The sequence below is a fragment of the Mus caroli genome, unplaced genomic scaffold (assembly GCF_978045245.1).
Source record: "Mus caroli unplaced genomic scaffold, Mus_caroli_1 scaffold_4, whole genome shotgun sequence".
Lineage (NCBI taxonomy): Eukaryota > Metazoa > Chordata > Mammalia > Rodentia > Muridae > Mus > Mus caroli.
In genome coordinates, this window is record NW_028227259.1 from 143,077,949 (window position 1) to 143,222,127 (window position 144,179).

A 144,179-nucleotide genomic window follows, 5' to 3' on the forward strand; every position below is an offset into this window, starting at 1 on the left:
GAAGTGGGAGTGGGTGGGGGGGAGCAGGGCGGAGGGAGGGTATAGGAAACTTTTAGGATAGCATTTGAAATGTATATAAAGAAAATATCTATAAATAAATAAATAAATAAATAAATAAATAAATAAATAAATAGTATAACCATAAATCATACTTATATTTGCCAATAATTCTCAGGAATGCACGGAAATTTTCATGATAGGGTTAACAGAGAAAATCAGGGGGATTCTGTAGTCTCCCTCAGCCTTGAGCTGGGTGGCTCAGACCCTGCTCTGCCACTGCCAGCTAGCCCACCTACGGTGGAGTCTTCCTAAGTAGATAAGGCCAATTGTTCTGCCATGTCTGCTGTTTCCTCCAACAAGCCACTACCTGCTGAGAGGCTGAACCTGTTCTCCTAACATTATTCTGATGAAACAAGATCCTGGTGTGGTGGGGGATGGGATCCCCCCCCCCTTTATAAGTTCAGATTCTTAAGTAAACATTGGCCTTGATCAGAAAACTTTGTCTTGGCTCCTTATTTCTCTTGCAGCCTTTCCCATCCAAAACCCCATCTTTATTTTCAGGAACCCAGCAACCCATGACCTCAGGAGGCTACAGGTGGTGCCCGAGTAGTGGCTTGAAAGCAGAAAGAAGAACTGGGGTTACACTGAGTTGGTGGAGCTCCACAGAAAACAGAAAAAGATGTATCCTTGCACAGTAAGCAACATACAGCATAATGTTAGCCTTATAAATGTCATCTTTTGAAGCCTGTTGATCGCAAGGGAGCAAAAAGGATACAGGCTAGACTGAGTCAGTGTCTGCTCAGCACTGAGATCAGCTAGGGGTTGACAGTGAAAAATGGGATTGGAAAATTCTAAACAGGCATTTGTCCTCAGTCAAGAATTGCATCAGGGGAGAGGAGTACGGTTTAAAATAATAAAATAAAATAAGTAAAAGTACCACATTTTCTGTATCCATTTCTCTGTTGAGGGACATCTAGGTTATTTCCATCTTCTGGCTATTATAAATAAGGCTGCTATGAGCATAATGGAACATGGTCTCTCCTTGTTATATTTTGGAACATCTTTTGGGTATATAGCCAAGAGTGGTATAGCAGGATCCTCAAGTAGCACTATATCCAATGTTACGAAAAATGGCCAGACAGATTTCCAGGGTGGTTGTACCAGCTTGCAATCCCATCAAAAATGAAGGAGCGTTCCTGTTTATCCTCGTACTTGCCAGCATCTGCTGTCACCTGTTTTTTATCTTAGTCATTCAGACTGCTGTGTGGTGGAATCTCAGGGTCATTTGATTTGCATTTCCCTGATGATGAAGGCTGTTGTACACTTCTTTAGGTGCTTCTCAGATATTCAGTATTCCTCTGTTGAGAATGCTTTGTTTATCTCTGTACCCCATTTTTAATAGAATTATTTGGTACTCTGGAGTCTAACTTCTTGAGTTCTTTGTATATAGTGGATATTAGCCCTCTATTGGATGTAGGATTGATAAAGATCTTTTTCCAATCTGTTAGTTGTCTTTTTGTCCTATTGACAGTGTCCTTTGCCTTACAGAAGCTTTGCAATTTTATGAAGTTCCATTTGCCGATTCTTGATCTTAGAGCATAAGCCATTGATGTTCTCTTCAGGAAAATTTCCCCTGTGCCCATGTGTTAGAGGCTCTTTCCCACTTTCTCTTCTATTAGTATCAATATGACTGGTTTTATGTGGAGGACTTGAGCCTTGTACAAGGAGATAAGATATCATTTTTCATTCTTCTACATGCTACCCTCCAGTTGAACCAGTACCATTTGTTGAAAATGCTGTCTTTTTTCCTCTGAATGGTTTTAGTTTCTTTGTCAAAGATCAAGTGACCATAGGTATGAGGGTCCATTTCTGGGTCTTCAATTCTGCTCCATTGATCAACTTGTCCATCTCTGTACCAATACAATGCAGTTTTTATCACTATTGCTCTGTAATATAGCTTGATATCAGGAATGGTGATTCCCCCAGAAGTTCTTTTATCTTTGAGAATAGTTTTTTTGCTATACTGGGTTTTTGGTTATGCAAAATGAACTTGCAAGTTGCTCTTTCTAACTTTATGAAGAATTGAGTTGGAATGTTGATGGGGATTGCATTGAACCTGTAGATTATTTTTGGCAAGATAAACAATATTACTATATTAATCCTGCCAATCCATGAGCATGGGAGATCTTTCAATATTCTGAGATCTTCAATTTCTTTCTTCAGAGACTTGAAGTTCCTGTCATACAGATCTTTCACTTGCTTGGTTAGAGTCACACCAAGGTATTTTATATTATTTGTGACTATTGTGAAGGGTGTCATTTCCCAAATTTCTTTCTCAGTGCGGGAAGCAGGTGTGGCCACCGGCCCCGTGAAACCCACTTGTTTACTGCCTTGCCCAAGCATGCACAGTGAGGCTGCATGTGTGGGCTTCCTGCCAGGCTGGACTGTTCCTCATGATCCGGACCTGTCAGCCTATAGGTGACCGACCTGAGCTCGTGCCTGGAGTGTGTGTGAATTCTGATTAGATGAGGTGGGGTGGAGCTAGATGAGGTCAGCCAGCTCGAGAAGAGTAGTTTTAGCCTTTGCCGTGAGTAGAAGTAGAGTAAGAGAAGCTGTTGTAATAGGAATAGTTTAGCCCTTACCCTAAGAAGCTGCTGGGGAGAGAGCTGTAAAAGAAAAAGACCGAAGTAAAGTTGCTGCGTGAACCCAACTTAGTACATGAGTCGTTCGTGTCACTGCCGGCTCAAAGGACCTGCAGCAAATGGTGGCTTGTACGGGGAACTCATTGCGTTGGTCGGCAATGGTAAGTAAGAAAATTTTAGTAAGCAGAGGTAAGGAAATTTTGGTAAGAGCAGCAGTAGGGAAATTTGGGTAAACAATGGTAGGAAAAATTTTGGTAAACAGTGGTAGGAAAATTTTGTTAAACAGCAGTAGGAAAATTTTGGTAAACAGTGGTAGGAAATTTTGGTAAACAGTGGTAGGAAATTAAGCAGTGGTAAGGAAATTTTAGTAAACAGCTGTAAGGAAATTTTAGTAGACAGAAGTAAGGAAATTTTAGTAAGCAATGGTAAGGAAATTTAGGTAAGTGGCCAGTTTAGAACCTCTTTAGTTAGACTGTAAGAGTCTGTGGAACTTTTGATACTTGAAAATGAGAGATCAGAATGATGCCATCTTGTAAAGGGCGAAGGAAAATGCAGTTTCCAAATGGAAGGCATTCAGATTTTAGTAGACAAGTCAAATAGATAGGATGGGTGTATCAAGGCCAGACAGGAGAGGCAGAGCAGAGCAGAGGCAAATGTCCAAAGTGATCTAAATTATAGACCAGGCAGCTTTACATTTTAAAAATGGGACTTGCATAGATAGTATGGACAGGTATAGAGATGAAGGTAAGGTTCCCAGGAAAAAAGGGATGAAGCATTAAGGTTCTCAGGAATAGAGACGAAGGGAATTTCAGCAACTAAAGAAAGCATAGGCCTGATAGGTTCCCCCGAAAAAGGGGAACGGAGCACTAAGGATCTCAGATATAGAGACGGAGGGAATTTAAACAACATGGGTTCAACTGCGACTAAAATGACAGTAAAAATGTTAGCCACCTGGATCTTGGTCAGGGCGTGCTTGAGGGACACCAGTGGAAAGTACAATGCTGAAATAGAGGAAGGAGCAGTGATACTTGAGGAGGCTAAGGAGATTGCTTCTCAGGCTAGCCACCGAAAACCTAAACAGCTTAGACAACAAACCAAAGATAAGAAAGAGAAGAAGAAATCTAGCTCTGAAGGGTCTACTAGTGACAGTGACGAGACCGATAGCGACAATGATGTCTGTAGTTGGATGTTTCACTGGAGGTTAAGGTGTGATAGGCCACCCGAACCATCAGCCCCTCCGTTGCCTTATCCTTCCACCTATAAAGATGAGGGAGACAAAAGGGGAAAGCATAGTCTTCATGCAAAAGTCTGGAAAAAATGTGCCCACCGTTGCAGGGAGGGCTTCCCAGCACCAACAGGGGCATTGGGGAGGGATGGCCTTTTGAGCACTCCTGCTGACTGTTGTGTGTGGAAGAATGCTTTGGTGGATGGCACGTATGCAAAGACAGCACAGGGATGATAAACGAGCCTTAGTGCAGGCTATGGCAGCCTTGGAAGCAGGAACATCCCCCCAATGTTGGCTCAGCATGCTGGATCAGTAATTAATGGCAGGTAAGACCCTCACATGTGCATACCAATCTAAGACAGGATGGTGAAAGTGAGTTCATCACTCTCATGACAGGTAAGGATGTGGCACGGATGGGGGCAACCTAAGACAGATGCTGATCCCAGAGCTACTAATAAAACAAAAAGGGGGAGATGCAGGAAGCCAGTATAGTCACAGGCCCCATGAAACCCACTTGTTTACTGCCTTGCCCAAGCATGCGCAGTGAGGCTGCATGTGTGGGCTGCCTGCCAGGCTGGACTGTTCCTCGTGATCTGGACCTGTCAGCCTATAGGTGACCAACCTGAACTTGTGCCTGGAGTGTGTGTGAATTCTGATTGAATGAGGTGGGGTGGAGCTAGATGAGGTCAGTCGGCTCGAGTAGTGAGGAGTTTAGTCCTTGCACTAAGTAGAAGCCAGAAGTGTATGGAGAGAGTTGTAAGAGGGAAAGCTGCAAGAAGGAGAGTAGAAGAAGAGGCTGCTGGGGAATAGAGCTGTAGGGGGAAAAGCCCGAAGCAAAGAAGCTGTTGCATGAACCCGCCTTGGTGTCCGTGTGTCGTTCGTGTCGCCGCGGGCCAGAGACTGGAGACTGGAGACTGGGACATCTCAGTCCATTTATTCTTGGAGTAGAGGAAGGCCACTGATTTGTTTGAGTTAATTTTATATCCAGCAAGTTTGCTGAAATTGTTTATCAGGTGTAGGAGATGTCTAGTGGAATTTTTGAATCACTTAAGTATACTATCATATCATATGCAAATAGTGATATTTTGACTTCTTCCCTTCCAATTTGTGTTCCTTTGATCTCCATTTGTTGTCTAATTACTCTAGCTAGGATTTTTTTGTGCTATATTGACTCGGTAGGGAGAGAGTGGGCAGTCTTGTCTAGTCCCTGATTTTACTGGGTTTTTTTTCAAGATACTTTCCATACAGTTGTTGTTGGCTACTGGTTTGCTTTATGTTGCTTTTACTTTGGTTAGGTATGGGCCCTGAATTCCTGATCTTTCCAAGACTGTAACACAAATGTATGTTGAATTTGGTCAACTGCTTTCTCAAAATCTAATGAAGTGATTCTGTGGGGTTTTTTTTCTTTTATTTTGTTTATAAGTGGATTACATTGATGGATTTCCATATATTGAACCATTCTTGCATCCCTGGGATGAAGCCTACTTAATCATAGATGATCATTTTGATGTGTTCTTGAATTCAGTTTGCAATATTTTTATTGAGTATATTTGCACCTTATTCATAAGCGAAATTGATTTGACATCCTCTTTCATTGTTGGGGCTTTATATGGTTTAGGTATAGGCATAATTGTGGCTTCATAGAACGAATTGGGTAGACTGTCTTCTGTTTCTATTTTGCGGAATTGTTTGAAGAGTATAGGTATTAGGTCTTCTTTGAATAGCTGATAAAATTCTACTCTAAACCCACCTGGTCCTGGGCTTTTTTTGGTTGGGAGACTTTTGATCTCTTTGGGATTTTGGTCTGTTTAGATGATTTATCTGATAGTGATTTAACTTTGATACCTGGTTCTGTCTAGAAAATTGTTCATTTCATCCAGATTTTCTAGTTTTATTGAGTATAGGTTTTTGTAGTACAATCTGATGATATTTCCCTGACTTCTGTTGTTGTGTCTCCCTTTTCATTTTTTATTTTGTTAATTAGGAGACTGTCTCTGTGCCCTCTGGTTAGTCTGGCTAAGGGCTTATCTATCTTGTTGATTTTCTCAAATAAGCAGCTCCTGGTTTGTTGGTTCTTTCTATAATTGTTTTTTATTCTACTTGGTTGATTTCAGCCCTCAGATTGCTTATTTCCTGCTATCTACTGCTCTTGGGTATATTTGCTTCATTTTGTGCTAGAGCTTTCAGATGAGCTGTTAAGGTGCTAGTTTATGATCTCTCAAATTTCTTTTGGAGACACTCAGAGCTATGAGTTTTCCTCTTAGCACTGCTTTCATTGTTTCCAATAAGTTTGGGTATGTTGTGCCTTCTTTTTCATTAAATTCTAAAACTTCTTTAATTTCTTCATTTATTCCTTGACCAAGTTACCAAGTTCAGTTTCTATGTGAATATGGGCTTTCTGTAGTTTTTGTTATTATTGAAGACTAGCCTTAGTCAGTGGATCTGATAGGGTGCATGGATTATTTCAATCTTCTTGTATCTGTTGAAGTTTATATGGGGACCAATTATATGGTCAGTTTGGAAAAGGGACCATGAGGTGTTGAGGTTAAAGTATATCCTTTTGTTTTAGGATGAAATATTCTATAGATATCTGTTAAATACATTTGGTTCAAAGCTTCTGTTAGAGCCAGGTGTGGTGGTGCACGCCTTTAATTCCAGCACTCGGGAGGCAGAGGCAGGCAGATTTCTGAGTTCGAGGCCAGCCTGGTCTACAGAGTGAGTTCCAGGACCACCAGGGCTACACAGAGAAACCCTGTCTCGAAAACCAAAACAAAAAACAAAAACAACAACAAAAAAAAAAGCTTCTGTTATTTCAATGAGTCTCTGTTTAGTTTCTGTTTCCAGGATCTGTCTATGGATGAGTGTGGGTGTTGAAGTCTTCCACTATCACTGTGTGAGGTGCAATGTGTGCTTTGAGTTTTCATAAAGTTTCTTTTATGAATATGGGTACCCTTGCATTTGAAGCATAGATGTTCAGAATTGAGAGTTCATCTTGGTAGATGTTTCCTTTGATGAGTATGAAGCATTCTTCCTTCTGGGGTTTTTTTTTTATAATTTTTGGTTGAAAGTCAATTTTATTCGATATTAGAATGGCTAATCTAGCAGGTGTCTTGGGACCATTTGTTTGGAATTTTTTTTCCAACCTTTTCTCTGAGGTAGTGTTTCTCTTTGTCACTGAGGTGTGTTTCCTGTATGCTGCAAAATGTTGAGTCCTCTTTATGCATACAACCTGTTAGTCTATGATTTTTTGTTTTGTTTTGTTTTGTTTTTGTTTGATTGTTTTTTGAGACAGGGTTTCTCTGTGTAGCTCTGGCGGTCCTGGAACTCACTCTGTAGACCAGGCTGGCCTCAAACTCAGAAATTCGCCTGCCTCTGCCTCCTGAGTGCTGGGATTAAAGGCGTGCACCACCATGCCCGGAATTACTTAATAATTAATGTTAATTAATACTTAATTTTTAGAAAATAGCTAATTATTTATTGTTGTTAACTATTAATCATCATTAATGGTATTGATTAATTAATGATCTAGTATGATTATTAATTGATTAATAATCAAACAATGAATTAATAATTTTAATTAACAATGAACTATTATTGTGGCTGTTAAAAATTAAATTAACAGCTGTAAATTAATAATTGACTATTAATTGACAATTAGTAGATGATTAATTGTTAACCAATAGTTATTTATTAATGTTATCTAATACTTAATTGTTAGCCAATAGTTAATTATTAATTGTTGTTAAATACTGGTTAATTATTATGAATTAATAATTTTGTGTTGGTTATTGATTAATGGATTATTGTTGTTGTTGTTGTTGTTGTTGTTGTTATTATTTCATCTGGAGAGATGACACAAAAGAACTGCTGCTCTTGCAGAGGACCCAGGTTCCATTCCCAGAACACACACAGCACCTCACACCCAGCTGTAACTTTGGTTCTATAGGATGTCTCCATCTTCTGGCTTTTGTGGATACTGCATGAATGTGGTTTCCATACATACATGAAGGCAAAACCTCATAGTACATCTCATTAAAAATGTTATTATGTGTCTAATTGGGGTGCAGAGAACGTGCTGGTAGGAAATATTAAAGGCCTGTGTTAGGAAAGAAAAATACTAGAAACTGAGGCGATAGGAGTTTCTCTGAGGAACATTTAGAAGAACAAAAAATGAAGACAAAAGAAAACAAAAAATACATAAGGGACATGAGGGGAAAAAAAGGAAAGAAGTCATGAAAGCCAAATACTATTTCTTTTTTAAGAAATGAATAAAAATCAGAACTCTGACAAAACCAGTAAGAAAGTAAAATTATGAAGTAAAATGGAGACTTTTGTTTAATAGCTCCTAGACATTAAAAAACAAACAAACAAATGTTTGGGCATGGTGGTGAATGCCTTTAATCCCAGCATTCAGAAGGCATAGGAAGGGAGATTGCTGAGTTAGAGGCGAGCTAGATCTACCTAAAGAGTCCCAGGCCAGTCAGGACTGCACAGTGAGACCCTTTCTCAAGAACAAAAAATCAGTTTATGACAAAGTTTGCAAATGCTCAGGAAAAAGATGGAGTCTCAGAGCATAACACGATGCTCCATTAAGACTGAGATCATCATAAACTATGTTGGCCACCTTGACTGTGGAACTTGCTTTGGGCAATGCCAGACTCACCCTCCAGGTTCAGAGAGGTAAGATCCTGAGGCAGAAGTGAAGAGCAGAGTGCATGTCTCAAGAGTGTCTCAGACAGGGCAGTGACCCTGTTTGGTTCTGCAGAAATAGAAATTTCAAAGCAGTCTTGAAACTCACCAATTCACTCAAGGTGCTCTGTGTGTGGCTGGGCCACTCCATCCTACCACAGTGCTTGTGGGTGGGCAGAGACTCTTAACAGGCTCTCTCGTATGTGTGTGGAAGCCTCAAGCCGGTTCCACAGACCTCTCTCACTTCTGCATGCTTAAAGAAATGCAGCATACTGTCTTCTCACTATGATGGGGATGTCTAACCATGGCTATTCTTAATGGAACAATGAGATCTTAGCTCTTGGTGCCATTGGCAATCTGAGAAGAGTGAGTTGGTGGACTGCCCTGGAAGCCACAGCTGATGAAGTGACTATTTTAATGCTTCATTGCATTATTTAGGCTCCTCAGTATTCACCAGAGAAGACTGTTCAGGTATACCCCGACCCGCGGGATTCAGTTATTCGTGGGTGCGAGGGGAACCGCAAACCTGGAAGGAGATGAGAGGAAGAAACAGAAGAGCAGGAGACCAGGAAGGATACCTATCGAGGTCTCGTTTATTATGCTGAGGTGCCTTCCTTTTAAAGCATACATCTCAGGGAATATGGGAGGGGTCGAGGGAGAAGTATACAAAGAACAAAGAAGTGGGCATCTGCTGACATGGGGGCCGAAGTCAGGCGCCAGGCAGCGGGCACTCTGGATCTTATCTCTGGAACATCGATCCTCCTTGACAGCCTTGGGGGTCAGGCTGGGCTCAGGCGTAACTCATGTCCTTGGATGTCATGGGAACTCAGGAAGAGATAGGGGAGAGGGGACTATAATTCAGCTTTTACAGCCTCAGGTGCCAGGAAGGGAATAGGGAGGAAGGGGGTGACAGTCAGCTCTTAGCACGAGGCCATTTGGCCTGTTAGGGAGATTGTGAAGGGCTCACTTTCTCACGGGATGGTCTCTGACATCTCCCCCTTCTGAATTAAATTTAATAAGGCCACACTTAACTGAGGTGATCAAATAATCTTCTCATTTTTGGATGAGCGGGCATTACCATGTCTGGGGGGACATTGACCCAATTCCTCCCATGGGTGCTGTCACAGACCCACACTTGTGGCTCTTGGTATCTTTTGGGGAGGGGAGGCAGAGCCTTAGAAGAATTCTTTACTTGCAACTGAAACTAGATACCAACCTCCATCTAAACTGGGTTTGTCTCTCAGGGAACTCAGAAATGGTCTATATGGACCTTCCCCTGCAATACTTAGCTTGCACCCATGCTGGGCCCATACCAGATTCATATTATCACGAACCAGCATGCACAATTCTGAGTTCTGTGCAGCTCCCGTAGAAGAATTGTCAACCTCAGACTCAGTAAGGCCTCTACAAGAATTATGCCAATTGTAACACCACAATTTGTGGCTCTCAAGCTATAATAGGAGCTGGATGTCACCCTTCTTTGTCCCTATTGTCTCCAAAGCCTGAGGAACCAAGGGGACTCTGCATTAGCAGCAAGGGTGGAAAATTAGAGACGAGTCGTTGTTTCTGCCTCGGTGGGAGGAAGATCTTCTTTGTCTGAGTCCTGGATATCCAGCTGATGATAGTGGACTGCAACCGGCTTACTTAAAGCAGCTTCAATCTGCGACTTAACAAAACTGGTTAATTTTCTAAAGGCCCAGGGGCCAAAAGACAAAAGCAGCAAAATACCCAAAAAGGTCCCAAAAGTGTGGGAAGCAAGGTGGTGACCCAAGGAGAAGTAGAAAACCAATTTTTATACCAATATTCTTGTTTCTCTCTGTTGCATTTTCTCTCTTCTAAACTAGCTCTAACTTTGTCTATGCTATCTTGAACTAAGCCAGTCTTGTCAGAGTAAAAACAACATTCTTTTAATACCTGAAATTTCTGTCTTTGTAGCCTTAATATTTGTTTTATCCTGTCTTATTGTTGAGACCACTACTTCTAAGACATTAATCTTTGCCTCCAATTTTTTATCTACAATAAGTTGCTAATATTCTTATGCAAATCATTAACAAAATGACCAGTATGCAGCTGTTGATCTAAAGCTGTGGTAGATATTGAAGTTAAAGTTGCAATTAAAGCAGTAAATCCTAAAATTGCTCATTTGACCTTTTTCAAGTTTGCATTCCCAGATTTTTAAACTAAGGATCATTTTCTAACTCTAACAGGCAGCAAAACATAAGTAGGTCTCTATAACAAAATCATAACAGCAGATTTCTTATCTAAATTAGGATCTACACGATTAGTTAATTGACAACAATTACAATGAATATGAAAAGACTTGTCAAGATTGGCTATCTTAACTCTTAAAACTATCTAACAATATAGCATATATGTAAGGTACAAAAGCTTTCACAGCTATAGGGGAGTTGGCCTGAATGGCCAAAAACAGTGTCTCTGATGAAATCTTGTTAAATACACTGTAGCAGTCCCTCTGCCTCATGAGTCCTCATTTATAGTTGTCCTCAAATTGACACCAGGTCGGCTCTCCTTGCTGTAGCCCATGGCGGAGATAGGAAGTGTCTTCATCTTGTTTGTAAGTGGCTGCTCTCCCTGATTCCTCTTTCTCTGTGCACTCAACACAGCTTTCTTGTCATCACTGCCAGGGCACTCATGAACTCACAGGTCAGTCTGTCACACGAATCATTTTGGAAGCTAGCATGCTTCTGCAGCATTCTGTGGAAATAAACAGAAACACCGCCCCCTTTTCCCCATAATAACTTTCTGTTCAGGCTCATGCCATGTGTCAATGAGTGGATCCTTTTCATCTCACCTAGACACGATTATGTCTAGTTTTAAGATACTATAAAGCATTTATTAAGTTCTTTGACATCTAAATTTCAAAATTCTTAAAAATGAAAGTATGATTTAAATACTGTGCACGGGGTATAATTTCTCCCCTTTTTTGTTTTTAAGAAGATAGAGTTTAAAGTTTTATAATGCCTTGTCTTTGAGAATTATAAAATCGTTGACAAAACCACTTAAATACTGGACTGTTATAGTCAGTTTTAATATAACATGGACAGTGACTAATTACACTTTCAATTGTTTCTCTTGAAGAGAGATTGTAACTAGAATGCTTGAAAAGTTATTATAGTCACATGTGTATAATTTATTTATTTATTAATTAGAAATAAGAGAAAGTCTTTAAGTTTTTTCTGCGAATAACTATCTTTTAGAGAAAAACAGCTTGAATAATAAGTCTAAAACCCAAATAATTATAAGGATCCTGAGTTTGTATCTTTTTAGGAGCTATCTGTAATCTTTATCAGTTAAAGCTTTATGTAAACCTCTATAACACAAAGCAAATCTTGGGGGTCTTTTCCAGGCAACTTAGGACAATTTCTTAACTGTCCAAAAACAGTCTTCTTAAAGGAACAGTATTTTATATATATATAAGTTGCATAAGCAATTGCAAGCTAGAGAATTAATAGCATCTGAGGGATGAACAATTGTAAGCAATTGTAAGTTCTGAGATATAATATTGACTATTAATATAAAACTTAAAGTTTGATTGTTCAACATTTTAAAACACCATCTACAGCCCACAATTTAATTATCTGTGCTGAAACAGGAGGAAACTCAAAAGAATAAGCATGTGATTCAATTCACATATACTTTTCTCCCATATAAAGGCTGTTTTTTAAACACAGTAAATGGGATGCATGCATGCATGAATTTATAGAAGATATACAAGCATGCATGAAAATAATGTTTTAACTATCTTAGGATAATGATTATCAATTTTACTTAATACGGTGGTATGCAATAGATCAAACATCAATATTCTGCAATAATCAAATTAATGGCTGTTTGGAACAAGGAACAGACACTTATACACATAAGCAAACTCTGTACACTATAACTTTATATAAAGTAGGCAAGTCAAATCGCAATGTCTTGATAAATTTCACAGCCTGATTGACCTTTTATAAACTTTGAATTTAAATTTTATTTAGAACAACATCTGGCTAGGTCTGTAACAAGGCTCTAAGAAATGCCACACAAGCCACGCTGAGGCTGCTTCCCTCCGAGCTCAGTCTCAACCCAAATGCAAACTTTTCTCAATCTGAACACTCTGCCAGAGTCCTGGCTCAAAGATTATCCCTATGTTGAAGTATTCTTAAAGACCTGTTTTCTTGTGTTTGTTCGTGTTGTTTAGAATGACTCTAACCCTGAGTTCTCAATTTTAAGCTAACTTTCTGTTACAAGCAAAAGGCTGCCTGCCCCTTTAAGAGCTCTGTTTGCAATTGGCACTCAGCAGGGCTTTTCTAGCTGTACTTGACTCTCAGCCACAGTGCAACTAACTTATCAGTTTGTGCTGTGCAAATTGAGACTGCTTTTTAAACAAGTTAAACTAAATCAAAGGATGGACAGCCAGCAGATAAAGTTTTAGCCATTTATATTTTTCAACATGAAACACAGAACAACAATCATTCAAACAACAACAAAAAAAAAACCAAACATGAATTGACAGACATATGGACAATTTGGTGCACCAAAAACAGACAATAGACAGACAGGGAATAGAACTTGGTGTCTCAAAGGGACACAGATATCCTAACCAAAGCTAAGAATATCTCCATAGGAGCCAGAGAGGAAGCAGGACGTCTCCCGTTTTCCTTCTGTTCCCAGGAAAGCTCTGAAATAGCTTATTTTCATTTTTTCTCTTTTTTGCTAAAAGGTCCCAAACAGGGGATAACTGCTTTTCTAAAACTTATTTTCTCTCTCTCATGTTCAGAGTCTACTTCCTTATCTCCTTCTTCTGGGAATACTGCCAGAGAAGGGGGAGGAGGCACAGTGGCTGCTTCTGATAGTTACTCCTCAATAAGAAAAGACAGTTGCAGGGACCACATCGGGACGCTCATTCGCTAGTTTATCATTTAAATCTCTACCTACCTTTCACCATTTTTTACAGTGTATCTCTGCTTCATTTATAATAAACCGTGGACATACCTGGTCTATGAAAATAAAAAGTCTATCTAATCTTTCTTTTTAACTCGTACTCCTCTTTCCCTGATTACTATCTTTAAGCCTTTGATGAAGGCTGCCTCTTTAGATAGATATATTTCCCATAACCTGAAGTGGAGATGACTCACTCACCAAGGACTTCTCGCTCTTCCGTGAGCAGCGGAAGGTGTCCTTCACTACTTCTAAATTCTTGGGGTCTCGACGAACTTCTCTGGAACCTCCACCGATTAGGAATTACCATCTGGACCTCGCCCTCACGTCGGGTGCCACTTATCCCATCCCGCGGGATTCAGTTATTTGTGGGTGCGAGGGGAACCGCAAACCTGGAAGGAGATGGGAGGAAGAAAAAGAAGAGTAGGAGACCTATCGAGGTCTCGTTTATTATGCTGAGGTGCCTTCCTTTTAAAGCATACATCTCAGGGAATATGGGAGGGGTTGAGGGAGAATTATACAAAGAACAAAGAAGTGGGCATCTGCTGACATGGGGGCCGAAGTCAGGCGCCAGGCAGCGGGCACTCTGCATTTCATCTCTGGAATATCGATCCTCCTTGACAGCCTTGGGGGTCAGGCTGGGCTCAGGCGTAACTCATGTCCTTGGATGTCATGGGAACTCAGGAAGAGATAGGGGAGAGGGGACTATAATTCAGCTTTTACAGCCTCAGGTGCCAGGAAGGGAATAGGGAGGAAGGGGGTGACAGTCAGCTCTTAGCACGAGGCCATTTGGCCTGTTAGGGAGATTGTGAAGGGCTCACTTTCTCACGGGATGGTCTCTGACACAGGTATGGATTTTAGCCAATGAGTTTTAGTCTCTATTGACTGGCTGTTGACCACACTGGGTATTTGGTATCCCAGTGTAGTCCAAAGCCTTTCTCAGGATGAGCTTTAAAGCACAAAAACTACATCTTGGGTTGACATACTTCAGTTAGCAAAAACAGCCAGAAATAGAACTATAGAAGTGAAAAAGCAAGGTCCGTACAGATACTTTCTCCGAACATTGGACTTTGATAGATTAGGACTTTGTTTTAGTTTGGCAGGTGGTTCTGTGTATATGCTAAGCTTTACTGCCTGGATGGTACTGCCATCATGGAATCAGTTGTGCTAAAGTCTAGTGTCCTGCTAAACTTGAATGTAGTTGGGCTGCCTTGATAGACTTCATCTCTGTGTTGGAGATTGGTGCTAATGGTTTTGAATCTGTGTGTCCTGTTGCTGAAGGCCCTTGTCTCCAATTGGTTGTTGTTTTATCAATAAAGACACCAGTGGCCAATGGCTGGACATGGGTGGGACACTTACCGTTGTGAGGGTAGGATGGAGAGAGAATCACCTGGATGGGAGAAGAAGAAGGGAATGCAGTAGCACAGAAGATAAAGCCAACCAGCCATGTGAGTTTTTTGGGTAAAGGCCCCTTGCCATTTCCCCACTGGACCTGGGGTAGCAGGGGAAGGTTTAGGAGTGCCCAACCTTTGAACTAGTCAAGGCATTTTAATATTAACCATTTGAGGATCTGAGATAGCTCCTGGGTGCATACTTGAGATCCGCTGGAAGCACGAAAAAGTACAGCAAAAAACTCACCACAACATCTCTATGGTGGATCAGGAATAGGAGCTCATGTTAGTACTAGTGTCAACGATGAAATGTAATGTCCCCAAATTCATATGAAACTATAAAATGCGGACAAATTTGAACAAGTCCTATCAGAGCATCTAAGTCCTATGTCTCCAGGCTGGAGAATTCCTGCTCCAACAATAGCAGCTGGTAGATTCCAAGAGGCACATAATGAAAATATTCCCATGTGGGAAGAGTCATGTTCAAATCCTGCTTGTGTTGCCATCCATGTGGGAGGGTTTCCACTCTCCTGACTGATTTGGGGGGAATGCAGCTGACTTAATGAGGGACTGTCCTAAACAGGAGACTCTGTGCTCCTTCTTGGACCCTCCAACTGCCCTGTGGGGAACAGGAAAAGGACAACTTGTCAACATTCCCTGTCCTCATCAAGCTGACTAGGGATGCAGGGAGGGGTTTGTTTGGCACAGAGGGAAACTTCAGAAAAAGAGGAAGCCCAAAGATTAAAAAAAAAAAAAAAGAAAAAAAAAAGAACCTGGCAACATCATAATGAAAAAATGAGAGAAAAAACATGACTCTGACTTTTAAAATCAGCTTTCAGGAAGGCAGGCAGGGGCTCCTTTAAAGTACATTACAGCCAGCAATTGCTGGCTCAATCCTTTAATCCCAGCATGTGGGAGATAGAGGCTGCAGATTTCTGATGCCAAGGCCAGAGTGGTCTACAGAGTGGGTTCCAGGACAATCGGAGAACTCTGTATCAAATAACAAAACAAACAAACAAACAAAAAAGTGCATTATCTTTGGGTGAACTGGATTCCTATTGGTGCTAGCTAGATCCCTGACCTAGCAAACTGGCTAAACCCTTTATGGGAAGAAACAGGGCATGTCTCCACCTAGAGGGAGATACCATTATTGTACGTTTAAACTATTTTGGATTTTTTTAATAATTATTATAATTTTGTATGTATGGGTATGTGTTAGCTAATCTGGGTTGTCAATGTGACTGTATCTCTAATCAATTAACACCAATGTAGTCAGGCCCTGGTGAGGAATTTTATTGATTGGATCATTTGAGATGGGGAGACTCACCTTACTTCTCCAACACACCAGGTCTGGTGGCAGCCCACACAAAAGAACATGGAAGAAGGAAGCTTTTGGGTTTGGCCTGCTTGCCCTTGCTATCTCTGGAGTTAGACACTGCTTTGGGATTTCAATGGAGACTGAGGACCAGCAACTCTCTAGGAATTGCCTCGGACTTCAGCACTAGATAGGGATGACTGAAACAAGCAGTCTTGTGGACTATGAAGCCACCAAATCCTTGGTCATTCCATAAGAAGACAGCCATTGTTGGGCTAGCTGGTCGACAGCCTGTGAACCACCATATTAGAGCCTTTTAGTAAATGTTTATGCTTTTGAGAATGTGGGTGTGTGTGTGTATGTGTGTGTGTGTGTTCCACTCTAGCAGTTCTGTTCCTTAGAGAGGCCTTAGGAAGACAGGGGTCTTTGTCTACATATATGTCTGTGCAGTAAGTGCAGGCAGTGTCTGAAGGGGCCAGAAGGGGGCGTCAGATCCCCTGTGCAGTTAGAGTTAACAGGTGGTTTTGAATCATAATGTGGATGCTAGTTATCAAGCTCAGGTCCTCCTCAAGAGCAGCCACTGTTTTTAACCATTAAGCCATCTCTCCAGCCCATCTTTATGTTTTTTACAATATTTTTTTAGAATTCAGTTAGTGTGGTGGTTTGAGTGATGATGGCCCCCATAGGCTCCTATACTTTAATGACTTGGTCTCTAGTTGGTAAAATGGTTTTGGGAAGGATTAGGAGGTATGTCTTGTTGGAGCAAGGTTGTCAGTACAAGTAAATTTTGAGGTCTCAAAAGCCCATGCTAGGCCCAACAACCTTTCTCCCTCCATGATGAATGCTTATTGATTAGATATAAGCTTTCAGCCACTGATCCTGCACCATGCCTGCCTACCTGCTGCCCAACATGGTGGTGAAGGAGTCACCCCATGAAACTGTAAGCAAGTCCCTAGCTAAATGCTTCCTTTTATAAGTTGTCTTGGTCATGGTGTCTCTTTACAACAATAAAAAAAAATTGGCTAAGACAGACTTACTAAAACCTTGCAAGGAAAGAACAGATTCCCTCTGTACACTGTCTCCACCCTGCACATTGCTCTTTTCGACTATCTTGAGAAGGCCTTCCTAGTTAACACATCCAAGAACTGACACAGGTGGAATGTTATTACCCAAAAACTTTTGTCACATTGGGTTCCACTCTTGCTGTTGTGCATCTGTGGTCTTCAACAGATATCCCGTACACAACACACTTTCATTCATTCATTCCTTCTCTTCTTTCTTTCTTTCTTCCTCTCTCTCTCTCTTTCTTTCGTTTATTTTCAAAAAGAGACTCCGACTCAAAGAAATGAGGCAAGACTCATGCCTTTGATTCCAGCATTTGGATGGCAGAGGCAGGTGGATCTCTGTGAGCTCCAGGTTAGCCTGATTTACATAGTGAATTCCGAGACAGCCAGGGCTGCACAGTGAATTGTCTAAAAAAAAAAAAAAAAAAAAAAAAAAAGGGAGAGAGGAAGAGAGAAAGAGATGGAGAGTGATAGAAAAGTACACTCTATGTCATCTGGCCTCTGTGAGTCTGCACAGATAAACCCACATGTGTACACACGCGCACACACACACATACACACACACACACACACACACACACACACACACACACGAGAAAGAGAGAGCACTTGCCATTATTTATTTAAAGTAGCTCCCTAACATTTATTGAACACCAGGCAGCCTTCCGAATATTTACATGTCATTTAATATGCATGTATAATTTGCACATGTCCCGCCCCCATACCGTCACAGGGGAAGGGGTTTGGGGGGGGAAGGAGCTGTTATCCCTTTCATCCTTAAGGGACATAAAGTCAGACCACACAGCTGAGGAGTGGTAGAGAAGCAGAGCCCAGGCTGCTCTCCCAACCTGTCTTCTTGAGGCTCCCAGTTTGTTTTTTTGTTTGTTTGGGGGGGCGTGGCTCCTCCCTGCTCTGCCCCTTACAGAATAACGGGCCATGGGGCAAGCATGTGAGTGCAGCCATTGATGGTTGCTGAGTGCCTAGCATGAGACTGAGCTTGCCATCTTCAACCTCAATAGGCAGGCCCTGTTGGATGGGTCCACGGGAGGTCATGGGATGAACCAATGAGTTTGTAGACAATAGTTATAGGAGTATAGGAGAAGAGTCAGTGGGCAGGGAGACCTTGAGGGCAGACACTTCACTAAACAGCCCATCACAGTCTACATACAGACACACAAGAACAGCAATCATGATGTTCTTTACCTGGCAGGCAGCTAGCCAGGTCAGGGTCACCTTCCCACCAGTGGTTGAACTACTTCCATAACCTTGGGCACAGTGGGAAGAATGAATCTTGTTCCAGTTCTAAGTTGAGCAGTATCTGTATTACTAAGAGGTCTCAGGAGGCAGATGAGAAAGATCTTATACATGTGTCAGCAACTCACTTAATGTTTCCATCTTCACTGCAAAGTCTTCCCAGAGCCTGGTCCTGGGCCTTGCCCTCTCATTAACCCCTTCCTTATGTTTTCCCTTTCTGTGTAGGGCCCATGTTCTCTGTCTAGTATTTTAACCCAGGTGTCCACAAATGTATCTGCAGGGGCAAGTCATCCAATGATCCAAGCAGCTCCTGTGCTGGAGAGCACCCTGCCAGAAGGATAAACAAGTTTGTTTTTCTTGGTATCAAGGTACACACCTGTAATCCCACTATTGAGGGTAGTGGTTCTCGACCTTCCTAATGTTGGGTCACTTCAATACAGGTCTTGCTGCTATGGTGACCCTAGCCATATATTGTTTTCATTGATATCTTATAACTCTACTATTTCCATTCATATTAATCATAATGTGTATATATACAAAACCACATTTGACCCACAGGTTGAACTCCACTGATTTAAGGGATTTAAATGGAAGGATCTGAAGATCTTGATCTGAAGATCAAGGGCAGCACAAGCTGCAGGGTGAGCTCCAAGCCAGCCAGAACTCCATAGTGAGACTCTGTGAACACTGCATTCCAGGATTATTTGCTGTGTGCTCATCTATGCTCTGTTTTCAGGTCCATCGACCCTTCTTCCTTCCAGTTGATCACAGCTAGTAAGAGCTGCTTGAGGTGTTATTCAAAATTGGCCTTGACCTAGTTGTGTGTGTGTGTGATGGCCTGTATATGCTTGGCCAAGGGAGTGGCACTATTAGAAGGTGTGGCTTTGCTGGAGTAGGTGTGCCACTGTGGGTGTGGGATTTCAGACTCTCATCATAGTTGCATGGAAGTGAGTATTCTGGTAGCACCCTTCAGATGAAGGGGTAGACCTCTCAGCTCCTCCTGCAGCATGCCTGCCTGGATGCTGTCATGCTCCTGCTTTGATTATAATGGACTGAACCTCTGAAATTATGAGTCAGCCCAGATAAATGTTCTTTATAAGAGTTGCCTTGGTCAAGGTATCCATTCACAGCAGTAAACCCCTAAAAGACAGTGTGTGTGTTTGTGTGTGTGTGTGTGTGTTTGTTTTTTGTGTGTGTACATGTGATTTATGTATGTGTATGTGTGTACATGTGGTTTATGTCTGGTATGGTTATGTATGTGTGCATGTGATTTTGTGTTCATGCCCATATCCACATGGGTGGAAGCAGAAATTTGACATTAGGATTCTTCCTCAGCCACTCTACTCTTAGTTTTCTCTGAGCTATACTCTCTAGTCCTGTGCACACCAAAGTATAAAACTGGCTGAGCACTGAGTGAGGGGGACACGTCTGAACCTAGGGCGTTTTTTCTTTTCTATTGCTGTCTTAGAACACTGACCAAAAACAGTCTGGAAAAGCCAGCATTGATCTCATCTGACAGGTTACTGTCCATCATGAAGGGAAGGCAAGCCAGAAACTCGGGCAGTAACCAAAGGCAGGAACTGAAGCAAAGGCCATGGGACTATGCTCCTTACTGGCTTGCTCAAACTTTCTCAGTCCACTCCAAACCACCAGTCCATGGGTGGCACTGCCCTCAGTAGCCTGGACCTTCCCACATAGAGGATTAATGAAGAGAAGGCTTCACAGAGTTGCTTACAGGCCAATGTGAGGGAGACATTTTCTCAAGTCATGTTCCTTCTTCCCAGCTTCCCCTACCTTGTATCAAGTTGAAAGCAAACAGAACCCCAGCACATAGGGTATCCTATGCCTGACTATAACATTGTTTATGTGAATGCTGGGCATCTGAACTCAGGTCCCTCCGCTTTCTCAGCAGGCGCCATACTGAGCCACCTCCCTATCCAGATATGTGCTGTTTGTCAGGTCTCTCAGATCTGCATAGGGACACTCACACAAGCATTCCCTGCTGTCCACAGTAATTACATGGAAGGTGCAGCTGATTCCTATGCCACCAATATGAAATGGTAGCGTGCTTTAATCTGTGACCCTGCCATGTCTGCACCTGTGGACTTTCCTTGTCATTTTTTCTTTAGCCTCCATGCTATAATGTCTGTTGTATGTCCTACCCATTGTTTATACTTCTTTAAATATTCCAGAGAGGACATCAAACACTGTGGAGAGCAGGAGACAAGGCAATTACAGAATCTATGCCTGTTCAGATGACCGTTCCTGCTGATTTTCCTGCCCAACACCCTCATGTCCTGTCCATCCTGTGCATGGCCACTGTGGAGCTTTGTAGAGTTTATTTCAGTTCATGGGCAGGAGTGCTTCCTTTGTGGTGCTGTTGGATTTGCTTGCTAGCTCTAATAATATTCCCTGAGATTCTCTACACACATTGGTAATGGACTAGGTCAACTTTCCTCATGGGATGACAGCTAGACCACCTGCCACTATCACTTCTAGCTACTGCTCCTTCTCAGCTCTCTATGCTAGACATGCATCCATTGTTCACCCAGGAAGCCTGTCTTCAACATGCAGCCCTGGGTCTCCAATCCTCAGAGACACTGGAAATCCCAGCTCAGGGGCTAGATGAAGTGTACAGCTAGATTCTTGATGAGACAGGGACTAGGCTGGTATATATAAACTTTTCCTGAGCCAAATACCTAGGTGGCCAATGATGTGATGTGTGTGGGTCCTTCATCATCAGAGCCCACATGATAGGCCCTATGCCCTGGAAGGGACAAGTATACCACTCAGTGTCCTCTAAACAGTCGCTGGCATAGCACATGCTCAGGATGAAGACTGAGTGAGCTGCTTTTGGTGATGACTCCTGGGTTTGTCCCATGGAGGGTTCCCTAGACATAGTGAACAGTGAGACTACATGAAACCCATTCCCTACAGAAGAAATGTATAAAATTTCCATGGGCTCAGCCTTGTTATTGTTGATCAACCCTAGAATTGTGGGGTACCCTGGCAATTCTTTGTGATAACCACCTGTTTAAACAAGGTGCAGTGTGTACGCACAGCGTTGGACGCAGGGACGGCGAGAATGGTGAGCACCATTACAGTTAGGCTGATGTTATCCTTGTCTGCATGCTTCCCCTGTCAGTGTGACAGAAAAGAAGCCCAGAGAGTAGAGACCTCTGTCCAGGAGCCCCGATATGGGGCTCTGTGTCCCTAATTGTTAGGGGCACTGCTGAGCCCAGGAATGCCACGTCACAGTCACACAGTTTAGTCACATAGTTTATATTGTTCACCGCTGCAGGTATTTGCCCACTTTCTGCCACACCAGCTGCTTGCTTTCCCTGCTTCCAGGGTGGACTGTGAGGGTCCCATTTCCATGATCAACCTGTTTGGCTCAAAGTTGCAGTCCACGGGTAAAACATAAGTAGATTGTACCACTGGAAAAAAGAACGATATCTTTTAAGAAGAGTAAATAATTCACTTTTATTAATATCCAAACATAAATAAAAACCCAACAATGAAAACAACAATATGAAAAACAAAGAATCCAACAATACAATAAGATAAAGCATGAGATAAGCTTAGGTGGGGAACCTCAGCTGGGTAGAACTCTGCAGATCATTCTCCTAACTATATGTCAACCTCAGGCAGAAGGAAAATGAAATCTGGTGTACCTAACTGCACAGTGTAAGACAGAAATAACTGCCTGGCCGGTGAAACATCTCCAGCCTCATCTGCAGCCTCATCTGCTGCCACATCTGCAGCCTCATCTGCAACCACATCTACAGATGAGTGTGTATCAGCTGATGTGGGCAGATCTTGATCTAAAGTCGGAAGCAGCTATATTGTGGCTTTTGGTTCAAAGGGATCCAGATCTGCTGTTTTCACAAGCTCAGTGTCCTCTAGGGGTTGCTCGTCTCCCTGTGGCTCTGCCATAGAAGCTGGCCTCAGAGCCAGAGTCTCCTGCCTCCCAGAGGCATCCTGCCCTGGGGGATCTGGAGTTGTTGTACAATATAAAGGCAGAAAGGGACAGGCTTTTAGTGGAGACAGCCTAGGACAGGGGAGTTTCCCCCAAGATGCTGTTGATGGCCACACAAGGCCTTTTCATGCCAGAGGATCCCCAGTCCTCTCCTCACAGTGGATCTTCTTACCTGACTGCAGTCCATCCCTGGCATCATGCCAAACTCTTGAGAATACCCTGGTGAAACCCATCACCAAAACCCCCTCCTACCTTGCCAGGCAGCCAACACCAGACCTACTTACCTTCCTCAAGTTTAAGTGAGATGGCCTCCTGATCCTCCAACATGGAGGGAGGCTCCCTGGCTTGGGTATCTACATCTAGGGAAGGCACATTGAGCCTCACGTACTCCGTGAACTGACTTAAAACAGCCAGGTCTGGGGACTCATAAAAATCCTGGGGGAATTTCTGAAACCAGCCGAACAGAAAGCTGAATATGGCACTGAGGGAAGAGAAGGTTGAAGGGAAGTTGAGTCAGAAGCCTGGCCTCACTTCTCAAGAAGAGCTGTGGGCCCCATTAGATGAGTCAATAGCCGCCAGCCTGTGTGCTGAGGAGCATAGTGGCCAGGGGTGTGCAGCTGTGTGCAGAGGACTCCAGACACTTTCTGTCCCTTGGAGGACAGATTGGGCTAACTGGGCTGGGCTGTAGTGGGGATGGATTCTCCCAAGGCCCTTCAGTTTCCTTCCTTCCCTCTGCTCCTCAGAACCAAGGAGCCTATTGGAGCCCTCCATTTTTCTCCACCTGCAGGTGAAGTCCCTCTAGTGGGAATCCCCAAAGCAGGGCACCTGTCAAGTGTTTAGTCCTCAGCAAATGCCCTACCCCACTGTACTGATAGGCCCTTACCTCCCTCTTCCCCTTCCAACTCCATAGATTGGCTCTTAACTGTGTCACCCCACACCCACCCTTTTGCACCCATGGGCTCTTACCTCCCAGTCACCTGAAGCCCACTCACCTCTTAGTTTGCTGGTCTTCCGCACAGTCTGGCCGGAAGGATGCATACCTGTGGCATTCCATGAGGGTGTCACCCTAAGGCCTTGTGTCCCCAACCTACTAATAGATCTACCAGGAGCTACTTGAGTCTGAACACTGGACAAAGGAAACACAGATCCTGAGGTCTCTCTGAACTGTTCTGACTTCCGTGCTGAGGTCACAGGTCTTTAGAGATCCTCACACAAAGGGTGGAGGCCTAGCTGTCCCTGCGAGGGCTCTTGGTTGGTTCCCGGCTCTTGCCGTCCCCCACCACGACACACCCCCACCCCAGGACCCTTCTCAGGTTCCATTAATCCCTTATAGGTCAGATAGGTCCTAGAACTGTTTATACAAATGGGGAAAGAGCTCTTTCCAAGGCACAAGAAAGGGTGGTGTTTGACACTCCATGGGGTCAGTGAAAAACACAAACTAGAGCCCCCCATGGCTCTTTTCCAGAGCCTCATGGTCTGGATGTGACCATGTCACTTTGCAGGTTCAGGCCCAGGACCAACACTGCCAGGGTCCAATCACACTTGTTCTATGGGAGCACAGCGTCCTGGAGAAGAGCAGAGCTCTCCTAACACCTATGTTGGATGCAGCCACTCACGTTTTCATCAGCAGGTCCAGCACCTCCCAGGTGGTAGCATACGTTTGGTACATAGCAACAAAAATGTCGAGACAGAGGTGGTCGCGGTTCTGAATAGCAGCTGGTATGTAGTGGATCATCTGTTGAATGTATTCTCGACTCTTATAGTTGAATCGGGGGTGCTTGGGCATAGAGTCTGGCTCCTGTTCATTTTCACAAAAGACCTAGGAAGGTGGGAGGGTCTAAATGTGGAAACTATGAAAGACATCAGAATCTATTACCAAAGAGTGATCATTAAGCATCAAGGATGTTCCTCAGTGTCTCACAGGAACACACACCCAGGCAGGGACCTCGGGGAGCACGGGGACTAACAAAAATGTTCCTGCTAAGGCTGGCCTGTGTTACCTCGAGTTCCCAGCGGGAAGCATGCCTGAAGTGTGTCAGAGGGCGAATCAAACGTCTCCAAAAGCAGACAAGGCGACCTCTCTTGGCTTTTTTGTGGCGAGAGCCTCTGGAAGCCTGAAAACAGGAGAACATCCTGCTTCCTCTAGGTCCTCCAGACAAGTAAGTCAGTTAAGGCCACTGCTGGCCTCTGGTTACCTGGGAACCAGCATTCTGAGTTCCATCTGGACTGTTAAGCCAGTAAGGTCACTTCCTGAGGTGCTCCAGCCGGAGCCCCTCCTCATATCCTCTCTCTAGTGGTTACCGTTGATGTCCTTCTCTCTTCCATGTGTACAATGAGACACAGGGGCATCCATAAGCTCATACCTCTACACTGTCCTGGGAAGCCTGGCTTCAGGAAGACCCTCAGTTGTAAGAAAGCAGGCAGAAGTTTCCAAACTATCCCCTCTATACCACAAGCATCCCAGGAAGAAGCAATTTCCTCTTAGGGTCTTCTCACTGTCCTGACCTGCTCCCTGCAGATCATTCCAGCATGGGTTTCCTAGTATGTCATCCTGTGTATATGATCACACGTGCCCTATACCTGGCAAACCTCCTAATAGAGTTACCTGAGGAGAAGGCAAACATAGGCACTTGTGCCATTCACACACATGTACACGAAAGCATATGCATACATAAACACCCAAACATACATACACACAGGCCCAGGCCCAGGGGCACAGAGAGCGTTCTTTTACACATGGCCAGAAGCATGTCAGTGCAGAAAGGTCCCTCCTAGGTGAGCATTAGGGTTATAATGGAGGTGAGTGTGGGGATAACGAACTTTAGCAAAGTGTATGTGGTCATCTTTAATTGTGCCTTTCTCTTAGGGGAGTGGGCGGGGCTCCTCTGCTTTTCCATGTGTTCTATTTGGGCTTCCACAGGCCTCAGTGTGCTTCTTCTGTGTTCCCCAGACGATGGCTGACTGGGTTCTGGTTTGCAGGGTGTCCCATGCTGCTCACTATAGCATTCCCTACCCTGAGGAAAAACTTTGCACAGACATTAAGACCTTGGAAGAGTTTCCATATCCTTATTCTTTGATGAGTACTATAAAATAAATTCATAGGTCAATTTTTATTGTTGAAGAAAAATGGGAAACGTAATCTGTCCGTGCAAAAATAGATGAGGGAGGAAGGAAAAAAGAGAGGTGTTTGTGGTTCCTACATTTTAAGAAATAACAATCATATTGGTATACACAGCGTGAGTCTCTCTTGGGAAGGAAACAGGATCAATGGAGGTCAATGGGGGTAGAAGGATGGATGGGAGGCCTGCCGAATACAAGTATGTATTTATATGACAATGGCCCCCTGTCCCACATTACCATGCACATGAACTTTTACATAGTTAAAAATGTTTTGTTTCTTTGAAAAAGTCTTATCATTTTACATGGATGGGTGCATGTGTTTCTACAACTGCGTGTGCTGTGTGCACAGAAACCAGAAGAGTCCAGTGGGTCTCCTGTACTCTGGTTCTGCATGGTTGTGAGCCACCTTGTGGGTGCAGGGAAATGAACCCAGGTCCTCTGCAAGAGCAGCCAGTGCCCTTAACAGCTGAGCCACAGGTATGAGTCCATTTTGGGTTTTTGCTGGTCAGAGTAGTCCAGTGTAGAAAGCACAATGGTGTCCAGTGCTTCCTAGCAGAAAGTTTCCAGCTGGGTTGGAGGACACAACCTGGTAGTGAGTATCATTAATTTCTGATCCCTTAATTAAATTATTATATCAAAATGATTAAATATTAGCCCCCTCGGGTAATAGCCACACCTATTCCAGCTACAACTGTGCAATTTCCATGACAGCTCATTGGAGATTGGTGGAACTCTACCCCAGGACACAGGGGGGGGGGCTGCCCATCATATGAGGTCTCAAGGGCCCAAAGTCTTCCTAACTCTGGCCTGCCAAGGGATGCTTTGCTGTCTGAACACTGGGACAGCTATGGTCTGGCTTCCCCACAGCAGGGTGGTGGAGACCCCACAGAAGACCTCTAAGAGCCTGGCCTTAAAAGAAATTGACATATCGGGACACTAACAAAAGTCCAACAGCCTCAACATAAGGGAAGCACCAGGAACCTGGTCCTAGGCAGTAGAAAGTTCTAGAAGAAATGGTCTTGTCAAGCCTACTGTGGTTATACAAATGGAACCTGAAGTACTTTGTCTGGAGAACATATGTTTGTTTGTTTGTTTGTTTTTTAATTTTTAACTGAGGTTTGAAAATTGTGCTCCGAAGAAACTTCACAAATTGTCTCCCAGGGATAACCTGAGGAGGAATATGTATCTTTAACCACAGTTTAATTGACATAAACAGGTTGACTTCCCTTGAACCTCTTCCAGAGGAGATGATGCTGCATCGTGTGGCCACTAGAGGGCGGTGGTTGTCCATTGAGCACAAAAAGAGCCTCCTGGACCTGTGTGCTGGCATTTCCGTGACAATTAGGATAGAGATGGGGGTGGAGGTGGCTCCTACAGTGATCTCAACAGAGCAGAATTGGGGGCAGGGGCTTCATTCCTATCTCTGGTCCCCTTGATAGGCTGTGAAGAAAACATCAGATAGTTTAGCTTTCCCGTTATCTGATTCTCTTCAGAGCAAGGGCCCTGCCTCTGTGAAAGGTGCCCCATTCCACCTCTTGCAGAAGCATGGGCCAATTTGGCCAAACCAACTGACAGTTCCTTTTCTGGGGCAGAGGCTGTAGAGGGTAATTAATGGGAGTTCTTCAGAGGCTCATTTCCAGACAGCTTTAGCTTTACCTAGAAATGCTAGGAAAAGGTTTGTCCCATGTTCAAGGACACCCAAGTCCCTTGTATATTCTGGGTTGCCCTGGATGACAGCCCCTTTCCAAGCTGTGTTGGCATAGAGACCATGGTCACTTACACAGAGTGGGACTGTGACAGCAGCTCCATCTTGTCTGGCTCCTCCTCTTTGCCCAGGGGAGTCAGGGGAGCCTGGGTGAGCATCCCAGGGACACTGTTGGGGCTACTCTGAACCAGGAAGCCACTAGTCAAATATGCTTGTGTCCTGACACCCCAGCTCCTCAAAGTTCAGCCCATGTCCCCCTGACATTCACCTGAGGCCATATAGGCAGCTAAGCCTCCAAGGGTTGTTAGTGTCAGAGCCTGGGTCCTGGCAGCCGGACACCTACACTGTGGCCACCCATTTCCTATGGACCTGTTAGACAGAAGTGAGAAGTAGAGAAAGCCTGGGTATAGTGATGAGTGCCTTTTTCCCAGGACTCAGGAAGCTGTCACAGTTGGATGCCTGTGAGTTCTACATAATGAATTCTGGGAGAGTCAGGCTACATAAGGGAAAGACTCTCTCAAGACCAAACAAAACAAAACAAACAAACAAAAAAGTAACAGAGAAAAGAGATATAATTCAAGTCAGCACACTGGAAAGAGGAACAAATAATGGGGTCCAAAGTCACTCCACCCCAACTTAGGGTCCTCGAATGAGTGTTCCTTTGCAATAGAAAGCAAGAAGTGTGCAAAACTAAGCAGTCCTGATTGATGGGAGCTTGGGCTCACACTGAGCTACCCAGCCTTTGTGCCTGTGCATTCTGTGAGGTGATCTGACCAGTGACCAGAACTCTCTGAGGCTTTTGTGGGAGCCAAGTTTCTCCTACTGCCAGTGCCAGGCTTCCTCCTCAGCCCTGTGACTACAGAAAATTCCAGAAGTGATTCCAATTGTTTCAGGTGTGTTCGCTTCCATTTCCTGGTATCTGATAGAAGGAGTGCAGTGTCTCTTTGGTGCAGTGTCTTCATATTCTCCGGGTCAGTTATGTTTCCCCAGTCTTTCTCTGTACAACTGATTGAATGAAGATGCCCATGGCCACGACTAACAACATAAATGGAATAGAAGTGGGAGTCAGGGTTAGTGTAAATTTAATTAACTTTAATGTAAATCTAGGTAAAAAATTAATCTGGCAGCTGTATTTCTTTACCTTCTGTAGTCCCCAACAACCACACAGAGAAGTCAAGTTTATTAAAATACCCTTGAGACGAATATTGAGCAGATCTTACTCCATTCTAAACCTGCAAGCTCATGAGGATTCCTCCCAGAAAATATCTCCTCATTACTTGCAATTTTTGTCTTTTCTTGATCCATCTCTCTCTCCTCAAGCTTCATGAACCTCTCCTCATGGCTCCATTCCTTCCCTTTCTGCATCTTTCCCCATTCCTCCTAGAATAGGAAGTCCCACCATATCCTCTCTAAAGCTCTGGATTGACTCATTGGCTTTTATTGGCAAGGCAGAGAACGAATGAAGAGCAGTGTTTTTAAAACTTGAGACAGGACTTTCTAAGAATAAACAGAACAGAGCTATGTCAGGATAGAACCCAGATAGTGGGATAGAGGAAACAGTGTTTGAAATGACACAAGGGTAAACTTTAAATAGTGTACAAAAACATTAAGCCTAAAGGTAAGAGCACATTCATGGTCTTGCCAGGCAACCCTACACAAGAATCTTTGCTCTAGATTTTTTGGGTTTTAGCTATAGTTGAAAGGGCTGGCACTATTGTCTCCATTTTGTTGTTGGCTGGGATACAGATCAAGCCATGAACCACATGTTGCCTTCAAAACCTTAGCTTCCTCTACACCAGCTTCTCAAGTACCAAGTCACATCTATGCTGGCTAGTATCTTGTCAACCTGATACAGACAGCATCTGCGAAGTTAGACTTGACAGTCATCAGGAAGAGGGAAGCTCAGCTGAGGAAATGTTTCCCCCACGGTGGCTTTCAGGCAAGTCTGTGCTTCGTTCTTGATTAATGATTGACATGGGAGGGCCCAGCTCACTGTAGGAGGTGCCATCCCTGGTCACTTGTTTTGGGGTTGCATAAGAAATCAAGCTGAGAAGTCACATGGAGCAAGCAAGTAAGCAGCACTCCTTCATGGCTTATACCTCAGTTCCTGCACTGAGTTCCTGCCATGTCATCCCTCAGTGATGGACTGTGTTTGGGAAATGGAAGTCAAATAAATCCTTTCCTCATCAAGTTGGTGTTGGCCAGTGTTTTATCAAAGCTAAGAAATCTAAAAAAACATAACAACAGACAAATATTTCTCTGCCCCTAGAAACCTAAGGAAGATAATTAATGGGCAAAGGTGCTGCAGACCCTCTGGGTCCCTTTGTCTGCGTGGAACGGGTCTCTGGGGCAGGTGGACAAGGCATCAGCGAGTGACAGACAGACCAACACTCAAGATTGTGTACAATCTGAATGTATTCTCACAAAGTGAACACCAGTCTTATATAGTACAGAAAATAAAAGGGGTAGGAAGTCACAGCAGGCAAGGTACATTGAAGTTACCTGATACAAAACAAAGGAATGACTACAAAGGGACTTACAGGAACCAGGTAGATGTTTACAGTACAGATAAAGCAGTCCTGCCTAGGGTCAGCTTAGTGACAGGCAAGGATTTCACAGTCTAGTGCTATAATATACCTTTGAACCTTGTGAAGGCTAGCACCAGGGGGTTCTGCTCTTTGCAGGCCTTATGAATAATGCAACATCACAACCTCCCCCCCTTTCCTAGGCCTTGCCAAACTCCCACATGAGTGTAACTTTTAAGTATCTGGAGAATCTCCACTTGTCAGGAGAATCCACCAACTTGCTTCTAATATGTAATGCAGCCTGTACTGAAGGTTTCTATCTCAGTGGGATTCCCTGGCTCTGTTATGGTATTCCCTTGTTTGGGTGCGATTTGCTACTGTCCTTAGTAAATACTTCGCAGACCAGCTCTGAGCTCCTTTTTTTTTTTTTTTTTTTTTTTTTTTTTTTTTTTTTGTAATGCTTAATTAGTTACTGAATACGTTAACTTCCTTACTGCATTCTACAGGATTCTAAGCTTGGCTTCTGGGACCTTGGAATACTGGGGAGACTTAACTATAACAGAATTTAATCTTAAAAGGCATTTATAATAAAATATTAAAAGAGAGCTTGTAGTTCCATACACCAGACTAACTCGGGAATAGAGTATGAGTCTATGGGTAAATGAGAAGGCCAAAACTCTAAGAGGTAAGTTTCCATGAAACTCTTTTCCTCCTTGAGTGCTTACAGACTTTTCAGCCTGTCAAGCAGACTTGACCGGAGGGCGTGGCACAAAGGTTTCTCTGCCCAGCAAGGTTTCCCCGTGATTGGTCCTCCATTTTCCTTGTGCAATAGTCTCTGGACGCATCACAGATTCATCATCTTGTTTGATCTTGTCCATCTGTTACCACTGAGAAGAGATCTGTTTCATCTGGTCTGAACCAGTGCCAGTAAAATTCTCCAGCCAGTTTTAAGCAGCCAAGAGTTATGGCAGGAATAGCTCTTAGGTCAGGCCTACCTGGAGTCTGTTCTGGGATTAGAGTCTGTCTGTCCTGTTAGTGATGTGCTAACATCTCAAACGCTGCTCAGCCTCTTTCTCTAGATGATGCCTTTCCTCATAATGGTAACAGACTTCAGTTAAAAAGTTGTCAAACAAATGACAGCAGCTATATTTATTTCATTTCCTTTAGTTGCTGTGGGTGTTGTTTTGCCTGTGTGTCTATGTGCTGTGTGCATGCAGTTCCTGTAGAGGCCAGTGAACTTATGGCATGCCCTGAACTGGGTTATGTCAGGTTGTGAGCCTTTATGTACGTACTGGGAACTGAACCTGGGATCCTGGAAGAGCAGCCAGTGTTCCAAACTCCTGAGCCATCTCTACAGCTCCAAAGTGCAAAGACTTAGAGAATACTGCTGATGTCCTCCTTAGGTGTCCAGTACCTTTCAAATATTTAAAGGCTCTATTCGAGTGCACAATGTAAGGCCAGGATAGGTTACCTCTGCTTAGAGATTCATGGTGCCTTTAGGACACCTTACACACTTAATGCTGGTGACAGGCAGACTTTTACAATATAAATGTTTCATCCTGTATAGGAACTAGTATAGTACTACGTAGGATAGCAGGTATAGAGAGGACAACCTGGTTGGCAGTTTTCTCTCTGAATGGCATTGATGAAGAATAGCAGAAATGTCCAGAAATCTCCTGTAGCCTCAGATTTTTCAAACCTTTCTGCAGTGAAGTTCTTAAATGTTTTAATGTCCCTTCTCGGCCATCACCCACCAAAGGTCATGAAAAGGAAAAGTCAGTAGGGCAAAGGGGAATATGGATCTGTTTAGTAAAGTTCTTTGGGGGCGATTCCAATCTTCCATGTCTGGATATCAACAGTTGAGCTCACAAGAATCAGCAGTGGTAGCTCGTGGCAGGGCCTCATGGTTTCTTCTGGATCAATCAGCCAATCTTCCTGAGTTCTTGGAAGTGGCAAGAAGCCTCTGGAATATCAGGAGAAGTTCTCTGGTTTGTTTCTCTCTATGAAGTCATGACAAAAGATGATCAGGGAAGAAGGCAAGATGAATCAATGCCACAGCGTCCTCTACTGTCTGTTGGGGTACATTTATCCCGTTCCAAACATCACGTGTTCCCTCAAGTATTTGCTCTAGTAAAACATCACATGCCCTTAGCCAGGCAGCCTCCAGAAAAGAATCACATGTCTGCCTCAGCAAAAACATCCTCATAAAACAGTGTCCAGAAACATATCACATGACTAAAATGAGTCTTCATAGAAACCTGAAATATCAACTTCACACCTCACTGGCCATTTGGTATGTTGGGAGTCCAGGTATAATGAGGACTTTTACATATACATGGAATAGCACTCACTGGTCTCAGCATTACTTACACAGAACCATTTATACTTGTGCATAACATACAAACTTCAGACACACAGCTGAACCCCTGCTAGTCACTAAGCCATTGGTTATTAAAGCAGTTCCTTATAAAGTGGTCATTTCAAAGTCCTCAAACACAGATAGTCAAACAAACCTTGATAAGGTAATTCCTAACAAGCCAAAAGCCTTAGAAAATCTGTGTAAAACTTAAGCAATTAATTGGGTTTTCTGATTTTATATTTTATTTTTATTCTCTCTCTCTCTCTCTCTCTCTCTCTGTGTGTGTGTGTGTGTGTGTGTGTGTGTGTGTGTGTGTGAGTGCACATGCATGCACATGTGTATACTGTGTGGGCCAGAGGGCAGCTTCAGGTGTCATCTATCTGGTCCTATTTTTGGATTTTTCTTAAGAAGAGTAATCGGTAACAAATCCCAGAACCAAACCATCTTGCCTGCTAAGAAGTGAAGCATTAGTTTCCTAAAGAGAGTCTGAAAAAATTAAATACCCCTCATAGAAGTGAGAAATTATTCAAACAGTTATTGAACACTAATTAAATTTTCCAATTAAATCAAACAATTAATAATAATTAAAAATTAATGAATATCAATTAGTTATTAAATGATATTTCTTAATATACATCCAAACTTATACATATTAAAAAATTACCAGCTATAAATTAAGAATTGATTGATTGTTTTTAAAGGTTAGCAGAGGATTAATTGTTAACCAATAGTTATTTATTAATGTTAACTAATACTAAATTAATAGTTAATTATTACTTAACACATAATGTTAGTTAATACTTGACTGTTAGAAAAACAAAATTGTTTATTTATGTGAAGTAATTAAATGCTAGCCAATGAAACTAAATTAATATTAGCCAATTAAAGTTATTTACTAATGTTAACTAATACTTAATTATTACTTATAATTTAATATTTAATGTTAATAAATACTGATTGTTAGCCAGCAGGCAATTATTAATTGCTATTAATTATTAATTGTTGTTAATAATTTTATTGCAATTAATATTATTAAATAGTAATGTTGTTATTAATATTCATAAACAACCAAATATAATGATTAATTGGTGCATTAATGATCAGTTAATCAATTAGTAATTTTAATTAACAACTATTAATTTTAAATGAACAATTAACTTATACTTAATTGCTAGCCAATAGATAATTATTAATTGATGCTAAATATTGATTAATTATCAATTAATAATTGTTTGTTATTTCTTAATGTAATGTTACTGTTGTTGTTGCTTTTGTTATTCTTTCATGTGCAGAGACGACTCAAAAGAATTGCTGCTCTTGCAGAGGACCCAGGTTCCGTTCCCAGCACACACAGCAGCTCACACCCAGCTGTAACTCTGGTTCCATAGAATCAGTCGCCCTCTTCTGGCCTCTGTGGGTACTGCATGAGTGTGGTGCTTAGACTGCATACATGAAGGCAAAACTTATAGTAGATCACATTGAAACTGTGATGCATCCAATTGGGGTGCAGAGAACGTCATGCTGGTAGGAAACATTAAAGGCTGTGTCAGGGAAGAAGAAGACTAAAAACCAGGGAAATAGGAGTTTCTCTGAGGAACATTTAGAAGAACAGAAAATGAAGACAAGCAAAGACAAAAAATAAATTAGGGACATGAGGGAAAACTACAAAAGAAGTCATGAAAGCCAAATACTAATTTTGGGGGAGAAATGAATAAAACTCAGAACTCTGACAAAACCAGTAAGAAAGTAAAATTATGAATTAAAATGGAGAACTTTGTTTAATACCTCCTAGACATTAAAAAACAAACAAATATCTGGGCATGGTGGTGAATACCTTTAACCCCAGCACTCAGGAGGCATAGGCAGGGGATTTCTATGAGTTTGAGGCCAGCTAGATCTACATAGAGAGTCCCAGACCAGACAGGACTGCACAGTGAGACCCTTTCTCAAGAGCAAAAAATCAGTTTATGACAAAGTTTGCAAATTCTCACAAAAAGGATGGAGTCTCAGAACACAACACACTCCATTAAGACTGAGACCATCACCGGGCGGTGGTGGCGCACACCTTTAATCCCAGCACTTGGGAGGCAGAGGCAGGTGGATTTCTGAGTTCGAGGCCAGCCTGGTCTACAGAATGAGTTCCAGGACAGCCAGGGATATACAGAGAAACCCTATCTCAAAAAAAAAACAAAAACAAAAAAAAAAACAAAAACAAAACAAACAAACAAAAAAAAAACTGAGACCATCATCAACTACATGGGTTACATTGACTGTGGAACTTGCTTTGAGCAATGCCAGACTCACCCTCCAGGCTCAGAGAAGGAAGATCCAGAGGCAGAAGTGAAGTGCAGAGTGCTTGTCTCGAGGGTGTCTCAGACAGGGCAGTGACCCTGTTCGGATCTGCAGAAATAGAAATTTCAAAGCAGCCTTGAAGCTCACCAAGTCACTCAAGGTGCTTGGTGTGTGGCTGGGCAACTCCACCCTACCACAGTGATGGAGGATGGGCAGAGGCTCTCACCAGGCTCTACCATGGGAGGGTGGAAGATTCAAGCCGGCTCCACAGATCTGTCTCACTTCTCCATGCTTACAGAAATGCAGCATGCTGTCTTCTCACTGTCATGGAGAAGTTTAACCATGTCTGCTCTAAATGGAATAGAGAGATCTTAGCTTTTGGGGCCATTGGCAATCTGAGAAGAGTGAGTTGGTGGCCTGCCCTGGAAGCCACAACTGATGAAGTGACTATTTTAATGCTTCATTGCATTATTTAGGCTCCTCAGTATTCACCAGAGAAGACTGCTCAGGTATGGATTTTAGCCAATGAATTCTAGTCTCTATTGGCTGGCTGTTGACCACACTGGGTATTTGGTATCCCAGTGTAGTCCCAAGCCTTTCTCATGGTGAGCTTTAAAGCACAAAAACCACATCTTGGGTTGACATACTTCAGTTAGCCAGAATTAGAACTATAGAAGTCAAAACCAAGGTGAGGACAGAGACTTTCTCAGAACTTTGGAGCTTGATGGATTAGACCTGTGTTTTAGGTGGGTGGCGGTTCTGTGCATGTGTTGAGCTTTACGGCCTGGATGGTACTGCCATCATGGAATCAGTTGCCCTAAGGTCTGGAGCCCTGCTACACCAGGATGTAGTTGGGCTGCCTTGATAGCCTTCATCTCTGTGTTGGAGGTTGGCGCTAATGGATTTGAAACTGTGAGTCCAGACGCTGAAGGTTCTTGTCTCCAGTTGGCTGTTGTTTTATCAATAAAGACACCAGTGGCCAATGGCTGGACATGGGTGGGACACTTACCGTTGTGAGGGTAGGATGGAGAGAGAATCACCTGGATGGGAGAAGAAGAAGGGAATGCAGTAGCAGCAGGAGATAAAGCCAACCAGCCATGTGAGTTTTTGGGTAAAGGCCCCCTGCCATTTCCCCACTGGACCTGGGGTAGCAGGGGAAGGTTTAGGAGTGCCCAACCTTTGAACTGGTCAAGGCATTTTAATACTAACCATTTGAGGATCTGAGATAGCTCCTGGGTGCGTACTTGAGATCCGCTGGGAGCACGAAGCGGTGCAGCCAAAAATTCACAGCAACTCTCTACAGTGGATCAGGAATTGGCGCTCATGTTAGTACTACCGTCAACAATGAAACTTAGTTTCCCTGAATTCATGTGAAACTATAATGTGGACAAATATGAACAAGTCCTATGAGAGCAACTAACTCCTATGTCTCCAGACTGGAGAATCCCTGCTCCATCAGTAGCAGCTGGTGGATTCCAAGAGGCACATAATGAGAAGCCTCCCAAATCCTGCCTGTGTTGCCATCCCTGCGGGAGAGATTCCACTCTCCTCACTGATGTGGGGGGGATTGCAGCTAACTTAATGAGGGACTGTCCTAAATCAGAGAATTCTGTGTTCCTTCAGGGACCCTCCAACTGCCCTGTGGGGAACAGGAAAAGGACAACTTGTCAAGATGCCCTGTCCTTGTCAAGCCGACTAGGGATGCAGGGAGGGGTTTGTTTGGTGCAGAGGAAACGTCAGAAAAAGAGGAAGCCCAAAGACTTTAAAAGCAAACCAAGGACCCTGGCCACATCGTAATGAAAAAGATGAGAGAAAAAACATGACTCTGACTTTAAAAATCAGCCTTCAGAAAAGCAGGCAGAGACTGCAGAACCTCATGGTGGCTTGACTTGTGGGATCTCTGCTGGGTGTGGGTAGAGGAGGAGGTAGGGGCTCCTTTAAAGTACATTACAGCCAGCAATTGCTGGCTCAAGCCTTTAATCCCAGCATGTGGGAGAGAGAGGCTGCAGACTTCTGAGTTCTAGGCCAGCCCGGTTTATAGAGTATGTTCTAGTATAGCCAGCACTATACAGAGAAACTCTGTCTAAAAAATTCAAAAAAGAATAATAAGAAAAAAGTACATTATCTTTGGGTGAACCAGGATCCTATAGGTGCTAGCTAGATCCCTGGCCTACGGAACTGGCTAAACAATTTAAGGGAAGAAACAGGGCATGTCACCACCTAGAGGGAGATACCATTTTTTACATTTAAGCTGTTTTGTTTTGTTTTTTAATAATTATTTTATATTTCTTTATGTATGGGTATGTGGTGGCTAAACTGGGTTGTCAATCTGACTGCATCTCTAATCAATTAACACCAATGCAGTCATTCAGTGGTGAGAGATTTTATTGATTGGATCATTTGAGGTGGGAGACTCACCTTACATTTCCAACACACCAGTTCTGGTGGCAACCCACACAAAAGAACATGGAAAAAGGAAGCTTTTGGGTTTTGCCTGCTTGCCCTTGCTCTCTCTGGTCTTAGCCGCTGCTTTGGGATTCCAGTGGAGACTGAGGACCAGCAACTCTCTAGGAATTGCCTCAGACTTCAGCACTAGATAGGGTTGACTGCAGCCACCACATCCTTGGACTTTCCATAAGAAGAGAGCCTTTGCTGGGTTAGCTGGACCATAGCCTGTGAACCACCATAATAGAGCTTTTTAATAAATGTTTATGCTTTTGAGCGTGTGTGTGTGTGTGTGTGTGTGTGTGTGTGTGTGTGTATTCATTCTAGTAGTTCCATTCCTTAGAGAGCCCTGAGGAAGTCAGGGTGTTTTGTCTACATAGATGTCTGTGCAGTAACTGCAGGCAGTGTCCAAAGGGGCCAGAAGAGGGCATCAGATTCCATGTGCAATTAGAGTTAACAGATGGTTATGAGCCCTTTTGTGGGTGCTTGTTATCAAACCCAGGTCCTCCACAAGAGCAGCCAGTGTTTTTAACCATTAAGCCGTCTCTAGCTCATCTTTATATTTTTACAATATTTTTCTTAGAGTTCAGTTAGTGTATCGGTTTGAATAATGATGGCCCCCATAGTCTCATATAGTTGAATGACTTAGTCCCCAGTTGGTGAAACGGTTTTGGGAAGGATTAAGAGGTGTGCCTTTGTTGGAGCAAGGGTGTCAATTCCAGTAAACTTTGAGGTCTCAGAGGCCCATGCTAGGCCCAACAACCTCTCTCCTTCCCTGAGGTCTGCTTATGGATCTGATGTAAGCTTTCAGCCACTGATCCTGCGCCATGCCTGCCTACTTGCTGCCCACTCTGGAGCAATGGGCTGTGCACAGACAGCCTGGTCTCCAGTCAAGCTGAGGTCTTGAACCCCAGTGGGACCCCGTGGGTTGTAGTTTCCACCTACATGAGACAGAAGGCATTTGATCATGTCTCCTGGACCCCTGGCTCCTGTTGAAGTTACTGCCCCCACAGCCCCAACAGGAGAGGTGTGTGTCTATCCGCCATGTAGGAAGAGCACCAAGCCTTCCCACATGCAAATAAGGTTTCCTCCAAATTCTCAGCCCAAGCCAATGAGAGTTACCTGCTGTCAAACCCTGAATCACCCCCAGTACTGTATATAAACCCATCCAGGGAATTAAAGGGATGCGAGAACTATTCCTTAGTCTGAGTCATTTGTTCCAAGAGCTGTATGTAACACTTGGGAAGAGATCTTCTCTCCTGAAGAGTTACCTGAGGTCCCACTCCACTCCTCACTGGATAGTCAGCTTTTTGTCCACCCAGCCCGACCTGACTCAGTTTAAAGTGGCTCAGAGAGACCTGGAAGGCACAGCAGAGACTTCATCTTCCTGCCTGCACTTGCTTCCCTTTGCTGGAACCCTTGCACCCGGCCTGGACAGAGATCTCCGTGGAAAACTCTGGTACCCAGGCCCACATCTTGCTCCCCGACATGGGGCTTGAACAAACACAACCAGACAGAATGGATACTGCAGGAAGATGAGCCCCCACATCTCTGGAAACAATCTGTCTTTTTCTACTTTTTCTATTTTAGGTCAGCGCCATCTCATGGATTTAGACCAGCTAAAGGGACAACTGAAGCCTCCTGGCCAGAGTTACTCTCTGGTGTTGGCCGAAGGTCCCTCTGGCCTCTGTCTATATCCCGACAGCCTGCAACAGGCATTGGCAAAGACTATCTAACTTCTCCTTAAAACAAAACAAAAACCCGGTAACACAGCAGCCACTTAAGAGCCACAGGACGGCTGCCAGTTCTTAAATCTGCTGGAAGGCTTAGCGTTTTGGACCTTTGTGGAATTGCCCCAAAGCCAAATAGGCCAAGGGTACATTCCCATTGGACATGCGCTTCTCCTTTTTTCTATCATGGGCAACTCACCATCACATAAAAAATCACCCCAGGCCAGGGAAACTCGTGCCCTACTAAAACACTGAATAAAGATTGCCAAAACCAAGCCTCCTTATTGTGGGAGGAAGTCCTTCAGATAGCGCCATGCATGGCCAATGATAATATTTATAATCCGGACTCATGGATCAGAGTAGCTTCTCTCATCAAAAACAAAGATACCCGAGAAGGAAAAAGACCCTCCTGTGAAATTTTGCCAATCATAGCCGCACTTAGGCAGTGCATAGGGCCATCTAAAATAGGACACACTGATAGCAACACAGCTGCTGAGCGCCCTCAGTCAGATGAACCCAAGGATCAAGGTCCTAAAAACCACTCCATTTCACTCCATCTACCCACCCGTGCCTCTTTATGCCTCAGAGAAAAAACTAATTAAGCCTTCTGCTCCTCTGGCCCCTCCCTCTCCCACTCAAAGGCAAGGCTCTATTAAAAAAAAACAAAGGAGCTACCACCTCCCCCAGAGAGAGTCATCTCTCCTCCCACTTCTCCAAGCCATACCTTCAAAACTCATAGATGAAGCCCCGCCTAACTCCATAGTCCCTTACCCCCCACCAGCTACCACCCAACAACTTTATAATATTCGAGAATCTCTTGCAAAAACTAACCCCGACTCCCACGCTACTCAGGAGTCTGATACAAAACTAAAAACCCAAACTGCCCAGGCATTCCCAGTGAATGTCAACCCCAGCCGAAATAAACCCCTTAATTGGTACCCACTCCAAGCCTCCAACTTAAAAGAACTCAGGCAGGCAGTAAAGGAAGATACCATCCATGCATCCTGGACAAAATCTCTCCTACAAAGCCATATTGCCAACTTAAATACCCTCCAAGATTGGAGAGATATTTGTCGTTCTGCCCTTCTTGGACCAATGTTTTTGGAATGGGAAGCCTTATTTTGAGATTAATGCCATCAACAAGTCAGGCAAAACCAGAGCAGAAGTGACACTCCATGGGGCTTTAATGAACTCTTTGGCCAGGAAGACTTTTCCACTAGAGCACAGCAGGCAATTCAGCTAGCAGGGTACTATGAGCAGGTCTGCATCTGTGCAACCCAAGCTTGGAATAGGCTCACTCCACCCTCAGGGTCACAAGACCCCCACCTCCTCCCTGCTCTCTCTCCATCAAAAGCCCAGAGAACCCCTATATGATTTTTTTTCTCAGAACTAAAATGAACCTAAGCAGAAAAATTCCCAACCCCACATCCAGAGACCTCCTTAAAACCCTCGTATGCTTGCCAGAGTCCCCAGGAGGAACATCGTGATAAAGCAACCCAAGAATCAGAGCCTGACTCCGGCAGGTCCACCAAGACCTCAGACTGTGCCTTCCCTACCCCAAGAGTGGGATCCCAAGGTTTCTCACAGTCCAAAGCCCACCCGGCAGTTCCGTTGGGGGTTCCATGCAGTCAGACTTCCCAAGTTCTGCCTCGTCAAGTGACCCTAGCCCTGAGCAGATGCAGAGTCCCCACTTTTTACCCCACATCTGGCGGCCAACATGTGGCAGAATCAGCTAAAGTGTACTCTATTGCCTAAGACAAATGGCTACTGAACTAGTAGAAAGTTACATGATTGTAAGGGAAGCATGATGTCTATCTAGACTAATCAAAAGCTGTTTAAAATTGATGTTAGTACCCTCAAACTGTACTACTCATGGAACAATTAATTGATTCAATGATCTCTTGTGGTTTACATATCAGTGTGACTGTGGCTTCATACGAAGAATTTGGTAGTGTTCCTTCTATTTCTATTATATGGAATAGATTGAAGAGTATTGGTATTGGTTCTACTTTGAAGGTCTGATAGAATTCTACACTAAAACCATCTGGTCCTGGACTTTTTTAGGTTGGGAGGTTTTATTGACTGCTTCTATTTCTTTAGGGGTTGGTTATTGAATTGTGTATATGGTTTATCTGATCCTGGTTTAACTTTGGTACCTGGTATGTGTCTAGAACATTGTCCATTTCACCCAGATTTTCTAGTTTTGTTAAGTATAGGCTTTTGTAATAAGTTCTGATGATTTTACAAATTTCCTCAGTTTTTGTTGTTTATATCTCCCTTTTCATTTCTCATTTTGTAAATTTGGATTCTGTCTTTGTGCCCTCTGGTTAGACTGGCTAGGGGTTTATCTATTTTGTTGATTTTCTCAAAGAACCAGGTCCTGGTTTTGTTGATTCTTCGTATAGTTCTTTTTGTTTCTGCTTGGTTGATTTCAGCCCTGAATTTGATTCTACAACTCTTGGGTGTATTTGCTTCTTTTTGTTCTAGTGTTTTCAGGTGTGCTGTCAAGCTGCTAGTGTATACTCTCTTCAGTTTGTTTTTTGAGGAACTCAGAGCTATGAGTTTTCCTCTTAGCACTGCTTTCATTGTATCACATACATTTGGGTATGTTGTGCCTTAATTTTCATTGAATTGAAAAAGTCTTCAATTTCTTTCTTTATTTCTTCCTTGACCAAGTTATCATGGAGTGTTGTTCAGCTTCCATGTGTATTCGTGCTTTCTGCTGTTTTTGTTGTTGTTGAAGACCAGCCTTAGTCCACAGTGACCTGATAGGACGCATGGGATTATTTCAATCTTCTTGTATCTGTTGAGGCTTGTTTTTGTGACCGATTATATGTTCAGTTTTGGAGAAGGAACCGCGAGGTGCTGAGGAGAAGGTATATTATTTTGTTTTAGGATGAAATGTTATATAGATATCTGTTAAATCCACTTGGTTCATAATGTCTGTTAGTTTCACTGTGTCTCTATTTAGTTTCTGTTTCCATGATCTGTCCATTGAAGAGAGTAAGGTGTTGAAGTCTCCCAGTATTATTTTGGGAGGTGCAATGTGTGCTTTGAGCCTTAGTAAAGTTTCTCTTATGAATGTGGGTGCCCTTGCATTGGAAGCATAGATGTTCAGAACTGAGAGTTTATCTTGGTAGATTTTCCTTCGATGAGAATGAAATGTCCTTCCTCCTCTTTTTTAATAACGTTTCATTGAAAGTGATTTTATTCTATATTAAAATGGCTATTTAAGCTTGTTCCTTAGGACCATTTGCTTGAAATTTTTTTTCCAGCCTTTTACTCTGAGGTAGTGTCTGTCTTTGTCACTGAGGTGCATTTCCTGTGTGCAGCAAAATTCTGGGTCCTGTTTATGTATCCAGTCTCTTAGTCTATGTCTTTTTTATTGGGGAATTGAGTCCATTGATGTTAAGAGATAGTAAGGACCAGTGATTGTTGCTTCCCGTTATTTATGTTGTTAGAAGTGGAAGTAAGTTTGTGTGGCTATCCTTTTTTGGATTTCTTGAAAGATTTATTTCTTGCTTTTTCTTGGGAGTAGTTTCCCTCCTTGTGTTGCAGTTTTCCATCTTTTATCCTTTGTAGGGCTGGATTTGTGGAAAGATATTGTGTAAATTTGGTTTTGCCGTGGAATATCTTGGATTCTCCATTATGTTAATGGAGGGTGTTGCTGAGTATAGTAGCCTGGACTGGCATTTGTGTTATTTTATGGTCTGTATGACATCTGCCCAGGATCTCCTGGCTTTCATAGTTTCTGGTGAGAAATCTGATATAATTCTGATAGGTCTGCCTTTGTATGTTACTTGACCTTTTTCCCTTCCTACTTTTAATATTCTTTCCTTTTTGCATTTGGTATTTTGATTATTATGTGATGGGAGGAATTTCTTTTATGGTACAATCTATTTGGAGTTCTGTAGGCTTCTTGTATGTTCATGGGCATCTCTCTCTCTTTAGGTTAGGGAAGTTTTCTTCTATAATTTTGTTGGAGATATTTACTCGCCCTTTAAGTTGAGAATCTTTCCCTCTCTTCTATACCTATTGTCCATAGGTTTGTTCTTCTCTTTGTGTCCTGGATTTCCTGAGTATTTGGGGTTAGGAGCTTTTTTAATTTTGCATTTTCTTTGACTGTTGTGCCAATGTTTTCTATGGTATCTTCTCCACCTGAGATTCTCTCTTCCATCTCTTATATTCTGTTGGTGATGCTTGCATCTATAACTTCTGATCTCTTTACTAGGTTTTCTAAATCTAAAATTGTCTCTCTCCCTTCGTGATTTCTTTATTGTTTCTATTTCCATTTTTAGATCCTGGACGGTTTTGTTCAATTCTTTCACCTGTTTGGTTGTGTTTTCCTGTAACTCTTTAAGGAATTTTTGTGATTCCTCTTTAAGGGCTTCTACCTTTTTACCTGTGTTCTGCTGTATTTCTTTAAGGGAGTTATTTATGTCCTTCTTAAAGTCCTCTGTCATCATCATGAGATATAATTTTAAACCCAAATCTTGCTTTTCTGGTTGGTAGGGTATCCAGAGCTTGCTGTGGTGAGACAACTGGGATCTGATGATGACAAGTAGCCTTGGTTTCTGTTGCTTATGTTCTTGGGCTCACCTCTTACCATCTGGTTATCTCTATTGTTAGTTGGTCTTGCTGTCTCTGACTGGAGCTTGTCCCTCCTGTGGACCTGTGAGCCTGTGATCTTAGGTGTGACAGCACTCCTGGGAGACCAACTCTCTCTGGGCAGTAATGAGGTTCAGAGAGCTGTGATGTTAGGTGTGTCAGCACTCCTTGGAGACCTGTTCTTTCCCAGTGGGATTTGGGTGTGGAGAGCTATGGAACAACCTTAGCTCCAGGATGGAGAGGGAGACCGGAAAGCTCCTGTTGGTATATACCTTTAATTCCAGGAGACAGGTGCAAACAGATCTCTGAGTTCAAGGCCAGCCTGGGACAAAGCAAGTTCCAAGTAATGAACAGCTTGGGTCTAAACACCTTTAATTTGGGCCATACCTTTGCAGGAGGCCTACATAAGGACAATGGAAGAAGGAAGACTCGCTCTTCTTCTCCTGCTTGTGAAAGAGGAAAATTACTGACCACCAGAACACTCACCCCAGAGTACATTCTGAACTCTCACACCAGAGTCAGACCCCCTCTCAAATGAAAACTGTTCCGGGGACATTTCTGAGATAAGGATTTCCTGGAACGAACCCAGTCCTACCCCTCCCAACTAAGGACTGTGCCAGGGACATTTTTGAGATAAAGGGTGTGAGTAAAAACCTCAGTTTCAATGAATCAAGTACATGGCCAAAGTGTGGGACGCGGTTGCAAAAGCACTTTGGAAAAACCCTTGGTTGAATCACTTAGTGACGTAAAAACTGTATTTTCCCTGCCCTGCTCCCCCCCTTGCCTCCTACCTATAAAAGCCTGTGAAAATTTGGGCTAGGGGCCAGATCTCCTCTGCACCTTGCAGGCTGCATGAGGTCCGGCCCCAGATATCTGGTATATATGTGCTTTTTGTTTGTTTTGTCTGCTTTCTTGTCGTTGCTGTATTAAATCTTACTATCTATACATCTTAAGTACCGGTCTCAGTGTCTTCTTGGGTGCGCGGCTGACCCGAGGCTTGAGTAAGTGCCTCCCTTTGGGAGTTTGGAGTCTTTCATTTGGTGCATTGGCCGGGAATCAGCGCGTCTACCCAGAAGTCCTGGACTCACTCAGAAGTAAGATTTACTGTTCTGCTTTGGTCTGGTGTCTGTGTTCTGTTAGTTTCTGATCTGGTGCGATCGCTGTTTTGGTTTGGCAGACGCTCAGTGTGCAATGTGCACAGTGAGACCGCGCTCCGGGTAGGAGCGTAGGGTGTGGAAGGATAGACGTGTCCAGGTGTCCACCGTCTGTGCGCCCTGGGAGACGTCCCAGGAGGACAAGGGGAGGACTAAGGACGCTTAGTGGACCCCTCGGTGCGAGATCGTGGGTTCGAGTCCCACCTCGTGCTTCAGGTTGCGAGATCGTGGGTTCGAGTCCCACCTCGTGCTGCAGGGTGCGAGATCGTGGGTTCGAGTCCCACCTCGTGCTTCAGGTTGCGAGATCGTGGGTTCGAGTCCCACCTCGTGCCTCTGTGCGAGATCGTGGGTTCGAGTCCCACCTCGTGCTTCAGGGTGCGAGATCGTGGGTTCGAGTCCCACCTCGTGCTTTGGTTTTTTCTTTTTGTCTCAGTCTCGTGTCTGCTTTTGTCATGTCCACTCTTGTTGTGTCTGCTATTATTCTAGAAATGGGACAATCTGCTGGGTGTGTAGGTGTGGAACTGCTGCATTTGTGTATTCTGAGATTGTGGGTTTATTCTGGCAGTGGCTGTGAGAGGACGACTGTCTATGGCCTCACAGTTTGCACCCCAAAAAGATGTTCCAAGGGAGACCCTGGAAGGAGTGCCCAGGGTACAGAACAGTCAAAAAGACCTGGCTGTTGCCTGGCAGAGTGAAAGAGAGAGAGAGTTCTCTCTGCCAGAGCGGGAGTGGATGTGGAATCCCACCCCTATCAGGAAAAGGAGTCAATGTGAAATCCGACCCCGTCAGAAAATAGTGTTTGGCTGGTTGTGTAAGTCCAGGCGTGGACGAGTGTGCTTGTTTGTGGCCACATGACAGACTGTGTGTGTGTGTGTGTGTGTGTGTTAACCCTTTGCCGACTGTAGACTTGGACTGACGTCAGGACAGAATTTAAAAACTCAGTGCTGGTGAGTCCCAGACTGCTCAAAAGAGCTCTGAGATTGCAGAGCTGGGCTAAGAATTTCCGGCTTTGGCAGCGCGGGTAGGGCTTTGATAGCAGCAGTGGTGCTGAGGTTCTGGCTTCTGCAGACACAGCAGAAGCAGAGGCTGTCTGTGCCCCGAGTTGTGAAATGCTGATAGTGAGTGCAGCGGCCTGCCGGCCCCCGCCTGCCAGTCCCGGAGTGGCTGTGAAGCCTGCCACAGCTGGGGAGGGGCCGACTACAGCGTCCCTCTTTTGGTCCCCCCCCCCAGAGTCTACCCGCACTCCCTTGTGCCGGCCCGGCTGCGTGCTCCCTCCCCAAAGACAGTGCAGAGAACACAGGGCGTCTATCAGGTAGTTAAATAGTTAAATTGGTTCCTCTGCCTGCCAGCGTTTGTTTGCCACTCCCACATTTCCGCTGTGGCGCGCGGCGGAGACTCAGCCTTTGCCTGCCTCCTGGGTGGGAGAAAGGCTCATTCTCCTGTCCCCTGTATCCTGTCTCTTGCTAACTGTTAACAGAAAAAAATTGTGTTCATTTTGAGATATCAGTGTGCGGCCAAATAGAGCTGCACTCCCTTCTCTGCCCCGTGTGTTTTCTCTTCTCAGGCATCGCCCTGAGCTGCTAGCAGTGAATCTGTTTTAAGCTCCGGTGAGGGAGATATACAAGGTAAGGAGCACCAACGGGTCTAACTGCCAGGCTCTGATGAAGGATAGAGGTCTGCAAAAAAGAGCTGAGAGCAAAGCTTCAGCAGACTCAGAAGAGATAGGTTAACAGTGAAAAGAGGTAAAAATAGAGATAAAGAAAATTAGGTCTGAAATGAGAAATATTTAAAAGAGGAACCAGTAAAATGAGGCTGGCAAGTACAGAGACCAGAGTCAGAATCAGAAATGTGCTGTAAGACAGAAAAATAAACCAGGGTAGTCGAACTATGAAAAAAGTTAAGTGACAGAATATAGATGTAATAATTGGATAACATTCAAAGTAAGCAAAGACAAGAAAGAGATATATATATATAGATAGAAAGAGAGACACTTGCTAATAATACTAGCACTTAGAGATGATCTGTAAGAAATAAGGAGCCAGAAAATTTTCAAAAAAGATAAGAGAAATGAAATGCCGGCCACAAAAGTCAGGGAAGCTAGAAAACTTAGTACCCGGCAACAAAAGCAAGCTTTTGGCTGAAGATCAAAGTGTTTACTGTTATCTGTTAAAGAAAAAGAGCACTGGGTGAGAGACTGTCCTAACAAGAAAAAGAGGAGCCCCCCCTCATGACCAAACCCTTCACCTGCTCGTGGCTAAAAGTAAGAAAAAGCAGAAGGGGTGCTAACACAGAAGCTGAGTCCTTAAAAGAGACCGGTGGCCTACCTGTTAAATGCAGCTAAAAAGAGACTGTGTTTCATATTCCTCCACTGACCAGTGCAAAGCAAGTTTAAAAGGTTCCTGGACACTGCAGGCCTTTGCAAACTGTGGATTCCAGGTTTTGCTGAATTAAAAAGATAAACAGCCCTTCGTATAAAAAGTAGAAAGAACAACCTTGGATGGCCTTAGATGCTATTGAGACTGCCCTAATGTTGTCCCTAACTTTGGGACTCCTAGATGTGACTGAGAACAAAAGTATTGCCAAAGAGGTTCTTACTCAGAGATTGGGACCCTGAAAAAGACCGGTGGCATACTTGTGAAAATTAGATCTGGTGACTGTAAGATGACCTGCTTGTCTGCACATAAGTGGTTTCTGGTCAAGGACGCAGATAAACTGACTCTGAGACAAAACTTGGCACATGCCCTAGAAGTGTGGTTCAGCCCCCTGACCGATGGCTGACTAATGCTCTGGAAAACATGAACTCTTGGCACTAACCCAAGCCCTGCGGTTGGCTAAAGGCAGAGACCGAGGTGCCGAGACGACGAAAAGCGGTGGCTCACCGAGGCCAGAAAAAAGACTGTGATGCTGATCCCAACCCCCACCACCCCGCGCCAAGTACGTGAGTTTCTGGGGACGGCGGGCTTTTGCAGAAAGAAAAAGTCCCATTCACCTGGACTGAAAAACACCAAAAAGCCTTTGACAGCATAAAGGCAGCCCTGCTTGTTAAAGATGCTGACAAGCTTACTCTGGGTCAGCATGTGACTATACCCACTACCAGAGTTTACTGCTCCTTGGCGGATGACTCCACTCCTGTACATCAATGTGCTGATGTCCTGGCTGAGGAAACTGGAACAAGGAGAGATCTGACTGATCAGCCTTGGCCAGGTGTGCCTGCCTGGTACACAGATGGCAGCAGCTTTGTCACAGGAGCAACAGTAGTAGATGGAAGGCAGCTCATATCCATGGGGCCATCTACCAACAGAGGGGGCTACTTACCTCGGCAAGTAAAGATCAGATCAGCCTTGGCCTGAGAGTTTGAGCTGGTACACGGACGGCAGTAGCCTCACGATTAAAGGTAAGCAGAAGGCGGGGACAGCAGTATGGTGGTAGACAGAAAGCTGAACTTGTGACTTTGAGACAAGGTCCATAAATGGCAAAATAAAAGTCTACACTGACAGCAGGTATGCTTTTGCCACTGTATGGAACAATATACAGACAAAGAGAGCTGTTGACATCTACAGAAAAAGACCTAAGATGCTGTGAACAAAAGAAATCAGATGGCAGATCTAACCACCAAAAACAGGCATCCCAAAGAGCAATGATCCTGGCAGTCTGAAGACTATCAAGTTATAGACAAATTAAGACTGGTAAAAGAAACCCTGTATAAAATGGTAAAAACTGAAAGAAAGAAAACTAGTCCTCCCTTGAAAAGACAGACCTGACATCAACTGAAAAATAAACTTTACTGAGAAAAAACGTTCTCAAAATGGATAAATGAGACTGCTCACATAGTCATCAAGAAGACTATTAAAGAAAATTTTTCCAAGGTTCAGAGTGCCAAAAGCAATAGTGTCAGATAATAGCCCTGCTTTGTTGCCCAGGTAAGTCAGGGTGTGGCCAAGCATTTAGAGGTCAAATAAAAATTACATTGTGTGTATAGACCTCAGAGCTCAGGATAAAATAAACTAGTTTAAAACTCTATGACAGACCTTGACAAAATTAATCGTGGAGACTGGCATGGACTTGGTGTTCCTTCCCTATGCCCTACTTAAACGTACTAGAAATACTTCCTCTTGATTCAGTTTTACTCTGTTTAAGGTCCTTTATGAGTCACCTATGGCCATTACTGTTTCAAATAATGTGTTTAAACCTATGTTGTTATAATAATGATCTGTATGCTAAGTTAAAAGGCTTGCAGGTGGTCTGGTCACAACTGGGAAAAATTGGACTGAGTACATGGACGACATTGCTCCAGGGATCCCAACAGCTGAGACAGTGAACGAGCTGGGTATCCCAAGGACATCTCACCAGTTCCAGCCAGAGATCTGATCTACGTGCACCTACATCATGCTCAGACCCTCAAGCCTCGCTAAAAGGGCCCCTGCCTAGTTCTGTTTACTAATGCTTCTTGTTCTGTTTTTGTTCCCATGTTAAAATAGAGTCTTTCATTTGGTGCATTATGCAGTATCTGAAATTCTAAGATTAGAATTATTTACTAAAAGAAGGGGGGAATGAAAGAGGAAAATTACTGACCACCAGAACACTCACCCCAGAGTACATTCTGAACTCTCACACCAGAGTCAGACCCCCTCTCAAATGAAAACTGTTCCGGGGACATTTCTGAGATAAGGATTTCCTGGAACGAACCCAGTCCTACCCCTCCCAACTAAGGACTGTGCCAGGGACATTTTTGAGATAAAGGGTGTGAGTAAAAACCTCAGTTTCAATGAATCAAGTACATGGCCAAAGTGTGGGACGCGGTTGCAAAAGCACTTTGGAAAAACCCTTGGTTGAATCACTTAGTGACGTAAAAACTGTATTTTCCCTGCCCTGCTCCCCCCCTTGCCTCCTACCTATAAAAGCCTGTGAAAATTTGGGCTAGGGGCCGGATCTCCTCTGCACCTTGCAGGCTGCATGAGGTCCGGCCCCAGATATCTGGTATATATGTGCTTTTTGTTTGTTTTGTCTGCTTTCTTGTCGTTGCTGTATTAAATCTTACTATCTATACATCTTAAGTACCGGTCTCAGTGTCTTCTTGGGTGCGCGGCTGACCCGAGGCTTGAGTAAGTGCCTCCCTTTGGGAGTTTTGGAGTCTTTCACTTGTACTTACTTGCCAGCACATCTGTTGGAACCTACTTCTTCAGGATTCCAGCTTATACAGACCAGCTGAAACACTTATCCTCACGGGATTGAGCAACTACTAGTTTCTTGGACTTCCCATTCACAGATGGCCATTGTTGAGTTAATTGGACTGCAGACTATAAATCATTCCAATAATTTCCATTAATATTGTTGAAGCCCTCTCCTTTTACTATAACTGTGGCCATTTTGTGTTGGTCTCCATTTTTCTTATAAAGTGAAATTAAGTTCAGATTCACAGACTCCACTTCCCAGATTTAATTATCCAAAGCTCACACACACACACACACACACACACACACACACACAAAATGTTACTAATAAGCCAAAAAAGTTATGGTTGAATCACTTGTATCCTGTTATATCCATGTTCTGAAATTCCCCTGTTCACCACCTGTCCACCACCCTTCTCACCTCACTCAGGACTAATCAACTTAAACTTTAGGTGTTAATACTTTGTCTAGTTAGACAAAAATGTTGTACCACTTCACTGCTGGTCTTTGAACTTTTAAACCTGGTATTTAAAAAGCCTCCCCTGAGGACAGACTGGTGCCACAGATTGGGTTTTTCCTTCTTATGGACCTAGATATCCATCATTATGGTGTGCATTCAATAAACTATTTTTGCTTCACTGAGATTTGTGAACTCATGGCTTGTGTGGTGACTCCCAGAACCCCACGAATATATAGAGAAGCCTGTTCCCTTAATAGAGAGTTCCATACATTCTGCAACTCAAGAGAACCTTGACTAATACAATATAACCTTGAAGAGGGTTTTTTATCCAATTAGAAATCAAGTGGCTACCCCCATAACATTCTTGTTGTATCTAGGCATATCTTTCTTGGCTAATCATAATTGTGGCTTTCCTGGCTCATGGATGGATAAGATTGTTAATGAGTTTTCTACTTCATCAGACTTCAAATTCCAGTTCTATGAAAGCTAACCAGCAAGGAATCTAGTTTCCTGAGCAATACTCATTTGATTTCTCCATATCCTGTGACAAAAGTATGTCATTTCTTTGACAAATTGTTTGTTGGTTTGCTTGCTTGCTTGCTTTTTTTGTGCACAATGGTGTTTTCCTACATGTTTGTCAGTGTACCCTTTGCATGTCTGGTAATCTCAGAGGCCAGAAGAAGTCATCCTCTGGAACTGGATTTACAAATGGATGCTAGTATCAAGCCTGGGTACTCTGAGAAAATATCCAGTGGTCATAAATTGATGAGCTAATTCCTCAACACAAGCATTAGGGTTTTAGCATCAATGACATTTCAGAAACCAAGAGCAATGGCAATGACCTTTATTATAAAAATGTCTGTATTTTTTGTGGAATCTCCATGATGTCTTGACCAACAGCTCCAGGGAAGGTATCTCAAACTAGCATGAAGCTTTTTATCTGGAACCTATGGCTTCTGAGAGGAGTATTATGCTGTGTGTACAGTAATGACAATTAACTCATATACACATTTTAACTATTATATACAAAGCTTATAAAATACTAAGATTTTATAAGCTGTTTCCAAACATCTTTAGTGCTATCTCTCCCCCTACTTCCTCTGCCCTGCTTTCCCATCCATTTCCTCAGTGTGGTGTTTTAGATAAGAATGGCCACCATAGGCTCGAATACTGTGTCACTATGGAGTATAACTATTTGAAAGGATTAAGATGTGTGACCATGTTAAAGCACATGTGTCACTAGGAGTGAACTTTGAGGTTTCAAAAGTCCATTCTCTTCTCTTCTCTTCTCTTCTCTTCTCTTCTCTTCTCTTCTCTTCTCTTCTCTTCTCTTCTCTTCTCTTCTCTCCTCTCCTCTCCTCTCCTCTCCTCTCCTCTCCTCTCCTCTCCTCTCCTCTCCTCTCCTCTCCTCCTCTCCTCTCCTCTCCTCTCCTCTCCTCTCCTCTCCTCTCCTCTCCTCTCCTCTCCTCTCCTCTCCTCTCCTCTCCTCTCCTCTCCTCTCCTCTCCTCTCCTCTCTTCTTCTTCTTCTTCTTCTTCTTCTTCTTCTTCTTCTTCTTCTTCTTCTTCTTCTTCTTCTTCTTCCTCTCTCTCTCTCTCTCTCTCTCTCTCTCTCTCTCTCTCTCTCTCTCTCCCCCCTGCTGCCCATACATCAGGATGTAGAACCCTGAACTACTTCTCCAGCTCCATGTGTGCCTACATGTTGCCATGATGACAATAGACTAACCTTTGAAACAGTAAGCAAGCCCCCAACTAAATGCCTTCTTCTATAAGAGTTTTCTTGGTCATAGTGCCTCTGCATAGTAAAAGAACAGTAACTAAGACACCATTAAACCCCTTCCCCCAGTCATGGAAATAGTAATGATTTACATCTGCTCTCAAGATTCTACCTAAATCTTTATAAGCATGATGAATTGTGATTTCATTAACTTGGTTTTTTTTTTTCCTCTACCCAGAAATCTCACCGAGTCAGACAAGCCCTACAATGCCTCCATCCAACTTTCTCATTCTATTTTTCCAGGCTGAAGTACAAGAAATCTTGTGACACCTGTTAATATAATTTATGATATCTCAATATACAGTTATAAGCATTGCCTGTTTACATCAGTACCTTTACCCCAAACCTAAGCATTTCCAAGAACATCAAATCCTTTGTTATGGTCTTTCCAACAGAAACTTGTTTTGAAAATGGTTGAGCCAGCAAGATAGCTCAGGATGAAGTGGTCCTTGCTATGTGTGATCGGTAGCTCTATGTCAACTTGGTACAGGCCCATCATTTAGGAAGAGAGCCTACATTAATTGAGAATATCCTCCTACCAGATGACCTTGTGGACAAGCTTGTGCTGCATTTTCTTGACTGAGAAGGATATCCTAGCTCACTGTGGCTACACCAGTGAGCTAGACCTGGGTCCTAAAAGAAAGCTGGCTAATCAATCAGTGGGAGGGTAAACTAACAATCAGCACTTCCTTCTCCTTGGCTTCTGCTCTAGTCTCTGCCTCCTAGCTCCTGGCCTAGTTCTTGCTCTGACTCCCTATGTTGTTGAACAGTGATGTAGGAGTAAGAGAAATAAAAACTCCCTTTCACAGTAGCTTTCAGCCATGATATTTTATCCTAGGAATAGAAAATTATAAGACAGCATACAAAGCTCTGACCTGAGTTCTTTTTTTTTCAGAGATAACTGAAATAGAAAACTATTATTCCATATGGAATTTCTCATGTTAGCACACTAAGACCACCCCCACTTCAACTGAACATCTGATAGTTTGTATTTAAGAACAGTCCTATTGCTATGTAGCAAATACTTCAAACTCTTTTAGTTTGTCCACCTTCATACACCATAAAAATGGTGAAACTGTCCTGATTCAGCAATATAGCTGAAAATCCAAACATAGTTGAGGGATTCCATATACCAAGTAACCTCTAATCTAAGTAACCTCTAATCTAATCTAATACTCCTCTGCAGATTCAACACACTGAGGAAGCAATGGCAAGATCCAACAACAGGTACTTGTCCATGTATATGCTGTTATTAAGAAGGCATATTTGTGTATGAAGACACTGTACTTCATGTCTCCAAATGTTCACATTTCTTCAGAACAGAGAGAATGACATATACTGAGAAGTTCTTGGTTACTAGGCACTCCTGGGACATAAAGTAGGAAAGCCTGTGTGGACATGGAACTCTACAGAGTTCTCCTTCACGTAACATTTTTTTGATTTGAATATAACAGATGTTCATAGAGCCAAAGACTGGAATGAGTGGTACCCAAAGAGAATATTCATCTGGTAGAGAACTCGCGCTTAATCCAATGGGGGGACATTGATAGGATGCAGGCAGATGCCATAAACATGGTATGCATTAATTTGCCTTGGTGTGGCCATGCCACAAATACCTAGAAGTTGCTGTATTATAGATCGGTCTACAATCGTAATGTAACTTTGCTCTATTTGGATAGATACCAGAAATACAAAAGCAGGGGTTTACTTTGTATTATCACCTCTGTACTCACAGTACCTAAAGCTTATGTATCTAGACTTTTAAAGCAATGGGCTTCCACCTATAGATCTTAGGATAAATGCCTTATACTGTAAGTTGTTATCTTGTACAGTGGTCCTCAAATTTTCTAATGCTGTGATCCTTTAATATAGCTCCTCGTGTTGGGGTGACCTCCAACTTTATAACAGCAATTATACTTTATAACAGCAATTTGCTACTGTTACAAATCATAGTGTAAACATTGTATTTTCTAATGGTCTTAGATGGCCCCTTGAAAAGATCCATCAACCACCCAAGTGAGATGAAATCCACAGGTTGAGAAATATTGGCCTATAACTTGAGTGTTTCGAAGCCAATTACTTATAGCTCTGGGCTGAGTTCCATCAATTTGACCTGAAGTTAGCATTCAGCGTTACAAATTGGAGTTTTGGGAGATGGTACCTTTAATTCTTTGATGCTCTACATGGTTCCTTTCTATCTGGGGAAGTAAGTCTTGGTGGATCTCTAGATGTCCTCCAACAGCTGAGGATTTCCTGTAACTTCAAAAAATCTTGTATAGCCACAGACTGTCTCCTTCTCTGTACCTTCTCAGTCTTAGGAGGCTACAGTTTCTGCTGCTAGATACTTCCTGGAATGTTGCAGTCACAAACTACATGCTGAGTTTTCTGACCTTTGTGCAATCTTCTTGGCCATCTTGCCCGAGGATAACTACCACAAATAGTAATACAGCCATCTGGATGAGGCTTCAGTGGATCCTAATGTTAGGTATAATGTAGTAAGTGTTCAGGAGAGTTATCTCCTGCACTGACCACAGAGTGAAAAGAGTGATGTATTCATGCCTGGACACCTCTGCCTGTGTCTGTTGTGTTTCAGAGATATGATGTTCTCTCACCACATTTAAACATAGAGTCCAGGAGCCGCAATAGAGAAGTTCATGTACAGTGCCTGAAAGCAGGGTCACCTAAAGGATATTTTCATCTGTCATAGATAAAGAAACATCTCCCAAGTTGTAACATAGTATACAGAGGCCAAAGAAGTGTCTCCCAAGTAAAGCCACACTTGAAGTAATTCCCATAACAGCTGCAGATGCCCCTGGTCCAGATGGAGTATTCTGCAATCTCCAGTTATATAACTGGGGATAACATTTCGCAAGGCATCTGAGTACAAACAAAGTGAAGTGGCCTTGAACTGTTTGAAACAGTCACAGCTTTCATAAGGACAGTGTACGCAACCTATTTTCGACAAAATTTCAGTCAAAATTGTGGAGTTGTTTTGTAACCATAACTGCATATATTCACATATACAAAATTAAATTTTATGTAAATTATTTTTTAAAAGAAAGAAAAAAAATGCCTCTGTACGATCTTATAGGCAAGCCTGTAGGGCATTTTCTTAATTCGTAATTGAAAGAAAAGGGCCCAGCCCATTACAGATGTGCTATCACTGGGCTGGGGGTCTTGAAATCTACAAAAAAAGCAGGTTAAGCAAGCCATGGGTAGCAAGCCAGTAAGCAGCACCACTCCACGGTTTTAGTTAGCATCAGCTCCTTTCACCAGGTTCCTACCAGGGACTATCAACCAATTAACAAGTGATTGTTTTCCTGATTAATGCAATTATGCTGGTCTAGCAAAGTATCAATAGTATATTCTCTTCTACAATCCATGACCTCACTAGCCCTGGGTGGTTAGTTAGGTTTCAAGTACCAGATATGACTTCCCTCCTGCTGAGCAGAACTTAAGTCTACTCAAGGCTCTTGGTTGCCATCAAATTGTAAATGTCCCTATTTCACCTTTAGGGATATCTTGCCATGTTGGTCATCATTGTGGCTTATAAGCATTACAACTGGATAGAACTAATAATTGCCTCCCTCGCTTAGCAGCTTGTCTAGTACTTTCTGGTACCATGGAAGTTAGACTACAGGAAGGAAGTTTTCAGGTTACATCCAACTTAAATAATCTGAGTCTTGTGTCCAAAGTATGCTCTGTCTTCAACACATAAAAGGCATCCAAGGGCAACACCAATAGCCTATATTGTTTGAGGAGTCATTTAGACTACCCTGTCTGACTACTTGGCAGTATTTTCATGTCTGGTACTAGGGTGTTTATTAGTCTATAGCCGAAAGCATTGTCGATTCAGGTAGCATGACATCTTTTTAAAGATGCCTATATATGTATGTGTATATATGTATGTGTGTTGTGTATTCTGTATTATTTTAGGTAAATATAAGACAAGATTCCTGTCTACTTTATCAAACAACCTTGGTGTTGCCCTTCCTCTCTCCTTCTATATTGACCTCCCTTGTCCATCAGAACCCCTTCCCCATTTTTCAAATTTTTCCCTGCATATCACCTATATCCTGACATTCCTCTTTCAAGTCCCGATCCCATGGTTCCTTTACACTTTCCTTATTTCTGTGGCTACTCTGATATATATTCACATCTGAAGATTTGGAGCTAGGGAAAACAAATAAAAGAACAGGCAGTATTTGCATTCCTGCCTCTGGGTTGCCTCACTATTTTTCCTAGTGCCAAGGACCAGTCTCAGCTTGAGAGTGCTGAGGAAAGGGTGAATGGAAGCAGTGGGAAAACAAAAACATCAGTGAAGAATGCAAGCTGACAGCTTTGTAGTCTGCTCACGATAGCACTCTAGGTAGCTCAGCTCTTGCAGAGCAAAACCCAGTCTTTTACTTGCATAAGCTACTTTCTTAGGAATTGCATGTCATTTCAATCACATACCCCACGTTCTCTTTTGATTATCTCATGAATCAGCATTTTATGACCTTAACCCTTGACTCATTAAAAAAAAATACAGAGCACATTTGACAAAAGAACCAGACAGCAAAAATATTTGTAACATGGCAAGTCCTATGCAGTTTGCTAGGTACAATATTTGTGGTTGCCAATTCTAGACATTAGGCTATTTTTATGTGAGAAACTTAGCTTTCTGATTTGCAACTCCTTCACTGTCTATGCTTGGCTGACTTGGAACTTGCTCTGTAGACAGACCTTGAACTCAGAGATCTATAATGGCTATGTCTCCTGAATGCTGGGATTAAAGGTATGTAACACAAACCTAGACCTAAGCTTTTCTTCCACTATAATTTGCTCTGTTCGAGACCAGTCTTGAACTCAGAAATCTGCCTGCCTTTGTAAACACAAACAATAAACTTAGCCAGAAAGGATCTTGCCCTGAGATCTCCACTCCATAAATTTCTTTATCTCCTTCTTATTATCTTTCTGACAAGCTGACTAATTTTTTTATTGGGTATTTATTTCATTTACATTTCCAATGCTATCCCAAAAGTCCCCCACACGCTTCTCCACCCACTCCCCCACCCACCCACTCCCACTTCTTGGCCCTGGCGTTCCCCTGTACTGAGGCATATAAAGTTTGCACAACGAATGGGCCTCTCTTTCCACTGATGGCCGACTAGGCCATCTTCTGATTCATATGCAGCTAGAGACATGAGCTCCAGGGGAGGGGGGGTAGTGGTTAGTTCATATTGTTGTTCCACCTATAGGATTGCAGATCCCTTTAGCTCCTTGGGTACTTTCTCTAGCTCCTCCATTGGGGGGCCCTGTGATCCATCCAATAGCTGACTGTGAGCATCCACTTCTGTATTTGCTAGGCCCCGCCATAGTCTCACAAGAGACAGCTATATCTGGGTCCTTTCAGCAAAATCTTGCTAGTGTATGCAATGGTGTCAGCGTTTGGAAGCTGATTATGGGGTGGATCCCCGGATATGGCAGTCTCTAGATGGTCCATCCTTTTGTCTCAGCTCCAAACTTTGTCTCTGTAACTCCTTCCATGGGTGTTTTGTTCCAAATTCTAAGAAGGGGCAAAGTGTCCACACTTTGGTCTTCGTTCTTCTTGCGTTTCATGCATTTAGCAAATTGTATCTTATGTCTTCCAGTGGGTTCTAATTACATACAGCTTTAAGAAGGTCAGTGCTGCTGGGCGTGGTGGCGCACGCCTTTAATCCCAGCACTCGGGAGGCAGAGGCAGGCGGATTTCTGAGTTCGAGGCCAGCCTGGTCTACAAAGTGAGTTCCAGGACAGCCAGGGCTATACAGAGAAACCCTGTCTCGAAAAACCAAAAAAAAAAAAAAAAAGAAGGTCAGTGCTAAGCCATATTATCCCAGTGAGTCATGACAGCAGGATCCAAGCCAAAGTTGCTCCATGCTTTTGTCCCTGTCTCTAGAACAATGGCTGACTGGAATTGATGTGGAGTTCTTCAATATCCCAAGAGAAGCCACAGAAATGAACTGGACAGGTCCCATAGAGCAGAAGTGGTGGTCTTACCTGTGCTCTCAGGTGTGTCAGCACCCCAGGGAGACAAACAGTGGATACATAAAACAGGACCCAGTATTTTGCTACATACAGGAAATGGAGCTCAGTGACAAAGACAAGCTGGAGTAGCCATTCTAATATTGAATAAAATTGACTTAACAGATATCTATAGAACAATTCATCCTAAAACAAAAGGATATACCTTCTGCTCAGCACCTCAAGGTACTTTCTCCAAAACTGACCATATAATTGTTCACAAAACAGGCCTCAACAAATACAAGGAGATGGAAATAATCCCATGCACCCTATCAGATCACCGCCATAGACTAAGGCTGGTCTTCAATAGCAACAAAATCAACAGAAAGACCACATACATGTGGAATCTCAACAGCTATCTATTCAATGATAACCCGGTCAGGGAAGAAATAAAGAAAGATATTAAAGACTTTTTACAATTCAGTGAAAATGAAGGCACAACATATCCAAACTTATGGGACACAATAAAAGCAGTGCTAAGAGGAAAACTTATAGCTCTGAACAAAAAGAATCAAATACACACAAGAGACTCCTCTTGGGCAGGATATAATTAAACTCAGGGCTCAAATCAACCAAGTAGAAACAAAAGGAACTATACAAAGAATCAACAAAACCAGGGCCTGGTTCTTTGACAAAATCAACAAGATAGAAAAACCCTTAGCCAAACTAACTAGAGGGCACAGAGACAGTATCCAAATTAACAAAATCAAGAATGAAAAGGGTGTATAACAACAGAAACTTAGGAAATTTGCAAAATCATTAGGTCTTACTACAAAAACCATACTCAACAAAACTGGAAAATCTGGATGAAATGAACAATTTTCTAGACAGATACCAGGTACCAAAGTTAAATCAATATCGGATAAGCCATCTAAACAATCACATAACTCCTAAAGAAATAGAAGCAGTCATTAAAAGTCTCCCAATCCAAAAAGAAAAAAAAAAAAAAAGAAAGAAAGAAAAAGAAAAAGAAAAAAAGCCCAGGACCAGATGGGTTTAGTGCAGAATTCTGTGAGGCCTTCAAAGAAGACCTAATACCAATACTCTTCAAACTACTCCACAAAATAAAAACAGAAAGACTACTACTCAATTTGTTCTATGAAGCCACAGTTATGCTGATACCAAAACCACACAAAGACTCAACAAAGAAAGAGAACTTCAGATCATCTCTCTTATGTATATCGATGCAAAATACTCAATCAAATTCTCAAAAACCAAATCCAAGAACACATCAAAACAATCATTCACAACAATCAAGTAGGGCTTCATTCTAGGAATGCAGGGATGGTTCAATATATGGAAATCCGTCAATCCACTACATAAACAAAATAAAACAAACAAAAAAACCATGATTATTTCATTAGATACTGAAAAAGCATTAAAAAAAATTCAATATCCCTGTGATGGTTTGTATATCCTTGGACCAGGGAGTGGCACCATCTGAAGGTGTGGCCTTGTTGGAATAGGTGTGACCTAGTTGGAATGGGTGTGTCACTGTGGGTGTGGGTATAAGATCCTCACCCTAGTTGCCTGGAAGTCAGTCTTCCACTAGCAGCCTTTGGATGAAGATATAGAACTCTCAGCTCCTCCTGTTCCATGCCTGCCTGGATACTGCCATGCTCCCACCTTGATGATAATGGACTGAACCTCTGAACCTGTAAGCCAGCCCCAATTAAATGTTATTTTTTTATAAGACTTGCCTTGGTCATAGTGTCTGTTCACAGCAGTAAAACCCTAACTAATAGAGAAGTTGGTACCAGGAGTGGGGTATTGCTGTGATAGGCCTGACCATGCTTTTATTTGAAAGAATGTGGATTTTGGGACTTCCATTCACAGCTGCGACTGAACCATTGTTGGGAATTGGGCTGCCGACTGTAAGTCATCAATAAATTCTTTTACTATATAGAGACTATCCATAAGTTCTGTGACTCTAGAGAACCCTGACTAATACAAGGCAGTAAAAATTTTGGAAGTTAGGCATAGAGTAAAGAATTCAAAAGGTATGCTTGGAATCTTTCCTTTTGTAGTTTCCAAATTCAGTAAAATGAAGAGGTTAGTTCTGCCATGTAGTCAGTATTAAGATACACTAGGTTTCTAGGTGTTCAAAAACTAAGCTCCAGAACCTCTAAATCTGTACACCAAGCAAGTCTAACATTTTCTGATGTGAGAAACTTGCCCCAGAAAAGAAATAGTCATTTACAAAGGGCTTTATCTCAGGGTTAGGGATTTTGCTCAGGGTGAGGCTGGTTGCTTTCAGAGGGTCAGTCCATTATCATCAAGGTGGGAGCATGGCAGTATCCAGGCAGGCATGGAACAGGAGGAGCTGAGAGTTCTATGTCTTCATCCAAAGGCTGCTAGTGGAAGACTGACTTCCAGGCAACTAGGGTGAGGATCTTATACCCACACCCACAGTGACACACCCATTCCAACTAGGTCACACCTATTCCAACATGGCCACACCTTCAGATGGTGCCACTCCCTGGTCCAAGGATATACAAACCATCACAATCCCTTAATGTTAAAAGTCTTGGAAAGATCAGGAATTCAAGGCCCATATATAAACATAGTAAAAACAATACACAACAAACCAGTAGCCAATATCAAACTAAATGGAGAAAAACTTAAAGCAATCCTACTAAAATCAAGGCTGCCTACTCTCTCCCTAGCTATTCAATATAGTACTTGAAGTTCTAGCTAGACAACAAAAAGAGGTCAAAGGGATACAAATTGGAAAGGAAGAAGTCAAAATGTCACTATTTGCAGATGATATGATAGCATACTTTAGTGGCCCTAGAAATTCCACCAGAGAACTGCTACAGATGAAAAACAACTTCAGCAAAGTGGCTGGATATAAAATTAACTCAAAACAAATGAGTAGCCTTCCTATACTCAAAGGATAAACAGGCTGAGTAAGAAATTAGGGAAACGACACCCTTCACAATAGTCGCAAACAATATAAATATCTTGGTGTAACTTTAACCAAACAAGTGAAAGATCTGTATGACAAGAACTTCAAGTCTTTGAAGAAAGAAATCAAAGATCTCAGAAGATGGAAAGATCTCCCATGCTCATGGATTGGCAGGATTAATATAGTAAAAATGGCCATCTTGCCAAAAGCAATCTACAGATTCAATGCAATCCTAACAAAAATTCCAACTCAATTCTTCATGGAGTTATAAAAAGCAATTCTCAAATTCATTTGGAATAACAAAAAAACCCAGGATAGCAAAAACTATTCCCAAGAATAAAAGAACATCTGAGGGAATCACCATCCCTGAATTCAAGCTGTGCTACAGAGCAATAGTGATTAAAAAAAAAAAAAAAAAACTGCATGGTATTGGGACAGAGACAGGCAGGTAGATCAATGGAATAGAATTGAAGACCCAGAAATGAACCCACACATCTATGGTCACTTGATATTTGACAAAGGAGCTAAAACCATCCAGTGGAAAAAGAGCATTTTCAACAAATGGTGCTGATTCAACTGATGGTCAACATGTAGAAGAATGCAAATTGATCCATTCTTATCTCCTTGTACAAAGCTCAAGTCCAAGTAGATCAAGGACCTCCATATAAAACCAGATACATTGAATCTAATAGAAGAGAAAGTGGGAGAAAGCCTTGAACACATGGGCTCAAAGGAAATTTTCCTGAAAAGAACACCAATGTCTTATGCTCTAAGAACAAGGATCAACAAATGGGACCTCATAAAATTGAAAAGCTTGTGTAAGGCAAAGGACACTGTCAATAGGACAAGACAGCAACACCAACAGATTGGGAAAAGAGCTTTCTCAACCTTACATCCCTACATCAAACCTATACAAAGAACTCAAGAAGTTAGACTCCAGAGAATCAAATAACCCTATTTAAAAATGGGTAACAGAGCTAAACAGAGAATTCTCAACTGATGAAACTCGAATGGCTGAGAAGCACCTAAAGAAATGTTGAAGCTGGGCATGGTGGCTCACCCCTTTAATCCCAGCACTCGGGAGGCAGAGGCAGGCAGATTTCTGAGTTCGAGGCCAGCCTGGTCTAAAAAGTGAGTTCTAGGACAGCCAGGGCTATACAGAGAAACCCTGTCTCAAAAAACCAAAAAAGAAAAAAGTTGAACATCCTTAGTCATCAGGGAAATGCAAATCAAAACGACCCTGAGATTCTACCTCACAGCAGTCAGAATGACTAAGACAAAAAATTGACGTGACAGCAGATGCTGGTAAGAATGTGGAAAAAGAGGAACACTCTTCCATTGCTGGTGGGATTGCAAGCTCTGGAAATCAGTTTGGCAGTCCCTTGGAAATTGGACATAGTAGTACCTGAGGACTCAGTATATGTCACTCCTGGGCATATACCCAGAAGATGCTCCAACATGTATGTAATAAGAACACATGCTCCTCTATATTCATAGCAGCCATATTTACAATAGCCAGAAGTTGAAAACACCTCAGATGTCCCTCAACAGAGGAATGGATACAGAAAATATGGTATATTTACATAATGGAATACTACTCAGCTATTAAAAACAATGACTTCATGAAATTTGCAGGCAAATCTAGAAAATATCATCCTGAATGAGGTAACTCAGTCACAAATGGCCACACATGGTATGTACTCACTGATAAGTGGGTATTAGTCAAAAAGTGTGGTATATCCACAATACAACTAAGGGACCATATGAAACTCAAGAGGAAGGAAACCAAAGAATAGATGATTCAGTCCTTCTTAGAACAACATAATCTAGGGAAATAGAGGGTGGAAGGGACTTGGGAGGAAGAGCAGAGGGGGAAGCAAAAAAGAGAAACAGGTATGGGAGAATATGGAGATGTCAGGAAATTGAACAGAGGTGTGTAGCAATGGGGGATGGGGAAGTGGGGGTAGCAACCAGAAAGTCCCAGATACCAGGAAAGCAAGAGCCTTCCAGGATGACATTAGCTGAAATACCCCACAAAGAGGAAGGAGAACCAGAGGTTAGGAATGTCCCCTGGGTTGAGGGATGGGGCCACCCACTCATCTCCAAAATCTTAACCCAGAATTGCTCTGTCTAAAGGAAATACAGGGACAAAGAGTAGAACACCGACTGAAGGAAAGGTCATCCAGAGACTGCCCCACCTGGGGATCCATCCCACATGCAGACACCAAACTCAGACACCATTGTGGATGCCAAGAAGTGCTTGCTGACAGGAGGCTGATACAGCTGTCTGCTGAGGGGCTCTGCAAGATCCTGACCAATACAGATGTGGAGGCTCATAGCCAGCCTTCAGACTAAGCAAAGGGACCCCAATGGAGGAGTTAGGAGAAGAACTGAAGGAACTGAAGGGAACTTATCTGGCTTCAAAGAGAGGTGAGATCCTTGGTCCTGTGAAGGCTTGATGCCCCAGTGTATAAGAGTGCTAAGATGGTGAGGCAGGAGTGGGTAGGTGGGTGGGGGAGCATCCTCATAGAAGCAGGGTAAGTGGGGATGGGATAGGACACTTGCAGAGGGGAAACTGGGAAAGGCGATCACATTTGATATGTAAATAAAATAAAAAAGAAATTAAAATGAGTTTGGTACATTTTAAAGCTTAAAAAAATATGGAAATCCATCAACATAATCCACTATATAAACAAACTCAAAGAAAAAGTCACATGATCATCTTATTAGATGCTGAAAAGGCCTTTGACAAAGTCTAAAACCCATACATGTTAAAAGCTTTAGAAAGATCAGGAATGTGTGGCACGGGCATAATAAAAGCAATATACAGCAAACCAACATCCAACATTAAATTAAATGGAGAGAAACTTGAAGCAATCTCACTAAAATCAGGGACACAACAAGGCTACCCACTCTCTCCCTGTTTATTCAATATAGTACTTGAAGTTCTAGCTAGAACAATTAGACAACAAAAGGAGATCAGAGGGACACAAATTATAAAGAAGAAGTCAAGGTATCACTATTTGCAGATGATATTTTAGTATATATAAGTCACCCCCCAAAATCTACCAGAGAACACCTACAGCTGATAAAGAACTTCAGCAAAATGGCTGGATATAAAATTAATTCAAACGAATCAGTAGCCTTTCTTTATACAAAGGATAAATGGGTTGAGAAAGAAATTAGGAAAACAACACCTGTCATAATAGCCTCAAATAGTATAAAATATCTTGGTATAACTCTAACAAAGCAATCTACAGATTCAATGAAATTTGCATAAAAATTTCAACTCAATTCTTCACAGACATGGAAAGAGCAATTTTCAACTTCATATGAAAAAACAAAAAAACAAAAAATAGGACAATAATTTTGAACAATAAAAGAACTTCTGGGAGAACCACCATCCCTGACCTCAAGCTTTACTATGGAGCAACATTGATAAAAACTGCATGGTATTGTACACAGGGTCGGCAGGTCAATCAATGGAATACAATTGAAGACTCAGAAAAAAATACACACACTTATGGACAATTGATCTTTGACAAAGAGGCCAAAACCATATAGTGGAAAAAGAAAGCATCTTCAACAAATGGTGCTGATCTAACTGGTGGTCTGCGTGTAGCATAATGCAAATTGATCCATGTTATCACCATGTACAAAGCTCAAGTCCAAGTGAATCAAGGACCTCAACATAAACCAGATACAATGAATTTAATAGAAGAGAAAGAGAGAAATAATCTGGAAATATTGGCACAGGGGAAAATTCCTGAATAGAACACTATTCTGTAAGATCAACATGCTGTAAGATCAACAGTTGATAAATGAGACCTCGTGCAGCTGAAAGCTTCTGTAAGGCAAAGGGCACTGTGAATCGGACAATACAGCAACCTACAGGTTAGGGAAAGATCTTCCCTAACCCTACATCCTGTAGAAGGCTAATATCCAAAATATATAAGGAACTCAAGACGTTAGCCTCCAAAAAAACAAATAACCCAGTTAAAAATGGGGCACAGAGCTAAACAGAATTTTCAACAGAGGAATCTCGAATGGCCCAGAAGCACTTTAGGAAATGTTCAAAATCCTTAGTCATCAGGGAAATGAAAATCAAAATGACCCTAAGATTCCACATTATACCATTCAGAATGGCTCAGATCAAAAACTCAAGCAGCAGCATATGCTGGGGAGGATGTGGAGAAAGAGGAACACTCCTGCATTGCTGGTGGGATTGCAAACTGGTACAACCACCCTAGAAATCAATCTGGAGGTTTCTCAGAAAATTGGAAATAGTTCTATGTGACGACCCAGCTACACTACTCCGGGCATATACCCAAAAGATGTTCCACCATACTACAAGGACACTTGCTCCACTATGTTCCTTAGCAGCCTTATTCATAATGGCCAGAAACTAAAAGCAACCCAGATGTCCCTTAACCAAAGAATAGATACAGAAAATGTGACTCGTTCACATAATGGAACAGTATTCAGCTATTTAAAATGAGACATCATGAATTTTGCAAGCAAATGGATAGAACTAAAAAACATCACCCTGAGTGAGGTAACCCAGACCCAAAAGGACATGCATGGTATGTACTCACTGGTAAATGGATATTATCCAAAAAGTACAAAATATCCATGATACAACCCACAGACCATCATAAGAATTTTAACAAAAGGAAGGCCCAAGTAAGGATGCTTCAATCTCACTTAGAAGGATGAACAACATAATCACAGGAGGCAAAGGGAAGTAGGAACATGGGTAGAAAAGAGAGGGGGAATGGGAAGGGGGCAGGATCAGGTATGGGGGAAGATGAGAAAAGTCCAGAGGGTTAGGAGAATGAACAGACATATGCAGCTGCTAGGGGTGAGTGGTGAGAGGAACCTCTAGAAAATACCAGACCTGAGATGTAAGAGGCTCCTAAGACTCAATGGGGATGACCTTGGGTGAAATGCCCAACAGTGGGGAGATTGAACCTGAAGAGACCACTTCCAGTAGATAGTCAAGGCCTCCAGTGAAGGGTTGGGCTCACAAACCCACCCTCAAAATGTTTGACCCAGAATTGTTCCTGTATAAAAGAAATGCAAGGACCAAAATGGAGTAGAGACTGAGGGAAAAAGCCCAGCTTGGTGTTCACCCCATGTGTCTGTTACTCTAAAGAACCCTAATACAAATACTTTCTTTTATAAATTGCCTTGATCATGACATCATAGACAATGTCTTGACACATTTTCTGGAATTTGATATATTCCACACTCTATACCCTGGCCTCCACCCTGATAAGACACTCTACCAAATAATTTTGAGATGTTCTGCTAAATTCCTACATAACTAAAAACCTTTGCAAATCCCCTGGCCTTGCAATTTGGTGGTTAGATCTTTTAATAATTTTTTTCCTCCTGTTTGGGGCTATGCTAACTTATGAAGATAGGCTTAACAGAAAATAAAGCTTGCTTAATTTTAGTTAAAAAAAAAAAAGTCAGTGGTCTTTACTCTCAATTAGTGGGACTAACATGACTACTGACAAACAGAATTATTCTCTCCCAGAAATGAACCCCAATTAGTTAGATTGATTATCCACTTTGTAGTGGTCAGTCCTGAATCTACATAAACACCAACAAAAATGACCTCAATGGGTTATAGTTATATATTTGTAGGTATACCTGTAACTATAATAAAGAGGCTATCAATCTGAGTGAGGAGTTGGGCATTGGACAGAGAACCCAGAGAGGAAAAGGGTAAGGGAGGCAAGTGGTACTTTTATATTAACTAAAAGGGGGGAAAAAGAAATTAAAACGAGAATTGTTTACCAAAAATGCTTTAATTCAGATGTCAACTATGTACCAGCTTCTGCATTTCAACATTGTGTATTAGACAGAATATGAAGTCCTATGTTGATTAAACTTTGAAAATGCATTATCAATAACCCACTTGGAGCAGTGGATAGCTTGTCAGTTTCAATCTGAATAGTTTTATAAAAATATCCACACAACACTATATGAACATGATATATTTAACAAAATATGAATGGGTTGGTTGTTTACCGTGAAACTGCATTTATTGACTTGAATCTGAAATGTTCCCTGAAGGCTTATGTATTGGATGTTTGATTCTCTGATGGTGACAATACTTTAGGAGGAGATATAACAAGTCCTTTTGCTTGCCTTTTTTGTGGGAGAGGGGATATATTTGTTTTTCATATATGTTGCTGTTGTATATCGTTAAAATACCTGGTACTCAGCCACTTCTTTGCTGTTTTTTGTTTTAATGTTAAAAAGTGCTTGCTAACCCTTTCACCAACCATGACCTATCCATGGGAAGGGGGTCGGTCAAGAAACTATTGACTATTTGGAATGATGGCCTAAAAAATAAATAGTTACACCCTGAAATTTGTTGTCAGATAGTTGGTCACAGCAATACCAAGTTAAATCATACAACCACAGTGATTTAATACTGTAAGTCTGAAATTGCAATGAGAACTATGTACATAAAAAGGCCATGTACCCTACCTCTTTGGTCTCTCGATGTATTTGTTTCATTATGTATATTACAAATTTTATGTACTTAAGCTAAATGCCTTCATTTGGATTTCTAAAACTATATAATACAGAATGTACTTATATTATGAGCTTGTCCACTAGATTTCAGTATAACTATCACCTTTCATTTATGTCAACCACACATGCCCCAGATTGGAGGTCAACTTATGCTGACTGGGAATGACCATCCTGCTTGTTTGTACACAACGGCTGAATACAACTTAAAATAATATTTTTTAAATCATTTATTATTTCCAATTAACACTCAAATAATATGATCAGAATACTTTTACATTTTAGGATTTTAATACAGTCCAAATGAGAGTATGTTGTATTTCACCGTTCATTCTTTTTCAGCTTCCCCAACTTCTGCTTGTCTGTGATGGCCAAGATGCAGGGACCTGATGCAATAAATTTTGAAATTTCACATTACCATCATTTCTCTTGATGTCAAGAGATTTGCCATCCCTTCACTGAGCTGTAAAATCAAATCTTTCATTTGCTCATTTTTTTTTTTTTGTGACACACTGATGGGGTATTTAGAACATGAACATAGCATCCAGTAACTCCAGAAATTTTCATTAATTTTTTTTATGCCTTAAAATTGTATGGGTGGGCATAGTAGCACATACATTTAATCTAAGCATTCACAAAGCTAAGGCAAGATAAGGAGGACTTTGCTATTAGCCAAGGCATTTGTGCCAAGACCTGATCTGCAAACTGAAGTTAGGGAGACTAAAAAAAAAAAAAAAAAAGGGTGATAAAAAGAAATGTTCTTCCTGTCCTTCCCAGGAAAGCATTCTGGACTAGCTGAAAATATCTCCAGAATTACTTGTAACTTACAACAGTTGTTAAGAATAAAATACAAAGGCAGGAGAGATGGCTCAGAGAGTAAAGATGGTTTCTGCCAAGCCTGATAGCCTGTGTTTGACACTAAGAACCCACCAGGTAGAAGAGAACTGACCTTGCGATTTGTCCTCTGACCTTGATTATGTGCTGTGGAGTGCATGCACAGATAAAGCCTTTAAGGCCATAATATGTGTAATTTATATCAAAGACAGGTTACAATAATAGCAGCCAAACACTCTGTCACTGAGCTACATCCACAACCCTAACTGCCTAAATTCAAGTGGACTCTTATGAGTGATGCTCAGGGTCACGTAATTTCCACGAAGTTCCACACGTTTCCACATAATTCACACAAATAGGACTCTTATAGCATCTTTGATTCAAATGGAAGTGAGGTATAGCAACATTTAACCCGATTTGTATTGTCCTTTGTCCCCTTTATATGGTTTGTGAAGTTCAGATTGTCAGATTCTTACTTTTAATCATCTTAAAAAAAAAAGTCCTCATGTACCCCAGGCTAGGTTTGAATTGCTCTGTAGCAAAGGTTAGACTACAACTCCTCACCTCTTTCTTCCCCCTGCCGAGTATTAAGATTATAGGCATGTCCCCAAACACCCAACAATGAGTTCCAAGTTCTCTTCAGAGTTTGGGGCACTCCTCACTTTCGCTGGTTTCACGCCACTGGGTTCTGGTAGTCAGGAGAACCTCAAGTAGAAAACTTTGCCCTATTTGTTCTTAAACCACGGTGTCTTCCTCTATTGCCTGAGTGCAAGTGATCCTCTACCATAAACATCTGTCTTATCTTGGGTTAATGTACCCGGCTAAATTATCTGCCACAGTCAATTGTGAGTTCTTTGATAAACAAACAAAGATCAAGGTTTTCCTTCACTGTTTATTCATTTGGTTTAATCCCTTGTATAAGTGGTCCAATGTACAGTAAGATCTGACTTTTGGATAAGTGTTTTCCAATCACAGGGTCCCCTTACCTGTAAGAAGAATGTTTAAGTAAAGTTTGTTTTCTGGTGGAAAGCTTTCTTGCACTCTTCATATTCATAATACATTGTCTGATGTGGAGCAGCATCACTCAGAAAAAAGTTGTTGGACTGTTTGCGAGTCTCAGAGGCTTTCTTCATAGTGTGAATCTTCTGATGCCGCTTCAGGTTTGACTTATCATAGAAAGCTTTCCTACACTCCTTACATTCATACGGTTTCTCACCTGTATGAGTTCGCTGATGTACAATGAGGTGTGAAGTGCAGTAAAAAGCTTTCTGACATAATTGACATTCATAGCGTTTGTCACCTGTGTGAGTTCTCTGGTGTCGAGTCAGGCCTGACTTACGGTAGAAGGTCTTCATACACTGCTTACATTCGTAAGGTTTCTCACCTGTATGAGTTCTCCAATGATGACTGAAACTTGACTTACAGATAAATGACTTCCTACATACTGTACATTCGTAAGGTTTCTCACCCGTGTGAGTTCTCTGATGGACAGTTAAATAGGACTTGGTGGAGAAGGCTTTCCCACATTCTGCACACTCATAGGGCTTCTCACCTGTATGAATTCTCTGATGTAGAGTAAGTTGGGGCTTTTGGCAAAAAGCTTTCCCACATTCCTTACATTCATATGGCTTCTCACCTGTATGAATTCTCTGATGGTCAGTAAGCTCTGATTTACGATAGAAAGCTTTCCTGCATTCAAAACATATATATGGTCTCTCACCTGTATGAACTCTCTGATGCTGAGTGAGGTGTGACTTCTGGCAGAAAGCTTTACTACATTCTGTACATTCATAGGGCTTCTCACCAGTGTGAGTGCTCTGATGTCTATTGAAGCTGGTTTTCCAATAAAAGCACTTGCCACATATTTTACATTCATAGGTTTTTTTCCCTCTGCGGATTTTCTGATGAAGACTCACGTCTGACTGCTGAGAAAACTCATATTCCTTCTGGATAAAGAATTTTTCATGCTGCCCCTTATGTTTTGGAAGGTATGATTCAATAATAAAAGGGCTCTCAAAGTCACTGCATTTGTAATGCTTCTCTCCCATGTGCATGGGCTCATTTTCATTAAGGTCAGACTTGCTACAGTTTCTCTCTGATACATTACATTCAAAAGATTTCACCCTTATCTGAGCCATCTCTTTGTCAATAAATGCTGGATCACCTAAGGATTTTGCATATTCACTGAACTTATGAGTAAGTAATACTGCTTTTGTGCTGAAGGATTTCCCTGGTATCAGACTTTGAAAGTAACTCTGTGAATTTTGAAACTTGTATAGACTAACATGCTCAGGGTGTTTGACAGATTTTGCAGTTCCATTAAGATCATCAGGTTCTTCTCCAACTTCTATCTCATCAGCATCAGTATGGAGATACACGTCCTTCCACAGAATAAACTTTCTAGGACTCATTCCTAGTGAGTTCTCATTCTTTACAGTCTGATTTGAAATACGGTTTGTGCTCACACTGCAAGTATTCCCTATTCCAGCCAACTCCTTTGGTGTATCACTGTTGGGGGCAACTTGCCACACATGTCTTGCTTTGGTATCTGGACTGGTCTTATTCAGGGTACTCATATTCTGGAAATCTAAAATGATAGTTAAGACATATTAATAAGCACAAACTGGACTATCTTAGGATAACACACACACACACACACACATACACCACACAAATTCTTCATCTATGCTTTACCCATCTATTTGCTTTTAAATCATTTTACCAAGAACGAAAAATCTAAAAAGTTGTTAGATTGCTTACCAAAATGACATGAATTTTCCTTTACCTAACTCAATGTCATACGTGACTTCTAAGTTTAGCATACTAATATGTATTGTGTTTTTATCTATGTATACCATTGAATAGTGTCTTGGTTTTGTATGTGTACACGATGTACACTGATGATGCTCATCTCTACTTTCTCGCCCAGACCTGTAGGCGCTCTTCCTCCATCCACACGCTCCCCTTCTACTTTTCTGTAGACTCTCTCCCTCCTCCGTCCACACACTCCCCTTCTACTTTTCTGTAGGCGCTCTCCCTCTGTCCACACGCTCCCCTTCTACTTTTCTGCTCCCCTTCTACTTTTCTGAGTTTACTTCGTCCTAGGAGATTTAACTCCCATACTTTTACGAGCCACTGATCACGCAAAACTGTTCAAACACATATTTGTTTCTTTAATTTCTCTGGCTATTGGGTTTTAGCATTTTCGGTTTTGATTCTAAAAGATTAAAGAAATTATTTTCAATGTTTTTTTGTTTATTAGAGCTAGCTTTACAACTTCAAATTTCATTTGTTTTAGACAAAGCTTAGATGTGTATTTCACAGCCACTGGGACAGTATACACTAAGAAGTCTCTGTAGGCTCATTCATTGATGCACACTACTGTTTAACTATAAACTTTCCCTGTGAAATCTTGTTCCTGAGTTAGCTGTTGATGATAATAAACTATTTTAGCTACTTAACTCCCGTAGTTCATTCATGAGAGTGGCTGTCGCCTCAGTCAGATGTCTTTGTTACGTTGTTGGTGATGTACATTATTCACTCCAAGGATGCTAATGCTCTATCCAGAACTTGTCTTCTTTTTTTTTTTTTTAATGGACCCCAGACACCAAAATTTCGTGCATAAGAATTTGGAATAATTATATTTTAATGGATTGGTTCCTTTATAAATATTCGGTCTATTTCTTTATCCCATCTAAATTAATCTGGTATGAAGTTGGCTTACTGAGGAGTACCTTTACAGTAAAAATAATTCATAAATATATGAAAATAATTTGTTTCAAAAAATATTATTCATATTTTAAATTCGTAAGTACTTTGGCCAGTAAGAGGAGATGCTACATACAGCAAGTAACATCTTAGTTTTTATTCCATCTAGCCATCTGCTTTAAATTTAAGAAGACTTAAATTTAGGATTCTTATTGGAAGATACTAATTAAATCTTTATCTGAGCCGGGCGTAGTGGCGCGCACACACCTTTAATCCCAGCACTCAGGAGGCAGGAGGATTTCTGAGTTGGAGGTCAGCCTGGTCTACAAAGTGAGTTCCAGGCCAGCCAGGGCTGCACAGAGAAACCCTGTCTCGAAAAAGGAAAAAAAAAAAAATCTTTATCTTAAAGGGTCTTCTAGTTTGTTAAATTAATAATGGTGAAAGCATGTCTATACCCTCTGTGATGTATGATTATTTCTTGATTCCATGTCCACAGTGTCTCAGTCTCAAAAACTGAATGACTACCACCTCAAGTACCTCTCTCAAGTTGGATTCTGGGTATGGCACTTCAAGGTAAAGGAACAATCTAAGTGGTTTCTCCTCCAATGCTAGTCTGTAATGAAGTCACTTTCCGACAAGGAACACTCAACTGGATTTAGCCTTTTTGACAACTGTGGGTTTCTCCTCTATCCAGTTGTCCCTAGGGCTGCCTACATTCTCCAGACTTAGCCTGTGCTTACTGCTTTGGGTTTTCTCTGCACAGGGAGATAATTATAGGCTACTTAGTGCATGCATGCATGCAAGTGTGTGCATTACAGTTCTGGGGGGGGGGGGGGGGTGTCCATGGATGGGCATGCACAAATACATTATAGTTTTGTTTTCTTCTTTTTTAGTTGCCCTAAAGACTTGGAATAGTTTGTCCTTTGCTACCTTCTCTCTTTGTGTCCAGAGAATCATAAAGCACTCGGAACCTACTGCTTTACTCTAGAACACTCTAACGCCATTCTCTCAGATTTCACCTGTAACTGCAGCAATACCTATAATTTAATACTAGCCTTAAGTGACTCATTCATAAATTTGTATCTCTGCTATTAATATCCATGACTAAGGTTTTGGTAGATAGCTACCTGCATATTATGTAGTAAACTTGAAAAATACTCATCTCATAGTTTAATTACATAAATAAAATAAATGCCTATCTACTGCTACACAACTCAGTTTATTAGACTTTTCCTAAAATAAAACAATATGTTCTTTCTCTAAGATTCATATAGGGAAATGAATTTATAGTAAATCAAAAAAATAACATATTGATGGTTTGTATATGCTTGGCCAAGAGAGTGGCACTATTAGGAGGTGTGGCCTTGTTGGAGTAGGTGTGTCACTGTGGGCTTGAGCTTACGACCTTCATCCTAGCTGCCTTGAAGGCAGTCTTCTACTAGCAGCCTTCAGATGAAGATGGAGAACTCTCAGCTCATCCAGTGCCATGCCTACCTAGAAGCTGCCATGTTCCCACCTTGATGATAAAGACTGAACCTCTGAACCTGTAAGCCAGCTCCAATTAAAGGTTGTCCTTATGAGTTGTCTTGGTCATGGTGTCTGTTCACAGCAGTCAAACCCTAACTAAGTCAGACAGTGTATTAGACAAATGTCTTAATCATGAGATTAGCCATCTTTAGGACTGGGACATGGAGATAGATTATTACTGTATCTGATTAGTTCTCGTCATCTTAATCCCTAACTACAATGCACTGATGTACCTGGGACACACTGGTGTGAGGCTTCTACAATCCATGACCCAAGTCTTTGCTCCAAATTGAAGATCAGCTCAGGTTTGGTCTTGCAGTGCCCTGTAAATGGAAAATATTAGCCTTCTAAGCCAGGCAGAGAGAAGAAAGAATCTTCATTTGCGGAGACATCCCATGATGAGGACAGTTAGTTTTGATAGACAGTTATATTCCATTGTCCACTTACCCAAGAACAGCAAGTTGCTGTAGTTCTCCAGCATCACATCCCTGTAGAGAGTTCTCTGACCTTCATTCAGGTCCTGCCATTCCTGCCAGGTGAATTCCACAGCTATATCCTCAAATGACACCAACCCCTGTAATGACACATTTCTCCTGAGCTCATCATTCTATGTGGATACCTGGATAACCCAAAATTGGATCTGTATTCTGTATTATGGGAGAAAGTATTATGTTATCTATACATGAATTTAATAATTGAAGAAAATGTAATTATCCTTAATTTCCTTAAAGATGCTGAACAATCCTTATTACTAGGAATAAATGGATTAATAAAATTCTCCTCAGAAAAGCACCTAATATAGTCCAAAGACACAAGGACAAACATATTGTTGATGTATTAAAAAAAGAGGCAATGTTCTATGTACAACAGGACAGTGATGTAGAAAATAGAAAGCATATGCTACTTACAAAAGACAGAAATATCAAATGTTTTCATGGATGTGTTCTCATGAAAATGAAGTACCAGAAGTCCAATTATAACAGCACAAAGCTAAGCTAACAGAACTAGGCAGGATACTGTGTCTAAGTATGCTCATGTAATGAGTACTAATATCAGTAAATGTTCAAATCATTTATTATCCAGTGATTTTGTATTTAAGTAGTTAAAACAGTTTGATTTCAAGGACATGTTAATAGTCGACTCTATACATAAGGAACTGTCCAAGGCTGGAGAGATGGCTCATCAGTTAAGAGCACTGACTGCTCTTCCAAGGAATCCAGATTTGATTCCCTGCACCGTCATGTTACATAGACAAACACCCATATACATAAAAGTTACAGCCAATCCTGTATTGTCTTACTAAACAAAAATAACTGCTACTGCTAGCATCCACATAAAAGTAACTATTACCTATTTCCTAAATCAAGAGTCTAAGAGGAGGCATGCAATATGTAAATTAACATGAACCAAGGTAACGCTTGACTATCTACATCATTAACTCTGACCTCTGATTTAGAGGCAGTTGCTGTTATAACAAGAGGGGCTCCAACCCTTCTCAAAGTTGCACAGACAATTAGAGAGACATTCCCTTCCGTGGTGCAGCTGCTTAGGAGCTACCAGTGCTCCTATTAAGGAGCCCTAACTAACGCTCACTGAGCAGGACTTGGGTAGAATAGTTTCTTTCACCAATTCATTGGTGTGTTATCTGGGGAAATAGAATTTGATGCCTCCCTAAGAAATATTCACAACACTGCAGAGTTAACATGCTCAATCGCAAGCATTTATCACTCTCTAATGGGAACTTGCAAATCCAATGAAACAGAAACGAGGAAGACGATCATCTTCATGTACCTAATATATACCTAAAATCCTGGGCACGATTCCAAATAGGATGATTGAATAAACACACTCGATAGGCGACAAAAAGGCTGGGACTGTAGCTCAGAGGTAGCTTTCCTAGCATATGAAGCCCTGGTTTCGACACCCAGTAAAGCAAATAAATAATAACACAGCAAACTGTTTTAATTTGCTTTTGATAAAAATCAACTTTAAGAGGAAAAAAAACTTTATGACACCCTTCAGCTTAGATATTGTCCATCATCAAGGGGTACTAAGTCAAGAATTCAAATAAGAACCAGTAGGCAGAAACAACAGAGAAATGCTCCTTACTGGCTCTCTCCCTCTAGCTTAGTCAATTGTCTTTCTTATATAGCCCAGGCCAACTTGCCCACAATAGTGTCACCCACAGTGAGCTGGGACTTTTACATCAATCAGCAACCAATAAAATTCTTGACAGATATGACCACAGGTCAATCTAATAGAGGCAATTGCTCAACTGAAGTGGCCTCTTCCCAGTAATGTCAAGTTGACAAGCAAGATTAGCCATCACTGAAAATGTTCACACATAAGAATATATCCAGACAATAACAAATAAAGTCTCCTTCTTGATAGCCTAATCAGAGTGTCTTTAAGAACAAGTTAATTCTCCCTTCCTCTTATTTTCATGTCTTCAATTCTAAGGTTCAAATTGTAGCTTTGGGCATGACAGATAAACGCTCTTACACTGTGCTAGCACCCGACTTTTCCTCCTCTTTTGGATGAGGAAGTACAACCATACAGTGTTAGCACCTCACACATATTTCCTAATTTAATACTAATTACTTGCTGTAAGCCCTATCTTCACATACAGTTGGCATGTGGATTTGGATATAGGCTTCAATAGAGAGGTTATGGGGAAAAGGTCAACACTTCAACTATCATAGCTCTGATTTGCCATGGCTTTATCAGAGAAAAATACCGAAGGATCCCAACATTCACATGAGCCAACCTGGAGTCTGCCTTTGCTATCTGGGCTCACTCTGCACTGTGAATGCAAGTGATGTACAGTCTTCTAAGCAGAAGTCAGGGGTATCATCCACACGTTCACATTTTCCCTGTGTCATGAGGTTTGAGAATGTACTACACAGAGGGAAAAAAATTGTTTTTTCCTCTGGTACTCTGAGTCAGAGAAGTAAATGCTCTATGCTCTTGATGACAGATTAGTATGAGAAAAAATAATTGCTTCTGATCTTATTGGGAAATTAATCATCATAATGACAATCATCTGAAATAACAAACAGTATAAGGATGCTGTTATACCCTGTCCTAAATGCTAATTAAAACTCAACAAACATTACAAATAAGAATGGCACTTCAGCCCTACTAAGCGGTGTAACAACATAATATAAGTGCTGCATAGCATGCCCTGTGCTTACCATAGGGACTTAAAACAAAAATGACAGCAGTATATCTCAGGTAGTGGCCATTACATTTAGCAAAAGTATCCACAGTTATGACTAGACAGTGTAAGTGTGCCAGTGTATAATGGGTAAAGAGGAACAAGGAGCCAGTAGACACCTGAGGACATGCAGGACTAAAACCTAGCTAGGTTCCCATCTTTTATGCTTTAAAATAAATTAAAAGCTGCCACCTCTAGTTCAGGGTGGTGGGGAAGAAAAAAAAAGTTCATAGCAGTGAGCTAAGATGTGTAAAGTTCCAAGTTTGACACAAATTTTTAAATCCTACAATGAAAAAGATATCAAGTAAGAAAGAAGGTTAAAATTGATTGAAAATGGGAACTTCTTGGGTCAGGCTGAGGAACAAAAGCTGTCTAGAGGTGACCCAAGAGCGAGAAGATCATAGCAACAAAAGACAGACTTTATTCTGAACAGAGGAATCCTGAGAAAAGAGGAGACTTGAAGTTGAAAATGCAGTGAGATAGACAGGGCAGTGAGATAGACAGACAGGGCAGTGAGACAGACAGGGCAGTGAGACAGACAGGGCAGTGAGATAGACAGGGCAGTGAGATAGACAGACAGGGCAGTGAGATAGACAGGCAGGGCAGTGAGACAGACAGACAGGGCAGTGAGATAGACAGGGCAGTGAGATAGACAGACAGGGCAGTGAGATAGACAGGCAGGGCAGTGAGAGAGACAGGGCAGTGAGAGAGACAGGGCAGTGAGAGAGATAGACAGGGCAGTGAAAGAGATAGACAGGGCAGTGAGAAGCCAAGATGGCCAGTGGCCTCAGCTCAAGCAACAGAGTGGAAGGAGGCCACAGGCCAAAAGTGCACCAACAAGCAGGTCATGTAGCCTTGGGGAAAAGAGGCTGACAGTGGCCACCTACACAAGAGGGCACCTAGTGCAATCCATCATGGGTAGGGGAGGGTCTCATAAGGCTCCACCATTCCTTAAGAAGTATGGGCAGTATGTAAGTGTTTAATATTCCTTAGTATTGCCTCTGATTAAACTATCCTTGCAGTCAATAATCCCCTAGCCACACTCATGCTAGCAACCCTACTTAAATGCAGTGGGCCATTAAAAATATATAAAATATAAATTTAAAAATAATTTAAAACAAACAAACAAACAAGCAAACAAGAAAGAGAAGGTCTTGTTGGGAAGGAGTATTCAGTGGGAAGGGACAATGACAAAAGGACAACAGGGTGTTAATCAAAGTATACTATGCATAAGTATGAAATCGTAAAAGAATTTTTTAAAGTTGTATCATTTGTACTAAATGTTAAACTCATGATACTTTAAAAGCTTTTTTTTTTTAATCATTTGGAACAGAACAGAATGCACCCTGTACCCACTGATGGCCCAACCTGCTGCCCTACGGTCAGTAAGGAACTAACGGCACAAAGAGCTCCAACCGGAGTTGAAGTCATCTTGCAGGAATGAGACAGGCCACCTGGGTCCCAATTACCAGCCCATCACCCACCCCACAGAGAGAGGGGACCTGGGGCCCAGTGACTCAGAACAGGGTTCTGACCTGTAGACTCCAGAGCCACAAATGATCCCCACCAATTATAGACCCTGGTTCAAAACACTGACCCACACACTCACCATTTCTGGCTTCCAGGACATCGAGCGTCCTCCCTATGGAACTCCCCGCACCAGCACGTCACAGGGCAACAGAGTCTACAGCACAGCCACCTAGACCTCCAGAGTAGAGGAGACTGAGCCTAGGGACGCATCCCAGGATGGCGAGCTTCAGAGTAAAAGGCCCTAGCAAGACTGGGAAAACTTGCCCCCTACTGTTCCATCTGCCTGATTCCTCAACCCAGTGCCTTCCATTGTACAGGAGGGGCTGCCTTTGGGGCCCTAAGTAACAGCAGAGTCACCAACCCGTAAATTAATGAAACCAGCCTAACAGGTACTGTGAGTTGAACACCAATCCTACGTATACATGTCTACATTTTTTTCCATGTGACTCATCTTTCAGTTAGAGGAAATCACTACCTATAAAGTACCTACTGTTTTGCCAATATTAACAAAGAGTCATTAAAGTTTGGAATCCTGTCTATCATAGGGGGCGATAATTAGCTACACTAGGTAACAAGCCCCTGCAAAACTTTTTAAATTCAATAGGACTGGGCTGGTCCGTAATTTAGGCTAGGATCAGATGGGCTCTTTTGGGTATGTGCACTTACCTGATGGTTGAAGAGGCAGATGAGCTTCAGAGGGTCACCTGACTGTCAACTGGAACATCTTGATTCTCCTCCTCCAGTGGCCTACTGTGGTCCTCCATTCAGATAGCAGGGATCTGAAAGACAGGTGAGTGCACTCCAGGACCTCTGCAGTGCAGGCACCAGACCACGACACTTTCCCATTGACAGCCTCACAAGCAATGAGTCCCAACAGTCGGGATCCAAGGTTTAGGAAACAGAGCTGCCTTTCAATGGGACTGTCCTGGTTATAGACAGAGAACTCCTGGCAAGTTGCTGACATTCAAAGCTCACTATCATACAGCCTCCACTTGTAGATGAGGTTTCTGTACCTGTTCCAAGTCAAGGAACTCCCAACAAGTATTAGGCAGCTGGCCTAACTAATTAGACTCTAGGTTATATGAATAAAGGGGACATCAAAGTAGGAGAAGGGCCTACTGGGGTGCCTAAGGGGAGCAGGGGTAACTTGATTAAGACACTCTGTATCCATGTATGAAACTGTTAGAGAATCAATAAAAAATACCACTGTTTGTATTGTGGTAAAGGTGTGTAACCTTTAATGGCTAAGCTCTCCAGTCCTTAAAAACAAAAAAATGTTAAACCTTGGAGTCAGGACTTGAATCAATGCAACCTGACAACCAAAACCAAGGGTCACCACTAAACAACAAGACTCCTCCGGTCATTGATCTGGTCCTTCTCAGTCCTCGATAAAGGACACTTATTCTAATAACAGAACCCAAGAAATCAAGGAGCCACAGTTTGTTTCTGACTTCTCATCTCAGGAGAAATCTGCAAACACGGCTAATGCGCCCATAGGCACACCAATTATTATTTTCTTCACTTTTAGTACTTATAGGTCACTTATGATTTCTGTAGATAAATACAAATCACTGTGCATGGAACACCTTACTGTGAAAGTGACCCAAAGACATGATTCTAGAAAGCATTTCGTCTTGTTGGAATGTGGAGAAAGATACAGCTGAGTATCCTGGATTTGTTCTGTCCCTTTCACTAAGCAAAGCTGTTCTCAAACACCTGACATTGATCCTGCAACATAACCAATACATGTAGCACATTGAAAATGTTTCTAGAACCCTGAACTCCCATTCCTAACCCCCAGAAAAACTTAAAATCTCCAAAATTCAAGTTGCAAAGAGCCAATGAAATATGAATCGCTATACTGGCCCACTTAGAAATGAATACTCTTTAATGTTCTTCAGGTGTATGCAATGTGAGGGCAGGGCCAAACCCGTGACTTTTTAAACCATCATCTTTTGTTGACTTCTCTGTAAGTCAGTCTTAGGTAATATAAAAATCTTAGGGCTCGAGAACTGGCTCAATATTTAAGAATACTTGATGGTCTTCCAGAGGACCCAAGTTCAGTTCCCAGGTGTCTCACAACTTGTTACAGCCACTGCAGGGGATCCAGTGCCCTCTTCTGGCCTCCAAGCTACTGCATGCTAATGGCAGACAATCACACAAATAAACATATTTACATATAAGTAAAATAATCTACTACTTACTAAGTTGTGGTGTTTTGGGCTTTACCTATGTTTTCTAAATAATATCATTTGCTCAACTTGGCAATGAGTTTGTTCTTGATTGAACTGAATTCCAGACGTGGCCTACTGTGCATAAAGATGCCCCAAGGATGAGCCCATAAATAACTTAAAATACAATTGAACTTTTGAGGACATGTGTAAACATGACCAGCATTAAAACAAAACTGTTATTCTCAGATACTTTGGTATGCAAATAGTTAACAAGTATTCCATTTTGTTGCTATATGGTAATATGCATGCTGAAACACATTAACAGAGCATTCATGTAAAACTCAATGACTTTTCCCACAATGTTCAGGAGTCAAATGATTTGTTTTCCTTTCTGTTTTTGTGATGTGTTCACAAACAGAAAAAAAAAAAATTTAAGTTCTTGAGAGTGTACTTTTCTCTAGTACTCTAGAAATGGAAAAAAAAAAAAACCACTACATTATACAATACTGCATATTTGAAATGTACAATGAATAACAGTTAACATAATGGAAACTGGAAGTTGGTATTTGAGAAAATAGGCAAAAAGGTAAATATAGGGGCAGGGAACGCTTATAAAGAATGTGGAGGGGCGGGGCTGGCATTCAGGATTCTGGATTTGAGACTGGATGCCCAACCATCTATAAAAATTAGAGGAAACCAGCAGGCTCATAAGAAGGAAGAAGAAACTAAGTATCCGGTGGGCCACACTCACTCTCGTGGAAAAAGCCTCACAGACGGAATAGAAAAGAACCCAACACAACACTACCTGCAGGACCCAAGCAGCCTTCCCCGAGTAGCCCAGAGCCCGCTGAAGTCACCGCATCCGGAGGGACAGGACGCCCGGGCTCGAGCAGCCCACAGCCCAGGGGATCCGGCGCGAACGCCCGCGAGGCCTGACTGCAGACCCCGTTCCGCAACAGCGCGCCCAGCTCCCGCGCCATCACCTCCGGACACCACACGCACACTCACCAAGTCCACTTCTGGGAGACGCTGGTGTCCTCCCACCATCGTCCAGCACCCACAGCGTCACTACGCCAACAAAGCTGCGCAGGAGGCTCCTGGGCAGGAACACCGAGCCCAAGATGGCGGCTCCCAGACAAAGGACCGGTGACAGCCAAAGCCCGCCCCCCGCCCTCCCTCTGTGTGTCTGATTGGACACGTCTCAACTCAGTGCCTCCGATTGGACAGGGCTCCGGGCCCTGCCCCTTGAGTGACAGTAGATGGCGCCAACGCACAGCTGTAGGAGCTCAGAACGACAGGTTCTTGGCTGCAGCTAATTTTAAGACAGAGGGTTTCTTGTGAAACTCAGCATATTCCTTATATTCCTTATATTCCTGTACCTAAAATCACATAAACTTGTGGCATGATTTTACACATACACACAAAGCTTGCTATGTACAGTGTCTGCCTCCAGAATTTATAGCGAATAGGCTAGGTCACATGGTTTGCTCAAAAGAATGGGATCTGGATTCTATTTCAGGCTTTTACCTAGAGTCTTTTTTTCTGGTACAGCTGTGACGGTCTGGACTTTCTAAAATGTACTAGAAAAGAATTCAAGGCAGAAATTATATACTGTCTTAAGTATGTGACTTTTTGTGATGAAAATAATTAAGATTTTTTTTCCTTTGAGTGATACTGGAGTATATGGGGTTTATCTTTTAAATTATTTTAAATATATTTACATCCTTTCTTTCTTTTCTTTCCTCTCTCCAACTCTTACCATGTCTTCTTCCTCCAAACCCTTTCATATCCCCTCCCTCTCTCCATCTCAAATTCATGGTCTCTTCTATATTAACCTAATGAGTTATTTTACCATTTCTTCTATGTTTATAATTTCAGGGCCGCTCACTTGATTTTGAACAATAAAGTTGCACACCGTGACCAAGACAATTCTTATAAAAGAAAGCATTTAACTGGGGGAGGGGGGATAGGAGGGGTTGCTGACAGTTTCAGAGGTTAGTCTGTGATTATTGTTATCACAATTGTGGGAAGCATGGTGAAGTACATGGTGCTGAAGTGGTAGCTGAGAGCTACATCCTGATCCACACATGGAAAGGAAGAGAAAGAGCCTGGACTTGGTATCTCTTCACAGAAATAAAACAGACTTCTGTTTGAATGACTTAGCAAACTCACAAAGCTCCTTTGTAGTGTAGCATACTTCCTCGAGGACTATACTTTCTACCTCCCCTCCAGGGGCCTGCTTTGCCTTGAGTCTGCTTTTAGATCTAGAGGCAACTATTGGTGAGCCTTGAGTATTGTCATGACCTCAGTATTGTCTTGCCTGGCATTTTCTTTAGAGAAAAATCACTGCTGTTTTACCAAACAATGAAGGGCGTGTATCCAACCTTATGTGACTGTAATATAAATTACATAAGCAAACTGTCATGTGCTATTTCAAGTGTTTTAAAAGCAGACTCGGGCAGCGAGAAGGCCCTCCTCCCTGTTCTCCTCCCCAAACTCCCCGTCCTGAGTCAGGCTGACTTGACAGCTCTGTAACAAGGAGAGCAAAGAAGACAAAACAAAGCAAAACAAAACACAAGCATGCTAGACTATTGAGCACAGTGCATCAATAGCAACCGCTAAAAGATAAACTACTTTCAACAAACATTACTATTGTTCATACTGTGGTAAAAACCCCTGCATTCGGAAGGAGAAGCCAGGAAAAGATTCATGGTGGAAAAGATTATAATCAGGAACCCCAGGTGACTGCCTTGATGCCCCCTGATCAACTCCTGCTGCATGACTGTAAACACTACCAATTTCTCATTTTGTCACTTTGGTGCCTGCGTGTGTGTGTGTGTGTGTGTGTGTGTGTGTGTGTGTGTACATACATGTGTTTGTGTAAGTGTATGCAGACATGTACATGAAGGTGCCCCGAAGGCCAGAAGAGAGCATCCGATCCCTTGGAACTGAAGTTACAGATGGTTTTGAGTCACCTGATATGGGTGCTGGATCTGAACTCTGGTCCTCAGGGCTGAACGTTAAATGTTCTTAAGCCATTTCTCCAGCCTGCTTGCTCTCTTAGTCAGGTTCCTCCAGTTGTCCTTACTGGGTATTGTAAACTCTGGTTTTAATGTTTTGCTCTCTATCTGCTGGTTCTGTCAATCAACAACATGCAATTTATCCTTTTACTTTTTTTTGCTTGCTATATACTCCGTAAACACATTTATTCAAAACCACAGATCATTCCCTGGACTACAGAGAAAAGCAGGTTACGAGGACTTAATGATATACTGCTTACAAGTCACTTGACTAACAAAAGGCGCCAAATAGACACTGATCTCCATTTCCTCTTATTAGATGTTGCTGAGCTTACAAAAATATGTATAGAGCAGTCCCTTCTACTTCCTGAGACCAGGAAAGTCATAGCTCTCAAAAGGATTTTGTAGCCGTTCTGAGTGGAGGCAAGCTAGAATCTAAATACATTTGAAAATCTTGTCCCTATAGCACATAAAAGTCATTAAGTTTTCACTGGTCAGATTATAAAGATATTTTAGGTGCAATGGGTCATTGCAATCAACATCACGTGTATTCATTGATTTCAAGTCAGGGTTTAGATATGCATCCCAAGATGCCATAAAACTCATCCTGTAGCCAAGATGACCTTGAGATTGCAATTTCCCTGACTCTGTCTTTCAAGTGCTAAGGAGTACATACAGGCACGCGCCACCAAGGTTGACTTTGCCTGCAATTTTTAATCTGAATACAAGAAAACTTTTACAAGTCTCTTTCCATTTTGAAGGCAAAGCTAATGAGAGCAGATTTCAGAAATTGTAGGATGATTTTGAAAACGGACATCTTCCCATTTGTTTATTTGACTAAATACATGTACACATACTTAACTCATAATCACGTATGACTTTATGTACAGAATTAAAAGCAAATGTGAGCTGTGGTCCAGAGAGGACTTTAGCAGGCTAAAAGCAACGTGTATGGACCTGAAGGCATAAGGTTTTAACAGAGGCTGAAGTCTTTGTGCATTTACGCGACAGGACTCATGGCTACCCCATAGCTGGAGAAGACCGAGGGTCAGGCCTCCTATAGAAGTCCAAACTTGGAGACATGACAGGAGCCAGAGTCCCCAACAGCTGCAGCTAAGAACCTGTTAACCTGGGCTCCTTCAGCTGTGAGCTGGAGCCAACTACTGTCTCTCAGAGGTCAGAGAACCTGAAGCTCTGTCCAATCGGAGGCCCTGGCCTCAAGCCGTGCCCAATCAGACACACAAACGGAGGGTGGGGGCGGGCTTTGGCTGTCGCCCAGCCTTTGTCTGGGACCCTCCATATTGGAATCGCTGTTTGCTGCTAGGGAAGCTGTTGCTCAGCTTCGGTGGCGCGGTGACGCTGTAAGTGCTGGGCGATGGTAAGAAGACGCCAGCGTCCCCCAGAAGTGGACATGGTGAGTGTACGTGTGGCGCCTGGAGGTGACAGTGCGCGTGCGGGAAGCGCTGTGGCAGAGCAGGGTCTGCGGTGAGGCCTCGTGGGCAGCTGATCTGGATCCCCTGGGCTGTGGGGTTGCTGGAGCCTGGGCGTCCTGTCCTTCTACCTAAGGGTTCTGGCGCCTTCTCTGAGCAGCTCTGCTCTGGCTGCCTGTTTGCTCCGGATCATGCGTGGCGAGGACTTGGTGGATCATCAGGGGAGAGTCTCTGAATGTGACGGTCATTCACGAAAGGAACTATGTTTTCTAGAATCCCCAGTCCCTTCGTTCTCTCCGTAGCCCACCTAGCCCGAACTTCACAAATGAATGGGAAACAGGGTCGCAAATCCAGAACCTAGGCCAGCTCCACTGCAGTCTGACTACCTGTTCTTCCACATCCCCGCCCACACGCCCAACACGAAAATTTCCCCTTTTCCCCCCATTTTGTATGGTCCTGGGCTTACAGGTACTCTGCAGAGCGGCTGCACTGAAAGCCGCCCATTTGTTCCAAATGATATATTTTCCTTATGGCAATCTCAAACCAATATTTTTTTTTTTTTTAAAAAGTTTTGTTTTCCTCCAGGTACGAGAAAAATTGATTTTTAAGTGTGTTTGTGTGTGTGTCTCTGTGTGTGTGTGTGTGTCTGTGTGTGTGTGTGTGTGTGTGTGTGTGTGAGTCTGTGTCTGTGTGTCTGTGTGTGTCTGAGTGCATCAAATGAGGGCAGTGCCAGAAAAGGGCGTGTGATTGATTCCCCTGAAGTGAGGTTACAGCAGGCTGTGAGTTTCCCCGATGCGGATGCTGGGAACCAAGCCCCGGGTCCCCTGGAAGAGCAGCAATTGCTCTTAACTGCTGAGCTGTCTCTCTAGTCCTGAGGATGTTCGTGTGTGAACATTCCAGTAAAGTAGAGAAGAACCCCTTGAGTCCTTGTTTTAAAAAAACTGTGTCTTCTGTCCTTCCCCCCCCCCCCCCCCGACTCTAGGCCAGGACAACTTATGAGAACAACTTTGTCTACTTCCCCCATAGGAACTGTGAGATGTCCTCATCCCCACCTCCATGTCTTTTCCAGGTAGTAGGTTTCTGAAGTGCCCGAACCCAAATGCTTATAATCGTCCCGTCCCAGGTCTCTTGGAGTATTTAGCAATACTGAGTAGACCTGAAATGTGGGGTGAACTGTGGAAGAGTGTGAAGGAAGTGCCAAGGCCCCATAAGGCTGCCGAGAGGTCCACTGCTGCTCGTTGTGTGTGTGTGTTTTCTATCACCTAGTAGTTAAATTTCTAATTAATTAGTAATTCTATTTTTATCTGTTATACTGATATGTCTGTGTTGCTCTTCACGATACAATCCTTTGATCCATGTACATCCATCGATAGATGATTTTTGGAGCCTTGGGGCCCTTGGACAATTTTATCACAGTATCTGAATTACAAACTGCATGCTAGTGTCGTGTAATGATAGTTGATCTTACTGATCTTGTTCTAGGGTACTGGGTCCTCTCTTCATCTAAGAGGATTTTTGAGGTGTGGGGGTGCAGTCTCTCAGGGAAGCACCCAGATGCCCTGCTGCCAGAAGGAAAGTCCTGGTATACTGTCATCTAAAAGAAACTCTGTTGTTCCATTGTTTTGATAATATTTATTCTGTGCTGAAGCTACAGGAGGTCTGTTGTTTGGAATAGCCAGTCCCTGGTGGGATTCAAGTAGCTACTGGGGGAGCATTCAACGCCTTTTCAGGGTTCACCAACCAAGTGCTTTTGTGCCTGCCTAACATTTAGTTAGGGCTGGCTTACAGTTTCACAGGTCCATTATCATCATGGTGGAAAGCATGGAAGCATGCAGGCAGACTTGGTGCTAACGGAGCTGAAAGTACTACATCTTAATCCATAGGTAGCAGAAAGGGACTACTTCCCACTGGGCAGAGTTTGGGCATAGGAGACCTCAAAGCCTGCCTCCAATAAAGCCTCACCTCCTCCAATAAGGCCAGACGTCCTAATAGTGACACTCCCTATGGCCAAGCATTCAAACACATGCATCTTAATGGGCTAAACCTAAGTTGGATTTTGCTGGGATTCATAGCTATTTGCATAGGCCCAGTCTTTGCTGCTTCCAGCGTTCAGAGGATTAGGATTAATTAATTAAAATGGAATACAGTAAAACAGAGACACTTGTTGTGAGTATTAAAACTCACTCCAAGAGAGACTGAAGGACCTTGTTGTCGGGGGTGAGCTGGAGGACGGGGAGGGAGCTTAGGAAGTGCTGAGCATCCATTCTGGATGCCAAAGCTTTACTCTTTTATTGATTTTTTCCTACTAACCAATAATGTTTTTATAAGATTGGATTAATATATGCCTTTTGTTGCTCTTAATACAAACTTCACATCCATATAAATCCATCAGCATATTTTATTTATATTAGGATAACTTGGACTTTGTTATTACTGTACCAGTGTTATATAATATGTTACTATCATGTTAGTAGCCAATCTTATTGCTCTTTTCTAGATTAATTTCATATATACCGTGGATACATACATGCACACACACATATATTATGCATTTACACATGCATATATTGAATCTTACAGAAAATTTCCAGGGTTTCGTGCTTTTTTTTCCCTTCTAGTAAGAATTAAGCAAGTTGAAATTTTGATGCAGTAATATTATTAATTAACGTAGGAGAAAATGATTCTTATTTATAAGCTTTCAACACAAATGGTATATGAAGCTTAGTCTTTCTAAGTGCCTCTGTGGGTTTTTATTTTCCCCCGAAGTTCTGCCTATTTCCTTTACAAATTTTGTATCTAAGTGAACTATCACCTACATATAATATCGATGCAAAACTTAGCCCATGCTTCATTGTTAATCCACACATAAAAGCTCTTGGGTGTGATTGGCACCTAAATACATCCTCATTTGTCATTTCCAAGTTACACCTTCTCTTGTCTCCGTCTCCCAGGATTTCAGCTCTTTCTGTGTTTCCTGTGTTATCAGGACATACATTAATACCCGTGACAGAGAATAATTTGTCTCTGTGAAAGCCACTTCCTCCAAAAGAATAACTACTTATACTCCATCTTGAATGTGTGTTCAGTTAGTCCAGGTGTTCATTAACACTGCTTGTCTACCTCGTTATTTTGTTTTATGGGTCTTTTTTTCTCGTGTCTAAATGTGTTCTATGTTTTTTATAGTTACTGAGCATGAACATGATTACTGTATAAAACAGCTTTTCAAATCTCTTGCCTAATTTTCTTCCTAGGTCTCTATCTTTTCCTTCCCTATTAAAAGTGATTAGATGTATGTAAGACGTTTGTTTTCTCCCATGGGGCCACGTCATCCTTTTTACCCTTTGTTTTATTTCATGAGTACAATGAATTCAGTGTAGTTGAAATTATGGATATGTTTTTCTTTTTAAAACACAGATTTGTGTACAATTAAAGAAAGCACTCCATCTCCTATAGCACCTTTTGAATGTCTTAGTGTGCTTTTTGATTTATATACTTAATGTCTATGGAAATGATTTTTCACGTGGTATGAGGAAAGCTTATGCAGATATTTGCGGCCATACTGTTCCTCTGTCCTTCCTGTAGTTTTCATAGGAAAAGGAGTATTTCTCTATTGCTGTGCAGCCCAATTTCTATCATTTATGATCCAAAAGACGTGAATTTCCTGAAGGACTCTGTCTTCATATCCACAGTTCTATTAATCTTATTGCCAAGTTTATAAGCTATAGCTTTATAATATATGGAAGCACGTGACACATGAAGATGTGATGTTAATGGTAGATTCATATATGACAATGGCTCTAACATATAACTGAGGTTTGTATAAGTTTACTCCATAATGTTAACAGAATGTCAGCATCGTTTCTCATAGGCCATCTCCAGTATGATATGAGATATGAATTCAAATATATAATGCAAATTAACATTGAACTCTTCCATATTGAAGATACCTAGAATTGCTGACATTCTCTGTAATATGGTCCTTTTCGATACCCTTAACTTTTTTCTTTACTTTTGGAGTTTTGTTTTTTTGTTTTTGTTTTTGTTTTTGTTTGGTTGATTTTTTTTTTTTTTGGTTCTCCCTCCAGCCTTTTTTGAAAACTACATTTATTTACTTATTTTTGTGTGTATGAGTGAATGAATGAGTGAGGCAAACAACTATATGGATTTCAAAAGAAAAATTTCAGGAGTCATTTCTTCTTCCACTATGTGGGTCTTTGAGATCAAACTGTCTCTACCAAAGAAGCCATCTTGTCAGCCCCATCTTTTTTTTTTTAAGCAAATCGGAGATTAGGCAATGAATTCTTAGTCTCTTTGTTGTTTTACCTAATATTGTTTATCTCTAATGAAGATTGTGTGCTTCATTTTTAACACTAGGATTGGATGTATCTTCTCTCTTTTTAAGTTTATTGGCTTATAATTGACATGATTTATATATATATATTTGTTTCCTAGCATACTTATATTCATAACCCCAGAACTATAGCCAGCAGAATTAGCATACTCATGACCCCACTTTTTTTAGTGTCTTTATACAAGCCCTTCTTTTCATGTTTCCATACATCATATTTTACATAATAAACCTTTCTTTGAACAAAAGAAAAATGTGGCAAACATCAAAATTATATAGCTTAGAGAAGGACCACAAGGGACAAGTAATTATTACCACCTGTGTTTTTAAAAAATGATGCCTTTTGTAGCAGGAAAAATGTTTAGACTGGGTTAATTTAGCAGACCACCGGCTCTCACCACCCCAAAGCTAACTACAGATAGCTTATGCTAGAAGGTTGCTCACTTTGCTTTAACCCATTATGTTGATTTATATGAGGAATGTCACCCCCAGGCTGGTGTCTTTGAACATTTGGTCCTCAGTTCGTTGTGCTAGTTTGAACTTCTACAAGGTACAGCCTTGCTGGAGGAAGTACATCACTGGGCAGGCTTTGAGGATTTATAGGTTTGCCCCACTTCCTGTTCTCCCTCTGTTTCCTGTGCATGGATAAAAATGTGATCAGCTAGTTTTCTGTTTCTGCCACTGTACCATGCTTTCCGTGTTATGATGAACTCTCATTCCTCTGAAACCATAAGCCAAAATAAACTCTTCCTTCAGTTGCTTTTGGTCATGATATTTTATCATAGCACCCCCATAAAAATGGAAGGGATCAACTCCACAGAGCTGTTCTCTGTTCTCACATGGACCACGGTGCACATATGTGCATCCCTGCCCTAAATACACATAAAGAAAAAAAAATTAGTTGAAGGCCATCCTCTACTACATAGAAAGTACAAAGTCAACGTGACCTTCGTGAGACTCAGAAAAACAGCAACTACAACAAAAACAAGAGCCAGATAGAAAATGCTAAACAATCAATAAATGGGTAAATGAAATAGACACTTCTCGGTGGCACAGCTTGGTAGGCTTTTTCTATCCCATGGTGATGCAGATATAGTACAGGTTAAAGGTAGATAAAGGCAGGTTTATTAGGAAGAAGCTCCAGGGTGGGTTCACTGATCTCACAGGTGGAGGTCAGTAAAGTCATGAGTCAGGGCTAAAGCAAGAGACTTTATAGAGTTTAGGCAAGGAGTGATGGCGTGTCAGCTTGGAGCTGGGCTTGTGTCCATACATGGTCAAAAACTGAGCGAGCCCCTGGGCGGCGCTCTTGGCCGGAAGTGAAGAGATGCAGAGTGATGACATATTAGCCCAGAGTGATGACGTATTAGCCCAGAGTTTTTTTCAAATGGGACGGGGAGTTTTCTCTGTGCCGGAGGGGTTAGGAGAAGGAAGGCAGATGGGGTTTCCTAGCTTGTGTGAGGTATGACCAGGGGTTCCAGCCTAATAGTCTTTCATTCCAGAACTTGAGATGCAGAGGCAGATGGATCTCTGCCAACATGGCCTACATAGTGAGTTTCAGGACAGCCAGAATTATGTAGAGAATCTTTATCTCAGAAAAATAAATGTTCTTGAAAGAAGAAATAAAAAGTCGTCGGTAAATATCTAAAGAGTATTAAACATCCTTGAACCACTGGGAAAGTGCTGTGAGATTCCACCTCACCTACGTTAGACTACAAAGTTAGAGAACAAATGAATGCTGGTGAAGCTGAGAGCACAAGGTGGGGCTCTTATACAACACTGATGGGAATACAAACTATTCTAGCCAGTGGACACCAGTGTGGAGAGTCTCCATGGAAATACAAATTACCAGCCAGTGGACACCAGTGTGGAGAGTCTCCATGGAAATACAAATTACCAGCCAGTGGACACCAGTGTGGAAAGTCTCCATGGAAATACAAATTACCAGCCAGTGGACACCAGTGTGGAGAGTCTCCATGGAAATACAAATTACCAGCCAGTGGACACCAGTGTGGAGAGTCTCCATGGAAATACAAATTACCAGCCAGTGGACACCAGTGTGGAGAGTCTCCATGGAAATACAAATTACCAGCCAGTGGACACCAGTGTGGAGAGTCTCCATGGAAATACAAATTACCAGCCAGTGGACACCAGTGTGGAGAGTCTCCATGGAAATACAAATTACCAGCCAGTGGACACCAGTGTGGAGAGTCTCCATGGAAATACAAATTACCAGCCAGTGGACACCAGTGTGGAGAGTCTCCAAAATATTTCAAGTAGCTCTTTGACCCAGATATATCACTACTGAATATATATCCAAAGATACTACTGTGTCTGTTTATTGTAGCATTATTTAAACTAGACAACTTACAGAATTAGCCTAGATTTCAAACAGAAAACTGGATAAAAAGGAATGTGTGCTTTATTCAAACAACAAAATTAAGGGTTTTTTTTTCCCCAGGAAAATGGGTATAACTGGAGATCATCATATGAAATGAAATAAGTTAGACTCAAACAAATTTTCTCACTATATATCCTAAATTCTATGGAGATACATAGAATCATGTATACACATATATGACATGAAAGTAAGCAGCAAGACTGTAGAAAAAGAATAGAGGAGGAGGAAGAAAAGGGATGGCAGGGTGCAGGTGATCAAATTACATGATATGTGTGCATTAAGATGTCTTTGTGAAACCTATTACCATGCATAATGAATATGCATCAGCATTCCTAATTAAAGTCATTTAAATATTTACATTTATTTACTTAATGGTTGTCTTAATCACTGTTTTATTGCTGTGAAGAGACACCACGATCAAGGCAATTCTTATAGACAAAAGTATTTCATTGGAGCTTGCTTACAGTTTCAGAGGGTGAATCCATTATCATCATGGAAAGAATGGTGACAGGCTGTCAGACGTGGGGATGGAGAATAGCTGAGAGTTCTACATGCAGGTTTAGAAGCAGCAGGAAGAGCAAGCCTAGCATGGACTTTTGAAGCACCAAACCCTACCCCCAGTAACACACTTCCTTCAACAAGGCCACCCCTACTCCTTCTCAAGTAGTGGCACTCCCTGATGACTCAGTATTCAAATAGAAGCCTGTGGGGTCGTTCTTATTCAAACCACCGCAGTAGTTGCACACAAAGACATACAAGCATCCAACAGTACATATGTGAGGGTCAGACAGCTTGCAGGAGTCAATTCTCATCTTTCAGCTTGTGAGTTCTGGGCATTGAACTACAGTAGTGACACAGTGACAGGTGCCTTTATTCACTGAACCACCTCCACAGCCCGCTGTCATTGCTCCAGAGGTGGTGGGACCTGAAAGAATGGAGGCAAAGATTAAGGCCGACAAAGGTCTCATTCGATTGACACCTTTATTTAGAGCATCAGAAAATTCATACTTTGAGGGTTAAGAAAGGTCATATGAGTTCAGGTCACAAGCATTCTGAATAATAATAGCAAGTGCCAGTGGGTACTCTGAAGCAAATCCACTCCTATCCTCTACACCTGGCAAGGACACAAAGACATATTCCATGAACGATCCCATAGGTCAGTAGACTCTTGTTCTAGTTTCTTGGGTTGTTCTCACAAACACTCTAAATTTTCTTCACACTGCTCCATCCCTGGATCATGTTCTGGTAGCCCACTTAAAATACTTTTATAAAGTGGGCTAAAGAAATGGCTCAGAGTTTAAGAACACTTGCTGCTCCTGAAGAGGACTGGGGTTTAGTTCCCAGCATCCGTAGGATAGCTCACAACCATCTGTAACTCCAGCAACAGAGGCTCTAGTGCCACCTTCTGGCCTCTGTGGGTAACGAACAGGCCTGCACGTGGCACACATAAAAGCAGACAAACATATATAAATAATATAATTTTTTAGGATCTGTTTCTGAGTTTTCCTAGTTGGCCTGAAACATTGTTGTACAGACCAGGTAGGCCTCAGCTCAGAGAGTCACCTTAATCTATCTCCTATGTGCTGGGGGAAATGTCTTTTCAAAACATTTATGCTAGGTAGTAGTGGTACACGCCTTTAATCCCAGCACTCAGGAGGCAGAGGCAGATGGATATCTGAGTTCAAGGCCAACCTGGTCTACAGAATGAGTTCCAAGTCAGTCAATGGGACACAGGGAAACTCTGTCTTGAAAAAAAGAAAATTTCATAAATCAATAAAATTACACTTCTGCCTTATTATTTTACTTGCATCATATATTATTCATAGAATAACATTCACATAATTATATGAATTCATATAATTCATGAGCTGATATGACTTTATGAGCAAATTTAAATGAACATGTACAATGGTGAGCTAGATTCTCCCACAGAAAACTCTGCCATAAAATACCTGTGGATAAGAACTTGCCATTCTGGTTTCACTCATCCATGGGTTGGTGCCACCCTCTGTCACTTAGGGTCTGAGAGAATGAGACATGAGGTCCGGTTCTGGCAGTGATAAATGTCCAATTAGGCACAATTACAGAGTGGGTTTTGATAGTCTGTCTTGCTGGGGTTTTTATTTGACCCATCATCTTGTTTGTCTGCCATTTTGGGGATCTTTCACCACAATCCATCTCTGTTCAGGAGGCTCACAAAGTTCTATTGCAACCATTGTCATCCTGTGACATACAAGTAGGAAAATATAAGGGCAGAAAGGGGATGCCTTGGAAGCTGGGAAGTGTGTGGCTGGTGTCCTGAGCTAGGAGAGGGAGCTGTTTGTAAAGAGGCACCCAGGACTCCCTATCTTCTACTTCACACTACACAGGTCCAAATCCACTCTTTGAGTTGCCATGTCCTCCATCTTCTCCAGCTATAGGCTGGGCCTGTTGCTGTCTGAACCCAAATGCGTGGTGCAGCTCCTTTAGCCAAGACAGTTAATGCTAAAGGAACAGTTAAATATGCGTTGTTAGAAATGATAGCTCTCTTAAGGGTCAAATAAATAAAAGCTACAGATTCCTGTCCCCCTGGCTGCGGGGGCATAAGTAAGAGCTGGTCCCCAAGAAGAACATATCCTGAATGCAAGGCAAGGCTGGCTTTGATGGTGACTGTAAAAGCAAAGTCACCAAATGCCTTTTCCCAGAGAGCAGATCCCCAGTCAGAGGTTGACAGGAGTCCTGTGAGATGTCCCGAGTCACACTTTTAGCTTTATTTTCCCAATGTATAAAATTTCTTGTGGTGTCTACCGGAACTCATTCAGTTAGTTAGCCTTCCATAAGTGAGTGCCATAAGCAGCCTGCATTTTTCAGAGTTGGAATATCCTTTTGAGGCTAAGCCATGTGATTTCCCTGGTGCAAGTGCGTGTTCCTTGAGCGTCATGTTTAGGGACCAAGACCACGGCTGCAAAGATAGATCTTACATCAAAGGGAAGATGAGATGGTTTGTATTAGAGCAAGGCATGAGTGACTGTGTCCTGTGAACACATGTGTGTCTCCATTTGGTCACAGTTCTTCGTCGCATTGTCTACATGGACACTTTAAAACGCATGATAGAAACGTCCTGGAGGCAGAGTTACCTCAAAGCAGATAAGTCTTTGTTGTGGCCCTCAGATGTTTGTCTGATGACATTCTAAGCCTTTGTGTTAATACAGCATAAGAGGAAAGAGGGTTAAAGGGAGGTGGCTGTTGTTCTCCCTAACACACAGGGACTTCTCAGGAGTAGACATTCACAATATCAGGGTCCATATTGGAGTCCCTTCTTTCTGGGCTCCTTTGGCTCTTTTGTAAACCAAGAGTTCTTGGTAAAAGACCATGAAGGCTTGTGTATATGGCATCTCTGACCATTTTTTTTTCTCTCATACTGTAAGTCTAATTATGTTACAGTATAAGTCGGGCTGCCACTAAGCTGCCATTGCTCTGGTTTGTCTGATTTATTTCTAATTAGGCTATTTTGTAGAAAAATAAATAAAGGTGCTTTTTCTCTTTAGCTTATTTGAGTCAAATTGGTTTTAGTAGTTAAATATATAGCCAATTGGAGGTATTGAAGGAATATTCTAAGAGAGATCTAAGGACAATAAAGATAGAGGTCATTGAAGATTTATATATATATGTATATGTATATATATATATATACTTTTAGATGTATTCTTATCCATGACTCAACTTTAGGGTATCAGATCTCTCTGGATCTTAGATGGACATACACACTTTTTCTGTTATATCCAATCTCCAAACGTTCCAGCCTGTCCTTAGAAGGACCAGATACCCTGCCAGTGGTTGTGAGTCAGCATACAAATGCTGGGAACCAAACCCAGGTCCTCTAGAAGAGCTGCCAATACTCTTATCTGCTGAACAATCTAATCTCTCTAGCCCAGGGCATTAATTTTAAATCTCATCAGGTTTCCTCCTTGCCACACAAGTGTCCTCTCCAAGGTATTTGTGTCTGTTAGTGTTGTAATCCTAGCACTGACCACTGAGCTCAGGCCACAGGGGTTCTGCAATGTGTTCTGGGATGTGTGCCTTCCACACTGAAAATGCGTAAGAGCCCAAGCTGCTAAGGAGGCACTGGAAAAGTTACTTAAATGTTCTTCTGGGAATAAGTGAGAATCCGTGGCTTCCCATCCCTCCCCGTGTCCATGCTAGAGGTTCGAGTCCATGGAGGTAGTGTATGCCCTCCTAGGACATTTGCATTTCTGGGACCCAATGTAATTTACACATGTCCAGGTGCCTTTGATCTCCGAGCTTGGAGATTTGGCATATATTCCCTCAAATAAAATGTGTTAAAGTTGAGACCCTCAGTGCATGGCCAATTCTATCTTGGAGGAACTGGAGGATCTGGAATATATCAATGTGATAAGCAATGGGGAGGGCTCAGGATATGCAGCGTTCCCAGGCTAGCTCCCAGAGGCCTACTGACCTTCACTGCATTAACTCTTTGAGGAAGGATATCTAAAAGCCTCATTATCTACTCAGCAATTAGTAGACTATGCTAATATATCTACCAGAGATAAACTGTGTCTCCTCTGCCGTGATACCAGGAGTTAAAGCCCAAGAGAGTACTTGTGAGCCCATCAAACCCATGAGTTCATTCTGTGGTCTGGGTAGACTCATGCTTGACTAGACCTGAATGCCTGCCTCACCAGTATGAGATGAATTAAGGTTCACTCATAGAAGACTACAGAGATAGGGAGCCATATGCATTTTCCAAATCTTCTCCTGGTGTTATTTATTTATTTATTATTTATTCATGTTGCCCAAGCCAGAATTTATGCCCAGATGTGACTTGGCTTCCGCTTCACATTTGATGGAGGGGAGTCCTCACAGGTTCTGATGTCTGTCAACTCATTCATGACTTGGAGAGAGACTTAAAACATGTGGGTGTTCATCCAGACTCTCCATGAATGGAGTAAAGATGTATGGCATACAGTGTACCATAGTCTGGTGCTACCAGCTCCAACATCAGCCTTTTCATTGGGTGGTTTCCTCTTTTCAGGTTTGATTTTATTTTTATGGTTACATTTATATAGACTGTTAGGTGGGGGTGGGGTGTGTGTGGCCCATGCACACAAATGTTCAAGTATACACATACATAGAGTCAGAGGTAGACATTAGGTGTCTTTCTCTACCATTCTTCATTTTGTTTTCCTGAGAGATGGTTTTTCATTGAACTAAACAGTCTCCTTATCACCTAGGCTGGCTGGATAGCAAGCTCTCAGGATCCACCAGTCTCCACTCCCTAGCACTGGGATTACAGATACACAAAACCATGCCAGCTTTTGATTCAAGCTCAGGTCCTCACAGTTGCATAGGAAATGCTTCTTACCCACTGAGCCATCTTTGTGATCTCTATTACTCTTTTGAAAAAGACTTTATTTTATGGATGTGAGTGTCTCCCATAGGGTTTCAGTTGCTGCAACAAAACACCATGACCAAAGCAACTTGAGGGGGAAAGGGTTTATTTGTCTTCCACGTTGTAGTCCATCATTGAAGGACATCAGGACAGGAACTCAAGCTGAGCTGGAACCTAGAGGCAGAAGCTGATGCAAAGAGGATGAAAGGATGCTGTTTACCAGCCTGCTCCGCCTACTTACAGTATTCAGGACCACCAGCCCAGGGATGGCACCACCCACAATGGGCTGGACCCTTCCCAAACAATCACTAATTAAGAGGATGCCTTACAGGCCTGTCTACAACTGGATCTTATCAAGCCATTTTCTTAATTCGAGTTCCCTCCTCTTAGATGACTTTAGCTGTCATAAAACTATCCAGCACAATGCTTTGCCTACATGTATTTATGTACACCACAGAGATGGTACCCACAGAGATCAAAAGACGTTGTCAGCTCCCCCAGAACTGGAGTTATTGATGGTTGGAGCAGCCATGTATGTAGGTGCTCTGAATTGAACCTGGGACTTCTGGAGAAGCAGCTGCTGTTCTTTAACAACCAAGAGCCATCCCTCCAGTACATCCATTATTGTAACTCTATTTTTTAAATTAATAAAAAATGTTTTATGTTTATTCATATATGAACTTTATACATTGTGGCTCCTTGGGAATTCCTTGTAATATTTTCTTGAATCCATGAGTTAGCCAGGGGTAGGATATTTGCAATCAGTTTTCTTTGTCACATAATACTGAATAGAAATTAAGCTGTACCTGCTATTAAACACTAGCAAGACAGTAGTGAGGAGAGGTGGGGTGTGTGTGTGTGCGTGTGTGTGTGTGTGTGTGTGTGTGACAAATAAATGATCTCTCTGATTTGGTGTTCTCAAGGCTAAGACCTTGGGTTAACGAGCAATGTGTCGTTGCAGGGGTTGGTGTCATTTGAAGACGTAGCAGTGGACTTCACTTGGCAGGAATGGCAGGAGCTGGATGCTGCTCAGAGGACCCTGTACAGGGACGTGATGCTGGAGAACTATAGGAGCCTGGTGTGGCTGGGTGAGTCAGAGCCCTCTGCAACTCTCATTAGCAATTGCTTTCTTCTTTGCTGATAAGGACAGTAACCAGTGCCATCTTTTCATACTAGTAGGTATTATACATTTTTAACTGACATGTAGTACTGGGACTATACATTAGAAATTACTCCTCCCTTTCGCTGTACCCAAGCTGTACTAAGAACCCAGCTTCCCCTACTCGTTCTCCATCTGCTGTAGCCACCGTTCCATCCTTTACTTCTTTGAGTCAACTTAAGCTTTCAAGTGTAATGAGAGCATGCAGCACTGTCCTTTTGTTTCTTTCTTTTTTTTTCCTTCTTTAAAAAAAAACTGATATATATCACTTATGTATTGTGTCTTTCCTGGAGAGACATAGAAGAAAGTCTGACCACCCCAAATAAGTGGGGGCTGATGGGGACTGCTCCAGATAAGAGGGGGCTGATGGAAGAAATATCTGTCTGTTCTACTTTGCTGGAGCCCCAAAGTTAGTTTACTAACATACAGTTGAGCGGGAGAGAGCCATTACTGGAATTCCATGTCCTGTGTTAATGACTATTAATGTTATGTTAACATCCATGACTATTATCAAAGACCTAGATGTCTGCTACTTTATGGTTCACTCCATTCCATTGTCATAACTGGGCCAGGGTTTCCTGTATGCCACAGCTATCTTGCTTCAAGATGGTGACGACTGTTCACAGAGGAACTAGCTGTGCTGTACCCATAACAACCCTCCCTTTCCGTCATGTGACAAAATTTTCACTTATTTTAATAGAAAATATTCCATTTCTATATATGCTACATCTTATCTTTTTAAAATATCTCTGGGTTAATGAACACCTACATTGATCACAGATTTTTGTTTTGTGAGCAATACCATAATGAACACAAGACTGATGGTTTTAAAGACAGGAATGAATGGTGGTACATGCCGGTAATCCTAACACTTGGGGTGGTGTTGGAGGCAGATCCAAAGTGTGGCACTGTATACATATGGATCGATATCTGGGTTCTTGCCTTTGTTCCACTGGTATATGTCTCCTTTTATGCTGAGTACAGATGTTTGAGTTACTGTATTTTTGGAGTATGTTTTGAAGACATATATTAGAATGACTCTAGGTTTTTTTCTTTTTGTTTAAAGTTGCCTTCACGGTTTTAGCTCTTATGATGTTTAGGGCAGTTGGTTTTTTTTGTTTTTTTTTTTTTCAGTTTTGTTAACAATATGATTGGTACTGAAATGGGAATTTTATTAAATCTATAACTCACCTTGGTTAGTTGGAAATGTTCACAGTTTTCTTTTAACCCATGAATGTGGTCAGTTCTCAGCACCCACATCAGATGGTTCACATCTGCCTGTAAACTCCCCTGAGGGCAAGGACCGAACTCCCTCCTCTGGCCTCCACCATCATCTACACACAGAACATACACAAACATAAATAACAAAATAGTCGTAAATATTAAAAAATATTTTATAGCTATTGCAGATTGGATTCTGGATTCATTTCTCAGCAATTTTACTAGTAGTAAGCCTATGCTTTCAGGCTTGGGTGATTTTACTTTGTATTCTGTACCTGTGGTGAACTAATTCAACTAGCCCAACTGTTTTTTATTCCAACTTTTATTTATTTATTTGTTTATTTTTTTTCTCTTCCGTATAAGAAGTCATTTAACCTACAAAAGAGGACAATTTTGAAATTCCCACTCTGATTTTAATTGCTTTTATCCCTTACTCTACTATCATGTCTACCACGGCTGTGCTTATATTGAAGAAGAGAGTTGAAAAAATGCATCCTTGTCTTGTTTGAGAACTTAGAGGAAATCAATTCTGGTTTTCCTCATCATTGACCTGTGGGTTTGTTCTACGTAACTGCTATAGTATAGAAATATAGACTTTCTGTCACTAATTATTGAGTTTCATGAAGATAGGGTATTGACTTTTCTCATGTCTTTTTTATGCATGGATGGTGGTGTATGTGAGCACCATATGGCTTTTTACTCTTCATTCTGTTGATAGGGTGATACTTGAGAATTTCCGTATCATGAAAATTGTATTCCTAGAACAAATTACAGAGAATCGTGGTTTAGGGGCTGGAAGAAATGGCTACGTGATTAAAAGCACTTTGTTGCCCTTGCAGAGGACCCAGATTCAATTTCTAGCACACACATTGTGGCACACAACCATTCATAACTCCAGTACCAAGGAATCCAATATCATCTTCTGACCTCCGAAAGTACTAGACATACACATGATGCAGAGACATACATATGTAGAACAAATAAAACGGGATCCAGCATCCGCTCTTGTCTAGGGCCACTGGGCGAAGCAGGACGCAGGAAGTCTGACTGTGCTGCAGATCCCAGGGAACCCCAGGGTGGGCGTTGGATTGTGGGAAGCCGCAGGATCCCGTTGGGGCGGGGGGGTGGGGGCAGGAAAGACAGGGGTCTGGTGGCCCGGGGGACCTGCCAGAGTCGGGCTCTGACTCTCGAGTACCACAGATGCTGCTGGGCACCATGGAAGAGCCAGTTCTGGGGTCCCTGGGCTGCATCGAGGCCAGGGATGACAGGTTCTCACTCTCGGACATCCCAGACACCTCTGTGTGTCTCAGAAGAGCGGAGAACAAAGTAGGGACACTTGGGCAGACTCTGGCCTGAGGACTAAAGGGAAAAGGGCAGGGAGGAGAGAGCTCTGGCAGGTTACGGCAAGGAGGAGAGAGTCTAGCTAGCTCAGGCAACTTGCTGGGCGGGGCAGCTTAGGGTGATGGTGGCCTGTGGCTGGAGCACAGGGAGGCTTCCCAGTGGGAGGTTAGACACGCAGCTTGAACTCACTCTGTAGACCAGGCTGGCCTCGAACTCAGAAATCCGCCTGCCTCTGCCTCCCAAGTGCTGGGATTAAAGGAGTGCGCCACCACCACCCAGCGACACGAAGCTCTTTAGAGGGAAACCTGCTCCATTGCTCCATCATGGTGGATCCAGATAAAAAGAGGCATCCATGGTTTTAGGCATTTATTGTAGAAAGGCAGAGAGAGGGCGAGAGTAGAGAGGCAAAGGGCAGCCATGGCCACATAGAAAGAGGGGGAGGAGGAAGGGGAAGAAGGAGGACGACAGGCAAGATTAAGAGCAAGAGGGTAAGAGAGGGAGCAAGACAGTGAGGAGGGGGCAAGCAGCTCCTTTAATAGTGGGCTGGGCCATTCTGCCTGTTGCCAGGTAACTGTGGGGAGGAGCATACCTGGCTGCTGCCAGGTAATTGTGGGGGTGGAGTCTGGACAGCCTACAAGACTGAAGGCCACATAATTATGGAGCTGGGGCCTCGTGTCAGGTGCCTAGTGTCTGGGAGAATGTGGCAAACTTCCTTTCGTCCCTTGCAGATTAATCTGCTGGGTCTCTGGGGTTTAAACCTAGCTCTTCCAGGTTGCCTTTCATGGTCCCACATACATGCAAGCAAAACACTCCTAAGATAAATAAATCAAAACTAGAGTCATTGTTTATAATCTTTTTATATTCCATCCTACTTAATTTTCTGTCTTGCTGAGAACTGAGGTCTACTAGTCTGTACTTTGCTGTGTCCACTGTAGCTTCTTAAATCACTATAGTGTTGGTCTGTAAGGCTACAGCTGACTTCTCTTACTTTTCTATTGCTACAAGGAGACTCCATGATCAAGGTAACTTATAAAACAAAACATGATTTGGGGCTTCCTTATTTATAGTTTTCAAGGATAAGTCTGTAACCGTCATGGCAGGGGGCATAGCAGCAAGCATGCAGGCAGGAATGTCACTGGAGCAGTAGCTAAGAGTCTATATTTTATCCACAAGTAGGAGAGAGGGAGAGGGAGAAGGAGAAGAAGGAGGAGGAGGAGGAGGTGTTGGTGGAGGAGGAGAAGGAAGAGGAGACGGAGGAAGGGAAGGAGGGAGGGAGAGAGAGAGACAGACAGAGAGAGAAAGAGAGAGAGAAGAAGAAGGTGGAGGACGAGGAGAAGGAGAAGGGAGAGGAGACAGAGGAAGGGAGGGAGGGAGAGAGAGGGAGAGAGAGACAGAGAGAGACAGACAGACAGACAGAGAGAGAGAGAGAGAGAGAGAGAGAGAGAGAAGAAGGTGGAGGAGGAGGAAGAGAAGACAGAGGGTGGAGGAGGAGGAAGAGAAGACAGAGGGAGGGAGTAAGGGAGGGAGGGAGAGAGAGAGACAGAGAGAAAGAGAGAGAGAGAGAGGAGAGAGAGAGAGAGAGAGGAGAGAGAGAGAGAGAGAGAGAGAGAGAGAGAGAGAGAGAGAGAGAGAGAGAGAGAGAGAGCTGAGTGCCTGGCATGGGCTTTAGAAATCTCAAAGCCCATCTCTAGTGAAACATCTCCTCCAACAAGGCCACACCTCCTAATCCTTCCCAAACAGTTCCACCAACATGGAACTAAGCATTCAAACATGTGAGCATACGGGGGTCACTCTCATCCAAACCACCGCATTATACGGGGGTCACTCTCATCCAAACCACCGCATTATACGGGGGTCACTCTCATCCAAACCACCGCATTATACGGGGGTCACTCTCATCCAAACCACCGCATTATACGGGGGTCACTCTCATCCAAACCACCGCATTATACGGGGGTCACTCTCATCCAAACCACCGCATTATACAGGGGTCACTCTCATCCAAACCACCGCATTCCTTTAGTGCTGTTTTATAAAGTAGTGTAGGTTTTTCTCCAGTATATTTTAGAAATATTTTGGTCGTGGCATTTTATCTGTTTGACTCTAATATGACTCAAAGTTATTCCTGATCCAGCCTTGTAGGAGTTCTTTAGCATCCTCAGTCTGGACATAAACATCTTCTTATACATAAAATCCTTACATTCCATCTCTGTGTTAATGCCCCTTTTCCGTTTGGAATACCATGACAAAATGCTTGCTTTCTCCACAGCAGTGCATGCCCCTCAATGGCCTTATCATTCTTTATATTTCTTTCAGTTTTGTAAACCTGCATGGGTTGTTTTTAAATTGCCTGAAATCCATTCTCCTGACTGAGAAGCTCTGTGGTTGCATTCATCAACCTTCTTCTATTATCTCATTAATTGAGACCTTTGCATCCAAAACTTCTGGCTAGTTCTCTTTTATGGTTACTATCTACTTTCTCCAATTCACTTAAAGACCATGAGTTATTATTCCAGTTGTCTTAGTTAGAGATTTACTGCTGTGAACAGACACCATGGCCAAGGTAGCTCTTAAAAGGAAAACATTTAATTGGGGCTAGCTTACAAGTTCAGAGATTCAGTCCATTATCATCAAGGTGGGAACATGGCAGCATCCAGGCGGGCATGGTGCAGGAGGAGCTGAGAGTTCTACATCTTCATCTGAAGGATGCTAGCAGAATACTCACTTCCAGGCAGCTAGGATGAAGGTCTTAAAAACCATGCCCACAGTGACACACACCTATTCCAACAAGGCCACACCTTCTACTAGTGCCACTCCGTGGGTGGAGCATATACAAACCATCACACCAATGTCTCTTGTTTTGGTTTTTTTGTTTGTTTGTTTGTTCCTTTTGTTTTGTTTTTCTTCACTTCTTCTGTTTCTTCCAGGTTTCCTTACGTCATTGCATTGGGTTATGGATTAATTAGTTTAATCCCACATAAGTAAGAGTGATACCTCAGCAGTGAAGACTGTGAGGTAAATCCTCTCTAACTCAAGTTCTAATTCACCCATTGTGGCAAAGACCCTAAAAATAGGACTGTTGTCTCTTGTCCATAAACGTGGCTTAGCACTTTGGTACAGATATCTTATTATTTCCCATTTACAGGGCACTGTTTAGCCAAACCTGAGTTGATCTCCAAGTTGGAAGAAGGATTTGAACCGTGGGGTGTTGCAGAAGCCACAGAGCAGTGCCTACCAGGTCAGTCAATGCTATTGGGCAAGGATCAGCAAGACGTGAGCTCTTCAGCTATCAGTCATATGTCAGTGTTTTCACCAGCTTTAGTAAAGCCAGCTCTAGACTGGGTTGGCTGATAAATTAGACACTCATTTTATAAACTTTTCTTTTCTTTCTTTTTATTTATTTATTTTTATTTTTCGAGACAGGGTTTCTCTGTGTAGCCCTGGCTGTCCTGGAACTCACTCTGTAGACCAGGCTGGCCTCAAACTCAGAAATCCACCTGCCTCTGCCTCCTGAGTGCTGGGATTAAAGGTGTGCGCCACCACGCCCAGCCTTTATAAACTTTTCCAATTGGGATTCCCTGTTTTGGTTTGGTTTGGTTGTTGTTATTTGCCCAAACCCTCTACTACTCTGTGGGACTTCTCGTGCTTTCCCTGTTTTTCTATTTTCTTTTTTTAAGGTGCTGAGGATCAAACCCAGGGCTTTAGACTTTCTAGAAACCCACTCTAGCGACTACGTTACATCCCCACCTCGCCCCTCACTTGTCTTTTCCTCCTTTTCATACACCAATTTCTATTAGGCCTTCACTGACTTTTTCTTTTATATTTATTTATTTTAGTTAGTTCTTGCCCTTTGATTGCCATATAGGTTGCTGTCTTTGTAACTGTTTAGGTAGCAGCAGTGATCCCACAAATGTATCATCTTTTGGAATTTATATTCAGTGAGAAGAAAAAAAAAATGAAACAAAGAGAGAAGGGTCACAAAGTTTTTTAGTTTTTTGGCTTTTTTGTTTGTTTGTTTGTTTTGGGGTTTTTGTTTTTGTTTTTTGCAAGAGGAGATGAAAAAACAGAAGTTATATTTTTAAGAAGAGCATCAAGTGAGCCGGCATCCAGTGAGTTACTTATTTACCAACTGAGCACTGCATCATGATTGTGGGAGCTACTTTTGTGTCATCAACATAGGCCAGGGTCACAATTTGTAGGCAAGCCTGTGGACAATTTTCTTAATTAGTGTTTGACGTGGGGAGGTCTCGGCCTCCTGTGTGGGGTGCCTCCCTGGGCAGGTGGCTGTGGATGCTCTAATAGAGCAGGCTGAGCAAGCCATGGGGAGCGAGCCAGAGATCCGTGTTCCCCCACGGTCTATGCTTCAGATCATGACTCCAGGTTCCTGCTTTGATTTCCTGCCCTGGCTTCCACCAGTCATGGAGTATGGGAAAGATGTGTAAACCAAATAAACTTTTTTATCCCCAGGTTGCTTGTGTTTATGGTGTTTTATCACAGCAACAAAAACCAGTGGTCTTGGTTCACTCAGATATACAAATGTGAAAAATAGTGGCCTACCATTTTAAAGTTTCAAAGATACAGTTATCATTGCAGTTACCTGTGAAATCTTTAAGAAAACAATAAGAGAATGAAGCAGAGGCTTAGGAGGAAAGAGGACATTAGAAAGTTTTACTGATTTGGGAATGGGAAGACCAGTGTGTAGCAAAGGAGAGAATATATTCTAAGGACAGAAAGAGAATGAACCCATATGACTACAAAGATGTTGTGAGGATAGCTGAAAAAGAGAAAACCAGAAAGGCAAAGTAGACAAAAATGGGAGCCACTCAAGTCCAGCCTCATCTCCTGAGAGTAAGAGGAGCCTAAAGTCACACCTGCAGTCTGGCCTAGGGCCCTGGTGCTGGTGGATCCACATCCCGCCACTGTGAATTCTAGGACCATTCCATCCCTTGAGGTGGTTTGGTTTTGTCTGACTTTTTTTTTTTTTTAACTGCAGACTATCGTGGAGAAGTTCTTTGCATTTCTCCACATTTCTTGGGATGCTAGAAAGGGCTACCACCTTGAGAGGGGCCCTGTTGTTTTAGACCGAGCTGTTCGTGGGGCCTAAAAGTTGGAAATAATCACAAAACAAGGAGGTGCTGAACACACTTGCAGGGATTCTATGCAGGAAAATGGCCACAAGACACAGATGTGTTGGTTAGCACTGTCTGGTGCCGACTCACTGAGCAGCCTAAGCCAGCGTAAATTCAGAGGGTAGAATGTCTGCTGGTCTTTCCCCCTATGCTAAGCTAAGCCCCAGTCACTTCTGGGTTTCCTGAGAGAAGAACAGCAAGACTCAGCCTGCAATCAGGAGGCTTTAGACTTCTACAGTCTAAAAGCTCAATCAGACTCAAGTAGACATCACCTTCCCTCCATGCACAAAAAAGTCTCTGGAACAAGTGGGATCCTGACTAGCACACACACCACCAACTGTGTTGAAGTTAGCAGTGACTCTTTTTATGGAAGCAGGAACATTTCAAAATGAAATGCAGCCCTGTCTCTTACAACATGACCTTGAAGAGCCCAGCCCTCTTTCAGCACCCAAGCCCAGAATCCAGCACCCAGCATGCAGCACCCAGTACCACCTGATAAGATGATAAAGACTCCAGGTGTGTTAGACTCCAGGTAGAGCTTCAGTCTCCACCCCTTGATACTGGAGGCAATGTTAGACTTTAAGCTTCACCAGTTCCTTCTACGGCCTATTTTATTTGTGCTAGGTAATTAGTATTACTGTTTACTTTCATTTCTTAAGTCATCTATTTTATTTTTAGTTTCTTTGTACCTCTATTTTTACATGTTTTGTTCTTACAATGCAAGTTCTTTTTAACTTATATATATTTTTTAATTTTTTTATTAGGTATTTTCCTCATTTACATTTCCAATGCTATCCCAAAAGTCCCCCATACCCTCCCCCCCACTCCCCTATCCACCCACTCCCCCTTTTTGGCCCTGGCGTTCCCCTGTACTGGGGCATATAAAGTTTGCAAGTCCAATGGGCCTCTCTTTCCAGTAATGGCCTACTAGGCCATCTTTTGATACATATGCAGCTAGAGACAAGAGCTCCGGGGTACTGGTTAGTTCATAATGTTGTTGCACCTACAGGGTTGCAGTTCCCTTTAGTTCCTTGGGTACTTTCTCTAGCTCCTCCATTGGAGGCCCTGTGATCCATTCAATAGCTGACTGTGAGCATCCACTTCTGTGTTTGCTAGGCCCCGGCATTAACTTATATATTTATATATATTATATAATATAATGTTATATTATATATTTTATATATAATTGATATAATAAAATAATATAAATATATAAACTTACCAATATTAACTTATATTAAGTTCTGAAATACGTTCTTTTAATTTATATGCTTTCTTCCACATATGCTTTGCTTCTGGTCTGCATTTTATTTTACTTTATTTTATTTTTGAGACTTGTCTGTCTATTGTGGCTCTGGCTTCCCTGGTCTCGCTATGCAGACCAGGCTGCCCTCAGACTCACAGAGTTCTGCCTGCCTCTGCCTCCCGGGTGCTGGGATTAAAGGCGTATGCCACCATGCCTGGCCTTTTCCTGTGTTATTTAACTTCCATTCTCTCTTATATCCCTTTCTCTCCCTCCTTCCTTTAGCTCATTTTTTCATTATTCATTTAAATTTTGTTTTTAACCTCAGAGTTTATTCTCCACTGTTTATTGCCTGTTCTTCCCATGGGCCTTGGAGGGGCTGGCAGTTGTCTTTATGTTTTATGTCTGTGTCTGGTTTGTTTAAGTGGTGGTGTTCAGTTTCTGTGTAATCGTCTTACTGTGCTCTCAAATTGGGTTTTCAAGAATTATTGTGGATGTTTGTATCTGCAGCCATAAGGAAAAACTGCCCTATCATTTTCTTATATCTTTATCAGGTTTGGATATTAGTCTCAGGATGAGTTGGGTGTAGTGCATTGCAGTAAAACTCTAACCCCAATAAAGCCATGCAAAGAACACACAACTCAATTACAATTTTTATAAGATGCACACCTAGATTGGGCAGATCTACACTACTCTATTCCCCAGCTATGAGATCCCTTGCTACTTGTGGCTTCTCCAGGCCACGTGGTTCTGCTCCATCTTTCTTCCACCCCCTCTTCCTCCGTCTTCCTCTGTCTCCCACGTTTCCTTGTCTCCTCTCCTCCTTCCTCTCTTCCTCCCTCTAAAACCTCCAGCCCCACTCTTCCCTTCCACGACCCAATCACAGGCTCTCGCCGTTATTTATCTGACCAGTTAAAATGGGAAGAAGGTTCACATGAAATCATCCACTCCTGTTCGGGCAGCCCCTCTTGAGGAAGCAGAATTAATGTCAAAACACAAACAGCATCAGGGCAATCCACAACAGTAGTGTTCCTCTTCCTTTACGGAGAAGTGTGAGGAAGGCACTGTTGTCAGATCTTCTTTAAAGAGATGGGAGAACTCCACAGGGAATCCATCTGATTCTGAATCTCTCTTGATTGGATTTTTCACTACTGTTTCAATCTTTAAAAAGAAAAATATGTATTATACTTACAGTTATGGGCTTTTGGCCAGGTTTATATTAGTAGGCATAAAATACTTCCAGTGAAGCATGCCTCAGATCTAGGCAAAAGTGGCTGCCATCACCACTGTTGTACCTGCGGGCAATCTCCTCAGGAAGGTTGGTATTGTAACATGCAAGGTTGAGCATTGAGTGAGACCTCTGATGCCTTTCCTCCCCTGACAGACTGAATAGCATTTTCTGGCACTGTGTAAGCTCCCCAGCAGAGACAGAGCCTCCTACTCAGCCAAGGTTGACTTCTGTATGTCTGTATCCACAGTGAGCGGTGCCTGCAGTAGCAGAGTACTACCAGCTAGTTATAGTGGGCAACCAAGAGTCAAGTCAACAGGCTGTGTTGTTTTGGGTACCTCTGAGGTCTCAGTGACCAATAACTCATAGGGAGGTATCCCATGCCTTGGACTGAGGATTTCATTAGATAAATCATGACTTATGTATTGTCCACACATGGAGGGTACTTCCGATCAAACTCCTCTTTCTCTGTCTCTATCTCTCTGTCTCCATCTCTCTGTCTCTGTCTCTGTCTCTCTGTCTCTCTCTCTCTCTCTCTCTCTCTCTCTCTCGTGTGTGTGTGTGTGTGTTTGTGTGTGTTTGTGTGTGTGTGTGTGTGTTTGTGTGTGTATTAAACTACTTTACAAACTTTAATGGATTTTCATAAGCCTTATTCATATTCTTAGTTTTGGCTAATCCACTCCCTTCCCTCTCTTCTCCCTGATCTATCTATCTACTTAATATTTTTACACACACACACACAGCCTGTGTTCTGCTAGCTCCCCTTTCCCTTCCCAGTATCCTCTGGAGAGCTAGTTTATTGGTCAGAAGTTCCTGTAATCTTCTTCTCAGTTGGCAGTTAACCTCTCAGAGCTTGGAATACATCTTTCCAGGCGCTTCTGATGTTTAAAGGTTCTACAGCACAATCTACTGCTATTCTGTTGGCCTGCATTTATACGTGATTTGACCTTTCTCTTTTGTAGCTTCCACACCCTTTCTCTACTTTTTAGTGCTTTAACTATCATATGTTGTGGGAAGCTGTGTTTCTTTTCTGGTCGAGTTTATTCTGTAGGCCTCTTGTGCCTGGATAGGTGTATTCTTTTTATAGATTTCGGGACACCTCTTTTATGATTTTATATTTATGCTTTTGTTGTAATATTCTTCCTTTCCTATGGCCATAATTCAAAGGTTAGCTATTTTTATGGTGTCCCATGTTCTGTTCAAAGTTTTTAATGTATCATTGACTTTTATTGGGTAATATAATTCCCCTCCCTTGTCGTCTAGCCTGGACATATATAATTCCCCTCCCTTGTCTTCTAGCTTGGACACTGGTTTCCACATCATCTATTCTATTGAGGAGGCTTTCCACTGAAGTTTTTATTTGGCTTGTTAAGCTTTTGATTTCTAGTATTTGATGCAGTTTGGATTTTCTTCAGAAATTCTGTCTCTGTTGAATTCTATTTTCAAGTCTTAGACTGATCACCTCATTTCATTCAACTCTGTTTTTATTCTCTTGGAATATATTCATCCCTCTTTCGAATTGTTTGAACATAGTTAAGATCATTCTTTTGAATTTGTTGCCTGAGAATTTTTCCAGGTCATTCCATTGGGGTCATGACTGTGGGATTAATAGTTGGGAGAGCACAAGTTGTCATAATTTTCATGTTACATTTGTTTCTATGCAAGTCTGACATGAAGTAACTTGGTGTTTTGTTTTGTTTTGTTTGAGTTTTTCTTTCTTTTTTTGTTCAAATCCCTTTCTCTTTCAGTGGAGGTATGAGCACTGTTCAGAAGAGGACTAATATGTAGAGGGTTGGGACTTTATTTCCTCTGAAGGGTTAGTATTAAGGCCTACAGGTTCTGTCCTTTATAGTCTCTTTAGAATACTTTACTGTCATCCAGTGATCAACACAGCCCTTGCTAGCCCTCTCTTTCACAGCTTCCTGGTGTCTCTCATTGCTCGAATGCCCTACTTTGAGTAAGATGTGATCCACTGGTGGATTGGGGGCACAAGATTCTAGGGAACCTAGATGTGAAATTAGAAGGCCTATAGGACAAGGAGAGTGGCTCTACTTAGTTGCATTGGGAAGTGAAATCCTAGAGGATCCTGAAAGACTGTATAAACAGAGGACTGACTGGGGGTATTGAGATGCAGTATCCCAGAGAAGAAGGGTGGTCTGGCAGTCATCATAGAGGATTGAGATTCTGAAGTAACCAGATATAAAGTCTGTTGCCTAGTGGCACACAGAAGTATGATATTGGAAGAGGCAGGTGTCCTATGGGGTGAAGAAGAGGGGGGCCAACCTGGAGGAATAAAGAAGCAATATTTCAGAGGAATCTAATGACTTATGAAGTGTGAAGGTGTGGATCCTACCTCTCAATTCTTTATTTTTACATACAGCAAAATTCACTTTTTTACTTAGTACATAGTTATGTAACCATCACTACCGCAATCAGGATATACAAAAGAGTTTATGCACTCCCAGATACATGTTTATTAAAAATGACACAATTTCTCAGACTGGTATCAAATTCTATAAATAGCGGTGAATGTCAAATGTGATTTTTAATGTTGACTCTTAAGAACATATATCACTTATTAAATTAATCATTTTAAATATCAATTTAGGTGTCCGTAAATGGAGTGCCCCAGTTGAAAAAAGCCAGCAAAGTCATGAGAAGTATTTGAGGCAAGTCAAAATCATCAAGAAAAATACATCAGATGAAGATAAGGTTGAAGTAGAAAACACATACCATGTGGACTCCAACTGCATTTCAAATATGTCTCTGAAGAATGAAGTCTGTTCTAGAGTGTTCTTTCAGGAGCTTGTTAATCCACTGCTAGATGTACCTTTGCCTACTGAGGCTGGCGAGAGGCAGAGTACAGAAGTACCTCATGATCTGAATAGAATTCAGGAAGTTCTCTCATATCCCAAGCATTTCACTCACCGTAGCAAGGATCAGTATTCACAGTGTCGTTCTCAGTGCTTTGGGTCAGATGAAGCCTTCCACACAAAAGCAATATTAACACCTGAGATGTTTTATGTTCAGGAAACCTCTAGGACATGCAATAACTATGATAAGTCCTTTAACGAGGTAACAATTCCTGCCCAATATATGACTCAGTTAAGAAAGCAAACTTTGGGATGGAATATATGTCATAAAATGTTCCCGCACAAGACCGAACTTAGCAACCATGGCAATATGCACACGGGAGAGAATGATGATAAATGCGATTACGAGGAGCCTATCACTAACAAGTCATTACACCTTACAAAACATCAGGAAGCGCATGCGGGGATGGAGCCGCAAGCACACAAAGAAAACATCAAATTCTTCTGCCTAGATGCCGAGCTGCAAACAGTTGATCCAGAACTTCACGGAGAGAAACAAGTTTACCAATGTAAAGTATCTGGGAAAACCTTCTGCCACCAGCCAGAGCACATCAGCCAACAGAGATCACACGCCGGTGAGAGAGCCTGCCAGGCTAAGGAACATGGGGAAGCTGGCTGTGATGAGTCAGCCCTCACCCAACACCAGAGACTTTGTACAGAGGAGAAGGCCTGTGAGGGTAAAACATGCAGCAAGGCTTTCCACCATAATTCACTGCTGCCTCAGTATCAGAGCGCTCGCGCAGACGAACAGCAAAGTGACTGCAAAGAATTAATGAAAATTTACTTCTACGTATCAAGCCCCACGGAGCATCGCGGACCTCCTCCTCCTGAGAAACCTCACAGGTGTAATGATTGTCTGAAGACTTTCTCCCACAAGTCACAGCTCGCGCGACATCAGAGAATGCACACAGGGGAGAAACCCCATGAATGCAAAGAATGCAGGAAAGCTTTCTGTCACAAGTCCCACCTAATCCGGCATCAGGGAATCCACGCGCCTGAGAAACCCTACGAATGTAATGAATGTAAGAAATCTTTCTACCTGAGGTCACAGCTCACTCTACATGAGAGAACGCACACAGGGGAGAAGCCCTTCGAGTGTAAAGAATGCCGGAAAGCTTTCTCCCGTAATTCACACCTCACTCAACATCAGAAGATTCATACAGGTGAGAAGCCACATAAGTGTAAAGAATGTGGGAACGCATTTGCCCGCAAGTCACACCTCATTCAGCATCAGAAAACCCACACAGGGGAGAGGCCCTATGAATGTAAAGAGTGCAGGAAAGCTTTCTCTCGTAAGTCCCAACTGATGCAGCACGAAACAACTCACACTGGCGAGAGAGCCTATGAATGCAAAGAATGCAGGAAAACTTTCTATCTCAAGGCGTACCTCACTCGCCACCAGGTAATCCATCAATCTGAAAAGCCGTTTGAATGTAAGAAATGCGGGAAAGCTTTCTCTCGGAAGTCATACCTCACCCGACATCAGAAGATACACAAAGGTCAAACCCTATCTAGGTGAGAAACTTTAGGGATGTAAACGATGGAGAAGGTTCTTAAGCTAGTTGGACTTAACAGGTGAGAAGCCCCATGCATGTAGGAAAATGTGCTACTGTTACATCTTGGCCGACATCAGAAATCCCATGCTAGTAATAAACCCTACAAATGAAAAAGTATGAAAGAAAGTTTTGCACAGGAGTTATGTCTCACTATAGGTCAGTGAGTATGCCAGTGAGAAGCCATGGGAAATGCAGGGATGCTGTGTTTTAAGTTACACCTCATCATACATTAGTAAATTTATACAAGTGAGAAACCCTGTGACTATAAAGGATGTAGTAGAGCTGTAACCAGGGGTGATGTATCCAGGCATAAATCCTCCCAACATAAACAGTGCAGAAAAACTTCCTACCGTCAAGCAACTCACTAGCTGCCTGAGAACTTATAACTGCCATTTAAGTTTCAATAACAAGGGAAATTTTTCAACAAGAGAGACCCCACCACCTGACAGAAAACTCCCACAGGTGATAAGCCACGCTAATCTAGGGGAGTTGAGAGTGCCCTGGCAAGTAAGGACTCCCATGAGTGTAAATGATGCTGAGATGTTTCAAGGAGCGCTTGCTTTTCATCTCTGCTTTCTTAGTGTTGCTGCTTACATCTCACTCATACTGAGACAAGGCTAGCCTGGACAATGGAGTTATACACCTATCTTTTTTTTTTTTTCTTGAGACTAGATTTCCCTATGTAGACTAGGTTAGCTTCAGACTCATGGACACTGACCTGCCTCTGCCTCTGCCTCTGCCTCTGCCTCTGCCTCTGCCTCTGCCTCTGCCTCTGCCTCTGCCTCTGCCTCTGCCTCTGCCTCTGCCTCTGCCTCTGCCTCTGCCTCTGCCTCTGCCTCTGCCTCTGCCTCTGCCTCTGCCTCTGCTTCTGCCTCTGCTCTCCCCACAAGTACTTGGATTAAAGGCATATGCTACCACACCTGGCTTGTAGTAAGATGTTTTTAATAAAGAAGGTTCAGTCAAACTGTATTGGATACTCTCCTTATAGGATATGAGAAATACACCCGTTTGGAACCATATGTAAGTATTCTTAAAAAAAAAAAAAAAACAAAAAAAAAAAAAACAACTTATAGTGGGATTTATAGTCTGGCTGGAATCAGAATAGCACAAAGACAGAAGCACAGGAAGAGTATAGGGCCAGTGCTGCTGTACAGGTTCATACTAGAAGCCCCCACATGCCAGGGTTGTGGCATTCCTCAAAGTCACACATCTACAGTCATTGCATCTCTTGTGAGATCCTCATACCCATCCTTTCAAATTCATACGGGCAGCCTGCTCTGTCCCATAGGCCAAGAGTAGTTGCAGTCCATTGATAATACTTTCTTTGGTTGTATTCAGTAAAATAAGTCTTAATCAATTTTATTTTTAGTTTGTTTATCTTTGTATGTGTGTGTACAGTATATAATTCTTGGGTGCAGACAAGAGCATGCATGTACCACATCATGCGTCTAGAAGTCAGAGGACAGCCTTGCGTGTTATCCTTTGACTACCTCTTTGAGACAGGCTCTGTGTATGCCAGACTAGTTTAACCTGCAAGCTTCTGCAGACACTCCCATCTCCACCTCCAAGTTCACCATATGTCTTAGTTAGGGTTTTATTGCTATGAAGAGACACCTCAACCAAGGCAACTCTTATAAAGAAAAACATTTAATTGAGGCTGGCTTATAGTTTCAGAGGTTTAGTCCATTATCATCATGGTAGGAAGCATAGCAGCATCCAGGTAGATCTGGTGCTGGAGAAGCCAAGAGTTCTACATCTTGATCAGCAAGCATCAGGAGACTGTGTATCACACTGAGTATAGCTTGAGCATAGTAGATCACAAAGCCCACCCCCACAGTGACACACTTCCTCCAATAAGTCCACACCACTGTCTATGGGCCTATGGAGGCCGATTATATTCAAACTACCACATCATGGGACTCCTGAGATTACAAATGTGTGCTGCCATGCTTACCACCACGATGATAATGGACTTAACCTCTGAAACTATAAGCCAGCCCCAATTAACTTTTTTTTTTTATAAGAGTTGCCTTGGTCATAATGTCTCTTCACAGCAATAAAAGCTGCATCCAGCTTTCCATGGGTTCTGGGGATTCAAACTTGGGTCATCATGGCAAACACTTTAATTACTGAGTCATCTCCCTAACCCAGTTTTTTTGTTTGTTTTGGTTTTTTTGTTTGGTATTTTAGATGAGGGCTTGATATATAGCCAAGGCTGTCTTCAAACTCCTAATATAACTCTAGACAATCTCACCATCCTGATCTTCCTGCCCAGCCTCATATGTTTTTGGATTACAAGCAACACTTTGCTTGACAAAACAATTGACTTAGTGCCTAAGAATTTAGAGAATATTCTGTAAGTACCCATGTAGCAGAGAGCTGTGGAAGAAAGAGTCAATTCATAGAACTTGATGTTGTTGTGATGGTTTTCTTATTTTATTTTTGGTGTTTGTTTGTTTGTTTGTTTGTTTGTTTGTTTGTTTGAGACAGGGTTTCTCTGTGTAGCCCTGGCTGTCCTGGAACTCTGTAGACTAGAGTTCTATGGACTAAACACATAGAGATCCACCTGTCTCTGCCTCCCAAGTGCTGAGATTAAAGGCATATCCCACCACTGTGTAGCTTGAGGTTGGTTTTCAAACAGACTTATTAATCATGGATTATGAGTCACAGTTTAAATTACAGAAATGTGTGCTAACAAAGAACCATAAGCAGTGGTCTTCTATTACACACACACACACACACACACACACACACACGGCTATGTCTTATCATACTATAGGCTGGTAGTTGACACTGAATTCCAGTATACACAGACCAATCATGCAGTTAAACACTGGACATTGTGCATTTCATCGCATACATGCCTTGAGGGAACCCACCATTACTGTGCAAACAATACATATACAGCAAGCATGACCGGGGGTGTGAGTCTGTCTCCTTCAGTGATAGGGTACATGTTTTTACATGTATGTATCCTCAGGTAAAATCCTCAGTATACATCTGATAGATGGATGGATGGATAGATAGATAGATAGATAGATAGATAGATAGATAGATAGATAGATAGATAGATAATATAATAAGACATAGCTTTGTGTCTAGAGCATCATTTATGATGGTGAAATCCAACCTAAAATTGGGCAGAACTGCCTCCTGAACAGAGATCCTGTACTATATAAGGAAAAAAGTTGAGCGTGCACCATCCATCAGTCTGCCTTCTGTGTGGATGCAATATGCCCAGCTGCTTTGAGCTTCATCATGCTGAACTGTACCTTGAACTAAAGCAAAGCCCTTTTCCCTTAAGTTGGTTTTGTCAGAGTATTGTGTCACAGAAATAGGAAAAGATTATTAGAACAATATTGTTGCAGGTTAAATTATGTCTCAAGATATATAAGTCATTGTCTCTGGTTAAAGAGAATGTGGCCTTATTTGATGATCAGTTAGAGAGAGAATACAGGATGACTGGTCATCCAATGTGAATGGAATCCATATATGCAGAGGAAAGCACTATGTGATAAGAGACCAATGAGAATTACAAAACCATGTCCCAAGCATTACCGAGAAGCGGAATACACCGGCAGCCGCTATAGAAAGACAAGTTTTTATCCTGTCTCATGAGGTGCATGGGACAGTAAAAACTTAATTTTCAGTTTCTGTATTTCCAATCTGTAAGAGAATGTGACCGCTCTCAAGGGAAAGGATATAACATACTGTTGCTGGAAATATTAAAACTCAGCCCAGAAACAACGGCAACTCAATCTCTGGGTGCAACAACTGAAACCTTATCTTGTAAGCCCTATTAAATCTGATTCCTCCAGTGGCAAATCCTGAGGGATCTGCCATGGTACCAGGAAACTCTAGCAGCTACATTTTGCCCTTATTCTATCCCTGTTCCAAAAGGCCTCTAACCCTCTTCTTCTTCTTCTTCTCTTCTGTCATCCAACCCAGAAGTTCCCCCTACTCGCCCAGTGATTGGTTCCTTTATTCATTAGGGGATTGGTTCACAAGAAGTCACCTGAGTACTTGACTCACTCCTTGTCTGCAGCCTCTCCCTCTCCTAGGAGAGTGGAATTAGCATCAGAATACCAGCAGCAGCAGCAGCAGGCCCGTCCACAACAACAGAAATTTACAGATAGCACAGAAAACAACGGAAAGTGTGTACCAATCACAGGAAAGTCATTCTTTCTCTAGAGGTAAGAGTGGCTTTACTAAAGCTGCAGTTGCTATGTGCAGATTATGCAGAAGTTCTGCGGTGTCTTTTCTGGGGTTACCACAGCTAACCATGTCATTGGAACAGTTGAAACCAATAAAATGGTACACAACCAGACTCTTACCTTGGATTTGTACTTTAAGAGAAAAAGAGACCACACTCTGGGGATCTCAAGAATGGACCAGGTCAGTATCCAAATACCTAGCCAGTATTTAATAAAGCTTGCTTCAAATGTGGTGAAGGAGGAGGAGGGGGAGGAGAAGGAGGTGAAGGAAGGAGAAGAGGCAATAGCAGCTGCTTGGTGGTGGTGGTATATACCTACCTAGCACTCAGGAGGTAGAGACAGATGGATAGCTGAGTTTCAGGACAGCCTTGTCTATAGAATGAATTCCTGGACAACCAGGGCTACACAGAGAAACCCTGCCAAAAGAAAGAAAGAAAGAAAGAAAAGAAAGAAAGAAAGAAAGAAAGAAAGAAAGAAAGAAAGAAAGAAAGAAAGAAAGAAAGAAAGAAAGAAAAGAAAGAAAGAAAGAAAGAAAGAAAGAAAGAAAGAAAGAAAGAAAGAAAGAAAGAAAGAAAGAAAGAAAGAAAGAAGTAACCAGGGCTACACAGAGAAACCCTGTTTCAATCAATAGATAGATAGATAGATAGATAGATAGATAGATAGATAGATAGATAAATGGACATCAAGACCAGACTTGTCTACACAAGACCCTTATTCGATAGTCTTAATGTCAATTTGATACAATCTAGAATCACTGGGGAGATGAGCCTGAATGTGACTGTGAGGGACTGTCTTAGCTACATCAGTTGATGTTGAAAGAGCTGCCCGCTGTATGTTACATCATGCCCTGTGCTTGGAGATCCTGGACTATATAGTTATAGAGATGGACTAGGACTAGCATGCACCGATTCTTTCATCTCTTTCCACTTTCTGATGTGGATGTGATATGACCTGCTTCCTCGAGCCCCTGCCACATGATTCCCAGGCTATGGTGAACTATAACCTGGGAACTACGTGCTAAATAAGTTCTTTCTCTTGTAAGATGGTTTTGTCGGGACATTTCACCACAGCAAGAGAAAAGAGACTAAGATACACTGTCTCAAAGCAAGTTCCCTAATGTCAAGGCTCTAATGTCAGTTCTCACCAATGCCCTAACTCTTCCTTCCATGGTCCCTTGCCTTGCCTTGATCATCCAAACCATCCATTTCCATGTTTGAAAACCCACTCCGGGGCTACATCTCTGGCATTCACACTGCTGTTTTGCAACTCTCAATGAGACAAAAGTCACTAAGTTCAGCATACTAAGTAACTAGGTATTTTCCTTGCTAGCTACAGATGGAAGGTCATGATGGGTGTCCATAGGATTATCTGTCTTAACCAGTACTGCCATACTGCTCAACTGAATCATTTTACTGTAAATACTACATTGCTAGGTCTCTTTTTATGGTGCTAGTAATCAAATCCAATGACTCGGACATGATAGACTGATGCTGTACCATTGAGCAAGCTCAATTCAGGTAGGTTATCCTATGAGGCCTGAATGAAAACATACCTCGCTTCTGAAAGCAGTATTCCAATGAAGCACTCTTGGATATAGCTCAGTGATGGAGCCTGGGTCTAGGTATGTGGGAGGTCCTGTGTTTGATCTAGAACCACAAAAATATGGACCCAAGGCTGCATCAGAATGATTCTGGTTTCAATTCCTATCACAGAAACATACAAGACAATACATCTCATGTTTCTTTTTTTTAAAAGAAGCACTGGGACTCAACATTGAGAGTCTCTCATTTTTTGTCTTCAGCCTGCCTGTCTGAACAGCCCCAGCTAGCCTCAAATTCACAATTCTCCTCCCTCAGCCTTTCCAGTGAGTGCTGGATTGACAAGCCCTAGGCACCAAGCTAGGGCAGACATATTTTCAAGCCATTTTTGAAAATGAGAAAGGTAGCTAGATCATCCACATCTCTGAGGGCAGAACTAAGTGAAAAAGATACCAATTCACAAAAGCAAATTCAAGACGTAGGTGTCATGGTATACGTTCATTTCAAACCTCCATATAAGGTAACAAATTATTAATTAATTAAAATAATTATGAGGCACACCCACTCACTTCTTTCATGGCAGCATTCAGAAGACAGAGGACCACTGAAGTTCTGGCTAGACAGAAGCAACATCTCACAAACTGTGTCTGCTATTTCAGGGCTGTAGTCCCAGCTACTTTGATAACTGAAGAACTATTACAGCTGGTCTGGATTGAGTGACCTTAAAGCCAGCCTTATGCAGGGGTGGTCATGAAGGACTCGGACATAAATTAATGACAGAGTAGCACACATCTAGCACTACATGTCTGTCTAGAGGCCAGAAAAAGATGGCAGATCCCCTGGAACTGGAGTTATTGACAACTAGGGGCTGCCAAGTGAGTTCTGGGAATGGAATCTGGGTCCTCTACAAGAGCAGCCAATGACCTTAACCTCTGAACCATTTCTTCAGCCCAAAAGGAAATAGTTTAAATACTACTTTTATCATTAAAAAGAAGGCACACGGTTTGTACAAGTTTGTGTTTAGTAGGTCAGTTACAGTGTTTTAACGATCTCCTGGGGCTAGCAAGACAGCTCAATGGGTAAAGATACTACCCGCAAGCTTTAATCCTTGGGGTTCATATGGTAGAGAGAGAGAATTGCCTCCTGCAAATTGACCTCTGGTCTCCACATATGGGTCATGAACTGTGTCTCCCATCCTATGAACACATATAGGATTAATTATTTTTCTGATGTCATTTCAGTCATATATTCAATACAATCAAGTTAGTGAATATGATGATTTATTCATTCTCCTTTGTCATTTCTTTTTATCAATATGAATTTTTATTCACTTGATATCCTCATCACTGCCCCCTTCCCAGTTACCCTTTCCCAAAATCCCTTCCCCCATGCCCTATTAGGGCATAGAGGCACCCTGGGTTTCTCCCAACCCTGGTATATCAAGCCTCTGCGAAGCTAGGTGCATCCTCTCCCACTGAGGCCAAACATGGCAGCCCAGCTAGAAGAACACATCCCTTACAGACAATAACAGCTTTGGGGGTAGCCCCTCTCCAGTTGTTTGGGACCCACATGAAGACTGAGTTGCACATCTGCTATGCATGTGTGGAGAGGTCTAGCTCCAGCCTATGTATGGTTGGTGGTTCAGTCTCTGAAATCGCAGGTTAGTGAACTTTGTTAGTCTTCCTGTGAAGTTCCTATCCCCTTCAGGGCCCACAATCCTTTCCCTGATTCTTCCAAAAGAGTCCCTAAGCTCCATCCACTGTTCAGCTGTGAGTCTCTGCATCCATCCGAGTCCGTTGCTGGGTAGAACCTCTCAGAGGACAAGCTTGCTAGACTCCTGTATACAAGCATAACAGTATTATTAATAGAAATTAGTGTTGCCCATGGGATGGGTTTCAAGTAGGGCACGTTATTGGATGGCCATTCCCTCAGTCTCTGCTATCCCCCAACCCTGCATTTCTTATAGACAGGATACATTTGGGGGTTGAAAGTTTTGTGGGTGGGTTGCTGTTTCTATTGCTCCACTGGGGTTCCTGCCTAGTCACCAACCCTACTTCTGGCAGAGAGTTGATATCCAAAATTTATAAAGAACTAAAGAAGTTAAGCACCAACAACCCAAATAACCCAATTTAAAATGGGGGTAGAGGGCTAAACAGATTTCTCAACAGAGGATTCTTGAATGGCCAAGAAACACTTAGATAAGTGTTCAAAGCCCTTAGTCATCAGGGAAATGCGATTTAAAACAACTCTAAGATTCCATCTTACACCTGTCAGAATGACCTGCGCATGCTGGCAAGGATGTGGAGCAAGGGAAACACTCCTCCACTGCTGGTGGGAGGGCAAACTTTTGCAACCACTTTGGAAATCAAATTGTCTGTTTCTCAGAAAACTGGGAATAGTTCTACCTCAAGACCCAGCTCTACCACTCCTGGGAATATACCGAAAATATGCCCTACTATACCACAGGGACACTTGCTCAACTATGTTCATAGCAGCTTTATTCTTAATAGCCAGAAACTGGAAACAACCTAGATGTTCCTCAACTGAAGAATGGATAAAGAAAATTGGTATGTCTAGACAATGGAGTACTATCCAGCTATTAAAAACAAAGGCATCATGAATTTTGTAGACAAAAGGATAAAACTTGAAAATATCATCCTAAGCAAGGTAACCCAGGCTCAAAAGGACAAATATGATATGAACTCACTTATAAGTGGATATTAGCCATAAAATACAAGCACCATGCTATACTCCACAGACCACAAGAAGCTAAATAAGAAGGAAGGCCCAACACAGGGTGTTTGAATCTCATGTAAACTGGGAAATAAAATAGCTGTAGGAGACAGATGGGGTGAGGGAGCTGGGTGGGAGAGGGGATGGGGACGGGAATGGGGTGGGGGTTAGGATCAAGTGTGGGGAAGAACAAGAGAGATGCCCAGATGGCCATGAGACTAAATAGAAATCTGCAAGGACATGCCAGAGAGCTGTGATTGTGGAAACACCCAGAATCAAAGGAGGTGACATTATCTGGACTCACCGCATTAGGGATATGGAACCCGAAGGTTGATTTTTTAAAATCACCTCCTTTCTGACCAGAGTTCTGTGCTGTGTGTAAAGTCTCCACTTTCTGGGACAGAAAACTGAGCATAACACTATGTAAGCATAGTGTTTGGGCGACCTCCTCTGGCCAACGATCATCCTGCAGTTTTCCTGAGAAAATGAGGAGGTGTATAGCAGGCCTGGCTGGCCACCTAGAGTCCTCTTTGTTGCAAATGTCATTGGTTGGAAAAAAAACTGTAGAATAATTCCTAGGTGTGCACTAACCGGGGCAGATTCCCACCATAATTCCCTCGTTCCTTCCACAGCCACATTCCCCAAGGGAGAATGGTGGGAGCTGTAGAGATGGCTCAACAGTTGAGAATACTTAACTGCCCTTGCCTAGGACCTGAGTTACCATCACCAACATCAAGTCACTCACAACCATTTGAGATTTCAGCTTCAGGAAATCTAACACTTATGACCTCTTCAAGCATCTGTATTCACATGCACTCATGCACACACAAATGGTGTGTGTGTGTGCGTGTGTGTGTGTGTGTGTGTGTGTGTGTGTGTGAGTGTGTGTGTGAGTTGTGTATGTGTTTGTGAGTGTGTGTGTGTGTGAGTGAGTGTGTGTGTTTGTGTGTGTGTATGTGTGTATGAGTGTGTGTATGTGTGTGTGAGTTGTGTATGTGTGTGTGAGTGTGTGTGTTTGTGTGTGTGTGAGTGTGTGTGTGTGTGTGTGCATACGTAAGCACATGCATGCATGCATGCGTGTGTGCGTGTGTAAAACTGTGGTCAGGGAGGATCAGCACCACTGGCTTGGTAAGGAGATCTGTTGTATAGGACAGCCTGTCTACTGTGTGGGCATAGTTTGATGCCATGGGAGAAAAGACCCCATCACCCTCATAAGAGTCAATAAGAAAATGCGCTCAAAATCCCTGCTTCCAGGCTTTGTAAGTTTCTTCCTAGAATTGTGAAAAGTGTTGAAGGACTACATTTGGATGTGGGTGGATGAGGAATGAAGGAATATATATATATATATATATATATATATATATATATATATATATATATATATATGCAAACAAGTTCTCTACACCACCCACACCTCAATTTATCCACTCACCCACTCACCTACCCACCACACCACACCCACAATACTACCACTGTCAATAGTAACTCTTACCTCTAAGATTTGTACTGTGTTAACAATAGCATCCTAAAGCTCCCTCTAGTGGACACTTAGCTCAGTCTAAGAAAGGTAACCTGGCCGCTGGTCAGACAGAAACAAGTAAGAAAAGAGTGCCCAAGGTCACCAGGTTACAGACTTCCGAAGGCACATGTCCAGGCAGCAAAGTGGAGATCCACGGGATTCAAACGTCAACCTCCTTACAAGAACCTCGACCTCAGGTCAAACCTGAAAGTTAGCAAATGCCCCTAATTCTGCTTCCAGGCTGAGGAGCCAGCAAGGAAATAAGTGTCCTCGGAAGAGCGACCAGGCCTGACACTCTACAGGGTCCTATATTCCCTACGTCTATGGATGAGCTTAGATAACCCCAGATGTGGCAGGTGATGAGATGACTTTCCTTTTATTCGATGCCAGTTTTTCAGTGCTGCTCACCCTTTCTGGCTCAACCTTCCAGTCTCCAATTATTCCCCTCACTGGTATTGGTGGCAAGCCTTAGCCGCCTGATTTTATATTCCCTTTTTATATCCCCATGCATAGTAGATAAATATCTATTCATGTCTTTCTTTAAGGTCCCAGCTAGTTGCCCCATTTTCCTCCCATGGTGAGATACCATGTCTAAATTTCAGCCCTGTCTGAGTGTCTGTGACTCTCTAGAGGCTCTTATGATATTCCAGACACCAAATGACCTGTCCTAGAATAGCCTAGGACAATATGAGAGCCTCAAAGACCCTCCCTCTAGTCTCTATTATAGATCTGTACTTCATCCATGATCTCCCTGAAGCAAGAGATGTCACCAAAATCCATGAGTAGGATAGGGCCAAAGAGGTCCGAAGAGGACCCAGATTCTATCATCTCTGTGAAGTTTGAGATTTCCCACCAGAAAACTGCTGCCATCTGTGAAGCAAGTAACCTCAACTTGAAGTGTGACATCTTACATATCTGAGCTAGCACTGCAGAATAAGGTCAATTGTACACACAGAGGAATGTTATAGAGAGTCCTCAGGGTTAGAATCTGACAGTGGGATAGAAGGGTAGCTGTTCTTGGCTGTGTACTTTCCAGGACCCAGAGGGATGCTCCCGTGGACAGATGACCCAAGAAACTGCATGCATGTGGGGAAACACAGTACTGAAATTACAACCCTTCCAGCATCTCTTAATGGTCGAGCTGTACCTTGAGCGCCCCCTTGTGGCCTCCGAGAGGCTATGCATACACTAGTCAATCCTGTTGAGTTCTCCAGTTTGCTTAGCATCACAAGTGAGGTTTGTGAAGCAGATGCAGTGAGCTGGCAGACATGAAGACATTCTAAAGAGATGCGCGCAGCTTTCCGTCTGACTATCAGAGTTTTGAAACAATAGACCCCAAAGAAATGGAAATTTCCCCGGAATCTCATGCTAGGTGAAGGGAAAGGCACTAGCCCGAGAAGGAAAATGTTTCCTGGAAAGCAATTTCTCATAATTCTAACAATTCATCAGGGCACCTTATAGGAGAAGAGTGAAACTGCAGCTTAGCCAGGACTGCTTAAATGTGCATAACTCTGGGCGCTTTATGTAAACTTTCATTTCATTTCCAGTGGCTGGAGGCGGGGGGCGGGGAATCTCTGAAGCCCTTTGACTCTTCCCAATGTGGCCACATTAAATAAATCCCCATTTTCTTCTTTCCACTATTAATTTGGTTCTTTCAGTTGGCCTACTGAAAATGGGTAGATGAACCTGGTGGCTATTGAAAAGAGATGAGCAACGGGGCTCGAGAGATGGTTCAGTGGTTAAGAGCTGGCCTCTCTTCCAGAGGACCTGAGTTCAATTCCCAGCAACCACGTGAAGCTTACAACTGTCTGCAACTCCAGTTCCAGGGGATCTGACACCCTCACATGGACATACATGCAGGCAAAACACCAAGGCACATAAAAGTAAAGGTGGCTTTTTAAGAAGGGAAGGAAGAGAGGGAGGGAGGGAGGGAGGGAGGGAGGGAGGGAGGGAGGGAGGAAGGAAGGAAGGAAGGAAGGAAGGAAGGAAGGAAGGAAGGAAGGAAGGAAGGAAGGAAGGAAGGAAGGAAAGAGAGAGAGAGAGAGAAAGGAAGGAAGAAAGAGGGATAAAGGGAGGGAAGAAAAAACAAACAAAGAAAATGTATGATCTAACCTGGCTTGGAATATCAGATTGTGACCCCAAGTTCATTATCACAAGGCTGGCTGTCCTAAAACTAGAGGAGGACACACAGCTGGCCCCAAAGTTTCCCCCAGTACAAATGTGCAGTCATTCAGAGTCACCCATAGAAGCATTCCCACACTAACACACATCCACATGCTCACACCCAATGCAGCCCAGTATGCCTCTGTGAGCCCAGAACAGCCTGGCAAAAACCTGGATCACATGGCCATCTCTGTGGAGAGGGCTGAGAATCAACAGTATGGTCCACCAGTGTGTCCTGGTACCAACCTGGATGTGTCCAGGAAGAAGTGGCTCTCTCCAAAAAGCCACCTCCTCCATGACACATGCCTGTTCTCAGCAACATCCCAGAAACTAGTCTTGCCTCGGGTATTCTGTGACCCAGTTACCCACAGCTGGCTAGACAATACCCATCCCATGCCAGAGAGAACCAGCTATGTGTCTTCCAGGAACGATCACCAGACCATCTTCCTGACCTTCCAGGAAGGGCTTCTCTGGGCAACTCCACTATGACCTACTTGGGCTCCTTCCTGTGTCCATCTATCCCTGGCTCATACATCTTGAACATCAGGAAGGATGAAGTTGAACGCAGATGGTGGGGACCCTCCATACAAGACACCTCTTCAGATGTCAGCTTCTGTGATAAGCCTCCTCCAGGGCAAGCTATTCCCTTCTGGTGAGCTAGCTGGCATGACGATTATGAAAAGACCCCACGTGGAGGAAGAAAGAGATGACTCAGCTATGATGCTTGTGCAGAAATGTCTGGTGGTCAGACAGTGCTACAATTCACACTGGGTCTCACCATAGTCTGTGTGTGTGTGTGTGTGTGTGTGTGTGTGTGTGTGTGTGTGTGATATGTGCATGGTATATGTAGTATGTGTGGTGTGTGTGATGCATGTGTGGTATGTGGGGAGGTGGTATGTGGTGAGTGTGTGTGTGTGTCTGTCTGTCTGTGTGAAGGTGTGGTATGTGTAGATGTGGTATGTGTGTGTGGTATATGTGTTGTGGGTATGTGTTCTATGTGTGGCGCATGTATGCATGTGGTGAGTGTGTGTGGTATGTGGTATGTGGTGTGTGTGTGTGTGTGTGTGTGTCTGTGTGTCTGTGTATGTATACACTTGAATGTCTGTAGGTGCATATGAAAGTCAGAGCCAACCTCAGCTGTCATTTCTCAGGTGCTCTACTTGTTTTACAAGACAGGGTTGCTCAGTATCCTAGAACTTACCAAGTAGACAAGACTGGATGAGGATACACCTATCTCTACCTCCTCCGTACTCGGACTAAAGTACCACCCTCTATTCTGGCTAATTTCACATCACATTACAGTCATCTGAAATGAGGGAACCTCAATTGAGTGAGAAAATGCTTCCAGACTAGGCTGTAGGCAGGCAAGCCTGTGGAGTATTTTCTTACTTTGTGGTTTTGTGATAGAGAAGGGCCCAACTCACTGTGGGTGGTGCTGTCCCCGGGCTTGTGGTCCTTGTTTCTATACAAAAGAAGGCTGAGCAAGCCAGTAAGATGTACTTCCCAATGGCCTCTCCACCAGCTCCTGCCTCCAGGTTCTCGCCCAGTTTGAGTTCCCGCCTTGGTTTCTCTCTATGGACTGTGATTTGGAATATGTAAGCCAACTAAATCCATCCCTCCTCAAGCTGCACTCGGTCACAGTGTTTCATTGCAGCACTACTAACCCTAACTCAGACACCAACCATCACTCACAGCTTCTTTTACATGGGTTCTAGGACTCGAACTCATGTCCTCCTGCTGGCACGGCAAACTCTCTTATCCACTGAACATATCCCCAGCCTCTCTGTTTCGACCTAAGCCTCATGTCAGTGTCCTGGAGATCTTTTAGGGGGGAGAAGTGTCCCTGGACCTCTTTGTTCCCCTTCCTAGTGTGACTACATTGAATCAGTCTCCACTCTCTGCTTTTCACCCTTGTGTCTCTAATTGGCATATGAAGCAACACTAGAAGGCGCTGCCTGCTGCTGCCAGTCTCGCTGCTAGAAGCTGGGAATCGCGGTGCCAGGATCTCGGTGCTCAAAGCCTAACTTTATAAGCCTCCAGCAATGAATGCTCAATGTCACAAGCCTGTGGCTTCCAGCTGTGAGCTTCTGGTCCTGCTGGGCCTGGGTAGAGTCGAAAGATCATGGCCAGATAATTGATAAAGCCCATAGGGTGTTTTATCATCCAGAGCCTCCCCTCCCACCCACAGGCAGAGCCTCCTCCGTTGGAAAGGGCCCTTCATGTCAGCCTTCCCGCTGCAGTCTGTCTGACAGCTCACAGGTTTGTTCTCACCCACTTCAAGGGTCAGAAAGAAGAGTGTTTACTGCTTCGCCCTGTGCCCCAGTGTGTGTGTGTGTGTGTGTGTGTGTGTGTGTGTGTGTGTGTGTGTGTGTGTGTTTGTGACACAGAGACAGAGAGAAAGCACATGAGACAGTTCCTCAAACTACATGAATCTAGGTGTCTGTGTCTCTGTGAGTGTGTGTATGTAACTGTGTGTTTCTGTTTCTGTGTCTCTATATGTCTGTCTGTGTATATCTGTTTGTATCTGTGTGTGTCTAGTGTTTAGGTCTCTGCATGTGTGCCTATCTGTGTCACATGTCTATGTGCCTGTGTCTGAGTGTGTCTCTGTGGGTGACTAATTGTCTCTGTGTGTATATGCCTATATGTCTGTATGTCTAGTGTCTGTATATGTGTATGACCCTGTCTCTGTGTGTTCCTGTGTATATGTACCTCTGTGTACATGTCTCTATGTATCTCTCTCTATCTCTTTGTCTCTGTGTCTCAGTATGTATGGATCTCTGTGTCTCTATGTTTCTAGGATCTATATATATCTCCATGTTTCTATCTCTCTGTGTCTGCCTTTGTGTATATATTTTATAGTACTATGTATCTACATGTCTTAGTATGTGTCTATGTGTCTGTATGAATCTCGGTATGTGAGTCTAATATGTCTGTGTCTCAGTGTCTGCGTTTCTGTGTATCTGTCTCTAGTGTCTATATGTGTCTCTATGTTTGTGTCTCTCTGTGAATAATTCTCAAAGACAGTCAGAACTCAGGGCCCACCCATATCTATCCTTCTTTTAAGGACACAGGGCAGTCAGTGTCCTTGAAAATAAGTCTCACAAGTGTCTCTGACTCACAGAGCCACTTCCTCATACCCACACACCCACTCAGTGGTCAGCACTGGCGCCCACAGAGCACAGCCACCGTGTAACTCAGCCACCTGATAATCTCTAGTCAGTGGTTTCCTGGGAAGTAGAATGGAAGATGCGGGAGGAAGGCCTGGAGGACGGGCTCCAGGGTTTCCTGAGTCTTTGCTCAACCTGGTGGGCTCTCTTTCCTGGAACTACAGTTGGATTGGAGGCTCAAAGGCCTTTTCACCTCAGGCCAAGACTAGCTGGTAGGACCTGAGAGATTGGACACCATGAAGCTAGTGAGACACAGACAGGGACCCAGTTTTGCCTGTCAAGACAGCATGTCACCAAGGCCTGAGCCTGAGTTGGATAACTTCTCGGGAGCCATCTCTTACAGTGGAATGCCCTTGCCTACCCCACCCACTCCATCCTTTCCTGAGTTTATACTAGTCTTACTGGACCCTCTTGAAGCATTTTTGGCAGCTGTCAATTATCTTCCCAGTGAGTGGCTTCTCCCCTTCAGGTCTTGTAGGCTTTTGTTCTGTTTTAATGCTCTCTTTAAGGAAGTCTGTGCAATGTTTTGCTTTGTTTTGAGACAAGTATCATATATCCCAGGCTGGCTTTGTGAAAATTTTTCTACCTTCAAGGGCAGAAGGACTCAGCAATCTGTACTGCCTGTCTTAGTTAGGGTTTCTATCGCTGCAACAAAACACCATGACCAAACACCAAGTGGAGGAGGAAAGAGTTTATTCTGTTTACACTTCCACACTCTGTTCATTGCCAAAGGAAGTCAGGACAGGAACTCAAACAAAGTAGGAACCTGGAGGCAGGAGCTGATGCAGAGGCTGTGGAGGGGTGCTGCTTTCTGGCTTGCTCCCCGTGGCTTGCTCAGCCTGCTTTCTTAGAGAACCCCAGACCACCAGCCCAGGGATAGCACCACCCACAATGGGCTTAGCCCTTCCCCTACAGCTGAATCTTGTGAAGGCATTTTCTCAATTAAGTCTCCCACCTTTCAGATAACTGTAGCTTGTGTCAGGTTGACATAAGACTGGCCAACACATCATCCTATTAAGGCTCCAGTGACAAACTACAGTTCACTCTGGGGAACCAGTGAGTCGATGAAGCTTATTTACAGATCATGACTGAAAGAGTTAAGAGCAGAAAGACAAATGACCTTGAAGCAACCTCCCTGAAAGGTCTGTAACCAGAGAGAATGATAACTTTCCCGTGGATGTGTAGATAAAATCCTCTTCCCCTAGTCTTCTCCATCTCTGTCTTCTAGCCTTTCCCAGAGCCCACTAAGGCCACATGCCATTAGGGCAGAATTATATTACACTGACTGGAGTGAGGGTCTTATCACAGATACAAACACACACACACACACACACACACACACACAATCTTCCTATGACCTCCCTTCTCACTAAAGCAGAACAGTCAGGGCAAAGGCTTATGCACACATACACACACACACAGACACATAGATACACACATAGACACAGACACACACAGACACAAACAGACACACACAGACATACACACATACACACAGACAGACACACACACACATGCATGTATCACCTCTCACATCTGACTTAGACACAGAGAATCATACCTGCTGTGAACGACCATATATTCCTCTTCACTCTGATGCCCCAGCTACCTGCTTTAATTTTTTTTTTTTTGAGACAAAGTCTCATGTAGTGCAGGCTGGCCTCAAACTCGCTTTGTAGCCGGTGACTTTGTAGTCTTCTACCTCTTCAGAGTCAGTTTTCCAGGTGTGGCCCACCATTCCTCATGCTGGGGAGTATACCAGGTGTGCCCAGGGTGTAGTACAACCAATGTAAACGTATCCCTGACTAGCTTACAAATAAATGAGACTCAGACTATGGTTATTTTATTTGGCTTTGACAATTACTGGGGGGGGGGTCACCCCAATCTACTTTTCTAACTGCTGGCCTGGCTACCTCCCTAGCAGAGTTCCCCAAATACTGGTTGTTTCTCCTGGCCCTGTGCTCCTGGTCCATTTCCCCTCAGGGCTTCTTCCTCCTCTTACTTCTCTCCTCTCTCTTCCTTTCCTTTCTCCACCCCTGACCAGATATCAAAACCTTTCCCAGTAATTGGCTGTAGCCAATTTTACTTAACTTTACTTTAAATCAAGGAACAAGGTTTGTACAGCAAAAGCTTGTAAATGTGAGAATTCACTCAGAGGCCCAGACCTTTGGGTACAGAATTTAGCATAGCAACAGATCAAACCTCAGTGCCAGGGTTTCATGCATCTTAGGGTAGCACTCTATCAACTGAACCACATTCCTGCCTTCTTCTTGCATTTTGATACAAGGAAAATAAGAAAGCCCCATATCTGGTTTTGAGCACACTTAGGTAAGCTACAAGCCTAGGACTAAATGTTCATTCTACACAGTAAAGTTCCTGAAGGTCAACTCAAAGCCAAGGCCATCCTTCGAGCCTATGTTGAGGGGCTCAAAATGAGGCCCTGGGGCAGCATCCCACTGCCTCCTCCTCAATCTGCTGGCTTGTTTTCCTGTGGACTACAGGGAGGAGCATCCTATCCTGTTTGTGGAAGACTTGCCCTACACTAATAACTGTTCTGCTCTAGTGAGAAGGGAGGCCATAGGAAGTGTGTGTGTGTGTGTGTGTGTGTGTGTGTGTGTGTGTGTCTGTCTGTCTGTCTGTCTGTGCATGTCTGTCTGTGTCTCTGCGTGTGTCTGTGTCTGTTTGTGTGTGTCTTGTGTCTGTGTGTGCGTGTGAGAGTTTTTATATGTCTGTGTGTTGCGAGCATTCACATGCCTCTGCTTTTGTGCGTGTTGAGTGATCTGGTAATGCTGAGATGAGTATATATCAGGGGTGAGAATGTACACCACAGGTCCTAGTCAACTTCTTCCCAAGGGTGTGCAGAGACCATCCAGATTCACTGGGAGTCCCATACTGAGGGTGTGAGCTAGTGCAGCTAGAAGCACCCTCAGCTGGGATGTCCCTCGGCGGGGGACATGGATAACTTCCTGAACACTCTTCCTATGGAGACAGACTCTGTTGGGTCGCCAGTTCTAGAGGGAGTTGGAGCACCTCTGGGCAGCTTGCCTAGTACATGTATGAAGATACCTTGTTCTGTCTCATCCCAAGCTCCAGTGGGCTCAAGTACTCACTAGGAACCACAGCTGGCCTAGTACACATCCCTGTTCCACCCTTAGGGGCCCTTCCGCCCTCCTCCCTCAGCTGTCATGTCAAGCGAAAGTTCCCATTTGTAGGCAGCAGTTCACTCATTCATCCATTTATTCTTGGAGTTGGAGAGGTTCCCTGGTGGCTAGCCAGACTCAGGCTAAAGCCCAGTTGCTCCATTGCCAAGCAAGAGACCTAAATCTCCCCAATCCCATTCCCTCCCTTCCCAAGTAAGGCAGCAATGGAAACCTGCCACACCACACTTCATGAATGTTCAGTCATAAGCCCGTAGGGCTGGGCATGAAACCCTGAGCTGGACAGGAGCCCCTATGTTGGGCATGAGCCCCTGGGCTAAGCTTGAGCTCCTAAGCTGGGCAGAAGACCCTGAGCTAGGCATCATGCCATTCTTCATTCAGAATTCCTACAGAGAATTAGCTGAGAGAAGGAATCGTTTGAGGCTGGTCTTGGCCCACAGCCCAATTCAGGTCAATTATTCCGTTCTTAATTGAGTCTCCCTCTGTTCTAGCTTCCTTTCTGTTGCTGTGATAAAACACTCTTACCAAAAACGTTCAGGGAGGAAAGGGTTTATTTCATCCTAAACTCCCAGGTTATTACAGTCCTGCAGTTGAAACAAGTCAGAACAGGGGGTCAGTGCAGGAGTCTGAAGACAGGCCTGATGCTGTTCTGCACTGCATGATCTCTGACCAGGGAACTTCCTCACAGTCAAGGAAGCAAGCAGGGAGCATGGAGGATGCTGCTTGCTAGCTGGGTCTCTGGCTCACTCCCTCACTCAAGTTTAATTAGCTTTCTTGTTCAGTGGAGGTCCACCTGCCTAGGGACAGCGCCTCCCACAGTGGACTGGACCCCCCCCCCCCATCTCCCTCAATTAATAATCAAGATATTCCCCCACAGACATGCCCATAGGCCATTTTGGTCCGGTGATTCCTCAATAGGGGCTTTTCTCTCCGATGACTCTTTGCTGTGTCAGGTTGACAATTAAAGCTAACTAGGACACCCTTAACGTGTCTGTTCCGTACTAGAAAAGGCATGAGGCTGGATGTTCCCCTAATTAACTGTTTACTATTAATGCCTTCTACCTGCCAAGCCACTCGTGGAATTAAACCCTGCACTCAAATGTGGCGTGGAGAGGTGAGCTCTCTTAGCCAGCAGGATGCTGGAGATCCAATTAAGTTGTGCATTTTAATTCTCTTGCCTGCTGCTTGCTGCTGAGGAGGGAGGGGAGATGCACGGCTCTCCATCTATGGAGCACAGAGTCTGCATGCTGCTGGCAAACAGAGCAGAGATGCTGGAGTTGGGGCAGAAGGCATGACATTAAAAATGAGCATCTCTAAGGCTGAGCTTTTGAAAATGTGGACAGAAATTTCTGTAATAAGGAGATTAGCTTGTGAACAAAGACAAAAATGGTTGTGTTTAGGGTCCTCTTATGAGCAGACCCAGGTCAAGGAAGGTCTCTGGTCTCCTGCTCTGGTCAACGCTGAGGTCCTGTGGCTCAAGAGACCAGTCCTCATCCCAGCAGGTCAGCAAGGGAAGCAGCTGCACTTGGGCCTCCTTCTCTTATCAGCGTTGTTTGTTTGCAAGAGTTGGTAAGCAGAATGTGTAGCCCTGGGCATAGGAAACCCAGGAAGGGACACAGTGCTCAGGAATGGCGTCTGGCTGGGCACATCATCCAGCGGAGGAAGAGACTTCCCACAGAGAGCACTCTGGGTAGAAACACATCCCCCTGGAGTCTGAAGTGACTCTCAGATAGACTTACAGCCTTAGGGGCGTGGATGACGGACCTGTTACAGAGAGGGATCAGGAAAGGGGGAGCAAGGAGAAAGGAAAGAGAGCAATAGGAAGGGAGGAGAAAGGCTCTTGGAATATCAGGTCCATTTGCCTTCTTTCTGGTCCCTCTTCCTGGACAAAAAGACGAAAGGTAGTGTGGGTTGCTGTGGGTGCTCTCTGTTCCTGTCTTCAAGGCCTCTAGGATGCAAGCGAGCTAGCTCTCGGAGCTTCCTGTGCTGGCTACCAGTTTTATGAGACTTGACTCAAGCTAGAGGTCCTCCATAAGATCTGGCTATAGGCAGGCCTATAGGGTATTTTCTTAATTCACGATGGGTGGGGGAGGAGCCCAGCCCATCCTGGGCTGATGGTCTGCATTCTAAAAGAAATCAGGATAAAAAAGCCGTGGTGAGCAAGCCAGTAAACGGCACCCCTCCAAGGCCTCTGCATCTTGCTTCCAGGTTCCCACCCTGTTTGAGTTTCTTCAAGGAAACTTCAAGGATGGACTAAGATGTGGAAGTGTAAGCCAAAAAAAAAAATCAACTCTTTCCTCCCCAAATTTGCCCATGGTGTTTCATCACAGCAATAGAAGCACTAAATAGGACATTGTCCATGTCTCAGACCCTCTGTTGAATCCCAGACCCCTGAGCAAAGCCCACATTGGGTTCTCCATGTATGTAGAACAGCATCACAAGCTGGACCTTCTAAAACAGCGGTGCTCAGCCTTCCTAGTGCTGCACACCTTTAGTACAGTTCCTCATGTGGTGACCCTCCAACATGAAATCATTTTGTTGCTATTACATAACTGTAATTTTGCTACCGTTATGAACTGTAATGTGCAGAATATCTTATATGTGATCCTTGCAGGAGTCTCAACTCTCAGGATGAGAACCACCGTTTTAAATTTTGAGCCCCTTAGCCTCTAAGGAGGAGCTGGCAGAGAACATGCCTTGGCTGCAGTAATACTGTGTGGTCCTCTTGGCCTACTATAAAACACTATGCCAACTCCAACCCAACCACTGGGAGATGAGGTGCCTGGCAAGCCCCAGACTCACTGATGAGAGCGGTTACCCCGGGAAGAGATTCCTTCACAGCCCAGAATGTTGGCCCTCCATGAAGCTGAGAGGCAGATGGAGCCCTGCTAGCCTTCCTCAGACCTGAGGCACAGCTGAAGGAGAGGCTGAAATCTTCCTTTTCCTCACTCTCAATGGCAAGTTCATTTATCCTGTTGCTGCCAGTATTAAATCAAGTGTGCATGTCTGTGTCTCTGTGTGTCTGTGTGTGTGTCTAAGAATATGTAATGCACCTGTGTGTGTATGGAAACCTGTGTTTGTACATTTGCCTATGTGTGTGAGACAGAGCATGCATGACTGTCTCTCTGTGTATATATATATATATACAAATATATATATTTGTCCCTGTGTCTCTGTATGTACCAAGAAACTGTGAGCACCTGTTTGTATGTGTGTGCCTGTGCCTGTACCTGTGCCTCTGTCTCTCTGTCTGTCTGTCTGTCTGTCTGTCTGCATGCGCGTACTCATCCATGTGTAAGGAGGCAGAGTGGAGAGTCTGAAAGTTCTCTTTTCTCCTTCCTTCTTTGGAAGCTCCCACTCTGGTGACCACAGCTTCCTGTTTCTGGTTCCTGTCCTTCAAGTCGAAGGAATATGCTTTCCCCAGAGGTGTTTGTCTCTTGCCACATGGCTCAAGCTGTACCCAGTCCAGTCCCTACATCAACAACAACAACAACAACAACAACAACAACAACAACAACAAAGCTTCAAAGCCCTCGAATTTACCTTTGCAGCTGCTCCTACCCTAAGACCCAGGCCCATAGCTCCCTGTTCTCCAGCACCCCAGCACCCACGCAGCTCTGTTTTGCAATGTGCCTAGGTTTCTTGGTTGTTTTTTGTTGGGGAGTGTGGCAGGATCTTTCAAAACCTTCCCAGGGAAGCAAAACCAACAATTGCCTGTCCCATTTTAGAACTGCCCTGGGTATGACCCTCACATCCTTTGAGTCACAGCTGAGAGAAGCATGTGATTCTGACAACCCGCTGCTTCCTAGCCCAGAACTTGAGAAACAAACGTCTGTCTTCCACAGGGTAGACAACTGTGCAACAAAGAGCTTAGAAAAGCTAAAGGGCTCACCTATGAGCCTGTCTACTAGAAAAAGAAGAGAGGAAGAGAAACAGGAGGAAGATGGAAGGCAGGGAGGAAAGGAAAAGAGAGAGCCAAGGGCAAAAATATGAAGCTGCTGTTACACCTGGGCCATGGCCACCCACTGGATTCTCTGTGCCTCCTGATCTTCTCTGGGGTGGAGAGGCGGATGCCTTGCATACATGAGTGCTTGGCACCCCTATGGGGAACCCAGCCCTCCCCTCTCCAGTCCTGGTTTGCACCAAAACTACATTTCCATCCTCTCAGCCATGCCTTGAGACTCAGCTGCCCGTAAAACAGCAAGAAAGGATTTTCCTGTGTCCTCTGAGGTCACTGAGGGCACCCCTAGTGGGGTAAACACAAGGTAGATTCCACGGGGGCAAGATCACCCTTCACTCTCCTGATTCTTCATTGTCATCTATATAATCCAGACTGATTTGTGCCCATCTCCTCTTATAATAACTCATACTAAGGCAGAGCTGATCTTACTCTCTCTCTCTCTCTCTCTCTCTCTCTCTCTCTCTCTCTCTCTCTCTCTCTCTTTGTGTATGTGTGTGTGTGTGTGTGTGTGTGTACGTGCATGTTTAAAGTACAGGCAAGCATAAGGAGGCCTGGGTTCAGATCTCCAATACCCTGCCATGGCATCATGTGTCTATAACCACAAGGTTGGAGGAAGTGAGGAAGAGACAGAAGGACCTCCCTGGGGCTCACTAGCCACATAGTCTAAACCAAACAGTAAACTCTAGGTTCAGTGAAAGATTCTATCTCTAAATATAAGGTGGAAAATAATAGAAAGAGATAAGTCATATGAACCTATGGCCTCTACATGTACACATTGCAGAGAGAAACAGGCAGGCAGGCAGACAGACAGACAGACAGACAGACAGACAGACAGACAAACAAACAGAAACAGACGGACAGACAAACAGAGACAGAAGACCTAAGGGGAAGGTAAGAACAGCCCAGGAACTCATCACAGACACTTACAGAGCCAAGAGGATCTGTGCATTAGCAGGGGGAGGGGAAGTGTACAGCAGGTATGTGGAGGACCAGACTAGCCTGAACTGGGAGAGCTAGGAGAACCTGAGGCACAACAGTGCCCCAGAGACAGCAACAGGAGAACTGGTGGAAGGGTCCCCTCCTTACACCAAATCAACCACTTGGTTCCACCCGCAGGGCCTCCCAGACATCTATCAACAATCATGCAAGGATTGATAAAAAGCCATCTGTCCCTCATGAAGTTCGATGTTGTCTTTCTTCAAAGCCATAAGCAGCCCTGGGGCTCAGCCAAGGATTGGCCTATAAAACCCTGGATAATGACCTAGCATGCACCTTTCAGCATAAATGCAACTGAGGCCAGCTGTTTGCAGAGGAGATGTGAAGTCGCTTTATGCCTGGACTTCTCTGTGTTCCGTCTACTGTCTCTGCAGGGACTGCCGGGGACACAGCCCCAGTGCATCTATGGAGAACTCCTGTGTTCCCACGACTTTAACACCTTTCTAAACACAAACTGAAGCCACTCCTGATGTACGTGCTCCACTCGCACGGTCCACTCTGTCTCCTCAAAGCTCCTGAAAATGGTCCATCCAGCCACCTGTCCCATGTGCCCACTTCCTGGTACCCCTGTTGCTAAGGAAAATCTACACAAGCCCAACTAGTTCTCTGAAAAAATCCCTGTAACTGTCTTTAACTTCTCCGAAGAATATTGTATTGTCTCTTCATCAACAGAGCAAAGTGTCTTCCACTGTCTTCCCTGTTCTCCGGGCAAAAGGCATCTTTTGTATCAAATCCACTACAGGATTGACTATTCTTGGCAAAGGCTAAGAGTGATCAGACAGACCCACAGCTTCCTGGGGCATAGAAACAGGAGTGAAGCACTGCTGGGGTGCAGTGGCAGACTTTTATTGTAAGCTTGTATCTATTTCTAGTGGTCCTAGGAACTGGGTGAGACACTGCTCAGTAGTAAAATTACAGTTATGAAGTAGCAACAATAATAAATTCATGGTTTGGGGTTCCTAATGCCATCAGAACTATGTGTTTTCCAATGATTGAGACCCACGGGCTGAGAACCACTGCTTTAAATAAAATAAGGGGTTTTTTTTGTCGGGGGGTGGGGGGACCAGAGCAATTTAACCCTCTGACAGTTGTCACAGGCACCCTACTGCTTAGCTGCTTTGAGTGGAGGACTGTTAGCCAAGAAGCCAGCTGAATGGTCTCATGACAGCCCCATTGCCGTTAACACTGCACATCCACATGCATTTGTACACACACACACACACACCCTGAGGAAACACTGCACAGTGGCTACAGCTGCTTGCTGCCAAAGCTGCTCTAGAAATCAGTCCCAGCCACACTTTTTTTCCCCCAAACATCGTGCATTGGGCTTTTGATATCACAAACAAGAAAGACTAAGGGAAATGATATCAGAGTGACTGGGAGGAGGTGGTCATTAACGAGACTTCAGGGGCAGAGATGTTTTTATTTATAACCATCTCCATCTTCCAGTCCTCCTAATCAAGCCAGTCAGGGGCAGGGTCTCCTTGATGGCAAGTGGAGCCACGGATGACCTAAGGCCTCAAGTGAGTTTTGCTGATATCTAAGGAGAACGGGTTGCCATCTGTGACAAAGGCATCCATATTGAGGATGTCAGTGGTCTATCTGCCCTCAGCACTGCAGACGCCATCTGACTATGCAGACGCCATCTGACTATGGTTTATTTCCTTTTCTGCCTGATTATTTATATGTATTTCTTTTTACTACCCAAGGACTACCAAGCTAGCAGCAACCACTGTGGGCCTGGAATTTCCCTCTTTCCCATTAGCCTAAGAACAAAGTCACATGTAATTGTGGGCCAGGACACGTGACCCAGAGTCACGTTGGGAAAGCCCCAATCCCATATTCTTTTAAAAAATTCTTTCTTTAATTTTTTGTTTTGGGTTTTGAGACAAGGTCTCCCCCATGTAACTCTAGCTGGCCCTAAACTCACAGAGATCTACCAGCCTCAGCCTCCCAAGTGCTAGGATTAAAGGTATGCACCACCATATCTGGCTCCACCATACTTGGCCTTCTTTGATTTTTAAAAATGCGTGTGCGTGTGCGTGCGTGTGTGTGTATACACATATGTGAGTGTACACGAGTAGTGTATGTGCATGAATGTGAGTATCCCCATGTCCACACATGTGGAAGCAAGAGCAGAAGGTGTCAAGTGTCTTCCTCTATCACTTTCTACCTTATAACTTTGAAGCAGGTTTCTAACTGAACCAGAAACCCACCGGGCTAGACTGGGTAGCCAGTGAGTTTTCTGGCTCTTCCTGTCCCCCAAGGCTGGAGTTATAACCACACATAGTCATTCCTGGCTTTCTATGTGGGTGCCGGGGATTCAAACTCAGGTCCTCATATTTGCAGAGCAAATATTCTCATCCACTAGACCATTTTCTTAGCCCTATGGCAACCCCTCATGTTTGGCTTTAGGGGGTGCGGGGGATTGAACTCAGGTCCTGTACTTACTGACTGATTTCATCTCCCCAGATAATCCTTCACTCCTATCCCTCAATACCAATTAATTGTGGAAATTGGCATTTGAGGTGGGCATGGGCCCAAGAAGGGAGTGCGAAGCCACACACCAGGAGGCGGAAGAACTTCTAACATGGCTACCATCCATCCACAACAGGGTCACTGCTAGCCACCTGCTGCCTCAGCTGTGAAGACTCAGTGTGTGTAGCAGAGCAGAGGCAAGCTAAGAGTTCTGGGTTCCTCTTGATGGTTAACAAAAATGTTCTGAAGTTACCAAAGGTAGCTGATGTGTGGCTCAGAGTGCACAGTACCCTGAGGTGGGTCCCTCGGAGAGTTGTGAACGAGGCCTCTAGAAAGATGTCTGAGATCAATGTGATAGCTAAGGAGATGGATCAGCCAGACAAGGGTTTGCAACATGAGCAAGATGACATGAGTTCAAGCCCTGGCCCCGATGTCAAAAGCTGAGAGTGGTGATATGGGCCTGCGATCCCAGTTTGGGAGATAGAGACAGGCAGACCCCTCCCTGGCCTAGCCCACTGAATAAACTGCAGCTCTCAGTGAGAGTCTCTGTCTCAAAAGCCAAGGCAGAAGGCTCCCAAGGAATCCAAACTGAGGTTGCCCTCTGGTGTACACACACACACACACACACACCACGCACGCGCGCGCGATCAACCAGGAAATAAACAAATAAAAATAATAGTCAAAAAAGCCACCACGCCCATGGGCAAAACGAAGACAATGAAGGGCAAACGTACACCTAAGCACCTGGGACTTCAGCTGACTCAGCAGCAAAGTGCAAATACCATTTGTCCTCCTTCATCCCCACCTCTGCTCCCCGCCCCTCACACCTCAGCAAGGGCTCCATCAGTGAAGGAGCTGGCATCCAACACAGCCTGCCACAGAGGGTGACATCAGCCATCAGTCTTGTGAGGCTGTTAAGAAACGACTAAGGTTTCACAGGCGCCATCCTTCTAGTAAGCTCACTGAAAGATCAACAAAGGTTACGACAGGACAGGAAGGTGGCGAGAGTGTGAGGAGCAGCCAGGAAGGCCTGAGGGAAGCAGCCATCTCTGAGCCATGTTTTCAGTATCCCTGTGTGAGACTGGGTAAGCATCTACAAAGTGCTGGCAGATGTCTTCAACCAAATCATGGCTGCTTCCCCTACTGGCCCGGCTGCTTCTTCTCTAAGAAGGGAGATGGCTTTTAACCCTGGGTATCCTTAAAGGAAGAGGGAGTGGACATCACCAGACAGTCCCAGGCTTCTCAGTGAGTTGCCAGCCAATCAAGTCATATCCTCATGCGGGGTCACTAGGCTCTCCATCCTCAGTTTCTGAGCACTGAAGACATGAGGTAGCCCTGTGATACCTACACACACACACACACACACACATTCACACACAGACAAACAGACACACACTCACACACACACACAGAGACACACACTCACACACACACACACACACACACACACGTCCCCTCATGCTGGGTCACTAGGCTCTCCATCCTCAGCTTCTGAGCACTGAAGACATGGGGTAGCCCTGTGATACCTACACACACACACACACACACACACACACGTCCTCTGTCACCCACATGCGGGTTCTAGTTTCCTTCCCAGACAGCAACTACAACCAGGCATGCTGAGGCCTGGAGAATCCCTCCTCCCACATGGACGGCTAGGTTACTCGCAAGGCCCTGTGAAGTAAGGTGACTGTTTCTCAGTCCCCTGGGAATGTGTAGATGTGGAAGGTTCGGTCCTACCATGGAACTGGCCCTTGGGGGCCTGAGCCCTGAGGGAGCCACATCAGAATGCTGTCCATACCCCTAGCTGGGGTGCAGCTTGGCTGACTATGGGATTCAAAACACTGCAGGACATGGACTCATCCCAGACTGGTCCATCATGAGTGGCAGAGAAGGGCTGTGAGGGTTGTGAGGGTCTCTCTCCCTCTCCCCCTCTCCCCCTCTCCCCCTCTCCCCCTCTCCCCCTCTCTCTCCCTCCCTCTCTCTCTCTCTCTCTCTCTCTCTCCCTCTCCCTCTCTCTCTCTCTCTCTCTCTCTCTCTCTCTCTCTCTCTCTCTCTCTCTCTCTCCCTCCCTCCCTCCCTCCCTCCCTCCCTCCCTCCCCTCTCCTCTCCTCTTTCCCCACCCCTACATGCTTCTCTTTGTTGCTTAATATTGAGCATCAACTTGGCAGTATCTAAAATCACCTAGGAGACAAACCTTTGTCTGTAAGGGAGTTTCTAGATTAGGTAATTAAGACCCACCCTGAACGTTGGTGGCACCATTCTGTCCTAGTTAGCTCTCATTGCCAATTTTGACATAGCCTAGAGTCTTCTGAGAGGAAAGCCTCCATTAAGGGATTGCCTAGATCAAATTGACCTGTGGACATGTCTGTGGGGTATTGTTCTGATTATTAACTGATAAAGGAGAGTCCAGGCCACTGTGGGAGGCGCTGCCCCTAGGCAGGTAGACCTCCACTGAACTAGAAAGCTAATTAAACTTGAGTGAGGGAGTGAGCCAGAGACCCGGCTAGCAAGCAGCATCCTCCATGCTCCCTGCTTGCTTCCTTGACTGTGAGGAAGTTCCCTGGTCAGAGATCATGCAGTGCAGAACAGCATCAGGCCTGTCTTCAGACTCCTGCACTGACCCCCTGTTCTGACTTGTTTCAACTGCAGGACTGTAATAACCTGGGAGTTTAGGATGAAATAAACCCTTTCCCCAAACTTGTTTTTGGCCAGTGTGTTTTATCACAGCGACAGGAAGCAGACTAGAACAAGGATCCTAGGCTACATATAAAGTGAGTCTAAGACCAGCATCCACCTCTTGCTTCCTGTGGATGCGGTGTGACCAGCTGCGCCCCCACCCTCCTGCCATCAGGCCTGCCCTATGAGCAGAAATCAAGCCTGCCTTCCATAACTGTTTTTATCCAACATTATGTCACAGCAACAGGAAAAACAATTCACACTGCACCTTTTTCAATCAGCCTGTTTTTCTAAACTCTGTCTCTCAGAAAAAAAGCTGTGCATCTACATAATGGTAAACTAGTCTCTAAGATCACTGCAAGGAGCAAGTTCCATCACTACTGAGCCTTAGCCTGCTTCCCCAGCATGGCTCCTAGTAGTCACGTGGTATTCCAGCATTTACTGTAGGGAACTGCTACCGTCTCTAATGTTCGCCTGGAAGGAGTAAAGCATCTCTCTGCATACTGCCTGGGCAGAGCCTCTGATGACCTTCCTGTGATAGAGTCCAGGAATAGAATCACTGGGCCAATGGAGGCATGTGTGTGTACATGTGCTTCTGTGTGTGTGTATGTGTGTGTGTGTGCGTACATGAATGTACGCATGCATGTGTCTGCATATATGCGTGTGTGTGTGTGTGTGTGTGTGTGTGTGCGTATGAGAGAGAGAGAGAGAGAGAGAGAGAGAGAGAGAGAGAGAGAGGATCTTCAAGCTACAGAAAATGTTGCAAGTACCAAGGAAGCAGGGATTTTTTATTTTCTCCCTGATGGTGCTAACAGATTGGGGTTGGTTTATATGTATATTGACTTTGTTTTCTGAGGCAAAAACTCACTATAGAGTTCAGGCTCAAACTCATTCTATAGCTAAGAATGACCTTGAACTCTAAATCCTCCTGCCTCAAACTCCCAAATGCCCTGAGGACAAGCTGTACCTCCATCCCTGGCTTCAACAGCCATGGATACCAGGTTCATGACTGGCAGGACACTTCAGTCAGTACCTATTTTTCACAAACTGGAACACACCATTATATTCTGCTTCCTGTGGTTAGAATAACACACCATGACCAAAAGCAACTTGGGGAAGAAAGGATTTATTCGACTTACACTTCTACATTCAAGTCCTGAGCCTGGAGTAAGGCTAATGACCAGCAAGTCCCAGGATGGATCCTCACATCTCTGCCCTCGCAGTTCTGAGGCTACAGGCGCTATAAGCTCACTTAGCTTTCTACATAGGTGTTGGGGATTGGAACCCCAGCCTTCCGTGAACAGCAAGTGTCCTTTCCCACTGAGCCATTTCACAGCCCCAAGCCTGGCTCCTCTCCCTCCTCCTTCTTCTCTTTGTCTCTCTGCATCGCGGTCTCTGTCTCTGTCTCCATCTCTTCCCTCTCCCCTACTTTCGCTGATTAGGCATGGTTCATGACCTTGTCTTGTCTCTTGTGATCTGGACATGGTGGACTAGCCAGCTACTTGACATAACCTCCTTCCATGTGGACCTCATGATGTCATTGCCAGGAACACTGCAGAAGCACCTCTGCATCCTCCCCATGCTCCATCGGGTACCACACAGTCAGAGGTTCTGCTTCTGATGATGTTGTGCTTCAGATGGCCATGGCTGTAGTGATATCTACCATTCCTCCCACTGCCCCCTTTGCATTCAGTGTCAAGAGATAGGCTTCTCTGGTAGTCTATAAATATTCTCTTGTACTTCAAATTGAGACATTTCTCTGTTAGCCTGGCTGCTGTCCCACTCAGCTCTCTCCTGCCTTTCATTTGATGTTTGGATTGTCCCGATGCAGCTGTGGGATCCTCTCATGCTGGTTTGTGTGTCATCTGACCTCACCATCATTCTTTAAGCATGTCATTAACCACCTCAAGTATGCGTGGTGTGTGCATGCATGTGTTTGTGTTCCATATGTGTGGATGCACATAAACATGTGCATGCATGTGGAAGCACAAAGCTGTTGTTCTTTACCTTATTCATTGAGGCAGGATTTCTCAAGCAATCCAGAGCTCCCTGAGGTAGCAGTCAACTTGCTCCAAGGATTCTCAACTTCTGCCTTCCAGCACTGAAATTACTGTGAGATTTCATGCCATCCACTATTTTTGTGGGTCTGGGGATCTGAACTTGGGTACTCACATTTGTGCAGCAAGTGCTTTATCAACTGAGTCAGCCTTGCAGCCCTCTCCAGAGGTTCATCACACTGGTGCTTTGATGCCCTGTCCACTCCATAGAGACTCTCACTCACTCTTACTGCACAGTTCATATGGCTGCCCCACTTCCTGGTGGATGCTCCACACGGCTATGTGGTCTCCTCAGCTCCAACACCCATCTCTGTGACTCTTCCCACCACTACTCAGATGCCTGCCTTTGTCAGCCCCATACAGCAGGGTTGGCTCTGAATTTCTAGACAAGAGGAGAGTAGACGTGGAGCATCACAGCCTCCTCCATAAGTGCCTGAAAGCTGGTACCTATCCCACCCCTGCCCAAAGCATGAGAAAATGCCTCGCCATCACCAATGCCCTCACTCTTTCAAAAGATTGTAAGGGCTGGGAATGTGGCTCAGTGGTTAGAGTGTTAGCCCTGGGTTCCATTCCCAGCACCACGTAAAACAGGTGTGGTGACACATGCCTGGAATCCCAGCACTCTGGAGGCGGAGGAAGTGGGGTCAGAAGGTCAAGTTGGTTCAAAACCAGCTTGGGATACAAGAGACTCAAAACAAAACAAAACAAAACAAAAAAACAAAAGAAAACAAAACAAAACAAAACTTCTTAAATCTGTAGCTGCTTCTTTATATTTTCTTTCTTCTTTCTTTCTTTCTTTCTTTCTTTCTTTCTTTCTTTCTTTCTTTCTTTCTTTCTCTTTTTCT

The 144,179-nt window shown here is 43.2% G+C and overlaps 3 protein-coding genes across 6 annotated transcripts; 1 reads left to right on the forward strand and 2 right to left on the reverse strand.

Moving 5' to 3' along the window:
- Positions 1–21,788: 21,788 nt before the first annotated feature.
- Positions 21,789–24,685, reverse strand: LOC110293981 (uncharacterized). The gene is made up of 5 exons (XM_029477816.2): positions 24,501–24,685; positions 24,117–24,319; positions 23,493–23,540; positions 22,785–22,981; positions 21,789–21,958 (listed from the first exon to the last, which is right to left on the reverse strand). The coding sequence occupies exons 1-5, from the start codon at positions 24,630–24,632 to the stop codon at positions 21,789–21,791; spliced, it is 750 nt and encodes a 249-aa protein (XP_029333676.2). The 5' UTR covers positions 24,633–24,685.
- Positions 24,686–66,334: 41,649 nt separating this feature from the next.
- Positions 66,335–81,467, reverse strand: LOC110293975 (zinc finger protein 39-like). 4 transcript variants are annotated; one of them, XM_029477907.2, is made up of 7 exons: positions 81,345–81,467; positions 78,829–78,941; positions 78,242–78,337; positions 73,863–73,989; positions 73,649–73,738; positions 69,167–70,767; positions 66,344–67,732 (listed from the first exon to the last, which is right to left on the reverse strand). In XM_029477907.2, exons 3-6 carry the CDS (start codon positions 78,260–78,262, stop codon positions 69,182–69,184), a joined length of 1,824 nt encoding a protein of 607 aa, XP_029333767.1. In that variant the 5' UTR covers positions 78,263–78,337; positions 78,829–78,941; positions 81,345–81,467; the 3' UTR covers positions 66,344–67,732; positions 69,167–69,181. The 4 variants fall into 4 exon arrangements, with proteins under 4 accessions (XP_021017559.1, XP_029333768.1, XP_021017556.1 ...); XM_029477908.2 differs by having other exon boundaries at positions 66,337–70,767; positions 78,242–78,331; XM_021161897.3 differs by having other exon boundaries at positions 66,337–70,767.
- A 3,190-nt stretch (positions 81,468–84,657) lies between these two features.
- On the forward strand, positions 84,658–113,427 carry LOC110295144 (zinc finger protein OBI1-like). Its single transcript, XM_021163619.3, is given in 5 exon segments — positions 84,658–84,770; positions 97,883–98,009; positions 103,788–103,880; positions 110,851–112,615; positions 112,617–113,427. Coding segments are annotated over 5 exon segments (2,052 nt in total). The 5' UTR covers positions 84,658–84,731; the 3' UTR covers positions 112,645–113,427.
- Positions 113,428–144,179: the final 30,752 nt, after the last annotated feature.

What these genes read in the sequence shown, in the direction of transcription:
- LOC110293981 (XM_029477816.2), bottom strand. Translation starts at nt 24,632, where the DNA reads ATGTTCTCCTGTTTTCAGGCTTCCAGAGGCTCTCGCCACAAAAAAGCC. An exon ending in CTGGACCTGCTGATGAAAAC is followed by an intron (nt 23,541 to 24,116) that starts GTGAGTGGCTGC and finishes GGAATGCCACAG; the next exon opens with GTATGCATCCTTCCGGCCAG. An exon ending in CTCACTTAAACTTGAGGAAG is followed by an intron (nt 21,959 to 22,784) that starts GTAAGTAGGTCT and finishes TCTTTTTTCCAG; the next exon opens with TGGTACAATCTACTTATGTT.
- LOC110293975 (XM_029477908.2), bottom strand. Translation starts at nt 78,262, where the DNA reads ATGTCCTGGAAGCCAGAAATG. An exon ending in CAGCAACTTGCTGTTCTTGG is followed by an intron (nt 73,739 to 73,862) that starts GTAAGTGGACAA and finishes TTCCATTTACAG; the next exon opens with GGCACTGCAAGACCAAACCT. An exon ending in CTCACACCAGTGTGTCCCAG is followed by an intron (nt 70,768 to 73,648) that starts GTACATCAGTGC and finishes CTATCATTTTAG; the next exon opens with ATTTCCAGAATATGAGTACC.